Source organism: Muscardinus avellanarius, assembly GCF_963383645.1.
Source record: "Muscardinus avellanarius genome assembly, chromosome: 21".
NCBI lineage: Eukaryota > Metazoa > Chordata > Mammalia > Rodentia > Gliridae > Muscardinus > Muscardinus avellanarius.
The window spans coordinates 5,913,168-6,053,690 of NC_137807.1; the positions used below are offsets into that span (position 1 = coordinate 5,913,168).

General features: G+C 56.4%; 1 protein-coding gene across 1 annotated transcript; it reads left to right on the forward strand.

The window, feature by feature from the left end:
- Positions 1-8,700: 8,700 nt before the first annotated feature.
- On the forward strand, positions 8,701-92,775 carry ADGRD1 (adhesion G protein-coupled receptor D1; the record flags this gene model as incomplete). The annotated part of the gene is made up of 26 exons (XM_080717749.1): positions 8,701-8,793; positions 8,867-8,903; positions 14,972-15,055; positions 17,579-17,674; positions 19,817-19,939; positions 25,270-25,449; positions 28,670-28,924; positions 30,544-30,605; positions 32,863-33,018; positions 36,572-36,631; positions 40,176-40,293; positions 41,389-41,499; positions 42,651-42,726; positions 43,174-43,315; positions 58,722-58,795; positions 65,404-65,527; positions 69,861-69,964; positions 70,771-70,882; positions 71,090-71,243; positions 75,280-75,346; positions 76,670-76,736; positions 87,318-87,409; positions 91,145-91,271; positions 91,579-91,620; positions 91,937-92,029; positions 92,680-92,775. The coding sequence occupies 26 exons, from the start codon at positions 8,701-8,703 to the stop codon at positions 92,773-92,775; spliced, it is 2,745 nt and encodes a 914-aa protein (XP_080573875.1).
- Between the last annotated feature and the right edge of the window lie 47,748 nt (positions 92,776-140,523).

The window sequence follows — 140,523 nt, forward strand, 5'->3', positions numbered from 1 at the left end:
GCCAGGCGATTAGAGCTTTTCCTGTGACTGATTCATAGCGCGGTTATTTTTCCATTACTGATTTACAATGCAATTGCATAATGCCCAGGAAGCATATTTTCTATGGTTTTGCTTCTTTTATACTGGTTACATTTCATTTGGTGGCCTAGGACGGGGCTTGGGGGATGTTTTGTGTGCACTTGAGAAGAACGTGTGTTCTGCTGCGGTTGGGTGGAGTGTACCGTAAATGTCAATTGTATCCAGATGGCCGATCACGCTGCTCAAGTCTTCCGAGTCCCTGGCTAATCTGTCTCCTTGTTCTGTCTATTGCTGTATTAGTCAGGGCCTTAGAGAGACAAGTCAATGAGATATTTACTGTTATCTACCTACCACCTGCCATTTATGTATATCTATATCTATCATCTATCTATCATATCTATCTACCTATCTATCATCTATCTGTCTGTCATCTATCTATCATGTCTGTCATCTATCTATCATGTCTATCAGCTATCTATCATCTATCTATTTATCATGTCTATCATCTATCTATCATCTACCTACCTATCACCTATATTTATCATCTATCTATCTATCATGTCTATCATCTATCATCTGTCTACCTATCACCTATATCTATCTATCTATCTATCTATCTATCTATCTATCTATCTATCTATCTATCTACCTACCTATCTATCTATCTACCTATCTATCTATCTACCTATCTATCTATCTATCTATCTATCATCTCTACGACCATGTATCTGTCTAGAGGATGACCGGCGATGGATGACGGCTCTCGGAGCCCGAGAAGTCTCCCCATGTGCCGTCTGCAGCTGCAGACCAGAAGAGCCGGTGGTGAAATTCAGCCCGGTTCTGAGAACCCATGAGCCAGCGGCAATGATGTTCAAGGGCAGAAGATGGATGTCTCAGCTCAAGGAGAGTGAGAGGCAGAGAAAGGGAGAAAGATGGAGGGAGGGAGGGAGGGAGAGACAGGAAGAGAGCAGAGACAGAGCGGGAGACGGAGACGGTGAGATACAAAGACAGTGAGACAGAGAGAGAGAGCAGAGGGGGATAGAGACAGAATGAGGGAGAGAGATGGAGACAGAGGGAAAGAGACAGAGCCAGAGAGGAAGAGGGAGTCGTAGACAGAGAACAGCAGAGACGGTAAGAGAGGCAGAGGGAGCAGAGAGACAGGAACAGGGATGGAGACAGAAAGAGAGGCAATGCGGAGAGACAGAGACAGAGCAAGACAAAGAGAAGGAAAAAGGAGGAGGAGGAGGAGGAGGAGGAGGGGAGGGAGGCCTGGCACGGTAGCACATTCCTATAATCCTGGGAATTGGGAGGCTGAGACAGGAGGATTGAGGCCAGCAAAGAACTACAGCAACTTAATGACACCTTTAACAACAAGTACAATATGAGAGAGAGAGAGAGAGAGAGAGGGAGAGAGAGAGAGGGAGAGAGAGAGAGAGAGAGGGAGGGGTGTCAGGCAGCCAGAGCCACCCTCTGGGTGAAGTCCGGTGCAGGTCCAATCGCGGACGTTGGCAGCAGGGATGGAAACAGGCCATCATTAATTTTTAAAGGCTTAATTTGCGCTTATGTTTACAAATGCCCCGAGCCACCACTACATAAGGCGAGCTTGCCGCGGAACGCTGCCTTTCTATTTAACAGAACCCGGGCGAGCCTGTGCAGGGCGCCCAGAGGACCTGGCCACTGGCCTTTGGAATCACGTCCACACACAGATCGTCCGCAGACCCCGTCAAAGAGGGCAGCGTAGACTTAGGCGGGGTCGTTTGCTTGTGCGGGGGTGGGGGGGTGGGCTAGAAAATGGAAACTCAGAAGCCAGAGCCCCCCCCCCCGCCACCCCCGTTGAAAGAAAAGTAGTCCATTTTAAGCTGATGTCAACAGACAAGGACACTTACTGGCTTCTGTGAGGAAATGTCTGAGAATCGCTGGCTTCAGGCGTGACTGGATCCAGGGGTCAAAATATTTGTCCTCACGGCTTCTCGAATCTGTTTGTGCTGTCTGGCTTTATGGATGGCTGGACTCCTCTCAGCCGCGTGAGCCCCCATCCTGCCGGGTCAGCAGGCTCCGAGGAGAGTCCTGGGCCTCCTCAGGGCCGCAGAGGGGCAGTCCCTGCCTCGGCTGGGGGGTCCTCTGGCCCGGGAAGCAGAGTGGCCTCACTAAGTTGTAGAGGCTGGCCTTGAACCTGCGATCCTCCTGTCTCTGCCTCCCAAGTACTGGGATCCACGCCCTCACCACCACGCTCAGCAGTCTTGTTTCCACAGGAGAAAGCCTCGATGGCTTCTGCCTGGAAGGAGGCGCGTGCTATGAAAAATCCCTTTATGTCACGGCTTAAGCAACAACGGCTGGCCCTCCACCAGCCCGCCGCAGAACCCAGTCGTCGCAGACCAGAACATCTTTCTTATCTCTGGTTTTATTGTACCCCGAAGAGCGCACTTCCTCCAGCAACATCCCAGCACCAAACACGGCCGCGTCGTCTAAAACAGACACAGGCTTGTTGGGAGCCATTGAGGCCTTCCCCGAGGTTGGTGTCTCTGACTCAGCTGACTGTCCTGCGCCCAGAGTCAACAAGGTTTGGGTTATGGAAAGTTCAGAGAGGTCTGAGAGAGGACCAGGTGGTGCTGACACGAGGGTGCTGACAGGCCTATCTGTAATGATGTGTGTTGTATGGGTCTTTATTGGATTCTGGTGGTGTTAGCACGAGAATGTTGATTCACCTGTGGCTGTGTATAAATACCTCTGGAAAAACAAGGTCGGCTCAATAAAGACGAGATTGACCCAGAAGCTGCGTTGGCCAGGAGCGCCCGCGCGATAGAGAATACTGACCCAGGCATAGTCGTCAACCCGTAGGAAATATTGACCCACGAACAGGGGTCGACCAGCGGAGATAGCAGGCTGGCGGCTCCCCCACGTTAGGGTTAAAACTCTTTGTCCTCGCGCCTCACTTCAGAACCCGTACTGTTGCTGGCTGGCGCCGGCACAGGCTCCGTGGGATCCAGGCCGAGAAGACACGCGGGAGAGGCCGGTGGGGCCCTGGGCCGTCCGGGCTTCGGTCCTTCCTTTGTAGCCCTTGCTGTGGTCACTCGGGATGGGAAGCCAAGCGCCCGGTGATGGCTGCTTCCTGGCCGCACGTAAGCTGCGAGCAGTTGGCTGCCGTTTTCCTCTGCCGATTTCTCTCCCGCGTGAGCGAGTCGGTTGTTTGTGGGTGACACCCGGCGGTGTGGGGGCCGCCAGCGCAGGTCCTCAGAGCCCCGCTGCTGCGAGCTCGGGCCTGACGTCGCTGGCTGTTTCTCTTCGCTCACGGGTGATGAAACGGGCTGCTGGGAGGCGCCTGTGACCGGGAGTACATAACCCGAGTGCTCGGGAGGCTGAGATAGGAGGCTCCAGGTTCAAGGCCAGCCTCGGTAGCTCCAGCGAGGCTCTCACCTTTTCTAGAGTGCAGTTTCATGGTGGGGTTTTTTTGTTTGTTTGGTCAAACAACATGGATATTGGATGGAACCCGGGGGCCTTCTACCTCCGAGCTACACCCCAGCCTCATTTTATTTTATTTTATTTTATTTTATTGCTGTACTGGAGATGAAGCCCAGGGGTCATTCTACCTCCAAGCTAACCCCCAGCCCTATTTTTTATTCTTTATTTTGAAACGGGGTCTCACTGAGTTGCAGAGGGCCTCACTAAGTAGCTGAGGCTGTCGGCGAACTGTGATCCTCCTGTCTCAACCTCCGAATGCTGGGATGACAAGTGTGCGCCACCACGCCCGGCTTCAAACCTGCAATCCTCTGTCTCAGCCTCCCAAGTACTGGGATTAGAAGTGTGTGCCACCACGCACAGCTACAGTGAACTGATTTGATAATGCTTCATTGCTCCAAATTCAGGTATCTTTCTTTTCTTTCTTTTCTTTCTTTTTTTTTTTTGTGGTACTGGAGATGGAACCCAGGGATATTCTACCTCTGAGCTACACTCTCAGCCCTATATTTTTTTCCTTACTTAAAAACAGGATCTCAGCCGGGCGTGGTGGCGCACGCTTGTAGTCCCCGCGCTTGGGAGGCGGAGACAGGAGGATCGCGCTGGCTCGGAGCCAGCCTCGCTGGCTTAAGAGACCCTGTTTCCAAAATAAAAAATATATAAAATAGGTCTGGGAGTGTAGCCCGGAGGTAGAAGGGCTTCCAGGAACCCCAGTACCACCAAAACAAAAAACAAAACAAAACCCCAGAATCTCACTGAGTTGCAGAGGGCCTCACTAAGTAGCTGAGGCTGGCCGTGAACCTGTGATCCTCCTGTCTCAGCCTCCCAAATGCTGGGATTACAGGCATGTGCCACCACGCCCAGTTTAAGATTTTGTTTCAAAATAAAATAAAAATAGGGCTGGGGATGTAGCTGGGAGGTAGAATACCCCTGGGTTCCATTCCTAGTACCAGAAGGGGGAAAATGCTTTTCTAGTATTCAGTATTAGGGTTTTCCTGTTTTATCCATTCTGGAAAGTTCTGCCTTTTAATTATGCGCATATGATGATTGATGTGATCAGAACAAAACCTGCCTTCTTGCCAGTGGTTTTCTTTTGTTCCATCTGCCCTTCGTTCTGTCTTCCTTTTTCCTTCTTTCTTTTTTAAATATGATTTTGGATTGGTTCAGAAATTTCTGATTTGACGTTGGTGTGTGTGTGTGTGTGTGCGCGCGCACGTGTGTGTTACTGGGGATTAAAACCAAGGGCATTCTACCTCTGAGTTAAAGCCCCAGGCCTTTTTTCTTTGTCGTTTAAAAGAGCATCTCCCTAGGTTGTTGAGTCTTGCTAAGTTGCTGAGGCTGTCCTTGAACCTGCAATCCTCCTGTCTCATCCTCGCATGTACTGGCATGATAGGTGTATGCCTCCACATCTAGCTTTTTTTTTTTAAGTTTATATCTCTATACTTTTTCCAGATATTTACCATATATTTTTTAGTGGTGAATACAGGGTGTATCTTTTTGATTAAACACAGACCCCCTTCCAAAAGCATCACCCCAAGCCTGGAGTGGTGGCGCACTTGTCATCCCACTACTTGGGAGGCTGAGACGGGAGGATCACGGGTTCGTGGTCAGCCTCAGCAACCCAGTGAGACCTGGTCTTTTTCAAAATAAAGAATAAAACATAGGGCTGGGGGGTGCGGCTCGGAGGTAGAATGCCCTGGGCTCAATCCCAGTACAAGAAAAGCTGCCGCTCTGGCTCTGCGCACGGTGCGAGCCTTCGCCGCCCCTGGCCCGCGTGCCCCTCCGCTTCGGTGGTACCTTTCCCTTTTCTCTGGGCTGCTGACCCACAGCGCACTCCCCTCTGATTTCCTCCAGGCATTCAGTGTTTTTTTTTTTATAGCAACTGGAAATTGAAGAAGGTCCTTGTTGCCTGTCCAAGGTGACCTCTCCTGGGCGTCCCCATTCCTTCCCCAGATCTTTTGTCTGCGCCTGATTGTTCTGCCTGAAGAGAACGTTTTGCATCTCTCCTGGTTCTGCTTAGCTGGTAATGATTTTTTTGTTGTTGTTTCTGCTTGAAACGGTGTTTATTTCTCTTTCATTTTTGTTGAAATATCATTCACATACAAAAAAAATTACTTTTTTCCGTGTGTGTGTGTGTGTGTGTGTGTGTGTGTGTTACGGTACTGGCATTGAACTCAGCGGCATTCTACCTTCATGCTACACCCATACCCCGATTTTCTTTCTTTTTTGGAAACAGGGTCTCACTAGGTTGCTGAGGGTCTAAGTTACCCAAACTGGCTTCAAGTCTCCAATTCTCCTCTTTCAGCCTCCTGAGTGCTGGGATTACAAGGTGGATACCACTGTACCTGGCTAAAAAATTTACTTTTTAAAGTGTAAAATTCAGTCACTTTTGGCTTATTGACTGTACAACCATCACCCCCATTTGCTTTCAGAACATTACCATTGCCTCCAAAAGAAACCCCGTATCTATTACGGGGAATAGATGCGGGGAGATATTACGGAATAGATATTATGGAAACCCTTTCCCCAGCCGTCTCCTTTGTTTCTGGAAGACATGTTAGCTGGGTATAGAATTCTGCCCCCCACCCCGGCAGCGCTCTGAGCTTTCACTGCCCAGTCCTCGGCTCATGCAGCGCTTGGCAGGAGGCCCACCGCAGGGCTTCTCAGAGTGCCCTGAGGACTGTGTGCTCTTCTGCCTGCCGCCGTATGATTCCTCCTTTTGGCTTGGTTTCTGGCGGTTTGATGTACATGTGTTGAGGGTGTGTATGTACGCCTGTGCGTGCACATTTGGTATTTATTGTATTTGAGACTGTCTGAACTTCTTGAGTCTGGTTCAGTGTCTTTCCTTTATGTATATATTTATTTTTTAAATCCCAGCCTTTATGTCTACAAATCTGTGTGTGTGTGTGTGTGTGTGTGTGTGTGTGTGTGTGTGTGTGTGTTACTGGATATTGAACCCAGGAGCATTCTACCTCTGAGCTATACCCTCAGCTGCGAACCGCAATCCCCTGGTCTCCACCTCCCAAATGCTGGGATTTACAAGCGTGCGCCACCACGCCCGGCTCTATTTTATTTTTTTTTGAAACGGGGTCTCACTAGGTTGCTGAAAGTCCTCCTAGGTTGCCGAGTCTGTCTTTGAACCTGCGGACCTCCTGGCTCAGCCTCCCAAGTCCTGGGATCACGGGCATGCGCCGCCACGCCCGGCTGCTCAGGTTATTTGCAGACCTTGACACTTCTATTTGGTTGCTGTCCACAGGATTGGGTGCCTCCCATCACCCTGGGCGATCTTATTTATTTGTTTTGGTGGTACTGGGGTTCCTGGAAGCCCTTCTACCTCCGGCTACACTCCCACACCTATTTTATATTTTATTTGGAGACAGGGTCTCTTAAGGCTAGCTTTGAACCTGCGCGATCCTCCTGTCTCCGCCTCCCAAGCGCGGGGATTACGAGCGTGCGCCACCACGCCCGGCTCTGGGCGATCTTATGATAAAAAGCCACACTTGGGCTTTGCTCAGCCCTGGACGCGGGCAAGGTCCGTGTACTCAGCACTGTGTAATTCTTCAATTTCCACTGGGACTGAGAGCTGGCGGCCCCTTCCTTTAACCCCCCCACCCCCAATACAAGGGGCTGGAAAACCGCAGAGAAACATGACTGCAGACTGGTTTTTCTCCTGCGGCTTCCCGCCTGGGCGCCAGGATGCAGGTGGCCTGCCAGCCAGCCCGTTAGGGGCGCGCGGTCCTCCTGGTACTGGGAGGGGCGGGGCATTGGAAGCAACCATCTGGAGCCGCTCCAGCGGGGCGGGGAGGTTGGGGAGTGCAGATCATCAGAGAGCCTGTTGGCCTGGGCGCAGGTTAAGATAATCACCTTGCTTTTGACGTGCCCCTTTTCCTCCCCGGGGAGACGAGAAGTCATCTTCTTATCCTCTTTAGGAAGCATGCCCGTGGGTCTCAGAACTCTCAATTCCCATTTAAAGGCAGGGCAATGGAGATTACAGTGTTTCCCAACATTTATTGGGTGTTACTTTCTCCCTGACAATAAAAATCAGAGTAACCATTTATTGACCCTACACTGTCCCCGAGCACTGCCTGGCCGGTTAAGCGCTTGGCTTGTGTGTTAATCCTGTTTCTGGTTGCTGGGTGGAGGGCCAAGTGTGACTTTCATTTTGCAGACCTGGAATTTGAAAAGGAGAGGGGGAGAGAGAGAGAGAGAGAGAGAGAGAGAGAGAGAGAGAGAGAGGGCTCTGCCCAGAGGCGCACAGCTGGGGACGGCGGGAGGTGCAGAGGGGCCACGTCACCAAGGCCAGAGCAAACGTGTGCGTGTATTCCTGCATTCTGAGTATATTGGGTACACTCTTGGTCTCAGATAAACTGAGGCACGGTGGCTGGGGTCCGACTTGGTGCCCCGTTGAGAGCGCCGTCCTGGGTTCTGCAGGGCTGCGCGGGGCGCCGTCAGCCATGCTTGCTGGGCTCTCTGCGGGGACCTCACGGGGGTCCGGTGGTGACCACGGGCTTCTTCACGGGGATTCAGATCCAAGCAGAGTTCCTGGCTGGATTCACAATCTGTTTGTTACTCTTTCTCCAGACTTTGACGTGCAAGCATCTGTAATATATTTCCCATGCTGCCCACTCACAACCACACCCGTGTGCGCACACCCACACCCTCACACCCACACTCCCGCTTACACTGACAAAGCCTTGGGTCTGCTCCTGGATCTGGTCCTTGTCCTGAAAAATGTTCCCTGGTTCCTAACAGACTGGTGTTAGGACCCAGGAAGGCAGGGACGGGCTATAAATAGAGGAGAATCAAGTTTGAGGAGCGCTGACCTCGCCCCTCCTGCTCCACCCGAGTGCTGGACTCCAGACAGACGGGACAGAGGAGGTGTGGAGCCAGCCAGGCCAGAAGGAGGCGGCGGACTCTGGGAAGATCTCTCCAAAAGCCTCCTCGCTTTCCCACTGTGGATGGGGCAGCTGCAGCCCGCAGAAGCCCTGAGAGCCGCGGCCTGGCTCCTCCTCGAAGTCCGCCTGCCTCCGTGGGACTGAGTTCTGGAACAGGCGTCTCCTGCATTCCACCGCTGCCGTCCATCACCCGGGAAGCTCCACACGCCGCCCTCCCTCCACAAACTTTTAGGAAACAGACTTTCTCTGGCCCCAGGAACCTGTGAAAAATGTCCCTCCCCCGGGGACCTGGGAGGTAAAGAAGACACGGCCCCTCGGACAGACAGACGGACAGATGCCGCCGGCGCCAGCCTCGGCGGGCATGGGGACGCGCCCACCGCGGGGTGGCTGGCTCTCCTGCCTCTTGCTGCTCCACTGCGGCCTCCAGGTAACGTCCCAGAGCCCGGGCCGGGTCTTCGCGGGGGAGTTTCCCCACGTCTCACTGTGTGGTCTCTCTGCAGGTGTGCGGAGCCCGGCCCAGGTCCCAGGTGCATCCAGGTAAGAGACGCCTCGTCCTCTCAGGTCCTCCTCCTGCCCAGCACGGCAGCTAGGAGCTGTTTACCTGTGAGGCCATGGCCACCCGCACTCCCAGGTCCCTCCACCTCCTGGCAACCACCCCGGCCCTCCTCGACTGTGGATGGGGACGTAGGTCTCTGTCCCAGCTGTCTCATTCTGGGATATTTGGAACACTGCAATTAAGGGGCTGAACTTTTTCTGTCTTTCGGCTCACATCTTGTGTGGTCGGGGCAAAAATCCATCAGAGTTAACTCCAGTGTCTAGGACTAGCAGCCCCTCTCTGCAGCCCCTGACCTCATCCTTCCTGGGACTAACAATCCCTTCTTCTGCAGCCCCTAACCCCACTGATCCTGGGCCTGCAGCCCCTCAGCCGCCGTAGCCCCGCTTGGTGTCAGTTTTGCCCACAGAGCAGCCCTCGCCAGCGCCCAGACGCGGACACAGGGATCGCCCTCACCGCAGAGCCGCTTGTCTTTGGCCACCGAGGTTTGCCTGCCTAGAATAGGGAGGCGGAGGTCTGCTGGGGAGGATGAGGCCCAGACCCAGCGTGGACCAGTGTGTCTGCACACCCACAGGGGCGGGCGCCGGGTGGGAAGGGCACAGGCGCTCCAGCTGTGGGCCAGGGTGCTGGGGACCCTGGCAGGCTGGTGAGTGACGCCTGTGACTCAGACCTGTCTTGAGCAGCTCTGCCTCCTTCCCGGGGACCCTGGCTAGGTCCACGCTGGGTCACCGAGGGTCTCTCTCAGGAAGCCGTAGACATGGGGTGACCCAGCTTTCTCTTCTTGTCTGTTCAGTGCTACATAGAACCCTCGTCATCATTCCACGTGGTCACTTCGGGGTCTCATTCACATTTTCAGGATGTTGCTTACGTTCTTGGTCGTAAGGTCAGCTTACATTCTGGACATGGTGGTGGCGCATACCTGTAATCCCAGGACTTGGGAGGCTGAGTCAGGAGGATCATAGGTTCCTGACCAGCTTCAGCTACTTACTGAGGCCCTCTGCAACTCAGATCCCGTTTCAAAATAAAGAATAAGCCTGGCGTGATGGCGCACGCTTGTCATCCCAGCATTTGGGAGGCTGAGACAGGAGGATCATGGTTTGTGACCAGCCTCAGCTACTTAGTAAGGCCCTTTGCAACTCAGTGAGACTGTTTCAAAATAAAGAATAAAAAATAGGGCTGGGGGTGTCGTTCGAAGGTAGAATGCCCCTGGGTTCCATCCCCAGAGCCATAAATAAATTAAATAAATAAATAAATAATAATAATTAAAAAAAACAGGGCCAGGGGTGTAGCTTGGAGGTGGAATAGCCCTGGGTTCATAAACAAAAACAAATTTGCTGTTGGCGGTCCTGACTCAGGAGATAGTGTGTGACCGTGCTGTGGGGGCGTCATCTAAGGGTTCGATGCAGGTCACAATTCATAGGGTAGGGGAAAAAAAAAACCTTTCCTGATCAGCCAGCTGCCTTAGTGCTGATAATAACAGAAGAATTTTCTGGAAAGCAACAGTGAGCGGGGCGGGGGCGCTGAGGCAGGGCTGAGGATGGAGCGCCGCCAGGCCTCCTTCGCGCCCGCCCGGCGGGAGCTCCGGGCAGCGTCCCCCCCGCGGCCTCTCCTTGCTCCTGTCCCGCCTTTCCTTTCACCTTTTCCTTCCTTCCTTCCTTTTGGACACGGAGGACGCTGACCTGCACTGGACCCCTCGGCGTCTCCCCCGCAGCCGGGCCACACATGGCTCCTCCCGTCCCCGTCCCTCTCCTCCTCCGTGTCCTGCCTCCTCTCCTCCCAAGCCCTCTCTCCTCTCCTCCTGGTCCCCAGCCCCTCCACGTCATCCCGTCTACACTCGCCCCGCGCGATCCGTGTGTGTCCGCAGGGCCCTGTGTTTCGGTTCCCACATTCAAGGCCGCCTCGGAGCCTGGGGAGCCTGGGCCCCGGCGACCCAGGAGCCCCGTGGAGGTTGTCAGACACAACAGACACAGCCAGGGCTTGTTCAGGTAGGGAGGGAGGTGTGCTGTCTGCCCAAAGGGAGAGTTCCCTCCGAAGGACGCGGAGCAGAGGGCTTGCCGTGGATTTAACAGCCACATGGCTGTGCTGAACGCCCTCGCCCGCCGCAGGGGGAAGCGTGTCCTTCAGAGGTGGAGTGGCCCCTCGGGCCCCAGCGCTTAGCCAGGGAGCTGGAAGGCAGGAGGGAGCCGAGGGTTGTTGAGAAATGACTCGGGAGCAGGAGGTAGCAGGCGCAGGGGTTCAGGAGCCTGGGCCGGTCCCATTGCCCGGCAGGGACTCTGGTCACCGCAACCAAATCAGAGTTGTCTTTGTGGAAAGGGTCCTCTGAGGACGGCGGGGCCTTACCGGCTGCTCATCCTGGCACCTGGCGCCAGGCCTTCTGCACAGCAGGTGGCCAATAAATATTGGCCGACTCATCTATGCCCTCGCCCTCCAGCATGGGCTTTTCAGCTGGGAAACCGAATTAACACACCTGAGTAATTCCTCTCCCAAGCGGACATTGGTGTTTGTCTACACAGGCCCGGGGCCCCCGCGTCCGCCGGGTCCTTATCTCTACCACGTAGTGAGGTTTTGCAAACAGTCTCCAAACTTCTCTGAGTCTCTGCATTATCTGCGACCCAAGATTGTCAGTGCAGAGGATCCGAGAGGCTGGGGTTGGGACGCTCGAGACTCTGTGTTATAGGGAGGGGAAGGCCAGGCCCGGGGCGGGTGGGAGCCGAGCAGGAGCCGGAGCAGGCAGGGCCCGACTCTCAGAGCCGAGGCCTTTCCTGCGCCCAGAAGCACGCTGTGTGGCCTGGGTCCCCAGGACAACCCGCAAAGCTTCGAGGGCGGATTAATCCAAACCCATAGATGGCACTGGCCAAGCAATGGCTGGCCACTCTGCAGCAGGTCACACACACACACACACACACCCTTGTACAGACGCCGTCCGTACGCGGGACCGGTTCCTCCGTTGCTGGACCCTTGCTGGTCCTGGGGTCCGTGGAGCAGCCGACGCCAGTGTGTTTCCAGGAGGCTGGGACAGCTCCGCGGCCCCGATTAGAAGCCAGAGAATCAAAACCAGATAATTATAGTCTTTATAGTCCTGCATATTTATACTGTCTTGTCGGTTATAAGCGACTGTCCTAACCGCTGGGTCATGGCAGGAACTTGATTCTTGATTTCCCCGTGTGTGTGGGGTGCATGCCTCCATGATAGAATCTCATAAGATAATGCGTGTGCTTTATGGAGCAAATGGGAATTTGGCAAATAGAGATTTTCGGGGGTGCCAGAATTACACACATAATTGTGCTCGAGGTCTGTCCGTTTGCTTACATGCTCTTGTGTTTTGTCACTATTCTGCCCACATAGTTACTCCTTACACTGCTAACACTAAAAATGTAATTCTTTTTTTCCCAGCACTGGGGATAGAACCCAGGGGCATTGCCTCTGAGCTACACCCCACCCCTATTTTTATTTTTTTATTTTTTTGAAGGTCTGGAGATAGAACCCAGGGGCATTCGACCTCCGAGTTACACCCCTAGCCTTATTTTTTATTCTTTATTTTGAAACAAGGTCTCACTGAGTTTCAGAGGACCTCACTAAGTGGCTGAGGCTGGCCGTGAACTGCGATCCTCCGATCTCAGCCTCCCAAATGCTGGATGACAACCGTGCGCCACCACGCCCGGCTAGGAGATTTTTTTAAATGCACACACACAGGTCCATGGAGCGCAGGGAATGGTGTCCGGCTGTGGACGGCCAGGAAATGAGCTACCTGACCTGAGGGTGAGGTGAGGAGCCAACGGGCAGCCGGCAGCCGCAGAGGTGGCTTCCCTGGACCCGGCCCTGGAGCACGAGGAGGCGGCCCCAAGCAGACTCAATCAAGCCACAGGGGAGAGTATGAACAGGGCCATCCAGAGGAAACCCTGAAAAAGAAGAATAAGAGGCTTTATTAAGTGTGTGTGTGTGTGTGTGTGTGTGTGTGTGTGTGTGTGTGTGTTGCTGGGGATCGAACCCAGGGCCATTTTTCCTCGGAGTCACACCCCCCCAGCCCTATTTTATTTTTGCTTCTTTTTTGAAACAGGGTCTTGCTAGGTTGCCGAGAGTCTCAGTACTTGCTGAGGCTGTCCTCGAACCTGCGATTCTCCCGTCTTGGCCTCCCAAGCGCCGGGATGACGGGTACACCCCACCATGCCCTGCTCCACAGTTTTGAAGCAGGGAACTCCCGAGTCCCTGCCTGAGCCACAGGACTGCCTGGCCTGCTGTCTTATCTAAGCAGATGTTTCTTCTTCACGAGCTGGGCAGACACCCAGGAGACTGTATGGACACGGGGTGACCTCCTGTCGCCTTTGCTGCGGGAGAGGAGCCATGTTCTACCCTTCCTGCCAAGAATGAGACTTCTTGTCCTTATGAAACTTATGGGGCTGAGTTATTTCGCCCCTTAGGGTATAATAGGGACCTAGTGGGCTGACCTAGTCCATCTCGTTAGCAGCACATGATTTTAATTTAAAAACTGCCAGCAGTAAGAGTTGGGGAGGCTTCAAATTTAAAACATCTGGGGAGCTGGGCGTGGTGGCGCACGCCTGTGAGCCCAGTAATCGGGAGGCTGAGACAGGCAGATCGCAGCTTCGTGGCCAGGCCCAGCAATATAGAGAGGCCCTTTGCCACTTAGACCCTGTTTCCAAATTAAAAAATAAAAGGCCAGGCGTGGTGGCGCACGCTTGTAATCCCCGCGCTTGGGAGGCAGAGACAAGAGGATCACGCAGGTTCGTAGCCAGCCATGCTCGTTTAAGAGACCCTGTTTCAGAAATATAAAATAGGTCTGGGAGTGTAGCTCGGAGGTAGAAGGGCTTCCAGGAACCCCAGTACCACCAAAAAAATAAATAAATAAATAAAATTAAAAAATAAAAAAAGTTGGGGGTGTAGCTCAGAGGTAGAATGCTCCTGGGTTCAATCCTCAGCACACACACTAAAAAAGAAAGGATAGAGAGAGAGGAAAAGAGAAAAAGACCTGTGTATGAGTATCACATCCCAACCCCAGCTAGCCAAGTGATTCCAGCAAAAATTTCACTCTCCGCCTTTACAAATAGGCAAAGAATATAATTATTTTATAAGTTACTGTCAGAAGAAAATGCGGATGGTTTGTAGCTGGCATGATATCGAGACCCGTTTCACGTGCCGTGACTCTGGCCACCCCCGATGCCACTGGGTAGCCTGTTTTCCCCAAATGGCCTGCGCTGTGGGAAGAAGGACGCCCCCGGGCAAGAGCCCGCGGTGGGGTGAAATCGCCCACACTCTCTTGATCCAGCTGACCCGTGTGTGTGTGTGAAGCCGGGGTATTGAACCGAAAGACATTCTATCTCTGAGATACACCCCGAGCCCTATTTTTTTAAATTTTTGTTTTGAAGCAGGGTCTTGCTAAGTGGCTGAGACTGGCTTTGAACCTACAACCCTCCTGCCTCAGCCTCCCAAGCACGGGGATGACAGGTGGGCGCCACCACGCCTGGCCTGATTCCTCTTTTTTTTTTTTTTTGGTACTGGGGATGGAACCCAGGATCATTTTATCTCCAAATGACACCCCCAGCCCTATTTTTTATTCTTTATTTTGAAACAGGGTCTGAGTTGCAGAGGGCCTCACTAAGTAGCAGAGGTTGCCTCCACTGTGATCCTCCTGTCTCAGCCTCCGGGCACTGGGATTTCAAGCGTGCGCCCCGACACCCGGCTCTTAACCTTGTTTGTTTCCTTGTCCAATCGCATCAGACATGACCCCTGAAGCAGTGTTCACGGTAGTGGGACTGTGGATGCATTTGCCTTTTTTTCTGACACTAATGGGCATGTTTTAGCATTCTGCTGTCAAGCGTGGGCTATTGTTTTTCTGTGTTAAGACGTATCTATTTCTATTTATCCTGTCTAGTCCAGTTAAGGAACGATTCATCGATTTCTTTTAAACCAAGTGCGTGTATTGAGTTTTACCGACTGCCTTTCCAGCCTGGCCCGCGACCGTCTGATCCTTTCTTCCCCGATCCGTCCAGCCGTGGCATCCTTCCTCCTAACGATACGTTCCGTCATTTTCCTGCAGGCTTTGAGGTCCTGGCTTCTGCGTCCCACTACTGGCCATTGGAAAACGTGGACGGGATCCATGAGTTTCAGGACACAACTGGAGGTAGACATGGGTGGTGAGAATTCCCCTGCTCTCAGGGATGGGAGATTCTCAGGAGGCCGCGGGTGTCCTCAGGAGAAATGGAGGCTGGCGGCATCTGCCCTGACGTCAGGAAGTATTTCCCTAGAACTGCTATATATTTATGATGGACAGACAGAATTTGCAAGCAAAAGATGAATAAAGGCGGGCGTGGGGGCGCACGCTTGTGATCCCAGTACTTGGGAGGCTGAGACAGGAGGATCGCAGTTCGCGGCCAGCCTCAGCTACTTAGTGAGGCCCTCTGCGACTTGGTGAAAACGTGTTTCAATATAAAGAATGAAAAATCGGGCTGGGGTTGTAGCTCGGAGGTAGAATGCCCCTGGGTTCCATCCCCGGTACAGGGAAAATAAAATGTGTGTTTCCCCAAAACCCTAGTGCAAGATCTCCTACTAGGGGGCTCTCCTAGGTCAGAGCCCGTGCGCATGTGCGGGGCAGCCGGCTGGCCTGCCGCACGAGGCCTGTCTGAAGGCGGGTACTGAGGCTGACACGCCTCTGACCGAGTTGCAGGTTCTGGGGCTACCGTGTCTGCTGCAAAGATGTCCCCCGTCCACCACCTGCTTCTGCACACCCCGTCGGCCCCTGCTGAGAGGACTATCTGTGCCCTGGTTGCCCCCTGGGGTCTTGCTAAATTCCCAGGGCTGTCCTCAAACCTGTGGTTTTCCTGACTCAGCCTCCCAAGTTCTGGGATTGCACAGAATTCTGTCTTTAGAGTATAAGTTTTGAGCAATTTGGGACGGTGTCGCATTTTATTGTTATTTACCTTTTGCCATGGGTTACGTTAAGTGGCTGATGTGCACCACGCGGGCTGGTTGCGTATTAACCCGGCACACGCTCCAGTGGTCTCCGTGGTGGTTTTGGGCGACACATTTTGTTTTTATAGAACCCGGCATTTTGCTGATCATTAAGCTTCCCACACCAGCATGCCACGATTTTCCTTGATGCCGTGACAACGTGTCGCTGGAAGTTACCATCAAGGGTTCTAAAGACTTTCCTCAACACTTGCAGAGGAGCCGGGCCTCGCGGAGCCTGCCTGTCATCCCAGTACGTAGGAGGTTGAGACAGGAGGATCGCAGATTGAAGGGCAGCCTCCACAAGCCTCTCAGCACCCTAGTGAGACCCTGTTTTGAGACAAAAATATAAAAAGGGCTGGGGGTGTGGCTCAGAGGTAGAACACCCCTGGGTTCCATCCCCAGGACTGCAAAAGCAAAACAGCATGCAGAGAGAGAAACATCGGAGCTGGTGTCTGTCTGGCATCCTGAGTCGGGGCCAGGGGACCCGTGCAGAGCCCCGCGGCTGTGCGGTCTGCTCCCCGGCGCCTGGCTCAGGCTCTGGCTACCCCCCAGTGCCACTGGGTAGCCTGTTTCCCCGAATGGCCTGCGCTGCCAGAGGAAGGACGCCCCCGGGGCAAGAGCCCGCGGTGGGGTGAAATCGCCCACTCTCCCTCGATCCAGCTGCTTTTCCTCGGAGCTTTCCTTTGCAAAGCTTTAGAAAAGCAATCGTCTCACCCAGTAGAAACGTGTAATGAAAACAAGCCGGTGGCTCAGGCCCCAGCCCCCAAAACGGGAAGCGCGTTATTTCAAACAAAAGCGGGAATAATGACCCACGATTCTCTCCTCGCCGTTGCTGTGCACCGAGCCAGCAGCCCCGGGCGATCTGAACAGCCTGCGTCTGAAAGATTCCTCTGGTAGAATAGCAAGACTCTCAAACACAGTGGCAGACAGCTAGAGTTTCCTTCACCGAATTTCTTGGCTCTAGCCGAGCCTCTATGGGCATCCCGGCCAGGCCCGGGGCAGCGGAAGGCGGCGGGCCACTCGCTTTCCGATTGGACCCGCTCTCCCTGTTATGGGCTGCGCTGGCGGCTCGACTTGAAGACAGGGCCTGGGCCCTGCTTCGGAGCATTTGTTCTTTGTGGCTGGTGTCTGTTGTCCGCGTCTCTGTCACCGCCTCATCAACTGTGTGTTACGCCCCATCTCATCAGCCTTGTCCCTAACGCCTGTCTGATAAACCGTCAAGTGCAATTTTGTATCTCTTAACCCGACTTTATTCCTTTATCTTGAAGCAGGGGGTGGCCGGGCATGGGGGCGCACACTTGACTCCCCAGTACTTGGGAGGCTGAGACAGGAGGGTCGCAGATTCTCGGCCAGCCTCAGCTACTTGTGAGGTCCTCTGCAACTTAGACCCTGTTTCAAAATAAAGAATAAAAACTAGGGCTGGAGGTGTAGCTTGGAGGCAGAATGCCCCTGAGATCAGCCCCCAGCACTGAAAAAAAAAAGATTAAAGAGGCTGGGGGTGTAGCTCAGAGGTAGAATGCCCCTGGGTTCCATCCCAAGTACCACATGCACATTAAAAAAAAAAAAAAAAGAGTCCCAGAGGCGGGTGGGAGGGCAGCGCCGCTCATGCGAAGGGCGAGGGCTCCGTCGTCGTCCTGTTTGTTTTATGGTCGTGAGTCACTCATCCATTGTGCTTTTCTCTTTGTCTTCTGTCCAGCACTGCGCGCCCACAACCTCACTGTACACCTGCCCCACAATCACACCTTTGTGTCTACCAATGACTCTGTCTACTCCAGCCTTTCTGCGACTGTAGGTGAGCACTGGTCGGCCTCCTCCTGTCGGGCTGGAGCTGTCTACGCAGAGGTTAGGGTCGGCCACCTGTCCCTTAGGACTCCGCCCCTGGAGCAGCAAAGGAGCAGGGCGCCAGGGGCCCGCGCAGACGGAGGGAGCCAGGGTGCCGGGGGGAGCGCCTTCCGGGGCCCTGCCTGGAGGAGCCGGCTCCCATCCCGGTGTTGGGAAGCCGCTGAGGTATCGGGCTCTTCCGACAGGATGAGTTGTTTTCAGAGCAAAGACTATAAAATATATATATCTCCAATACCAGACCCTTTCTAAAGACAAGAAATCACATTTTAAAAAATGTATCATGTTCTTTGGTGGTGGTGTGGGGGGGAAACGTGTGCCCTTTTTGTAGGAAATTAAAGCCGAGTTAAAAATACCTCATCCAGAATTTGATCTCACGAAGATGAAAAGCAGCCTCTCTTCTGCAGCTGGTTCTTAAAAAAGCTCACTAGGCGCTGTCTTAGGAGACACGCCCCTCCAGCGTCGGGGTTAAACCGCCCGAGCTGTTTAACCAGCCCCAGAGCCCACCCGCCAGTGACCTCCCCACCGATAGCTCCGGGCAGAAAGGGGCGCCAGCGTCGTGACGCTGGCTTGCTGGCTGGAGAAAGCCAGGTCTGATCACGTTTGACTCACCTCCATTTTATTTTATTTTATTTTGGGGACACATCACTTGATTCGAGATGTTTGGCTTCCAGAGTTAATTTTGCCGAGGCAGCGGCCTCGATCTGGGATTTTGAGCTGGCCTAACTCGGTTGTGCTGATGGCGGATCTCCACTTGATGTTGGAGGGTAGACGTCTCTCCTGGCAGTAAAGTCCAAATAAGTCAAAACAGTGATCTTCAAACGAGGAAGGAAAACCAGGGAGGACCCCGAGGGGTTGTCCACAGGACGAGACGGCAGGAGGCCCGAGCCGCGGACAGAGCTGTGCAGGGCGGGCAGTTACTGGAGCACCGTGTCCCCAGTTAGCAAGCACCCCCACGCTCGGCTTTTCCAGCCCCGTTTATCTCCTCTGCTAACTGTTTACCTCCCTCTTCCCGCCAGCATCAGCCTGTGCGCTGTTGGAAGGGGACCAGACGGCTGGGTGGAGTAGCACCTCTGCCCAGGATTCATGACCATCTGGCCTCGCAGGCAGCTTTGGGGCTGTCCAGATGTAACCAGTGCCCCTCCCACAGTCTGAAAGTAGGGTCCCGCGGCCTTAGCTTCACAGGGGAGAATTCGATTGTTCTCCTTAACCTCAGGACGGGGAGCTTGGACGGCTTGATGAGCCGGCTACCAACCTGTTTCATCTAGAAATCCAGAGAGAGAGCCGGGCGTGCTGGCGCATGCCTGTAATCCCCATACTTGGGAGGCTGCGACAGGAGGATCGCAGGTTTTGAGGCCAGCTTCAACAGCGAAGTGAGGCTCTCAACACTTAGTGAGACCCTGGTTCCAAATAAAAAAATAATAAAAGTAGGTCTGGGGAAGTAGCTTGGAGGTAGATTGCCCCTGTGTTCTGCCCCCAGTACTGAAAAAAAGAAAAGAAAGAAAAAAGGAAGATATTCAGAGTGAGCTGGGTATGGTGGCTCATGCCTGCAGTCTCAGTAGATGAGAGACAGAGACAGGAGGATCCTGGATTTGAGGCCAGCCTCAGCTACTTAGTGAAGCCCTGTTTCAAAATTAAAAATAAATAAATAAGTGAGTAAATAAAAGGGCTGGGGTTGGAGCTTGGAGGTAGAATATCCCTAGGTTCAATTCCCACTATCAATTTAAAAAAAAAAAAGAAAACAGAAATCGAGAGTGAGGGTTGGTGGGGGAAGCTCGGAGCCCGTGGGTGTGACCAGCACGGGGGCCGGGGGACCCCAGCTTTCACTCTCGCTGGCCCAGTATCGCCATGATACACGGGAGAAGCGCGCATGGCGCTGGTGAGTAGGACCCGCTGATTTCCGAGCTAACCCTCAAACGCGTGAGTTGCTTACAATTTCATCGCCAAGAGTTAAGCGTTCACGGAGGCCGCCGGCCTCGTAGAATAGGGCGGCGGCGCGTGATTACGGAGGGTCGTGCTGCCCGGCAGGACACAGGGCGGGCGGCGTCGGCCCTCGGGCCCCGGGTAAGACGACGCTGTCCCTTCTCTCCCCTAGATATCGTGGAGGGCAAGATCAACAAAGGCATCTACCTCAAGGAGGAGAAGGGCATGACGCTGCTGTACTACGGCAGGCTCAAGGCGTCCTGCATCAGCAACCCGGCCCAGTGCGGCCCCGAGGGTGAGTGGCGGAGGGGCGTCTCGAGGTCACCGGCTCCCCCCTCGGGGACGCCAGGCCCCGTGGCTCCGGTGGGTGGAATTAGACGGTGCGGTCTCCCGCGGCGTTATTTCTGGCTCCGGGATGTGGACGACGGGCCGGGCAGGGCGTGCCTGCCAAGCCTGGCTCGGGCTCACGTCTTCTGTTCCATCTGCCGATGGCCGCGGGCCCGGGGCCAAGCTGGTGCCCCGGCCAGAGCACACGTGGGCAGAGGAGGGCTCAGCGCGGCGCCCGGTCCTTTCCTAACTCCCCGGGGAGGGAGGAACAACCCGCGGGCCGGACCCCGGCTCCTCCCCGGCACATCTGGGGCCCTTGAAACCTCCCGGGGAATGCTCTCTGCCACCCCAGCCAGCGTTGAGCCGTCACGCTTGTTTTTGTTTTAGACAAAATGAAAATGTTTATTTCTTTGGAAAGAAGAGCTTGGTGCGGGCCCGGGGGAGGCTGAGGCCTCGGGCACCAGATGGCCCCATGCGCTGGGTCGGTGGCGCGCGCCTCCGAGAGATGGCGGACTCCACGCCAACACGAATAAACCGGCACTGAACCCGGCCAAGGCACTCGGAGGCTGCGCTTTGGACTTTTTTTTTTTTTTTTTTTTTTTTTTTGCAGTACTGAGAATTGAACCCAGGGGCATTCTACCTCCAAGCTACACCCCCAGCCCTATTTTTTATTCTTTAGTTTGAACCAGGGTCTCACTAAGTTACAGGGGGCCTCACTAAGTGGCCGAGGCTGGCTGCAAACCCAGATACTCCTGTCTCGGCCTCCACATATTGGACTTGGAATTGTGTGGAGTCGTTTTGAGGTCAGAGCCTTGGCTGGGTGTGTAAACCCCATAGTTTGAGCTGGTCCTGAGCTAGCCCTCAAAATACACCAGCTTTGTTTATCTCTCCAAATGTAAACCAGCCCTGGTCTCGGGGACAGGGGCAGAGAGGACAGGAGACCAGGGTGTCCTCGCCCTTGCTGTAGGACAGCTCAGTAACTTAGCCAGACCCTGTTTCAGGATAAAAAATAATATAGCAGAGACAGGAGGATCGCAGGTTGGAGGACAGTCTCAGCAAGTAGTGAGGCTCTTATCAGCCTCGCGAGACCCTGTTTCCAAATAAAAATAAAGTAGGGCTGGGGGTGTCTCTTGGAGGTAGAATGACCCTGGGTTCCATCCCCAGTGCCACAAAAATGTAAAAATAAAATAAGAATACTCTTAGGGGTGTCTCTCAGAGTTAGAAGGCTCTTGGGTTCAATCCCCAGTACCACGCGCGCGCACACGCGCGTGTGCACACACACACACACACACAAATAAATAAAAAGATGTGTTGAACAGAGGTGGGCCCGTGCAGATGTAGAGGGCTGTGCCTTCTCCACACGTTTTGCTGGGGCATGACCTATCATCCTTGTAACGAGAGCAACCCACATTTCAAGAGAGCGGCCCAGCCGACCCAGCCCAGCCTGGAGGGGCTGGCTTAGCACCTGAGCCTTCCCTCCCCTCCTGGTCAGCGTTTCCAGCGCTCCCCCTCTTGGGTGCCCGGAGCTTCCTCTGCTTATAAACAGCCGGGGGGCCGGGGAAGCTCACTGCCCGCTCCCCTCCCCTCGGCTCCCATCTCACACTTTCTCCCTCTGCGTGAGACTGGTCCCTTTAAAAAGCTGTTAGCGGAAGGCTGAAACACTTGCGGGGCGAAGTCTGAGAGGGAAACTTGGCGGCCCGGCGGAAACAGACCCGGCTGGCAGGGATCCAGCTACCGGCTTCCTGGGATCTTGGGTCTCGGGACCTCTGTGCCGAAGCAGAACAGGAGATCCGCAAGGAAGCGTTCAGACACCGCGCTTGTTCGCAGGTGGAGAAACTGACGCCCGCGGAGGCAGCAGGACGGCCCTCGGCCGCCCTGGGCTCGGGTCTAGAAGCCTGGCTGACTGGTAATGGCAGAGATCGTGGAGGCACACTGAGTGTGTGTGTGTGTGTGTGTGTGTGTGCGTGTGAGAGAGAGAGAGAGAGAGAGAGAGAGAGAGACACACGCTGGGATTGAACCCAGGGGCATTCTACCTCCTAGCTATACCCCCAGTGCTATTTTATTTTGTTTCTATTTAGAAATAGAGTCTCGCTGCTGGGCGTGGTGGCGCACGCTTGTAATCCCCATGCTTGGGAGGTGAAGACAGGAGGATCGTACAGGTTCGAAGCCAGCCTCAGCTGGCTTAAGAGACTCTGTTTCCAGATAAAATAAAAAAAAAATAGGTCTGGGAGTGTAGCCCGGAGATAGAAGGGCTTCCAGGAACCCCAGTACCACCAAAAAAAAAAAAAAAGAAAGAAATAGAATCTCACTAAGTTGTCGGGAGTCTTGCTACATTGCTAGGCTGGCCTCAAACCTGAGATCCTCCTGTCTCAGCCTCCCAAGTACCGGGAAGACAGGTGTGTGCCACCACGTTTGGCACACTGACTCTTTTCAGAGCCTGCAAAGAAGTAGATGTTTAAATATAAGCCGCTTCTCAGGTGGAGGGAGCTGTCTTGCAAGTTGCATCGGCCAAAATAGAAAACATGACTCAGAGGCCCTTAGCTCCCTTCCACCTGCCCGGGGCCGGCCCACTGTCAATCTGCAGTCATTATTACCTAACCCTCACCTGACACCCACGCGGCTTTTCCATTTTTATTTTTTCTTCCTGGACAGAGAGACAGGAGGCCAAGACAAGATTATTTTTAATTGAGCGAAAGGAATGGGGGGAAATTGACTTCCATGAATCCTGCTGGGAATACATTTCATAACAGATTCCACAGCGCACCGCGTGCGTTTCCCTGTGAAATTGGTGGTTTCTGAGCACGGAGAGGCGGGCGGGCAGGCCGGGTGGTTCCGTGCTCTCTGGCAGGAGAGGCGGCGTAGGCCGGCCGGGCCCGAGGGAAGAGGAAGAGGGCTGGCCCCGGCGCCTCGCCTCCCTCTGCTGCCGCCCGCTGGCGTGGGGTCGGAGTCAGGGTGGGTGCGGGCCAGGCTGCTGCCGCCGCCCGCCGCCCCAGGCCTCTGCCTCTGCTCTCCAAGTAGCGTCCTTCAGTAGCAGGGACACAGCAGAGGACACTCTTTCTTTTGTACTGGGATTGAACACAGGCATTTCTACCTCTGAGCTATACCCCCAGCCCACGTTATTTTTGTATTTATTTGAAACATGTTAAGTTGCGGAGGGCCTCGCTAAATTGTGGAGGCTGGCCCCTTGAGCCCGTGATCCTCCTTTCTCAGCCTCCCAAGGGCCAGGATTGCAGCCATGTGTTACCACGCTTGGCTAGGGATTCCTCTTCGATGAAAAAAATAAAACGGAGAAATTCCACGCCAGGGTTATGAAAACTTGGCAGTCTCGGGTTTCTGTGAACCACAGGGATTTGAGGCCGCAGAGGTGCGAGGCCATATAACTGTCAGGAGACTTCGCAGGCCTGGGAAGGGCTACGGCAATTCACGGGCATTGCATCCAGCAAGGGTGATGGGGAGGAGACGCCACCCAAGGGTGATGACCGTCGTCTTCTTCCCACCCAGTGGCTCTGTGAGGCTGTGTTCATGACCTCATTGGAGGACAAGGTCTAAAGTAAAGTTGGTGCCATTCGTACAAACGCAGCCCAGGGCCACCGTGCCAGCCCACGCCCTCGCGGGCCTCTCCGATTCTCTCCTAACGCGGTACCCGGCCAGGGGAGGCGGCCCGGGCAGTTTATTTTATCTTTCAGGGTCAGCAGCTGGCTAGCTTAACGCACGTGTGTGGGTGCATGCATACGCACACACGTGCACACCCAGGAAAAGTGAAGGTAGGCCAGGTTTACGGAGGCGGAGAAAGGAGCGAGGTGGACGGAGCCCCGCCACGTGATGACAGGAGGAGCCTCGGCTCACCGGGGCGCTGGCGGGCCTGAGTCAGGCACCAAGCCCCAGACCTGCAGCCTGCCTGCGGGACACTTCCCTGTCGAGGGCCGGGCCGGTCTTCAGGGCCCGTCTGGGGATGAGGAACCTGCCCGCCAGGGCCCAGCTTATTCACACTAACGTTTGTAGCAGGGAACTCTAGACCAGGGAGACGCCAGCCTCACCCCACGGTGACGTCTGGGGTCTGGACTCGCTGAGAACCCACGGACAGAGAGCCTTCAACCAGTCTGCAGCCACCAGCATCTCTCTCGCAGAGACAAGCCCGAAACGATGGCCACCAACATCAGAAACCTTACAAGCGCGCTTTTCCTGAAATGAGAAATGTCCCTACCGGGGGATTTCCCTAAAGGCATATAATTTGAGGTGTGCCAAAAAATATTAGCTTCAAATTCTGTTTGAGATATTCCTTCCAAGATTTGAAGAAAACCTTTAAGACACAGAAACAGGGGGTTGGTGGCGCACGCTTGTAATCCCCGCGCTTGGGAGGCGGAGACAGGAGGATGGCGCAGGTTCGAAGCCAGCCGCGCGCGCTGGCTTAGGAAACCCTGTTTCCAAAATAAAAATGTAAAAATAGGTCTGGGAGTGTAGCCCGGAGGTAGAAGGGCTTCCAGGAACCCCAGTACCACCACCAAAAAAAAAAAAAAAAAAAACAAAAACAACAACCTATGGGTCTTGTGTAGGATAAAATATTGTGCAGACATAAAAATGACCACACGCAAGTGTGTTTGTGGACGAGGGAGGACGTTTGCACGGAGAGAAAATGTGGTTTATAAGCCGGCATGGAGGAAGTGGCTCTTCCTAAGCCGGCATGGAGGAAGTGGCTCTTCCTAAGCCGGCATGGAGGAAGTGGCTCTTCCTAAGCCGGCATGGAGGAAGTGGCTCTTCCTTTGTAAAATGTGTTTACAGGAGACTCTGGGAGGGTCTGCTACATTTGATACGTCTTGTCGATCGGGAGGAGCGGAGGGGGGGCTTTTCCACTTGCAGAGCCCGCGGGGTCAGCTTCCTGTCTAAGTCAGCCCCTCAACTTTCGGCCTCAGGCAAATTGGCCTCTGCTTCTTTATCCGTGCCTTGGGGCTGGAGACAGGGCCGCTGCGCTGGTTATTTATATTTTATTTTTTTGTGGCACAAGGGACTGATCCCAGGGGCAGTCTACCTCTGAGCTCCATCCCTAGCCCTGGTCTATTTTTAATTTGGAAACAAGGTCTTGCTAAGTTGCCGTGAGCCTCACTAGGTGTCTGAGGCTGGCTTCAAACCTGTGATCCTCCTGTCTCAGCCTCCCGAGGACTGGGATTAGAGGTGTGTGCCACCACCCCCGCTGGCTGCAGTTTAGGCCGAGGCCGTGTCCTGTCCGCTCCCCCTGAGCCTTGCCACCCGCCGGCTGTTGCCTCCCTGTGCGGGTCCTGACTCAGCCGCTTCTCTCCTTAGGGGTCACCTTCTCCTTCTTCTGGAAGACTGAAGGAGAGCAGTCGAGGCCCGCCCCGTCTGCCTACGGGGGCCAGGTCATCTCCGACGGCTTCAAGGTCTGCTCCAGCGGCGGCAAAGGCTCCGTGGAGCTGTACACGCGCGAGAACTCCATGACGTGGGAGGCCACCTTCAGCCCGCCGGGTGAGCGCCACCTGGGGACCCTGCAGCTCCTTAGCTGCTCGGGAAGGGAAGGCATCAGGGAGGCAGGGGCGCTCCCACGAGATGGGGCCCGCATGCCACCTCGCGGTCACAGCCTGGGTGCGGCCAGCCGCATCCCGGGGTCTTAGTGCGATGGAGTAGACACGGGAAGCTGTGCCTCGAGGCTGGGGAGGAAATGGCCACACGCAGGGCAGGTAAAGCCTGCCTTCTTCCCCTCCGTCTTCTTCCTCTTCCCTTTCTTCCTCTTCTTCCTCCTCTTCCCCCTCCTCCTCTTCCTCATCCTCCACTCCCTCCTTCTCTTCCTCCTCTTTCTTCCTCCCCTCTTCCTCTTCTCCCTTCTTCTCTTCCTCCTCCTTTTCTCCCTCTTCCTCCTTTCCCTTTTCTCCTCCTTTTCTTCCTCCTCCTCTTCCTCCTCTCTCCCTCTCCTTCCTCATCTCCCTCCTCCCCTTCCTCCTCATCTCCTTTCCCTTCCTCCTTTTCCTCCTTCTCTCCCCCTCCTTCCTCCTCATCTCCCTCCTCCCCTTTCTCCTCATCTCCTTCTTTCCCTTCCTCCTCTTCCTCCTCTCTCTTTCTCCTCCTCCTCCCTTCTTCTCCCACCCATCCCCCTTCCTTTCCAGTGGTGTAGACAGCAGCTATCGGCAGTCTGGAGCAGATTCAATTGGGAGCAAGCAGAGGGTGCAGGGTGCTGAGTGGTCTTGGAGCAGAGGGGTCGCTGGAGACCCCCGGGAGTGGGCTTGGGGTTGTGCAACTGGGTGGGGAGCTGCCAAGATCCTGTCTGAGAGCTGAGCATCGTGGCACAGGCCTGTCATCTCAGTCCTTGGGAGGCTGAAGCAGGAGGATCGCAGGTTCGAGGACAACCTCAGCAATGGAGTGAGACTCTTCACAAACTAGAGAGACCCTGTTCCAAAACAAAAACATAAAAGAGGCTGGGAGTATAGCTCGGAGGCAGAACGCCCCTGGTTCAATCCCCAGGGACACACACACACGCACACACACACACATGCACGCACGCGCGTGCGCGCACACACACACACGCACACACACACACAGCATCAATATTATCTCTCAGGGGCGTTGAGAATTGGATGAGGTAATAGACCTCAGGCGCCAGGCAGTCCAGGCCCCAGAGTCCCGGGCGCCTTTGCCTCGCACTGCGGGTCCCGTGCCCCCTGGCCAAGCCTGTTCCTCCATCTCCATAAAGAGGGCGAACGGTGAGCATACACTTTAGGTTTGCCCTCTGATGCCCAGGTCAGAGCTAATCTCACCCCCCGGCCTCGTGCAGCACCATAAAACTTCTCCTGTGGCGTGTGCTGCTTTGCTTATTGCCAGAGATTCAATTTTAAGAAAAAGTCTGGTCTCCATGTGCCTTGGGCTGGCGGGACAGAGTGTGAGGCACCTCCCAGGGTCTTTGAAGGTGGGCCTATGTCGAGATAAATTCAACCATGTTTCTACGCGAGGAGCCGGGAGGCTCGTCAACATCTGCGCGGGGCAAAGATGTCTTTTATTTGTTCATCTCTGGGACTTGTCCTTCACACTCTCAGACTCGAGGGCAATAATACTTTGGACCTGTTTATGAGCTGAGCAATCTCCAGAGGCCCAAATTATGAGAAGGTTGCACAATCTGGGGAAAGAAACTGATGTCATTGCTGGGTCAGCTCTGATCACCGGGCGGGGGCAATTGAGTCCTTTAAGAGGGCTGCCCTGGGGCCGCAGCAGCTCACGGGACAGGACAACACAAACACCTGCAAAACAAAGGGGCCCTTGGCGAGGTGGGCCATGCCAAACTTGATGCACGGTCTCCTTGTCCTGTGCACATAATTGCTGAGGTGATATTTAATTCTCCTCCTCCTCTTCCTCCTCTCCTCCTCCTCCTCCTCTTCCTCCTCCTCCTCTTCCTCCTCCTCCTCCTCCTCCTCCTCCTCCTCCTCCTCCTACTACTACTACTACTACTACTACTACTACTACAGATTGAACCTAGGGGCATTCTGTCTCTGAGCTACATCCCCAGTGATGGGCATGAGGTCTGTGTCTAGTGTTTTTATTTGAGTATCCAGCTGTTGTAGCATTATTGGGTGGAAAGATTATCTTTGTTTCATTGTGTTATCTTTGCTTCTTTGTCATATACCAATAGACATTGTTTTCATCTGTCTACTCTATTCCTCTGATCTCTTAGTTTGCCTTCTCCTCTTCCACCTCAGTTCCACATTGCTTTGATTATTTTAGGTATTTTGTAAGTCTTAAAGGTGGATAATGTCAGTCTTCTAGCTTGGTTTCTTTCTTTCAATATTATACGGTATTTCTTGGTACTTGTTAAATATAAATTTAGAATCAGTTTATCACTATCCATGGGACTTTTTAAAAATTGCATTGAATCAATTTGGGGAGAACTGACTTCTTGGCAATATGGAGTCTACCTATCCATGAACATGGAACAGCTTTCTATTTGTTTTGTTCTTGTTTCATTTCATCAGAGTTTGGTAGTTTTCTCAGATCTTACACGTTTTGTTGGACTTATACCTAAGAATTTCTTATTCCTTTTTTCAATGCTAACATAAGTGGCAGTGTGCTTCTTAATTTCAAATTCCACTTGCTCATTGGTGGTTTGTAGAAAGACAACAGACTTCGTGTGTTAACAATATATTCTTCAAGCTTGCTATAGTCACATATTAGTTGCAGGAAGTCTCTTGTTTGAATTTTTAATTGATTCTTTCAGTTAGTCTATATACACAGTCATGAGATCATCATGTCATCTGCAAACAAAGATAATTTTATTACATCCTTCCCAGGGTGTGTGTGTGTATTTCAGTCTTACTGCATTAGGTAGGACTGTTAGTCTAATATTGAAATAAGTTGTTTTTTTTTCCCAACTGGGCTCATGGTCTGACTGGTTGGTGCTTGCATCCTACACTAAAAAAAAAAAAATTATCACCTTTGCTTGTAGGCTCTTAAGATTTTGCGACCCCTCTGTTAAAACAAGAAGGGGCCTTTGTTGAACTGCTTTTGGAATTTGTTAGCTGGAGGTGAAGCAGTCATTCTTTTCCTGGGCTCCAAAGGCCCCTTGAATGTCAGGTCTATGTCAGGGTTCATCAACGTTAACAGTGACCAGCCGCTGTAAGACACAGGGATGTGCTTAAACCGGAGAGACCTGTGCAGGGGGCTCATTCCCGTGGCACTCACAACGACCGTGTCCCCTCTCCCCCAGGCCCCTACTGGACTCACGTCCTGTTCACGTGGAAATCCAAGGAGGGTCTGAAAGTCTACGTCAACGGGACCTTGAGCACCTCCGACCCGAGCGGGAAAGTATCTCATGCCTACGGGGAGCCCAACGTCAACCTCGTGGTAGGGTCAGAGCAGGACCAGACCAAGCGCTACGAGAACGGGGCTTTCGACGAGTTCATCATCTGGGAAAGGGCCCTGTCGCCCGTGGAGGTGGAGATGTACTTCACAGCCGCCATCGGTGAGTGGCCGTGGGCCGCTCTGGGCTCCGTTCCCGGGGAAGCCTGCGCGCCGAGGGTCTCAGTGCCTCTCAAGTGTGGCCGTATTGCCAGTGTGAGACGCGTCCTGATAAACGCTGCACATATAGTCGTGTTTTTGAACATCTGTTCCCTAAGATAAAGGAGTTAACAATTTACCAGTGACGTGCTAAGATTGATGCTCTCCATCTGGTCGGCACAGGGTTTCGGGGTGCGCGTGATGGATGGATCAGAAGGCTCTGGATAGCAAATATTCCAGGTCACTCGTGTGTCTGATCAACGAACACTCCCACTGCCGTGTTCTCTGATGGGTTCTTCAACCCAAAAGACGCCCTCTGCCTGCTTGGCACAGAGCGGCCATTCAGAGCAGGGGACTGTAGGCGAGTTGGCCCGGGTTCAAATCTTCACTCTGCCAGCATGAGCCCTGGGATACTGGGAGGTTACTTTTTAAAAATCAGGGTAAAGTTCACGTAACATATTTTTTTTCCCCCCGTGGTACTCAGGATAGAACCCAGGGGCATTCTACCTCTGAGTTATACCCCCAGCATGATTTTTATCTTTTATCGTTTATTTATTTTAATTTTTTATTTTTTTGCAGTACTGGGGATTGAACCTGAGGGCATTCTACCTCTGAGCTACACCTGCAGCTCTATTTTTCTATATATATATATATATATTTTTTTTTCAGTACCGGGGATGGAACCCAGGGGCATTGTACCTCTGAGATACACCCCAGCCCAATAGTTAAGACTTTTAAAAACTTTTTGAAACAGGGTCTCACTGAGTTGCCAAGGGCCTCACTAAGCTGAGGCTGGCTGTGAACTGTGATCCTCTGGTCTCTGCCTCCCAAATGCTGGGATTACAAGTGTATGCTACCACGCTCGGCTATTTTTCTATTTCTTTGAAACAAGTTGCTAACTTGTAGAGGCCTCACTAAGTAGCTGAGGCTAGCCGGGGACCTGAGATCCTCCTGTCTCAACCTCCCAAGTACTGGGATTACAGCGTGCATCACCATGCCCGACTTATTTTTTATTTTAAAACAGGGTCTCGCTAAATTGCAGAGGGTCTCCCTAAGTTGATGAGGGTCTTGCTAATTTTCTGAGGCCGGCCTCAAACCTGTGATCCTCCTGTCTAGCCTCCCAAGTGCTGGGATGACCAGCGCATACCATCACACCTGGCTGTAATGACTCCTAATTAACCACGGGTGTGGGGGGATCCGCAGGGGCTCAGGGGGCAGCCTCCCCGAGCACTTCTTCAGGGTCGTCCTCAGACGAAGGTTCCCAGGGCCCAGTGACTAACGACCCCTCTGCCTTTGATGTCTGATGGGTCCGGGTGCCTCCAAAGCCCATTTTTCATAGTTTATTTAAAATCAGTGATACTTTGCATAGAAATCATGTTTTTCAATGATGAGTCGCAAGAAGGCTGCTCGAAAGCCATTTAGAATATAAGTGGGGAAAACCATTTGAGCTGGGGAATCCATATCATCTGCCTATTAAGCTGGTTTACTGGCCCTCTATCTTCCCGGAAGCATCCTGCCTCGAAGCTGCCTCGGGGCGAGGTGGCCGGGGCTCAGTCCTGACTTAGCGCTCTCTGCTTTTTCTAGGGAAACACGCGTCGCAGTCTTCCACCCCGCGCTCCTCCACGACGCCCACGGCGCACAGCATGGTGAGCGGGGTCCCTGCCCCCGGCCATGTGTCGGCCTGGACTGCGGCCCAGGAGGGACGAGCTGGGCTCTTGCTTACGGACAGTGTAATGCTTGGGGAGAAACTGTCAGTGGCGGGGAGCCAGGCTGAAATTGATCTTGGTGCTCCGGTGATGGTGATGGGAGTGACGGCCCTCGGTTCCAACACCACGGCCTCGGGGGCCTGGAAGGAATAAAGCAAATTCTTACCAGTAAATGGCACCGATCCACCTCCCGGGGCAGCTGGGGCAGCCTCTGTGCAGTGCCCAGCCTCTGTTCTGCCTTTCCTTTCTTTTTATTACTCATCCTTCCTTCTTTCCTTTTTTCTTCCTTCCTTCCTTCCTTCCTTCCTGCCTCCCTTCCTCCCTCCTTCCCTCCATCTTCCTTCTTTCCTTTCTTTCCTTTCTTCTTTCTCTCATTTTCCTCTCTCTCCTTCCTTCCCTCCTTCCTTTCTTCTTTTTCCTCTCTCTCTCTCTCTCTCTCTCTCTCCTTCCTTTCTTGGTGGTGGTACTGGAGAGCAAACCCAGGGGTACTCTACCTCCCAGCAACACCCCCACCCACACCCAGCCCTATTTTATTATTTTTTTTTAAATTTGGAAATAAGGTCCCACTAAGTTGCTGACAGCCTCGATAAGTTGCTAAGGCTGTTCTCAAATCTGTGATCCTCCAGCCTCAGCCTCCCAAGTACTGGGATCGCAGGCATACGCCACCTCACCTGGGCTGTGCCTTTTCTTTTGCTATTGGAGGAAAGGACTGATTTGTTCTGAGAGCATCCCCCTCTCAAAATGGCACTTTTTTTTGTGTGTGTGGCACTGGGGATGGAACCCAGAAGCTTTCTACTATATTCTTCCGGTACATACTCCTTGACCTATTTTATATTTTATTTGGAAACAGGGTCTCACTAAGTTGTGGAAGGCCTTACTAAGTAGCTGAGGCTGGCTGCGAACCTGCGATCCTCCTGTCTCAGCCTCCCAGGTACTGGGATTACAAGTGTGTGCCACCACGCCTGGATTCAAATTGGCACATTATTATTATTATTGTTGTTGTTGTTGTTGTTGTTGTTGTTGTTATTATTATTATTATTATTATTATTATTATTATTATTAGTGGTACTAGGGTTCCTGAAAGCCCTTCTACCTCCAGGCTACACTTCCAGACCTATTTTTACATTTTTATTTGGAAACAGGGTCTTCTAAGCCAGCGCGCGCGGCTGGCTTCGAACCTGTGCGATCCTCCTGTCTCTGCCTCCCAAGTGCGGGGATTACAAGCGTGCGCCACCACGCCCGGCCCAAATTGGCACTTTAAAAAAGTTTTAGATGCTGGGATTGAACCCAGGGCTATTCCATCTCTGAGCTATACCTCCAGCCCTATTTTATTCTTTATTTTGATTCTTAGGGTCTCCCCAAGTTGCAGAGGGCCTCACTAAGTTGCCGAGGCTGTGATTCTCCTGTCTCAGCCTCCCAAATACTGGGATCACAAGCGTGCAGCACTACACCCGGCTCAAAGTGGCATTTGTAACCAAATATTTCCCTGCTTGGGGGTTTTAATAGTGAGCTCACGGTCTCGAGCATCTAGGTGGGTTCAAATCTCAGTTCTGCCATTCCCTTGTGTCAGTCCCTCGGGCGGAGTTTCATCTCCTGAATGAGCCCTTATCTTATAAGGTGATTATGAGGACACAATGCTCCTGTATGGCCGGGCGTGGTGGCATACCTTGTAATCCCAGCATTCGGGAGGCTGAGACGGGAGGACCGCAACTCATTGAGACCCTGTTTCAAAAATAAAGAATAAGCCAGACGTGGTGGCGCACGCTTGTAATCCCCGCGCTTGGGAGGCAGAGACAGGAGGATCTCACAGGTTTGAAGCCAGCCTTGCTGGCTTAAGAGACCCTGTTTCCAAATTAAAAAAATATAAAATAGGTCTGGAAGTATAGCCTAGAGGTAGAAGGGTTCCATCCCCAGTACCACAAAAAAAAAAAGAATAAAAATTAGGGCTGGGGGTGTCCCTCAGAGATAGAATGCCCCTGGGTTCCATCCCCATAGTGCAAAAAAAAACAAAAAAAAAACAAAAAAAAACCAAAAAGCTCATTGTATGCAAACTATTTCTAAAAGGCCCGCGTGTGGGAGGTGCCATATTATTATCACAGAATAGAGCACCTAAGCCCAGACCGGACTCCCCGGACGTCTCCTTGAATACCTCGGCTTTGGTTCTTAGCGGGGACTCACGTCACCCGATTTCTCTCAGATGCCCACCGACGCCTACTACCCCATCATCGCCAACCTGACGGAGGAGAGAAAGAGCTTCCACAAAGCCGGCGTCGTGCTGAACTACCTCCACAGCGTGCCCCTCGGCCTACCCGGCAAGGCTCTCTTGGAGGAAACGGCGCTGAATCTCACCGAGGTACGGCGCTCGGCCGGCCGGGGCCTCGGGACTAGCAAGACGGGGTTTTCACATCGCAGCCTGGCGTTCAGGCTTCTCTGGACGGCCGATGGGGTGCCGCGTGGCCAGCCCTGCGCCGCTCAGTGGTGCCCTGTTTGTCCGGACTTGAGTCCGTACCTCATTCTCGCGGTGCCCAGCCGGCCAGGTCTGTCCTGCCTGTCTGATTCCCGGAGGTGTTCAGGTTCGCACCTTTTGGTACCAACTCCCATCTGTGCACAGAGGAGATTCCCACAGTGACCTGGAGGTGCCCTTGCGCCATCAGGAGTGAGGCGCTGAGCCGGCGTGGGGGCGCACGCTCGTCATCCCAGTGTCTGGGAGGCTGAGGCAGGAGGATGGCGGTTCACAGCCAGCCTCAGTTACTTAGCGAGGCCCTCTGCAACTCCGTAAGACCCTGTTTCAAAATAAAGAATAAAAAAGTAGGGCAGGGGGTATAGCTCGGAGGTAGAACACCCCTGGGTTTCATCCCCAGTTAAAAAAAAAAAAAAGAAAAAGTGAAATGCTGTCTCTTTTTGTTCTAAACGCTGTCCAGGCTAAGGAAGAGGGGGCTCCACGGGGCCCTGCAGACCCGGCCTCTTCTAAGCTCGGGCTCCTGGCTGTGTGGAGAGAGGAGGGTGTTTGAGACAGGCTTCCCCTGAAAGCACAACATGCAGGCTAAAGGAGCGGGGTCAAGACCTCTGTGGGAAACCGTTTGGTGCCCTTGGTCAGCTGACTAGCGGCTCCGTCTCATGGGGCCCCACTGAGACGGGGGCACTAATTAGTGCCCAGCTCGCGGGCAGTGTATATGAGTTTCTACAGGCACACAACAGTATCTGCGGCTTGGTACGTGTGCGTGTGCATGTGTGTGGTACTGGGTTTGAACCCAGGGGCATTTTGCCTCTGAGTTATACCCCCAATTTTATTCTATTCTATTCTATGTATGTATGTACATATGTATGTATGTATGTGTTTATTTATGTATTATTTATTGTGGCACTGGAGATTGAACGCAGGGACATTCTCCCTCTGAGATACACCCCAGCCCTATTTTATTTCTATTTAGAAACAGGTCTCACTAGGTTGATGAGAATCTCAGTATTTTCTGAGGATATCCTCAAATCTGCAACCCTCCTGTCTCAGTCTGTCAAGCACTAGGATTACAAACATGTGCCACCATGCCTTTTTTACTTTTTTTTGCGTGTGTGTGCGCTGGAGATTGATCCAGGGGCAGTCTACCTCCTAGCTACATCCCCAGACCTATTTTTTATTCTTTATTTTATTTATTTATTTATTTATTTTTGGTGGTACTGGGGTTCCTGGAAGCCCTTCTACCTCCGGACTACACTCCCAGACCTATTTTATATTTTTTTAAATTTGGAAACAGGGTCTCTCTTAAGCCAGCGCAGCTGGCTTCGAACCTGCGTGACCCTCCTGTCTCTGCCTCCCAAGCGCGGGGATTATAAGCGTGCGCCGCCATGCCTGGGTTTTGTTTTTTGTTTTTTTGGTTTTTTTTGGTGGTACTGGGGGTGGAACCCAGAGGCTTTCTACCTCTGGGCAATGCTACCAGATTTATGTTTTATTTGGAAACAGAGTCTCACTAAGTAGCTGAGGCTGGCTTCGAACCTGCGCGATCCTCCTGTCTCAGCCTCCCAAGCGCGGGGATTACAAGCGTGCGCCACCACGCCCGGCCTGGATTTTTAATTTAATTTATTATTATTTTTTAATTTGGAGACAGGGTCTCATTAAGTTGCTGAGGCTGGCGTTTAACCTGTGACCCTCCTGCCTCAGCCTCTCAAGTACTGGGATGAGAAGTGTGTGCCACCACACCCGGATAATTTTATTATTTTAGATTTAGAAACAGGATCTCGCTAAGTAGCTGAGGCTGGCTTTGCACCTGCGATCCTTCTGTCTCGGCCTCCCAAGTACTGGGATGATGTGTGTGCGCTCCCACGCCCAGCGTGTGGTGAGAACATTCAAGGGGTGGCTATGGCAGCTGGTGCTTTGCATACAGCTGGTGCCTAATGAACATCCATGCCCAGCCCCGTGGTTATCTTGGGGGATCCTCGAGGTATGCAGTAGGTGCTCAGTTGGGCTCTTCTGGTGTTTCAGGGAAGGAGGAGCTCAAAGTTTGTGGATTAAAAAGGTAATTCGATGTTTGGTAAACCCTGACTTGTGGGCGAGTGAGTCACTAATTATGAATTAGACGGTCAACGCCCCACAGCACAGGCGGGCTGGCTGACTAGCGGCCTCTGCGGCCCCGGCTTTGCCCCTGCCCTCCTGGGTCTGCAGCCTGGGTCCAGGTCTCCGAGGAGCTGCCTGTGGGAGCTGGTTCCAGGGTCCTTCCTCAGAACCTGTCAGAGCCTGTGAAGCCAGGTTGGGGCTGGGGAGAATCCGGCCCCTCAAGCCCTGCCGGCCAGGCCGTGGGACCTGTTTGTCGTTCTTTGGAAGGGTTTGGGTGGTGGCAGCTGGACGGGCGGCTATGTCAGGTGCCGACAGTCACTCCATGCGGGGGACACAGGGGCTTCGGCTGTAGGAAGAGCCATGTATGGCTGGCAGGGGACGCGGGGACAGGCCAGCCAGGCGAGGACTGCAGACAGGCTGGCCGGCCGCTCTGCAGAGCAAAGGTGAGGCTCAGGGTGTCCCCTGGGGCAGAGTTCAGTGCAGGCGCACACCCGAGGTGCCCCCCTGCCTCCTGCTCCCTGCTGCCCCTCTGCTAACCCCCACCCAGTCAGGGATTGCAGAGGCAGCTGGCGTCAGAAACCAGAGAAAGTCAGAGGATGCGGTGAGCCAGGCAGCTGCCGGCCCCCAGCTCGCTGCAGAGAGCAGCAGCTGGCTCCCCAAGCTCCGGCCTGGCTCGGTGTTTAGCGTGACCTGGTCAGGCTTTGCAAGGGAAGCCCCGTGCCTGGATTTTAAGATGGAAACGCTCCCAATTTTCCAAAGTGGGTAGCTAGCTGAAATGCAAAGTATATGCAGAGCAGAGAAAGGGTAGCCGCAAGCCGGGGTCAGCTCGTGGGCTTAAGTCAGAGACCTCCGTGTGGACCAGTGTTCGGGGACCTGACTTTGGTTAAGTTAGGTAGCTTAATTCATAGGTTACCGAGGAGCTCACCAGGTTGATGGGCCTGGCCTGGGCCCTGGGATCCTCCTGTCTCGGCCTCCCAAGTACTGGGATTAGAGGCGTGTGCCAACATGCTCGGCTGATTTTAATCAATCAATCAATCAAGTTATTCATTGATTCAGCAGGTGTTTGCTGAAGGCCATTGGTTCATGGCACAGCCGAGTGGTGTCTACTCCAGCACCAGGATGCCGCCTTACAGGGCTGTGATTCCAAGCAAGTCAGATGTCTATAAGATACAGCCTGATCCTTTAATACCCTAACTGGGCGGTTACTGACTCCTAATGAGACAATTATCAGTACAAGACGCCGTGTGCAAAACCAAGCCAGTGGTCGATCGAGGAACACGGGTGATATGGGGAAACTGACCGTCCCGATTTGAGGCTTGCAAATAGGTGCTAAGCAGGTTCCTGTGTTCACTTTTAGACCTTCTTAAAAACCGTGGGCGAGGTTCTTCTGCTGCCCGGCTGGACCACTGTGTCGGAGGTAAGAGAGAGGGACACGTTGGTCTTCAAAACGTACGTATCCGGGGACGTTTTTCTTCCCAGAAGCAGCACCCAACAGCCAAGTTCAGCCGGGTGCGGTGGCACACGCTTGTAATCCCAGTACTTGAGAGGCTGAGACGGGAGGATCGTACAGGTCCAAAGCCAGCCTCAGCACTTAGTGAGACCCTGTTTCCAAATAAAATATAAAATAGGTCTGGGAGTGTAGCCTGGAGATAGAAGGCCCCTGGGTTCCACCCCCAGTACAAAAAAAAAATCACAAAAAAACAACAACAACAACAGCCACGTTCACATCTCTAAGAGGAACAGGGCATGGCTGGGTCCTGACAGCTGCGTCCTCAGAGCTTGTTTGGCTGGACACAACTGATGGACACAGGATGCAGGATGTCCGGGGACGATGTGAATGTCGGTGCTGTACTGCTGTCCTCTGCGGGCGGGAGGGAGTGGTGGGTCGACTTCGGATTGTCACTCTGCATAACACACTTCTTTTATCATTGCATTCTTCTTGAATAGTAATTTTAAAAAAATGTCCGATGTTTAAAGATGGCTGCATGGAGCAGGAAGCGGTACCCACGACCACACGCACTTCACGAGGAAAGTGGAGGGGTGTCCAAGCTCTTGTTCTCTGCATTCAGATAATTAGAGGAGATGGAAGAGCTTTATTTTGTTACTAAAGGACCTATTGATTTTCCTTATTTAAGAGAATAAGTCAACAAAGAGTCCTGGAGGAGTTGGAAAAGGCAGATAATAAAAATGCATAGATGGAGCCGGGTGTGGTGGTGCCCAGTTGTAATCCTAGCTCTTGGGAGGCTGAGACGGGAGGATCGCAGGTTCAAGGACAGCCTCAGCTACTTAGTGAGACTCTCATCAACCTAGCGAGACCCTGTTTCAAAATAAAACTAGAATTGGTCTGCAGCTCGGAGGTAGAATGCCCCTGTGTTCAATCCCCAGTTCAAAGAAATGAATATAGAGAGAATAACCATTGATAGTTTTGCATGTAACCTTTATTGTCTGACTTACAATTCACACACACACACACACACACACACACACACACATATATATATATATATATATATATATATATATATATATATATATTCTGCAAACGTATTGTATATCTGATTTAATTTGATTTGCCTTGGTTCTGTCAAGAATATATTCCAAGGTATTAAGAATTCTATTTTCTTTCTCACTTTCTATTTTGGTACGAGGGGTTGAGCCCAAGGGCATTCTACCTCTGAGCTACATCCTCAGCCCTTTTTACTCTATTTATTTGTTTATGGTACTGGGGATTGAACCCAGCAGCACTGTACCTCTGAGCCATACCCCCCCACACCCAATTTTTTTATTCTTTGTTTCGAAGCAAGGTCTCACTAAGTTGCTGAAGGCCTCACAAGTAGCGGAGGCTGGCCGCAAACCCGGATCCTCCTATCTCAGCCTCTCAAGTACTAGATGACAAATGTGTACTGTCACGCCCGGCTTATTCTTTTGAGTTTTGAAATAGCGTCTTGCTAGGTTGCTGAGGTTGGTCCCTAACCCCCGATCCTCCTGTCTCAGCCTAATTCCTCCTCCTCCTCCTCCTCCTCCTCCTCCTCCTCCTCCTCCTCCTTCTTCTTCTTCTTCTTCTTCTTCATCTCCTTCTTCTTGTGGTACTAGGGATGGAACCCAGGGGCTTTTCTACCTCCAGGCTATACTCCCAGACCTATTTTTTTATACTTTATTTGGAAACAGGGTCTCACTAAGTTGCTGAGGGCACCACTAAGTAGCTGAGGCTGGCTTCGAGCCTGTGCGATCCTCCTGTCTCAGCTTCCCAGGTGCTGGGATTAAAGCGTCCGCCACCGCACCTGGCCTAATTCTTCTTAATTCAGCGCCGTGTTAGTCAGGCCTGGATGGCTGTGCTGCAGTAACAGTAGTCGTCCGCATCTCAGCGGCTCAGCGCAGCAGAGCTTTCTCTTCAGGCACACGGAGCCCAGCATGGGTCAGAGGAGCCTCCTTTCCACGCGGTGGGTCGTGACTTGGGGAAACACGTCTCTCAGGTTGTGGGTGGGGCAGAGAGAGGCCAGAAGGACCTTTAAGTGCCCCAGCCCAGGATGGCCCTGACCCCACAGTGGCCTAAAGTGCTAATTCTCCTGAACCCTCATCATGAGACACATTGGCAGGTGTTTGCCAGGAAGGCAGAGCGGCAGCTCGCCTCTCCTGATTAATAAGATTCCACCAGGGTTTGCATTTTATTGCGTTTTTATTCGAACAACTCCCAGTAGAACGAGATTAGGTTTAACGTAGGCAAAGGGAGGGGAAAAAGAGTTAAGGGTGTAAGATTGGCACAATCTTACTTAGAAACCAGTTCTTTCTGAGGAAGCAGAGCCCTCCGGGGCCGGGGGCGTCGGGGGACTGTGCGTAGGAGCCCGCAGCCTGGGACTCATGGGCAGGAGCCAGCGCAGGGCTCAGACAGATGGAGCTTCTGCATTAATTTACATGGACTTTTTTCAGATATGAAAGATGCAACACGACCCGGGAATCTGCTGTAAACTATGAATAGTCATGAAACCCGTCGTGCGGGGCAGGCTGGGCCGTGCGTTTGAGCGCCTGGGTGGGCCACGCCCCGTCGGAGCCGCGTGCCAGGGGCCCGGGCTCTCATGCTCTTAACTGTGCCCGGCTGATTGAAATCAGGCCACAAGCCCAAGAGAAAATGTCTAAAATTGGCCTCGGCGCTCTATTTCCAGCTCATTAGGTTCTCTGGGCGGGTGCGTTTGCAGGAGGGTGCCAAGGGCTTTAGCAGCCCACAGATGCTTCCTCAGAAAGGCAGGAAGGAGAGGCAGGGGAGGCCGGGACAGACCCTCTCCTTGCCAGTGTGTCTGAGGACCAGGGACAGTCTGTCCAAGGTGGACACGGGCTCCAAGCTGGCCGCAGAGATAGGCAGGACTTGGGCAGCCCTCCTGGGGGCAGTGCCGCCAGGGTCCGCTCAACCTTGGGGACTCAGTGGGTGAAGAGGGGCCTGAGGGTGAGGCTAAGGAGGCCGACGGCGCCTTGGGCTGCCGGTACTGCTGCGGCAGCTACCTCTTCCCAGAGAACGGAACACAAGTGCTGCTTTCCTTATGCAGGGGACCTAGGGACGATGGCCCCCTCCGCGTGAAATCAAAGGGGCAGGGGGCCGGTCTGGGCCTGGCCCTGGCTCTGGCCTGTGGAGGGAGCACTCAGGAGTCCACGGCACGGGTCAAGGTTGGCTTTGACCTGTGTCCATGCTTCCTGACATCTTCCTCCATGGCCATCGTGAGGAAGCAGGTGTGTGTGTGTGTGTGTGTGTGTGTGTGTGTGTGTGTGTGTGTGTGTGTGTTTAAGACAGGGTCTTATTAAGTTGCCCGGCTGGCCTCCAACTCACATCCCGCTGGCTCAGCCTCCTGAGTGGCTGGGATGACGGCCGTGGCCACGGCGCCCGGCTGAGCAGGAAGCGCAGCTCACGGCGTGCACCCGGTGGCTGAACAGCATGGCTCCGCCTGCTTCTCCACGTCCGTGTGTGTTTGCAGGACAGCGCCCCGGTGCTGGGGCTGATCCACACCATCGACGCCGTGATGGATCACATATCTGCCAACCTGCGCCCCAGTGAGCTCCAGGCCACCATCTCGGGCTCTTCTCCCATGGCAGGTAGGGACGGTCAGCGTGCGACTGCAATCCTAGTACCTGGGGGAGCTGAGGTAGGAGGATTGTAGGTTCAAGACCAGCCTCAGCCACTTGGCGAGACTCTGTTTCACAATTTTAAAAAATAAAATAAAATAGGGCTGGGGTAAAATAGCTCAGAGGTAGAACACCCCTAGGTTCAATCCCCAGTAATACACACACACACACACACACACACACGAGAAACCCAGCTCCCTGAGCGTCTGGTAAAGAGGCAGAGGGTGTCCCCACAGCGTCCCAGGGTGAGTGTCCAGGTCCCTCTCTGGCAGGCAGCCTGGCCTCTGTGCTCTAAGTCGTTACCAAGCATTTCAGTGAGGTGCTTTACACAGCCCAGGATGCTCAGGATCCCACCCACCCTGAGGGCCGCTTCAGTGACAGTTTGTCAGCCACAAACTGTCTAAAAGACACCTCTTAGCTGGGTGTGGTGGCACACACCTGTTAGCCCAGTACTTAGGAGGCTGACACAGGAGGTTTGCAGATTCAAGGCCAGCCTCAGCAACTTAGTGAGACCCTGTTTCAAAACATAAACAACAACAAATAAATAAATAAATAAATAAAAGAAGGGCTGGAAGCCAGGCGTGGTGGCGCACGCTTGTAATCCCAGCACTTTGAGAGGCTGAGACAGGAGGATGTGGTTCATGGCCAGCCTCAGCTACTTAGGCCCTTTGCAACTCAGTGAGACCCTGTTTCAAAGTAAAGGATAAAAAAATAGGGCTGGGGGGTGTAGTTTGAGGGTAGAATGCCCCTGGGCTCAATCCCCAGTACCAAAAAAAAAAAAAAAAAAAATAGAATTCAAGACCGGTCTCAGCTACTTCTGTTTTTTCCAGTGTCGCGGGCTCCCCAGGGCATGGAAAGGCTAGGGCTGAGGGCGTGGGGCGGAGGGTCACCCAGGCCGGATCCCTCCTCCTGGGCCCTTCAGCCTCCCGCAATCACTCTTCCCTGGCTCTTGTGTGCTTTTGCGGCTGTCTAAAGGCAGTGAGGCTCCCCAGGAGCCTGCTGGCTTAAAAGGCAAGGTGGCGGGCATCCTGCAGTCCTGATAGCCCCCTGCCCTGTTCTTCGCAGACTTCTCCGTGGCCAAGGTCTTCCCCAGGACCCTGACTTTGCCTCACTACCGCTTCCCCGCGCATGGACAGAGCTACATCGAGATTCCCCGAGAAGCCCTTCGCAGCCAGGGTGAGTGGTTTGCGCTCAGGACCCTCTGTGGCGGGTGCAGGGCTGTTCAGAGCCCCAGGGTGCTACCGATCGATCAGCCGGGGCTCCTGAGCGCCCTGCGGGCAGGAGCTACACACAGTGCTCTGGCACCCTTAGCTGAAGGGCCAAAGTGTCCCTCAAATGCCAACTCTGTGCGTCCCACCGTGAGGGCACCTGGAGGCTCTGCTTGGTCCTGGTTGGCCAACGGGAAGTAGACAGGGCCCACCCCTTCCCGCTCCCTGGTCAGCGCCCTGCGGCTTGCTGAAGGGGCTCGGGGGGGCTGGTTCTAGACTTGCACCGGCCCAGGCCAAGCTCGAGATGAACAAGCAGGGAAAGAAACCCATGCTCTGCCCAGGGGCACGTCAGGCCAGGGGGTGTCTAGCCCCCTTAGCTGCCTGGAAAATCAAATAGACCTCTCCAGGGCCCCCTCTGTCTCTCCCGCCCTCCCGGGGTACACGCGCGTCAGGAGATACCAGGAACTCTCATGCTAGACACCCAGGCCAGAGGCCCGGAGCCTGCCTTAGGGATGGAGTCTGAGCCAGCAGGGCCACAGAGCCCTCCCCACCAGTACGCCCCGCGGCTCCCCGCCGCCCTGTCCACTGTGGGACAGGTGCCCCGGCCTCGCCTGGCCTCCTCGTTCAGCTGTGAGTGTCGGCATGTGAATACCACGTGCAGACACAAGCATCAGCGTGTGAATACCGTGTAGGGATGCGAGTGTCAGCGTGTGAATACCATGAGGACCATGCAGAAGTCATTGTGTGAATACCACGTGTAGTCAGCCGGCGAGCCAGGCCCCCACCGCACCGCCAAGGCTGGGTACCACTCTTGTGACTCATGATGGAGCCTTCCGCCCACACACAGGGTCTGGGACGGCCCTGGCAGGGTCTCAGCATCTGTGTGCCTGGGGCCAGCTCAGGGGCAGGGAGCCATCGTCATGGCCGAACGCTCAGCTCAGGAGCCGTGGAGTTGGCGCTGTTGCCGGCTCTGCCCCCGGGATCCTAACGTCTCTTCCCCGAGTGGACCCTGGTCTGAGAGGCTGGGCTGGGCGTGGCTGGGTGGGAGCTTCTGGTTTTTATTTCTGGCATAAAGAGTGTTGAGCGGTGCGGTGTGTCTGGCTTCTGCTCTGCCCGCAGCGTGGACCACCATCGTGGGTCTCCTTTACCACTCCGTACACTATTACCTGAACGGCATCCGGCCGGCCAGCACCAGGTGAGTCTTGGGGCCCCTGAAGCAGAAGGTTCAAGGCTGGTGTTTGCCAGGGCTGGCACAGACCCCCCATCCCGGAGGACATGTGTTCTCAGAGACCCCTCAACACTGGTCCCTGTTGATCTGAGGCCGTCCTGCCCACTTTATTTTGTTTTTGGTAATACAGGGAATCGACCCCAGCAGCATTCCACCTCTGAGCTATGCCCCTGGCCCTTTTTAAACTTTTTACTTTATTTTTTTGAAACTGTGTCGCTGGGTTGCTGAGAGTCTCAGGACTTGCTGAGGCCGTCCTGGAACCTGCGGTCCTCCGGTCCCAGCCTCCCAAGTATGGGGATGACGGGCGTGCGCCGTCACGCCCGATAGATAAAGCTTTGGGTTTGATACTGGGTTCTACCTGTAGGCCCTCCCTCTATTTTTCCTCTTTGTAACAAATTCCCACTTACCTTCAAGGATTGCTGAGGCCGCAAATTATAGAGACTGCTTGCTGTCCGCAGCCAGCTTCCTGATTTCCCTGGAGGTGTCGCCACCGCCCACTTTCTCCCAGAACCTGTCCGGGGCGCCTCTCCTCACCGTCCATCTCAAGCACACGCTGGTGAGTTGTGGCGAGCCATCCCCCGGTTCGCGCCCTTGCTCCGGTCTGCTCTGCGGACGAAAAGCCGGTTTGGGCGCTGGCGAAATGGCTGTCTCCCTCTTCCCAGAGCTCAGCTTCTGTGACTTTGCTTTTGCACTGTAGCAAGGAGCTCGGTCGTGCGGGCTGACTTCGGGTCCAGGGCCTCTGAGGCCGAGATGTGTGCGCAATCAGGGGCTCGTCTCTGGTGTATGTCTCGGAGGAGAGGAACGTGTTGTCTGATTCTCCGTTATCGTGTGGAACAGCCATTAGCAAGACACGGAACTCGGCCCTATCTCAGGGAAACACTCGCGTTTAGGGGAGACCGTTGGTGTGTCAGGTTCTGAGCGCGGGGCGGCAGTCCCCACGCGTCACGCAGAAATTCTCTCTGCGCTCACTCGGCCTTTGCCTGTGGGTGAGCCTGGCGGCGGTGGGGGAGAGAGGCTGTGCTGCGGCCCCTCGGGACACGCCGGCACCTTCCCGCTGGCTCGTCTGCCGTGCTCTGAGATGCAGGGCCGACGCTCCGCGGCCCAGGCAGGCGTCACGGGTGTTAGGATGAATCACTCGCCCGGACGTTTCCAGGCTGCTTCCGAGCGCGTCACGGCAGAGAGGCTGCCCCGCAGGACTCGGACCTCTGTGTGTTTCCAAGAGTTGCTGTTCTCCCGGAGGGGAGCCAGTGGGTGGCAGCGGAGGTCCCTAGGCCTGGTGGAGGGACGCTGAGGAGCCCAGAGCCCACGGAGGTCCCGAGGAGGGCAGGACTCTGGGTCCTCGGCGCTCCTCCACCCAGGAGCGAGGGCACAGGGAGCAGGCACCGCAGCAGGTGCTCTGGGGCGCTCAGGGGCAGAGAGGCCAGCGACGCCCTGGGAGCCTGGGTCCTCGTCTGGCCCACTGGGTGCTGGTGGGGGCTTCGGGTGGTACTTAGAGCCCAGGGCTTCCATGCAGCTGGCAAAGCAGCCATGGCCCGGAAGGAGGCTTTCAGAAAACTGCAGGCTTTCTCCCGAGAGCCCCAGCAGCCCTGCAGAGAGGAGAGTCCCAGAGCATCTCTGCCGGGCCGGGCTCAGGCCAGGGCCCTGGGCATCTCCTCATGAGCCACCTGCCAGAGGCTGCAGCCAGGGCCTGGGGAGAAGAGGTGTCTCCTGTCCCCGTGCACTGAGGGAAGTCAAAGGCCCTCCACGCTGCTGGTAGAAGCCTCGTAGAAGACAGCCTCTTTGTCTTCTGTGAAATCAGAAGCTGCCAATTTGAAAACCAGAGAAAAAGAAAGGGTGCGCGGAAATACAGGCTCTGATTTAATGGCTGGTTACTGCAGTTATTTTTAACCAAGAAAGCGTGTGAATAGGTATCTTGTCTTGAAGAGAGGCATTTTTATCCTACCAGAAGTGGAGGGTAATTAAAGCGCGTTGGAGCCAAGCATCCCCCAGGGTTTTGGGGTTTCCTTTGAAGGCCATGGTTAGAATTCTGAGGATGTTTGGAGGCGTGTGCTGGCGTGGCCCCCACGTGCCCCACGGGAGCGTTTCCCGTGGGCCCCCGCCCTGCCACCCTGGGCCTTGCTGCCGGGGACAAGTACGACAGGGAGCTTCTGGGCCCAGCTCCTGTCTCTGGGGCTGCCCTCTGTGTAGACGGTGGGGCGCTTCCAGGCCAGTCAGATCTTGGGGTGTCACCACGTGGCTCGTCCCGGGGTGAGGTTGCTGCCTCCCCTCCCCAGGCCCCACCGTACGGTGGGTTCGCTTTTCCATACTCCTCCTCCTCCTCTTCTTCTTCTTCCTCTTTTTCTTTCTTTTACTTCTCCTCCTCCTCTTTCATTTGTATATTTTAAACTCACTCTGGCTTTAAATTGTCTTCCTTCGTGTTTGTGGCGCTGCAGAGGAAAGCCAGGCTCCGTGTGCTGGGGCAGTGCTCCGCCACTGAGCTGCACCCCAGCCTTCTGAGAGCGCCGAGCCCTCCTCTCTCCCAAGACCCTGTTTTGTGTCTTGGGCGTCCTTTGTCACCAGCACCAGCAGACATCGTCCAGTCTCCCGGGAAAAGGACCGGACAAGCATTGAGGAAATGGGGTCCCGGGGCCCTGGACAGTGCAGGGAGCCCTGTGCGTGACTTGGTGGGGCAGAACGACTCGGGATCACGCTCAGATGCTGGCCGGGGAGCTCAGGACGGTGCTGCCGAGGCTCATGGACACCAGGGAGCCATTACGGGGCTGGCCTGAGCTCTGGAGGGCGCTGAGCACGCCTCTGGTCTCGGTGTCAGCTGTGACGACCAGGTGTGTCTCCAGATGTGGCCGAGAGCCCCCAGGAGGTGCCGGTTGAGCATCTCTGGTTCCCATGGTTGCGATGGCAACACCCAGGTGGTATTCACTGTCACATCGTGTCCCATTGGACGGCTGACCCATAGCTGGCCTGTCTATTCAAAGCGTGGATGTCTTTAGTCTGGGGCTATGGAACACGGTCACTCTCCGGGGCTTCCTCCAGTGTAATATTCAGGGCCAACCCACCATCCAGAGACAATGGATATTAACTTCTTTTTTATTTAATTTAATTTTTAATGTGGTTTTGGGGATTGAACCCAGGGGCATTCTACCTCTGAGCTACACTCCAGGTCTGTTTTACTTTTTATTTTGAAACAGATTCTTGCTAAGGTTGCTGAGGACCTTGCTAAGTTCCTAAGGCTGGCCTCAAAACCCGCGGTCCTCCCGTCTCAGCCTCCCGAGTACTGGGATCACAGGTGTGGGCCATCATGCCTGGCTACGGCTATGCACATTTGGTCGGGCTTCCCTCAGGGGTTTGTGCAGGGATGTGTGTGCGCAGTGTTATGCCGATGGGGCTGTGTCGGCTGTGCTCGGTAGCTTCTAGTGCTTTGGTTTGACGTGTCTGTCTTTCCAGGCCAGAGCTCTGAGTGCTATGACCCTTCCCACGACAGCATCGTAGTCCACATCTGCCCACGTTCTGTTTGTTCAGCAGCTGGCTGGGCTCATGTCTCCGCGGTTACAAACAACATTATCGTGAACCTTCTCTGTTCACAGTCAGCTCTCTCTTTAGTATAACTTCTTAGACTTATCTGGCTAAACATTCATACTTTCCCCCCAACTCTTTTATCTTTAAGTTAGCTTTGGAGGTTTGGGCCTGATCTGTATTTACTTGCAGAGGGAGAGGGAGAATTGTAGACTCATAGGCCCAAATACTTAGAACCGGGAGTTCAGAGAATTCAGAGCAAAGGGCCCGGCCTCCTGCCTCAAGAACACACACCTTCCCTGCTAGTGCGACCGTCCTCTCCGAGTGGGCACGCACGGCGTCAGTGGGCCCGGCAGCAGAAGGCTCGTTCTGAGCCTCCGTGCAGAACGCACAGCGCAGACCCGCCCGTCCACGCGCTTGGCGGCCACAGAGCGCGGCGGGCCGCTCCAGGGCCCGTCTCTCGCTGAGCACGTGTTTGGACTTCATTTGGCATCTCCCAGGAGGGCAGTTGCTGGGTCCTGGTGTTTGCCTATGTTCACCACTAATAGACCGTGCCAAATGGCTTCTCTGGAGCGAGTACCCGCTTGCATGCCCATCTTAAGAGTAGCAGAACCAACCCCGCCACCGGCATTTGAGATGGTCTTTCCCAGCGCAGCCGTCCTGGCACCCAGCACCGCCTCATTGCAGGCCCTATTTGCTTTCTCTTACGACATTGAAGACCATCTTCTTGCGTGTTTATTGGACATTCTGACACTCTCTCTTTTAAAATCCATGCTATCCCATTTTTTTCTGCCGGGCTGTCTGCTCTTTTTCCTTATTGATTTTTAGCCCTTTGTGCATTTCGGGCCCCGCTGCTTGTTGGATGTATGTGTTGCAAGTTTCTCCCGCGAGTGGGTCTCATCTTCTGGCCCTTAGGGTGTCTGCTGATGAACAGCGGTTTTAATTTTTAATGCGGCCCAATCTCTCAAGGTCTCCTCTCGTGCTTGGTGCATCTCGTGTCCCTGCCGAGGACTCGCACCTGATCCAAGGTCCTGGAGCGTCTCCCGCATTCCCTAAAACGTCGATCGCTTCGTCTCCTGCTTAGATCTATGGTCCTGGTCTAATTGAGTCTCGCGTGCCGAGTGAGGGTCGTGACCTGTCTCTTCCCCGTATGGACATCCAATTTACCTGGCTCTATTTGTTGGCAAGATAAACCTTCCCCTCGCGCGCCAGCACCACCTGTGTCATAAACCAGGCGACCTTTCTGCGTGGCTCTGCTTCGGAATTCTGCTCTGCCACCTTTATAACATCCTGGGGTTTATGCTCAGGCCTGAGATCTGTCCTGGTAAACCTTCTAGCTCCCTCTTCCAGCCTGGTTTTTTGGGGAACACACAACTTAAAGTTTGACATACCACACAAGACTTCCCTTTGGACAGAGCACCACACTCGACGTTGTCACCAGGGCGGGGGGTGTTAGCATCTGTTCCCAACACTGTTACATTTGAGCCGGGCATGGTGGCGCACGCTTGTAATCCCAGCATTTAGGAGGCTGAAACAGGAGGATCGCGGTTCGAGGACAGCCTCGGCTACTTAGTGAGGCCCTTTGCAAGTCAGTGAGACCCTGTTTCAAAATAAAGAATAAAAACTAGGGCTGGGGGTGTAGCTCAGAGGTCAAATGCCCCTGGGTTCCAGCCCCAGACCCACCAAAAAAAAAAAAAAAAAGTCTAATTGCTTCCCTGAGTTCTCTGCAGAATAAACCCTGCCTCTCAGCCTTCATCTCTGAATTCATAGTTTTTTTCTCTTTTCTTTTCTTTTCTTTTTTTTTTTTTTTGCCTCCAAAAGCATTATGTGCTGAGCCCAGACTTGGCTTCTTGCACTGAGCCGATGGAGCGCTGCTAATCGTGCGCCCGAGGTCGAGTTACCCATCTTTTAAGGCTGGGAAGTAGGTCTCGCTGCCGCCAGCCACTCCACTCACACTGCGTGCCGTAGTTATGATTTCTCAAAGTAACTGTGCGACAGTGCAAATTGGCACAGAAATAAAGGAGAGAAATTTAGTCTAGATGGAGGCCCATTAACGCCGCGCGCGCGCGCACACACGCGTTTTCCTTCGCGAGGATTCCAACGTAGATGACAGTTGTGTTCTCCCGGTTAATTATTTTCGGTCTGCCTGTAAAAGGCAAGACAATTGTTTGGAGGTTTATCCACATTGAAACCAAGACACCAGTGAAATTATGCTGCTATTAAGGCTTTTATTCTCCTCCTTGTGTATCTGCTTTGAAAAAGCAAAGCTTATTTGGGCTTTAAAGGGAGATTAGCTTTGGTGGAGCGTTAGCGACCCCGTCCCCGGCAGGCTTCCGGAGAGTTCTGGAAGGTCTCCCGGTGGCGCGAGTCTGTCATCTTCGGCGGGGCCTTTGATCCTTCACTCGGGCTTCTTTCTGACTCTTGGTTCCTGAGCCCGTGTTGAAGACTTCGTGACTTGGCCTTGAGAGGACAGGCCGGGTCAGCCCGCGCCACGTCAGCCAGCTCCGCCCAGCCGGGCGCTTACTCTTGGGCATATGAGAGCCAGCTCTCCTTCCAGGAATGGACCAACCTCACCTGCTCCCACCAGCACTGTCCAGCAAGCTCCTCCTCCTCCCTGCCTGCGGCTGGACCACCCGGGCAGGCACTGAAGTCCTGCAGCGGCCGTGACAAACGGGCCGGCCAAGGCGCAGCCCCGGAGAGGTCCAGCGTGGGTGTGGACAGCACCTGACTGTGGAGTGGGAGGGGCTCCTGTGGTTCCTGCCCTGGGGAGGACCTCAGACCATCCCTTGGGGCCAGCGTCGTGACGGAGCTCACAGCGAGCCCCAGCACACAGCTGGCCGGGTTTGGGGAAGATTGCCTAGCACACCGGACTGCTCTGGGCTAGGTCGCCCAGCACAGCTGGAGTGGCTGTGGGTAGGTGGTCCACCGCGAGAGGCAGCCCAGTTCTCAGACGGGGTTAGTGGTAACCCCGGGTCCGGCCTCACAGGGCCGCTGGCAGGAGGTGCTCTGGAGCTGCAGTCTTGAGTCTCAGTTGAAGCCTGCTGCACGCTGGCCCAGGTTCCCCGCACAGCCCGCAGGTGGCTGGGACTACGTTTCAGTTTTGAAACAGCAACAATTGCAAGATGTGAAGGATTCTGACTGTCACATCTTAATCTCTGTGCAGAAAGCCGAGCCTCTGGCTGCGCAGGTCTGACCTCCGCACGGCCGACAGCAGGAGAGTGTGGCGGCACTCTGGAAGTTTGTCATTGCCCCAGGCAATCCCAGGGGCAGCTGAGCTCTAACCTCTGGGGAGGGCCGATGGCCGGTGGCGCTCGGGGACAGCTGGCTGCCACCGTCCTCTCTGTCCCCTCTGGCCACCGGCTGCTGCCCCTGCTCAGAGAGGAGAGAGCGTTGTCTGGTGGGAGCAGCGGCGGATGGGCTTGCTGTGTGGGCCGCCTCGAGGGATACACGTGTATGCCTCCTCTGTGGGGCCAGGGCCAGGCCCTCCTCCGAGCTGTCACCTCTCCAGACGGGCGCTGGGCAGTGTGGTCACGCCACAGATGTCTGTCTGTCTCCTGGGCACACAGCAATGTCCAGTCGCAAAGGGGAAACGTGATGTTTGTTGGTGTTACCAGAGGCCCTTTCACTCTGGAACGCAAGGACAGATGTCCAGCTGTCCCCCGGGCACAAAGGGGCTGGTGTACCGTTTGCCCAGCAGGGCGCTGACGATGGAAGATCCAGCAGGATTAGCAGCTTTTCTGAAGCTGCGGGTGGCGCGCACGGTGGGTGGGGAGCCCCGGGTCACCTCCCGGTGTTGCTCCTCTCCGGGGACCCCACTTCCTTCCAGGCCACCCGGCAGCTGGCTGGGAGCGAGCCAACCTCCATGGTGTTCAGAGGAAGCCCCCGCCCGCCCAAGGGTGTCTTCCAGCATTGGCGCCGCAGCTGCAAAGCAGCCCAGATGTGCAGAGGGGCTTGCTTGTACATGTCACCCTGGGTGTCTAGAAAGTTCTTTCCTCTAGCTCTGCTGGGCCCTATCTCTGGAAATCCCAACAAAATTGCCTCCTTTGCAAACTGTGCAGAGGGCATAGTATAGACACGGGGTTTTAGAAATTCATGCGGAAGCTAGAAATTCGGTGAGTCTCTGCTGGAACAGCACTTGGCTCATTGGAAGCAGATTTTCTGGTCTTTCTATAGAAATCTCCTTGGCAGGTGTGTCTCAGTCCTGTGGTCTCCCTGCCTGAGAAGTACTCTCCGAGCAGAAACCCTCAAATAGATTGATGTATAGTTAGATAGACTGCACTGAGTTAAAATACAGTATACATACCCACAAAACTGTCACCGCGGTGGGGTGAATGTCACCCCAGAGCTTCCTGGCTCCCCCTTTAGGACCCTCTCCCATTTGCTCCCTCTCCCTTATCCCGAGCCAACTGGATCATCCAAGACACCTGGCCACACAACTGAGAGGAAGAGTGGTTTATTTGCTCACAGTTTTTGGAGATTTCAGGTACAGTCCATGTTAGGCCAGGTCTGTGGAGCTCTGGGCATGGCCAGAAACAGAAAGAGGGAGAGGGCGAGGGCTCTGCTCTCACATCACGGAGGTCGGAGCAGAGAGAGGGAGAGGGCGAGGGCTCTGCTCTCACATCATGGAGGCTGGAAGCCAGAGAGCCAGCCAGCAAGGGGTTTCAGAGACAAAAGCACAGACCCTACGGCAGAGCCCAGAGACCCACCTTCTCCAGCCACACCCCACCTGCCTAGATTACCGACCAGTAAATCCATTCCAGTGGATGTATCCACTATGAGATTGACCCTCATGACTTAATTTCATCAACTCTGAACATTAACACCTGAGCTGTTCAGGGGAAATTGCAGCTGATAATCTCTGCCCTGTCACTTTAGATCAACGTGGGCTTTCTAGGGCTTTACGTGGAATGGCTGCATTTTTCACTTGTCACTTTGCCCACCAGGCGAGACGGGACCTTTTGAACATTCCACCCCTCGCCCCCCACACTGCGGATTCCCACACACCTGGTGTCTCTGCTGTGCCGGCTCTGAGTGCCTTCAGGGCTCATCTCCCACGGTCCTTTCCTGGCTTCTCTGCTGTGTGTTCTCATCACCATGCTCAGAGCTGGACCTGGACCCTCTGCTGAGCGTCAAGAGTCTCCCTCCGGGCAGCCCTCTCTGGTCATCTGCCCTTCCTGCTCTAGGACCGGGGGCTTTGCCAGGTTCAACATGGGTTTCTTCTCCTTCATCCACTGTGTGGACATCTTCTCTGCTGAAATCTTGGGCACCGAAACCCGGCTCTGCTCCCGCACCCCGGGTGTGTCTGTCTCTGTTGCCTGACTCCTGGTGTCTGGGGAGCGCGGACGCACAGATTGGCCTCCCGCACTGGGTGGTGTGGTGGGCAAGCAGCTAAGTGGCCTCTGTCATGGCTCCTTGGACAGGAGTCTCCACTGCCCTTACTGCTCTGAGTATCTGTGCCGTTCCTGGTGCATGAAGGTTTTATTTCATGTTTGAACCTGACTCTATCTGTGGCTTGAGATGTTAGTATTTTTTTCCCCCTAAATCCGTGAAGGAAAAAATTATGGATGACTTTGGACTAGACCGGAAAGATTGCTGAGCGCTTCCAGAGGCGAGCCGAGCCTCGGCGTGATCCGGCTCTGCCCCGTTCTCGCTGAGCCCTCTCTATACCTCGCAGCTAAAACTCCCGGAGGAATACAGATGAGCTGAGCGGAGCGTGCAGAGACTGCTTTCCACTGAAATGCAAATTTCGTCTGGGGGAGATTCTGTTGGTATTCTTCCCTGTGGAGATGGGCTGGTTTTGCCAGTTTTGTGTCTATTAGGCAAATTGATTGGAGCATTGGCAAGGGCCTCACACACATAGGCTTCCCGGATTTCTCCTTTGAAGGGTGGAAACGTCTTACTGGTTCCCTTGTTAGTTACCCAGTGAAATACTGTCTTTGGCATCCGAGGAGAGTCAGGACTTACCTTTTAAAAAGTCATCCTTTCCTGCGTGCCAGACTCTCAAGGGGGCAAGCCATATGTTTTCTTTATTGACTTAAGAAGTGGTGTGTAAGTGTGTGGGGGGACCTGGGAAAATGGAGGTTGAGCTGTTTTATTTATGAACTTTTAAAATGGAGCAGCAGATGGGGAGAAGGTGAAGGAAGATGAAACGCATACCTCAAGCCAGGTGGGGAGGCTATGACAGGAGGATTGCGGGTTCAAGGTCAGCCTCGGCAACTTGGCGAGGCGGGCATCAACCTAATGAGACCCTGTTTCAAAATAAAAACTAAAGAAAGGCCGGGGGCAGCACTCAGAGGTAGACTGCCTCTCAGGTCAATCCCTAGTACTAAGCAAACAGTACTAAGCAAATCCTGGAGAGAGGGACAGAGGTTTACTTGGCCCCTCTCCTTAGCGGTTCTAGAATGCAGATCAGGGGCCGTCAAAATCCCACTCCCTTTTCTAAGCAAAACAGCTGCCTCTCTCCAGAGAAATAGCATCATTTTTAATGTGCTGTATCAGAGGATATGAGACCACAAACATGATTTGTTGGTACCAACGGCCACAGAACCCAGCTGTAAGAGAGATTGGAATTTCACAACCTTTTAAACCTGTGTCATTATTTCCTGAGACATGAAAGCCTGTCTTGGGAGTTTGTGATACGGTGCCCTGGGGCAGACCTATAATTGGAATTTCCTGATTATCTGCAAACCTTCCAGTCTAAAAAACATTGCACTGAGGGTTCAGTTTTATCGACTGTGTTAAGACAGCATTTTCTTCCTCAGCCGAGGATCGCTGGTGCGCACACAGACAGCGTTGGCCTGTTCTGGTCCAGACCGGCACGTGCAGGCATCCATTAAGTTACCCTTCAGTTCATAACCAGGGGGGAGTTTTGCTGGCTCTAGGAAAAAGCGCTGAGCCACAGTATTGGAAATAAAAGCAACCAGGTTGATGGGTTTGCCTGTTCCTTTTACTTTAATCAAGAACGTTGTTGTCAGTTGAGGCCAGCTGTGTGGGACCCTGGCTCCATCAGAACCCGGGGGTAGCTGAGTGAGGTGTCCCGGGACTTGGGAGGCTGGGACAGGACGGCTGCAGGGTTGAGACCAGCCTCAGCAACTTTGGGAGGCCCTGTTTCAAAAAAAAAAAAAAGAATAAAAAAATAGGGCTGGAGGTGTTTCTCAGAGATAGAATGCCTCCGGGTTCCATCCCCAGTACTGTAATAAATAAATAAATAAATAAATAAATAAATAAACAAACAAACAAACAAACACAAACACAGTCTTGCTAAGTTTCTGGGAATCCCACAAGTTGCCGTGGCTGGCCTCGATCCTGTGGCCCTCCTGTCCCAGCCTCCCAAGTCCTGGGATGACGGGCGTGTACCACCTTACCTGTGTAGCTTGCTTCTTTCTCTTCTGCTCTCACAAGTGCAGATCATCTTGGAAAAATTCTAACCAGGTATCTGGGAGGAAATAATTTATAACACAAACTCCTATTCCATGGGCAAGAGGCATCTGGAGGGAAATTCATCGGGAGAGAGTGGGCGGCGGCGGAATCAGACAGCGGAAGGCGGCGGGCGGGACGGGAGCCCCAGGGCGGCCCCTTCCCTCGGGTCTGGCCAGAACACACAGAAGATGCCTGACTTCAGAGCGAAAGCCAGTTGGCCTCAGTATGCAGGGCCGACAGCAGCTCTGCCGCGGGGCGGGTGGACGTCTGTCTGTCCCCTGGGGTGGGGACAGCAGCCCCAGCTGGGCTCCCATCTGGTTGTCAACAGGGAAGCAGGAAAGGTAAACACTCTTACACCATCCACAGCGATTGAGACAGCAGGATAAAATTTGTATTTTTTTATTTTGGTACTGGGGATGGAACCCAGGGGCGTTTTACCTCTGCGCCATACCCCAGCCCTTTTTGAAAAGATTTTTTTTCAGTACTGGGATTAAACCCAGGGGCATTCTACCTCTGAGCTACACCCCCAGACCTAATTTTTAGTCTTTATTTTGAAACAGGATCTCAGTAAGTTGCGGAAGGCTTCACTAAGTACCTGAGGCTGACTGCGAACTGCAATCCTCCTGTCTCAGCCTCTCAAGTACTGGCATTACCAGCATGCGCCACCACGCCTGGCTGGAGATCCAGTTTTGAGTAGCAATATGGGGGTGACTTGGAAGAGAAGGAGACTGTCAAGGGGGTGACTGGGTACCGGCTGGGGACCGGGGCCGGAGGAGTACCCGGCCCACCCGCCCTGCTGGGCCGTTGGGGCTTCCTGGATGCTGGACGGACCGCACCGAGGGTGCAGTGGGCCCGGACAGCATGACGCAGACTGGCCACAGACAGGGTGAGTGCAGAGGAGGGGCCAGCTGGCCGAGAAGGCCGGACGTGCGCTGTGCTCAGCGTCCCTCAAGCTGCTGGACACAGGGCACTAGGCTGAGGCCTTAAGTACAGGTTCGAAGCCAAGGCGTGGCTGGCCGGCTGCCCTGGAGGGAGGCTCAGAGGACCCACCGGCCTCCTTGTAGGTGTTGTCAGTGTCTGGGGACCTGGACACCTGGTCGCACAGCCTCTCTGTGTCCGCGCCCCACCTCCTCCGGGCTCTGACCGCAGTTGGGGCTCATCCTAACCAGTGTGCTCCCTGGAACTTCACGTAAGCTCCTCCTCAGGGCCTCTGCTTCCAGATGAGGTCCCGCCCCAAGGAGGATCAGGGTGGACGTGAGTTTGGGATCCGCTGTTCCATCACAGCAGAGGAGCTGACACGAGGCAGGCAGTCAGCTGCTTTTCTGCTTCTGTAGGACCTGCCCTGCGGTGTCAGACGCGGGCGGCTCAGAGCTGGCGGCCAGGGGCCCTGACCTGCCATGCGTGTGCTGATGGACTGGGGCTCAGAGGCCAGCACACAGGGTGAGCTCCGCCGTCTCAGGAGCGGGGTCCCCTGGAGGAACAGCAGAAAGGAGGGATAGCGGGGTCATAGATGCCCCTAGAATTCAGTGCGAGGAACAGGTTTTGGAGTCTCTTAGACGGTACGTCGCCATCCCCAGCAAAACTAGTTCTGGTACAAAGACCAGGAAAATAGATGTTGATTAGACACCTGCGGGGTCCTCAGAGGAGGTGGGGTCTGGGCTGGGGGCCTCCCTGGGCCGCCTAATCCAGCTCTGAGTAGAGGCTGCCCTCCGGGCCAAGACGCACATCAATCCCCATCTGTCTACTCCGGGTTACCGTACCTGCCATTCACCCAGGAGGAGAACTCAGGGAGGCCCCACTGAGCCCGGCGTCCCGTAGCCACACCCCAGAGTCACCAGGTCAGTCACCACCACGCGCAGCTGGCTGACCCAGAATCCCCCGGAGACGCTGAGGCAGGGGGACAGGAGGGCGGCCGGCGGGGCACCGCTCCAGAAAAGCAGTCACGATGGCCGTTCACACCACCGGGGGCGGGATTCGGAGAATAACGGCGTCTTACCAGTTGGTGTCTGAACTGTAGCCTGGGTGCGCGGGCTCCGTGCCCATCTCTGGATCTGCCTGGCCTGACATTCGGCAGAGCTTTAGGAACACATTAGGAATGAGAGGAGATTAATCTCGCCCACTAAGCGGGGCGAGGAGGGGAGGTCGGGGTTGGCGGCGGCTCAGGCCCTGTAGACACCCTGAGGACTTTCCAATTCGAGAATCATCTTTTGGCTGAGCTCTCTGGCTCCGTACCCAGGTTTAACAAGATCTCACGCGGAGGCCTCTCCGAGCCCCTAACGACTCGCTCACGAAAGGCTGCGGTGTGTCTATTTCTCTTACGAATGTAAAGACACCCTGGCAGTAGGAATGCCTTTCTCTTGTGTTTGTGAGTTGTCCCCAAAGCGTCTTGGGTAGAGGCCAGTTATCACCAAATAAACAAAAGGGCAATTGGGACGTTAGACCTACGCACTCTAGTGGTTTTAACAAGAACAAGGGAGGAGAGCTGCCCGAGCGCAGGTGAGATCTCACCTAGCCGCTGCTCCGGGGCCAAACTGCGGCGCTTCCTCTCTCCTCGGTGCCTGCCATCTTGCCTTCCTTGCCTGGCGCCGGCCCCTCTGCTGTGCGGGCGCTTGTGCGTGCGGGTCCAGCGCCCCCACGGGTTTCTGCTTTGCACTTTCCTTGCCCCTGAAGCATGCCGCTGCCTGGCCCTGCGTGTGTGGGTGCCCGCAGCCTTCTGTCCTGGGGGGACGTGCTCCTGCTTGGCCGTCCCTCTGCTCATGGCTCCTGGAGCTGATGGCCTGGGGCACCCAGCAGCCCCCAGACCCCTGCAGGCTCAGGACCTGCGTGGTGAGTTGGGGGAGCCGATGTCCCTTCTAGAACCTTCCTCCTCCAGGGCGAGGCAGGTGCAGCCCGCCTAGTTGCCGTGCGGCGGGTCACAGAGCTGGAGAGTCTGGACCTGACTCCTGCGTCTGCCACGTGCCAGCGGGCCCCCTCCTGCCCCTGCGTCTTCGGAGCTTACTTGGCAAAGTGGAGCTGCCCAGGCAGAGCGCTCACAGGGTGCCCTGGGCGCTGATGACTCCATGGGTGTAAATCATGCAGATAGGGCCAGCCGTGGCGGGAGGGGGGACTGCTGCTCGTGCTGGGACCACGGGAGCTCAGGGGAGGCTCTGGCCGCCCCGCGAGGGCGTGGCGAGGTTTGGGCGCCAGCCACGAAGGACGCTGGTTCCCTTCAGCAGAAAGATGGTTTATGGTACAGATAAAGGGAGCTTTGAGGCGTTTCAAAGTAAGGATGTAGACAAGGTCTTACAAATCCATGGTATCTCCTTGTCTTATCTTTTTCAGCACAAGGAAAGGAGGCCAAGCTAAGCGGTAACATGATAATAAAATACAACAGTTAGCCAGGCGAGCTTCATGCCTGTAATCTCAGTATCTGGGAGTAAGCTCAGTACTTGGGAGGCGGAGACAGGAGGATCCCTGGTTCAAGGCCAGCCTCAGCAACTTAGTGAGCCCCTTAGCAATTTAGTGAAACTGTTTCAAAATAAAAATGGAGCCAGGAATGGTGGTGCACGCCTGTCATCCCAGTACTTGGGAGGCTGAGACGGGAAGAGCGCAGGTTCATGGCTAGCCTCAGCAATTTAGCAAGGCCCTCTGCAACTTAGTGAGACCCTGCTTCAAAATAAAGACTAAAAAATAGGGCTGGGGGTGTAGCTCAGGGGTAGAATACTCCTGGATTCCATCCTCAGCGCCACCGGCAAAGAACAGACAAATTTAAGACCATGTTAGACGGTGTCGATGCTGCAGGAAAATAAACTGGAAATGGGGCCGGGAGAAGGGCAGCCTGGGGCAGGAAGGGCCCATCTTTGAAGACGAGGTGGAAACCCTGGGGGAAATTGGCCGTGATCTTGGAGGAAGGCTTTGACCCAGGGCTCTGTCTTGCAGCGTGTCTTGCACTTTTAAGAGACCCGATCATTGATTAAAATCACCTTGCGATGCTGGAGAAAACCAAATGTGTGAAGACTGTTTCACCAAAGCGTTCGGGCCAGAGGCTCTCGTACGCCGCGGCGTGCTCACGGGAACTGCCCCACAGCGTCCGGTAGCGCGGCGGGAGACCACGGGGCCCTCTGGTCTTGCAGCGCGTTTGGGGGCGCCTGCCTGGAGGAGCCATCGACCGGCTGCAGGCAATCCCAACCCCCACGTGGTTAGAACAGGCGAGCCAGCAAGGGAGAAGGCTCAGCGGAGATTGTTGACGATGGCTCCGAGCTGCGGCAGTCAGACAATGGAGCCGGGTCCTGGGCAGCCGGGGCAGAGGCGTCCAAGTGACGGAATCGCCGAGACACTGCGCATCTGAGACCCAAGCCACCTGCCAGCAGCCCGGTTTCCCCAGGGCCGCTGGCTCTCTGGCATCCGGGCTGTGGTCCATGGAGTAGCTGCCATCTTGTTAGGGCTGAGGGCGCCCCGAGCTGGCCTAGGGGAGTCCAGCAGCGGACCAGAGGCCGAAGGCAAGTGGTCCAGTCGACCTGTTCATCGTCTTTGTCCCTGGTTCCTTCGCCCAGCTGGGGTCTCCTAAGCACCTCCGTGTGCCCTGCGGAAGCAGCCACGAGGAGACAGACCAAAGGCTCCGTCCTTATTTCTGAGCACATTCTGGAAAGGAAGGCAGTAAATAAGTAGATTTGTAGCGCGCCGCAGGGGACTTATGCTATAAAAAGTAAATGGGAGGGGGTGGCGTTGCCGTCCGTGGGCCGGGAAGGTCCTCAGGGACTCCCGTTTGAGCAGAGGCCTGTCAGGAGGGAGCCGTGTGGTGGACTTGGGGTAAAATCATCCTGAAGGGAGAACGGAGCCAGTGCAAAGGCGCCGAGGCACAGCCGTGAGGGCTGACGGGACAGAGGAGGGAGTGGTGTGAGATCGGCCGGCGGCCTGGCCTCGCTGCCATCACAGGGACCCAGGCGGGAAGCGGCGGCCACGCTCAGCCCCAGCCTAGATCGTGGGCTGCGAGCGGCTCCCCCCACTCGGCCTCTCCAGCGCCTCACGTGGTGTACCCGTGTCCTTCATTTCAGACGCATAAGCAGCACGTCGATGCCACCCGTGACGGCAACCGCGTCCGGCTCTACTGCGCCTTCCTGGACTTCAGGTACTAGCGGCGGGCACCGAGGGGCGGGCAGCGGGGGCCCGCAGGGACACGGTGCTGGGCAGTCATGTGTCGCCCAGGGCAGGACCCAGGCCGCTGTTGGAGCCGCCATGGTTACTGGGTCATGCTTGCGGAGCCCTCAGGACGCAGGCCGGGACGCCACTTCCTCTCCGACCCCTCAGGGCAGGGCTGCTGCTGCTGCAAGGATTCCCTGTGACCAAGTCCCCTGAAGCCTGCGGTGACCGTTAAGCCTGGGCATCAGAGGAGCCGCTTGCAGGCCCACCGTCACCATCGTGGGAGTCTCAGGGAGGGGCCTGGGGAAGCAGCTCCTTACCGACTGATAGGTCTGAATTTTAGTGTGTTAGCCAGGCATGGAGGTGCGTGCACACCCGTGATCCCAGGACTTGGGAGGCTGAGACAGGAGGATCGCAGGTTCAAGGACAGCCTCAGCAACGTAGTGTGACTCTCAACAACCTAGTAAGACCCTGTTGCAAAACAAAAAATAAAAGAAGCTGGGGTGTAGCTTGGAGGTAGAACGTCCCCAGGTTCCATCCCCAGTACCACAATATTAGTGACAAAAAAGAAGTTGAGTGTTTTCATTTTAATGTAGGATCTCAGACAACACAATAGAATAAACGAAAACAAACGAAAAAGCAATAAACAATGGCCCAAACCCAAATCACCCTATCAAGACATGAGTCACAGACCCAAGTAGACATTCGTGGAGAGGTTCAAATGGAGTGGCACCAGGAGTACGAAAAAGTGCCCAGCGTTGCTCATTATTAGCGAAATGCAAAGCCAAGCCGTGAAGAGCTGTCGCAGCACTCCAGGAAAAACGATGCTTACCAAAGAGTCAGAGGCAGAGCCTGGCGAGGGCGTGGAGCACAGGGACCCTAGCAACCGCACACGGGAACGTAACTTAGTATGGCCGTTGCGGAAATCAGAACGGCAAGTCCTCGCAAAACCAAGAGCAGCGCTGTCACGGGCCCCGGCCACCCACTGCCGACTGTGTCCGGAGGGGAGTAGCTGAGCACGGCCAGGGACCGCTGCCTTCCCATGCGCACCGCGCCCTGCTCACAGCGGCCCGGAGACGGCATGTCCCAAGGGGCGTCACCCACTGATGCTCGGTTGTGGAAAAGGGGGCTTTGTATACCGATATTCTGCGCAATGGTTCGCCTTTGCCCTCGGTTCCTGGGCAGGCCATCTGTGTCTTTTCTTAATCACTTTCACCAGAAATTTTTCCATTTTATTTATGTTTATTATTTTTTATTTTTTGGCGGTACTGGGGATGGAACCCAGGGGCATTCTACCTCCGAGCTACTCCCCCTGCCCTATTTTTTATTCTTCATTTTGAAACAAGGTCTCGCTGGATTGCAGAGGGCCTCACTAAGTAGCTGAGGCTGTCCTTGTACCAGATCCTCTGGTCTCAGCCTCCTGAGTGCTGGGATTACAAGCGTGCGCCACCATGCCCGGCTCGTTTATTTATTTTTTTTAAAGAACTTTTAGTTTATTGATTTTTTTCCTCTATTGTGTTTCTGTTGTCAATTCCACTGATTTATTCTCTTTATCTTTAATTTGCTTCCAGAAGAGAAGTAATTTACCTCTAGAAGGCTTGCTCCGGGTTTAATTTGCTCTTCATTTTAAAATTTCTTTCTTTTTTTTTTTTTTTTTTTTTTGGTGGTACTGGGGTTCCTGGAAGCCCTTCTACCTCCGGGCTACACTCCCAAACCTATTTTTACATTTTCATTTTGGAAACAGGGTCTCCTAAGCCAGCGCGGTCCTCCTGTCTCCGCCTCCCAAGCGCGGGGATGACAAGCGTGCGCCACCACGCCCGGCTCGTTTTAAAATTTCTGAACGTGAAGATTTAGATAATGGATAGAGAGCATTATTATTTTCTAATATAAACACTTAATGCTGCAAATTCTCCTAGACACACTGACTTGGCTACATCCATGGAGCTTGATGTGTTGTTTTGATTATCGCCGAATCCAAAATATTTTAAAAATGCTCCCATGTGACATGCTCATCTGCTTCCAGATTATTTTGAAATGTGCTGTTTAATTTGCAAATCATTGGGAATTTTTTCAATCTTTCCTCCTATTGATTTCTGATTAATTTTATGATATGAAAGCATACTATCTATAACTTCAAGTTTTAAAAATTAAGAGTTGTTATATGGCCTAAAATCTGCCCAGTTTTGGTGAATACCTGCGCATTAGGGGAAAGCGCGTTCTTGGTGGAGTGTTCTCTAAATATCCAGTAGATGAAGCTGACCCATAGTTACGTTCAGTTCTTCTGTATGCTTGTTATTTTATCATCAACTTTGCTAATGAGAGAGGACCAGCCGGGCGCGGTGCGCACGCTCGTCATCCCAGCATTCGGGAGGCCGAGACCAGAGGATCGCCGTTCGCGCCCAGCCTCAGCTACTCAGTGAGGCCCTCTGCAAACCAGCGAGAACTTGTTTCAAAATCAAGAATAAAGAAATAGGGTTGGGGGTGTAGCTTGGAGGTAGAATGCCCCTGGGTTCCATCCCCAGTATCTCAAAAACAAAAAAAGAGAGAGATACCCATCTGTATCTATGGGTTCTGTATCCGTGGATTTAGCCAACCATAGATTAAACACACATGGGGGGGAATGTGCCTGTTTTGACCACGCACAGACCTTTCTCTGTCAGTGTTCCCTAAACAATGCCAAATCACAACGACGCGCCTTGCCTTTGCCTCGTACTATCAGCAGTCTCAAGACCGATTGAAAGCGTCCCGGAGGCTACTCGGAGGCTGTGCGCCAACACCGCAGCCTTTGCGGAAGGCTCTCGAGGGGCCGCGGTGTTAGCTAGAGGTGCGTTTCCCCTCCTCCTCTCCGTTTGGTGAATTGGTCTCTTAGTATATTTTAAAGCTGTGTTGTAAGGAGCACGCGTTTAGGATTGCTACGTCTCGGAAAATTGACCTCTTATCATTTATTTATTTATTTATTGGAAAACATGTCAGTTTTTGGAAAACTGGCCTCTTCTTGAGCTGGGGTCAAAGCCAGGGCCTCTCACACGCTAGACAAGGCCTGCTGAGCCGCTCCACCAGCTCCACACCTGCAGCGCCTGTCCGGAGGACAGGAAATGCTCTGAGGTCTAGTCCAATCTGGCTCTAGCTACTCTGGCATTTAGTAAGCTACTTATTTTTGTAGTCCTGGGGATGGAGCCCAGGGGCCTTCTGCCTCTGAGCTCCACCCCCAGCCCTATTTTATTTTTTTACTTTGAATCAGGATCTCGCTAGGTTGATGAGCATCTCATTACAGGCAGAGGCCAGCCTCGAGTCTGTGATCCTCCTCCTCTCAGCCTCCCAAGTACCGGGAGCACAAGTGTGCACCACCAAGCCCAGTTTACTCTGGCTTTTTTGATTACTGTCCACATGCTCTATTTTAACCTCTCCTTTTACCTTTATGCTATTTATATATTTATATTTAGAACAGGGGTTTTTAGGACTGCTGATGTGTTTGGGTTAAAATCTACCCTTTGGCGGGGTGTTTTCTAACTTGGCCATCTTTATTTATAGTGTTATCTTTTTCTGAACCTTATTTGGATTTCAGAGTATCTTTGATGATGCAATTTTATTTCCACTATCGATTTCTACTTTATACCTCCTTTTAATTATTTTTAGTGGCTGCTCTGAACTTGCAGCTTGCATGTTTAATCTGTCCACGTCGACCTCAGTCAATAGTGTGACGCTTCAAGAGCTCTTAAACCATGACAGTGGTGTTCTCACCGCTTCTGCCCAGACCGTACGGTACCGTGGTCAGTCACGGTATCTTGATGGGTGCTATGAACACACAATCATGTTGCTGGATTTTCCCCCCCAGACAATTGTCTCAGAGGGCAATTAAAGATAAGACCATGGTAATGGCACATTAAACTTTTATTTATTTGATTTCCACCTATTTTATTTCTTTCTGCATGTCCAATTTTCTGTCTGCTATTATAGCCCTTTAGTCTTTAGTACAAATCAGCTGGGAACAGATTCAGTTATTATTTGTCAAAGAAAATAATTTTTTGAGAGATCATTTCACCGGGCTTAGAATTCTGGGTGTGTGTGTTGCTGGGGATGGAACCCAGGGGCATCCTACCTCTGAGCTACACCTCCAGACCTACCTTATTTTTTTCTTTGGAAACAGAGCCTTGCTAAATTGTGGCGGCTGGCTTTGCATCTGCGATCCTGTCTCAGCCTGCCACATGCTGGGGTAACAGGCGTGCGCCACTATGCCAAGCCTGGGCCACTTTTATCTGGACTTATACTGTAAGAAATTATACAAGTAATACAGCAACATGTTTAAAAAGTGAGACGCAGCCGGGCGTGGTGGCACATGCTTGTAATCCCAGTCCTTAGGAGGCAGTGACAGGAGGATTGCAAGTTCAAGGACAGCCTCAGCAAGGAGTGAGATTCTCATGGACCTAATAAGACCCTGTTTAGAAATAAAAATAAAATAGGGCTGAGAGTGTAGCTCAGAGGTAGAATGCCCCTGGTTTAAATCTCCAGTAACACACACACACACACACACACACACACACACACACACACACACACACACACTTGGTAGTATTCCTCTTATTACATTTGTATAGATCGTATTTTATCTCTGCACCCGAGTGACCATTTTTCTGCTAGACGCAGGCGTCCCAGGTCCCAGCCTCACACACACTTTTAATGTCCCCCGATACTTTGTCTCGAGGACCCCTGTGGGCCTGGATCTTCACCCCACGCCAGGCCAGCCCCTCAGGGGAGCTCCCTGGCTATTTTGGGCAGCGTCCCACCTGCAGGGCTCCTTGTGGGAAGTTCGGGTCCCGTTTCCGAGGCAGCCTTTGTCGGAGCCGAGAGCAGCTGTTCACCTACGACCACGCCGCCTTGCTCAATGCCTGTTAATTCTCGGGTCACCTCCAGCTGAAGCGTGACGTCCCTGGGATCCGTGGGCAGACAAAGGATCTGTGTAGACTACGGAAGCCCGTGTGCCGACCCCTCTCCGGGTCCTGGGAAGACGAGGGCCACGGGCGAGGGGAGGGAGAGGCCCACAACCCATCTTCAGTCTCTTGTCTTCTCAAGTTATTGATGGGGCTTGGCTGCCGGTGTGCTCGCGCTGGGCCGCGGCCGGCCGGCGCGGGCTGGGCTGCCGGGAGACTCGGCGAGGACGGCCTCTTCTCTCGGCGGCTTTGCAGCTCCAACCAGATACGGTACAAAGGTAAACTGAGGTTTTCCCGGGGCGGCCGCCTTCGGCGGAAGCAAAGATTTTGTCTTGGCTGATGACTCAAAGGGGCAGCTTCTGGGAAGGGCCATTCCAGATACCTTTTTTTTTTTTTTTTTTTTTTGGAATTTGGAAAGATAGAGACCTACAGACAAATCGTCATCCTCATCCTCACCATCACCAAAACTCTCCTAAGAACATGAACCGGCTGACATTGGAGCCTGTTTTGCTTCAAAATGTTTGCCTTCATTTGGGTTTATACATTACAAAATTATACAAGTAAAATATCAGTTAAACATTAAAATCTAAAGCCGGGCGTGGTGGCGCACGCTTGTCATCCCAGCATTCGGGAGGCTGAGACAGGAGAATCGGGGTTCTCGGACAGCCTCGGCTACTTAGTGAGGCCCTCCGCAACTCAGTGAGACCCTGTTTCAAAATAAAAAATAAAAAAATAGGGCTGGGGGGGTAGCTTGGAGGTAAAATGCCCCCGAGTTTCATCCCCAGTACCAAAAAACACCACAAAAAGCCCTAAAATATAAAAAAAGCAAACACCTAACCAGGCATGGCGGTGCGCGCCTATAATCTCAGGACTTGGGAGGCTGACATAGGAAGATCGCAGGTTTGAGGCCAGCCTCAGCAACTTACTGAGGTCCTCTGCAACTTAGTGAAACCCCGTTTCAAAATAAAATAGGGCTGAGCCAGGCGTGGTGGTGCACGCTTGTCATCCCCGCGCTTGGGAGGCTGAGACAGGATCGCGCGGGTTCGAAGCCAGCCTCAGCTACTTAGTGATGCTCTCAGCAACTTAGTGAGACCCTGTTTCCAAATAAAATATAAAAAAGGGCTGGGAGTATAGCCCGGAGGTAGAAAGCCTCTGGGTACCACCACCATAAAAAAATAATAAAATAAAATAGGGCTGGGGGTGTGTAGCTCAAAGGTAGGACACCCTGGGTTCAGTCCATCTCACTTGGACTTTCCGTCTCCTCCTGACCTCCTGCCCTCTCTCTGGAGGCAGCCATGGCAGGGAGTTTTTGAGTTTTAGAACTTACACATAACTTATATGGATGACCAAAGGAATGCGCGACGCCGTCTGTCTCCTGCCTCCTGTATCAATCCTTATGCATCGCGCTTCTGTGTCTTACCTGTAGCGATGCCTGCTGCTCAGGGATGCTCTTTCTAACAGGTGTGCACCACTTCTTCAGATCTATATAATAACAAGGTCTCACAGGCACCAGCTGCCGCCCGGTTCCTGCCAGCCTGCCCCGAGAGCCCACCCGCCACGCGGGGCTCTCCCGCTCCGCCTCCCTGGTGGGCAGGCGGCGGCTGGCGGCCCTGGGCGCACGGGCTGCTGCCCTCTGGGCCTCCCCTGATCTTGTCCGCTGTGTCCTCAGCTCCGGGGAAGGCGTGTGGTCCAGCCAGGGCTGCGTGCTCACGGAGGGAAACCTTACCTACTCCATCTGCCGCTGCACGCACCTCACCAACTTCGCCATCCTCATGCAGGTGGTCCCACTGGAGGTAAGCGCCCGGCTCGGGAGCCCCAGGTCTGCAGAGAGGCGGGTGTGGGCGGCCCCGCATCCTGGTTACGGTGCCCCCAGGTCCTGCGGGCTCCCGTCACTCTCTAAACAGACCCTAGGGGGGGGGGCGCCCGCTCTGGGAAGAGCTGCTCCCGTCCTTAGCAGTGGCTGGACATCTGAAGGGCATGCTGGGGACAGTCTGACCCTAGCCGATGCTCATCAGCGCGTGGAAAGCCTGCCTTGGGCAGGGGACGTGGACAGACAGGTGGCTTCCCTGGAAGTGAATTCCGGGGGTCCCCAGAGCGCTGCCTTTGGAGAGGTGTTCCAGGGACAGAGGAAGCAACCTCAGCTCACAAAGAGCCACAAACAGGGGCAGGGGCACAGGTGCTCTGGCGGCGGCCCTCGTCTTCAGGGGTCATCTTCCTGGCTGGGCAGCTCTGCAAGGGGACCTCGGGGCCACTGGCCACCCCGGTCACTTACCGGGCACAGGGGTTTGTCAGGCGCCCTGGATGTGGGTGCGAGAGTCCGGTGCCAGCACGGCCTCTTGGGAAAGCGGGTCCCAGGAGCACCCTCAGGAAGCACCCTTCAACAGGACGGCCACACACTGCAGCCTGAAGACCGGCTTTGGCCGGCCGGCAGGTCTCATTCAGCCCACAGGGGTCTAAATGCTTAAAAACGAGCCCAGCGTGGCGGTACACGCCTGTCAGCCCAGCACTTGGAAGGCAAGTACCGCCTAAGCGAGCTGTCTTCCTGGCCATCGTGGGTGACGGTAGGACATGAGGGTGGGCGAGGGGCGCGCCCAGCACACAGCGCCGTGCGTTTGACCGGGGGGGAAGAGCAAAAGCGGCTCTGTCTACGAAGTCGGGAAACAGGGATCCTCGAAGCAGTAATGGTGACAAGCGCGTCACCTCTCAGTTTCGGTGGCACTAGATTTAGCAGCCTGTGGGTGTCTTCGTGGGAGCGGCACACATCTGTTCATTCCCAGGGAAGGTCGATTCGCAAGTGGTTCAAAATGATCCCTGCTAACGCAAACGTGCTCGTGAGCATTAAAGAATTCAAGGCAGATTTCCCCAAGTAGAGACCAGGTCCGCGGCACGTTTGCGGATCCATGAAGGGGCGCGGATGGCTGTGTCTCCTCCATGACGTCTCCTCTGCGCCCTGCGCTCGCGCTGCTGGGCTTGGGGCTCCCGGTTCAGGCTCTGTGCCTGCGAGCTCGGGTCTCCCCTTTCCTCTCTGAGCTCCTCTTCTGGATTTTCTCCTCCGGCTGATTTCAGAGTTTTCTTTTTCTTTGAGTAAGCAAGCCCCTCTGTGCAGTCCTGGCAGACAGGGCGGTTCACTTGAGGGGTGCCTTAGGCAGGTGAGCTGCTAGGGCGGGCGGTCCAGGGCCATTGTGCAGGGGGAGACCCCAGCATGATGCGTCAGGAGACCCCAGAAAAACACACCCAAGCCGGGCATGGTGGCTCACGCTTGTAATCCTAGTACTTGGGAGGCTGAGACAGGATCACAGGTTCTAGGACAGCCTCAGCAATTTAGAGAGGCTCTCAGCAACCTACTGAGACCCTGTTCTTCCCAATAAGAAATAAATCTGGGTTGGGGGTGAAGCTCAGAGATAGCATGCCTCTGGGTTCAATTCCCAGCACCACAAAAAGAGAGAATGACACATCCCAGGAGACCCCAGGATGAGGCTCAGGAGACCCCAGGATAATGCCCCAGGAGACCCCAGGATGAGGCTCAGGAGACCCCAGGATAATGCCCCAGGAGACCCCAGGATGAGGCTTAAGAGACCCACATCCTAGGAGGCCCCAGAATGACATTCCCTAAAAGACCCCAGGATGACACCCCCGGAGACCCCCACCCCAGGAAGCTATCTCAGGAGCTCTGAGGGCTGAAGGTTTCTGGGAATTAAACCCAGAGGCACACTCTCTCTGGGTGTCACCCCCTCTCATACGTGTCAGAGATGCAAATCCGCATCTCGTCCTAGGATTAGAAGATGCGGGGGCTGCGGGAAAGGCGGGGGTCCTGCCCCTGAACGCATCTCTGCGGATCCAGGAAGGCACTGAACAAGCAGATCCATGGCTGGGAGGGGTCCCAAGGTGGGGTCGGCTCCTCGGGTGGGGTGCTTCCTGAGCTCGCCTCGCCCACCGCTCCTGCCTGGGAGCCTGGCGCATGGCACCTGCCCCCGTGCGTTTGGTGGAGGTAGGAGTGACTCAGCTCCCCCAGGAGATGCCTGACGCAGGCCGGCCTAGCAGCACAGCCATGGCCGCCCACGACGCAGCTGGTGTGCCGAGCACAGGCAGGCGGGTGGGCAGCCAGCAGGGGGCGCAGGGGAGCCAGGACGGGGACAATGCCTCCTGGGCCTCACCCCGGCTCCTGCAGGTTCCCGGGAGTCTCTGGGCACCTGGATGTGGGTGCGAGAGTCCGGTGCCAGCACGGCCTCTTGGGAAAGCGGGTCCCAGGAGCACCCTCAGGAAGCACCCTTCAACAGGACGGCCACACACTGCAGCCTGAAGACCGGCTTTGGCCAGCTGGCAGGTCTCATTTAGCCCACAGGGGTCTAAATGCTTAAAAACGAGCCCGGCGTGGCGGTACACGCCTGTCAGCCCAGCACTTGGAAGGCTGAGACAGGAGGCTGGCAGGTTCGAGGCCAGCCTCAGTCTCTTAGCGAGACCCTGTTTCAAACTAAAAAGGGCCAGGGGTATAGCTTGGAGGTGGAGTGCTCTGGGCTCGATCCACACTACCCCCCTGCATCTTTTAATAATTTATGGTCATTATTTTTTTATTTTTTTGTGGGTCTGGGGATTGAACCCAGGGGTATTCTTCCTCTGAACCACACCCCCAGCTCGATTTTATTTTTAAATTTCGACTCAGGATCTCCACTCGCTTGCCGAGAGTCTAAGTTGCTGAGCTGGCCTTGAACCTGCGAGCCTCCTGTCTCAGCCTCCCAAGTCCTGGGATGCCAGGCGTGCGCCCCCACACCTGGCTGCATGTTCATCCTTACCTAGGGAGGGGGAATGGTGTCCCCTTCCAGAGGGGCTTTCGCTAAATAGAGAGAAACAAGCAGCCCTTGGTGGCAGAGGAGCCCCGCGCGCCGCCGGGCCCTGAGTTTGCACACAGAGCCTCCCAGAGTCCCTCAGTTCATGGTCTCTGACTCAGAGGGAGCGTGTCCTGAAACAAACTGCAGGCTTTTCTTGGCTTTTCTAAATGTGCTCGCGGTCGGGACAGGAAGGGCATGCCGGGCAGGCCACGCCTTCCGGTCCACCCTGGACTCTTGGGGTGGCAGCCAGGTGTGGACCTTGAGCCTGGCGGGGCTCCGGCTTCCAGGGCTGGCAGAGGGCGAGGCTGGCCCTGAGACTCAGGTCCTGTCCACAGGGGCCTCAGCATCCACCGGACGACTCCAGAGAGCACCCCCTGTGTGACTCGGCCCCTGCCCCATGGGGTAGAGTAGGGCTGGGGGTGTAGCTCAGAGGTAGAATGCCCCTGGGTTCAACCCCCAGCACCCCAAAAATAAACAAATAGAATACAATAAAATAACAGTTGTCAGAGGCACAGGAGAGGGGTGCAGGTGACCATGTCCATTTAGAGCAGAGATCCTGAGGGTCTGCAGTGCGTTGGGGGATGGGGAAGAGGCGCATCACAGCCATCTTGGGGAGCCATCCACACTCCTAAACTGGGGACCAGAGTAGCCGCTCACCCACCACGGGGCTCCCGGGGAACTGCCTGGCACGGCCTGTGTCTGCCCTGCCTCATGCAGGTAAATCCGCTGAGCCCCTGGTGGTTTCTCTCCTTTTACAGCCTGGCGAGGCCCGTGGTCCTGTTCTGCTAGAACATGGCTAGGCTGGGCCTTGAACCCGTCTGGCTGCCGGGCCTGGGCTCTTCACCTCTGCAAGTGGTGTGCGCTGCACCCTGGACAGGAGGCCCTGGTGGACGGGCAGGGGCGGTGTGGGTGGGTGAGTGGAAGCCATGGTTGGAGGGATCTGAGTGGCTAGTCAAGCAACTCGGCGTATCCAAAGTATAGGAAGCCGGGCGTGGTGGCGCACGCTTGTAATCCCAGCGCTTGGGAGGCCGAGACAGGAGGATCACGTGGGTTCCAAGCCAGCCTCAGCTACTGAGTGAGGCTTTCAGCAACTTAGTGAGACCCTGTTTCCAAATAAAGTATAAAATAGGTCTGGGAGTATAGCCCGGAGGGAGAAAGCCCCTGGGTTCCACCCCCAGTACCACACACACACACAGTACAGGAAGCCAGGCGTGTTCTGTGCCCCAGGTGGGAGCAGGACTTGGGAATCAGCACCAGGTTCCCAGCAGAGCTTGCGATCCGCCGCCCTCTCCTCCCACAGCTCTCGCGCGGACACCAGGTGGCGCTCTCCTCCGTCACTTACGTGGGCTGCTCGCTGTCCGTGCTCTGCCTGGCCGCCACGCTGCTCACCTTTGCCGTGCTCTCGTGAGTGGCGCCCCCGCCCCGGCCCGGGAGCTTCGGCTGGACCCCATGGTGGATCCGCTCACCCTCGGGCGGGATGGCCCCTCCTGGGGCCTTTCTCCCGCCGGCTGCTGGGTGACCAGGAAAGGAGGGGGCTGGAGGGGGCACAGGCCTCAGCCAGCGGGGAGGACCTGGGGGGCCCCAGCCCAGGCACATAAGGAAATCTGGCGGAATCCGAGCCAGGCACTGGCTTCCCTCTGGCGGCCTCGCTCCCCGGCAACCCGGCCACACTGGGCGTGAGGTGGGCTCTGCGCGCCTAGCTGCGCCAAGGCCGAGGCACACACGTTTGAGTGGGACTGGCCCGGCCAGGAGCAGAGGAGCCAAGGCTTGAACAGCCACACGCACAGGGCGATCAAGAGCCCAGCTGCTCAGGGCAGGATGCTCTGTCTGAGGGCGGGCGTCTGTGCCTCCCAGCAGAGCCCTGCTGGACTGACCTCAGAGGAGCGGCAGGTGCGAAGGCCCTGGGGCTGGGACAGGCCAGCGGGGGCGGGGAGCAGAGAAGGGCTTGCTGAGCAAGGAGAGCAGGGAACCGGGACCAAGTGGCGGGCCATTCGGCCTGCGGAAGGAGCCGGGGTCCTGTCCAACAGCGCAGGGAGCCATTGCGGGCTTAAGCAGGGAGGGACGGCCCTGGGTTGGCTTCGTAAAGACCCCGCAGCCTCCCCTGGGAACGAGCAACGGGCCCCCAGCGGTGACCGGGAGTCTGGCCGGGGACCGCGTAGCCGGGGCTCAGCCGGCACTGGGCCGGGCCGCCTGCCCACCTCTGCCCGCAGCTCCGTGAACACCATCAGGAACCAGCGCTACCACATCCACGCCAACCTGTCCTGCGCCGTCCTGGTGGCGCAGGTACTGCTGCTCATCAGCTTCCACCTGAAGCCGGGCACGGTGAGTGGGCCCGGGCGCGGTGCTTGGTGCGGGAGGAGGCCGGCGCCGTGGCTGGCCAGCCCTGAGTCGCCGCAGGCAAAGCGCTCAGAGAGAGAAACGGAGCTGACTCCCCGGGAGGAGGGCGAGGCCACGGGGCCAGTGGAGGCCCGGGGCGGAGGCCGGGAGGCACTGCCCACCGGCCTCACAGCATCTCCGCCTGGCCCCCAGGTCCCGTGCCAGGTGCTGGCCACGCTGCTGCACTATTTCTTCCTCAGCGCCTTCGCCTGGATGCTGGTAGAGGGGCTGCACCTCTACAGCATGGTTGTCAGGGTCTTCGGCTCCGAGGACGGCAAGCACCTCTGCTACTACGGCATCGGCTGGGGTAGGTGGGCTGGCGGGGAGGAGAACTCCCCCGGCCAGTCCCGGCACGAATCCCGCCTCGTCTGGAAGTCTTGCGACGCTCCTGGCTCGGTTTGCCAGCCCGGTGATCTGTCCCCAGGACAGGGCTTCGGTTTTACTGATTTTCTCTCTTGCTTTTCTACGATCTGTCTCGTCTGCTCGCTCTGTCTTCTGCTTGCTCTTCTCTGCGTGTTAGGTGGAGAGTTCAAGCTATCAAAATCCTTCTTAAGCCGGGCGCGGTGGCGCACGCTCGTCATCCCGGCATTCGGGAGGCTGAGACAGGAGGCTCGCCGTTTGCGGACAGCCTCAGCTACTTAGTGAGGCCCTCCGCAACTCAGTGAGACCCTGTTTCAAAATAAAGAATAAAAAATAGAGCTGGGGGGTATCTCGGAGGTAGAATGCCCCGGGGTTCGATCTCCAGTACCGCACACACGCAAAACTCCTTTTGACCGCAGCCACAGGCAGGCATGCGCTCTCCTCCGCGTGCAGCTCTGGCTGCGTTCAGACATTTGGTTTGTCTTCATTTTCACTCATCTAAGCATGTTCTATTGTTCCATTTTTTGTTTTTATTTTTTGGTGGCACTGGGGTTCCTGGAAGCCCTTCTACCTCCGGGCTACACTCCCAGACCTATTTTTATAATTTTATTTGGAAACAGGGTCTCTTAAGCCAGCGCGTCTGGCTTCGAACCTGCGCGATCCTCCTGTCTCCGCCTCCCAAGCGCGGGGATGACAAGCGTGCGCCACCGCGCCCGGCCCTTTTTTCTCTTTTTATTGCTGCGTTGTAACCATACCTCTTGAAGTCGAGGTGACGAGGCATCCGTGCACACAGCCCGCGCCGAGCCCTCCCCGCTCCTGCCCTGCCTCCTTCCCCCTGTGCTCCGCGCGCCGAGCCGCTGAGGCGTCTCCCTGGCCAGGTCGCCTTCACTCCTCTGTGGTTTCCCCTCCTCGGTAGGAGCCCCTCCTCCGTCCAGTTTCTCCCCAGCTTCCGCACATGAGGGAGAACATCGACTTTTCACTTTCTGTGACCGGCTGATCTCACTCCACATAATGTTCTCCAGTTCCATCCATTTCCCTGCAAATGACATAATTTTGTTCTTCTTTATGGCTGAGTAAAGTTCCATTGTGTACATAGCCCATATGTTCTAATTTTTAAAAAATTTCTTCTTTGGCCCATTTATTATTTATGCATGTGCTGTCTGATTTTCACACATCTGCGAATTTCTTACGTTTTAAAATTTTTCTTCAACTGGATTCTAATTTTACTCCGTCACGGGGTGATTTGTGTGACTGCAGTCCTTTGAGGGGTCTGAAGTTTTTTCTTACGCCGTAGTGACAGCTGATCCTGAAGTCCTCCCTGACTCCCCCTCTGGGGTGCAGTTTCATGTTGGGGTGCGGCCGTGGGCAGGAGCGCGGGCCCTGGGACAGCAGGGCTCACCTGTCACCTCCCCTCAGCGCCCTCTGCACCGACATCTTGTCCTCTGCAAGGCTCTGCTGGCTGCTGGCTGGTTGCTCTGCAGTTTCCAGCAGTGGCCTAGGGCCACCTCACTCCACGGTTAGAGCTGGTTAACCCGGGCCCTTGGCAGGGCAGCTTTGGAGTCGGTCCTGGAGCTGTGGCCAGGACCCAGAGGGCCTCTTCTCTCTGTGCGACTCAGCATGGTTGTGCCCTTCTCGCAAAGGCCCCATTCTTTCTCCAGACCCTTGGGCTTGAACGCCTCATACTTTTCCAACTAAATCGAGACCCCATGGGGACCCGTTGGAATTCTAAACCCTGACAGCCTGCGTTTCCCCCTTGTAAAAAGTCCCCACCGTGCTTCTCCCAGGCCGGGGGACAGGACAGTGCCACTTCTTTGGGGACGACCTGCGTTCATTGTGCGGGCGCTGGGCAGGGTTCGTAGCTTCTGCCCATGGAGGGCAGCATCGGCAGCCTGCTGTGCCTGTTGGACCCCAGCTCTGAGCCGCGGCTGGATGAGGCAGGGGCTCGGCCTGCAGCCACCTCTCTCTGGAAAGGACTGGGAGTGAGAGGTGAGGGCCAGCCCTGGGCTGGCGGCCAGGAAGGAGCCTGTGGTGTCCACAGCCCTGTGAAGGCCGCCCTCCCGGGGCTGAGCGGGGAGGCCCATACTGTCTCAAGAACTGCAGGCTGTCCCTCTGTCTTCCTGAATTAGATTTTTTCCCCTGATAGAGTTAATTTGCTGCATTCTCTTAGAAAGATTTACAGAGTCTGAACATGTTTTTTTGTTTTTGTTTTGTGGTACTGGGGATGGAACCCAGGGGCACTCTGCCTCCAACCTACACTCCAAGCCCAGCCCTATTTTTATTCTGTATTTTGAAACAGGGTCTCACTGAGTTGCAGAGGGCCTCACTAAGTAGCTGAGGCTGTCCGCGAACCGCGGTCCTCCTGTCTCAGCCTCCCGAATGCTGGGATGACAGGCGTGCACCACCACGCCCGGCTCTGAACATGTAGTCTTGGTTGGTTCTGACATCTCACTAGATGTGGGTCTGCAGAGCATCCCACGCCTGTGGTCTGGAAGTCCTCTTCCCATAGACAGGCTGGTTGGCCGCACTCGCCCCTGCGCACCCCAGAGAGTCCTGGGGAGCACAGGCGCCTGATGCCGCCAAGGTCCAGCTGTGATCGGCACCCGGCATCTTTGCAACTGTTAAGCGAAGTGGTCTGGGCAAGGGGGACCTGCCGCCGGCTTCTGGTTTTCTTCACACCGATTTTATTTTCCTAGCCCTCGTTATGCAAGGAGCAGATAAAGCATGTTTATCTTGTGCTGTGAGTTGGCAAGTGTAATTTATTTGAGGATGGAGTGGAAGTAAATTATGTGTCCCTTGGGGCTTCTCTGGGGAGAGTGGCACCGGGCACGAGCAGCCTCCTCCCGGCTGCTGCCAGCCACGCGAGGCGCTTCCCACGGTCCGCACGGAGTCCTGTGCCCGCCTCTGCGCCTGCGGGATGGTCACACGATGCCTCTGCTCCCACTTCCCCTGAGGCCCGGTGAGTGTCCAGGGAGCCCCAGTCGGGTGACTGGCTGAGGATTTGGAAGACAGGAGAGCCAAATACCTAGCATTTTACTAGGGGTGTGTGTGTGTGTGTGTGTGTGTGTGTGTGTGTGTGTGTCCAGTCAAGCCAGCCTGAAGGAATGTTGTATTTGATCTGGACAACACTGGAGAAAAACGAGTTACTTGCCAAGAGGCTTTGCATGAAATTTCCAAGTTCTTTTGAAGAACAAGGAGGTCCAGGCACCCTGAGTTATATTCCTGCCTGACAACTTGGGCTGGAACTGCGTGGCTCCTAATACCAACGTGTGTGGTCCCGCAGGGCTCGCACTCTCCTGCCAGCAGCTCCGTCACTCCGCGGCCCCATCTATCTTCCTGTCACCTGCCCCATAATTAATTGCGTCAGGAGCCTGTGAACTGCGTCCTTCATCCCAACTGGGCTTGTTGGCCTTGGGCCCAAGTAAAGACGATCTGCAGGCAGCGGGAATCTCTCAACCTTGACCATTAATTAAAAAGGAGCTAGAGGCTGACCTGGAGGAGCAGAGGCCTCGCTGCAAGACGCTGCTGGCTGAGCCCCACGGAGACGGGCTTCTCCTGCAAGTTCACCCTGGCAGTAGGCCAGCCCGCAGGCGATTACCTGTTTTTGGAAACGCCAGGACCGTGCAGGAGCTGAGCCAGGGGTGGTGGAGGTCTCAGATTAACCATCCTTGAGGATGGCTGGTGGCCAGGTGCCGTGACAGGGCCTGGGAGGAGCAGGGGGGCAAGTAAAAGAGAATATATCCCCAGGGAGTGTGTGCGGACGCCGGGAGCCAGCATGAGGGCAAGCGTTCGCGAGTCTGTGCATCAGTGTGGCGGAGAGCGGCCTCTGAGCGCAGGCTCAGCAGGGGAGGAAATGTCATTCCATTTATTTCCCTCTATGGCAACTTAATCTCCTTTGTGAGTTCCCTTTCATCTGGGGGTAAAACCTAACCATCCTCCGTTCTGGGCCCCGCCGGGCTGACGGAACCTGCTCTGGCTCTCCTCAGGGTCCCCTCTTCTCATCTGCATCGTTTCTATCTCCTCCGCCACGGACAGTTACGGGACGAGCAGCAAGTAAGTGTGGTCTCCCTTCCAGCACCCGTTCCTGAGCTCGGGGGCTTCCAGGGCAAGGGCCCCGGGGGGCGGGGCGGCCCCACAGCCTCGGCCTTCACATCCGCCTGGGTGCAGGGCGCACAGCTTCTGGGTTCCAGCTGTAAGAAAGCCCTGGACCAGAGGGAGTGAGAAACAACCCTGGCTGTGCTCTCGCAACTGGTAAGAGGGTTGCCGCAGTGCCAGGAGGAGTGGCGGCTGCTGGGAGACTCTGATGAGGATTTCCTCATCCCTGTGCATTCTCAGAAGCACAGTTCTGGCCCTCCACCATTATGTGACCGTGCGGGTCTTTGTGGGGTGGCCAGCAAGTGCATAGTATACAGTAAGTGCCCAATAGTTATAGCTGAGTGAGTATTCAAAGGTACCAATACTGTAACCTGACGTGCACCGGGAGGTGGGCTGCGCCTGGTCACCAGGCTGAGGCACGTGAGGGCACAGGAGAAGGGTGTCCACGAGAAGAGAAAGCGCTGCACAGCCTCGGGCTCCTCCGGCTGAGGACGCACAGAACCGTGAGCTACCCCTCTCCACCCGCGCCCTCCCTCCTGGCTGCTGAAGCTCAGCGCTAGAGAAAGCAGCGTCCCTCTCGAGCGCGTCTCCAGGGCATCAACTGTTCTGTGTTGCCCAGGGCTCGCAGGTGCCAGCCACTTGATTTCAGCCTTGACCCGGCTCCAACATCAGCCTCTCTCCTGGCCCCATGCCTGAAGCCTGGCAGCAGGCCGGGTTGAGGGGTTCACTGGGTTTCTGGACAGGACAGGGAAGGGGGGACCTCAGGGACTTATGGTTGTGCGTGAAACAGTGGAAGCACAGACTTGTCCCTGTGGAATCCAAAGCCTGGCTTGGATGCGCCTTTGAGGGTCCTGGAGACCTGCTTAGCATTTTCTCTCACATAGAGGCCTCAGGAAAGGTGTCTCCTCTGGCCCTGGGCGTCTAGACATGAGCCTCAGACAGGGCTGTCTGTGGGGTGCCTCCTTGTGACGGCCACCTCTAGGGCCAGTGTTGGAAATGTGCAAGGACGCAGGTCCTGGCAGAGGTGTATGTGTTGATTTGGGTAATGAAATAAAACCCTACTTTAGATTTGGGCCAGACACTTCAAAGGTTACTGACACCAATCTGCAGTTCTGGAGAAACCTTTCCAAGATGGTGACACCGGAGCTCACCGTGGATTAAGAAGCGTTTGTGGGGATTAGGACTGCGGTTAGGACGGTGGCTGGGGGCCCAGCTGAGAGGCAGCCAGGCACAGCTGGACAGCGGCGGCGGCGGTGACTAATGTTCTGCTTCTCCCCACAGCTGCTGGCTGTCCCTGGGGAGTGGTGCCATCTGGGCCTTCGTGGCCCCTGCCCTGCTGGTGATCGTGGTAAGTTCCCGTCTGTGGGGTCAGAGCTGGGCTGGGGTGGGCAGCGGGTCTGAGGGTGGCCCCGGGCTCCTGAGGATGCATCCCAAGGGCCTGGCATCACGGCATTGCCGACCCCCAGCTCAGTTTCCTTGCCGTCCCCCAGAACGTGCAGGGTTCTCAAGCAGTCCAGCCCAGGCCCTCGGCGCTCCTGGCTGCAGCGCGGGCACAGAGACAGGCCCAGCGTTCTGCTGTGTACCCAGGCAGCCGCCCTGCTCACAGTGCCAGTACCCGGGCTGCACAGATGTTAGCAGCAGCCAGGCCCACATGAAATTTTGGTTACAGAGCTACCATGGCTGTCACTGCTGCAGTTCAACCAACCTTTCCCATAGAGCCCTGGGGTTGAGTTGCATCCTTTCTGATGGGCCAGCAGCCATCTCTGACCACGGCGGGCCCCTCACAGAGCTGGAGGAGAGGAGTACTGATTGGCCAGCCTCCACTGAGGCTGAAGGATAGGGATGTGCTGATTGGCCATCCTTTACTGAGGCTGGAGCAGAGGACTACTCTGATTGACCAGCCCTCAGTGAGGCTTAAGATGAAGAATGCTCTGACTGGCCATCCCTCACTGAGGCCAGAGGGGTTAGGAGTACTCCGATTGGCCAGCCTTTACTGAGGCTGAAGGAGAGGAATATTCTAACTGGCCAGGCCTCACTGAGACTGAAGGGGAGGAATATTGATTGGCTAGTCCAAAGTGAGGCAGGAGGAGAGGGCTACTCTGATTGGCCAGCCCTCACTGAGGCTAAGGAGAAGGATCTCTGATTGGTTAGCCCTCATAGAGGCTAGAGGAGAGGAATGTTCTAATTGGTCAGGACTCACTGAAGCTAAAGGAGAAAGATGCTCTGACTGGCCAGCCCTCATTAAGGCTGGAGGAGAGAGATGCTCTGATTGGCCAGGCTTGGGTACACTCTAAGCCTGGGGTTAGAGTTGGGTAGGGCTCAACCCACGCTGTGGCAGGTAGACTGCAGGGGGAGTCGGCTCCCTGAGAAGGCCCTCGGCACCGTGCTGAAGTGTCTCTCAGCAGCGTAAGGATGGCAGTGGCGCTCCGGGCAGTTTGTAGCACTGTCTGGGCAGCCTTACTTCTTTCCCTTTTAATACCACTGAGGACTCAGCCCAGGGCCGCATTGCTGGACCCCCAGGCGGCGAGGGCGGGCCTTCTGGGAATCCTGACCTGCTCCCTGGACCTTGGTCCCTTGGGGTCTGGGCTCCAGTTGCACCGGGTGGTGGTAGGGAATGGGAGTGTGCCAAGCCCACACGGGCCCTCGCATGCCCAACGGAGAGGGACAGAGGCTCCGGCTGACTCCCTGCGGCCATCCAAAGGGGGTCCCAGTGTGTCCCCATTTGTGGCCTCCCACCCACGGGCAAGAACAAAGGCTCCACTGTATAAGCATCTTCCTTTCAAAGATTCAGAGACGCCTTTGCATGCCCTGACCCTCCCTTGCACTAAAACTGCTGCTGGCAGAGATGGTCTCTTGGTCTGCTCTGTGCTGCTACAAGCCATCTGAGATACCGGAGACCAGGGGACTTACAAAGAACAGGAGCTCGCTTTCCCGCGGGAGGCTGGGAAGGGCAGGGTGAGGGCCATCCCGCTGTGTCTCAGGGCAGAGAGCAGGGTCAAAGGGACAGAGGAGGAGTGGCTAGTCTTCTCTTGACAGCATGAATCCATCCCCGAGGGCTGCGCTCCCATGACCCAATCACTTCCTAAATGGCCTGCTCTTAATACGGTTATAGTGGAAATCAAATGTGGACAGGAGATGGGAGGAAGAGGCCAACGTTTAAGCCGTAGCAGATGGTGCAGGGCAACCTGGGTGCAGGGGATGGTAGCTACTCCTGGCCCGATGCCGCCGGTGAGGTGCTCAGCATCCACCCAGAGGCCATCCATCCAGAGCCCTGCCCCGTCCGGGCTCAGCCTCTCTGCCTGTACCATCATGCAAACCCCAGCAGGCCTTCCTGGGTGTTTGCATGATGGTATTGGGAGACCAGGCAACTCTGCAGTGCCGGGTGGAGCGGGAGGGTCTGTCCAGCAGCCCGAGGGCAGGTCCCAGGGTTGCTTCTGATTGGCTTCTGTGGGTCCATGGGATGTGGCCAGCCGATGGGTCAGGCCTGCCTCACCTGACCCCTCGGGAGGTCAGCTCCTGGGCTCCGGGGGCTGGGCATGCGGGGGGTCACTGTGAGGAGGAGGGTGGCTAGAGCATGTTCTGTCCCCTCTCAGCTCTGCGCCCCGCCTCTGAGGATCTGGGCTTCCCCAAATGAGGCCCAAGGTACCAAGAGTAGCCGTCAGACTGTCCTCTTCAGACTACCTGTGGCTGTACGGAGGCTGTTGGGGGCCCTCCCCTCCCCTAGCAGAGTGCATGTCCTGAATCCACCTTCCCCTTCCCAGCTTCCTCTCACACACACCACTCAGGGACTGTGAGCCGAGCCTGTGCCAGGGCGGGATGGGGCGGGGCCAGGCAGGGCGGGGCGGGGCAGGTCAGGGCCAGGCAGGGCGGGATGGGGCGGGGCGGGGCGGGGAGGGGCGGGGCGGGGCAGGGCAGGGCAGGGCCAGGCCGGCTACTCTCTGCTTCCCTGACACACCTGTGCATCCGTGCTGGGCTCTGAAACTCAGGGAAGGGGAACGGTGTGCGGGCAGGGCCTCCTCTGAGGTTTCCCTGATAGTGCTGTGCAAATCCTCCAGCATGTCTCCAAGTGCCATGGGGCCAGGACTCCCGACGGAGGCCCGGCAGCGGTCCATGGAGGCCCTGACCCCTCTGATGGGTGTTGAGTCCTTCTTAGGCCCGGGGTACTGGTGCTGAGAGATGCCAACAGGGCTCTCCCCAGAGACCCACAGGCATTGACATCCCCTTTTGTCACCACTCCCCGAAGGGGACCCCAGCCCCGGCCAGGGCAGCGGTCGTGAACTCGCGATCCCGACGGCTCATCCATACATTTGCTCACGTGAAGGGTATCTGGTGACTTCCTGGAGAGGAGGGTCTTGGTGGCATCCGAAGCCGCCTCCTCAGCCTCCCTCCAAGCCCACACGTCATAAACATCATGAGTCCACCCCTCGGTCTCAGCCCCACTCCCTTCTCCAGCTGTCCAGCTGAGAGCCCGTCTGACTGGCCCCGTCCTGTGGCGCCGGCTGAGGCTGTGGGCTCCAGTGGTCATTAGGAAGGAATCCGAGGGAGATGCTGAAAGGCTGGGTCTGTTCCTTCTTCATTGAAATTCTGCTCAGCCACCCCCACGCCACACGAGCGCCGCAGCAGCTTCTTGGCTGAAGGGCTTCCAGAGGGACAGGAGGAGGGGACATCACCGCTGCTGCTGGCTGGGCATCACCCTGCACAGGGGTCCCGGCCGTCCCACGGCACCCGCCGGGCTCCCCTGCACTGCAGCGTGCTCCGAGGGCCGTGGGGTCATTCCTTTGTGACCTGCTGGCCACGCAGAAGGGGACCTTGGAAGCCTGGAGGCCAGCAGCTGGGCTGGATCCCACCTGGGGCCGCCCCTGCCCAGGGCTTGTATCTGTAGCTCAGTCCCTGTGGTGGCTCTGTGACTCCGAGGGACAGCTGCTCCCAGGGGCTGAGCCTCTGCCCGGGATGAGCAGTGAACATGCCCTGGCCAGGCCGGGAGGGCGCAGGCGTGTGGGTGATGGCATCTGCTCTGGGTGGTCCTCTCTGTGCCAGGAGGGGAGCCTGGTGGGCAGGGCTTCCACCCTGTGTGTTCACAAAAAGCATTGGCCACTCTTTTTCTCCCAGTTGCTTTTACTGTGGAGGCGACGCCTAGTCCTGGGCTGATGAGCTTCTCAGGCTGCTGTCCCGGGGCTGCCTGAGGACCATCACTCCCGAGCCCACCCCGGGACCTGAGTGTTGGAGGGAGGTCTCCATCCTCTTCCTCCTGGCTCCTGGGGTCCAGGAGGACCACTGCTCTGACAACCAAAGGTAGAGGCATGTTGAGAACAGACTGTGTGCCCTCTTAGACTCTCTGGCGGAGGACGGCTACTGGAGGGCTTGAGGGAGCTTTGAGGACTAAGGGAGGAAGGGGAGCCGCTTGTGTCCAGGCGAGGCGCTTGTCTCTGTTTCTCCATGGACAGACTCTCCAGGGCTGCGGGCCAGGCAGAGCCGCACTGTGCGGGCGTTTCCTGGGGAATTGAGTCAGGCATCTGACTCTGGCCGGTGGCAGCTGGGTTCTGAGGCTGGTCAGCCTGGATCCTTCTCTACCACTACTCCCGATGTGGGATGGGTGCCAGGGACTCATGCCCAGGCCTCCCAGGGTCACGTCACTACCTGCGGCCCGTGTCCCTCTCCAACCCTCATGGGCAAAGGCCCTCCAACCTGTCATGTCATGGAATCGCCTGGGGAGATTTAAAACTTCTGCCTGACCTTCACACCCCAGAGGTTTAGGGCTCACCGAACTTGCTTGCTTGCTTGATTTATTTATTTATGGTACTGGGGATTGAACCCAGAGGCATTCTACCTCTGAGCTATACCACCAGCCCGATTTTCTTTCTTTTTCTTTTTCTTTTTTGGTGGTACTGGGTGTAGAACCCAGGGGCTTTTCTACCTCTGGGCTATACTCCAAAACCTATTTTTTAAAAATCTTTATTAGGAAACAGAGTCTGACTAAGTTGCTGAGACCCTCACGAAGTAGCTGAGGCTGGCTTCAAACCTGTGTGATTCTCCTGTCTCAGCCTCCCAAGCATTGGGATTACAAGTGTGCGCCACCACGCCCGGCCCGTTTTCTTATTTAAAAACGGGTCTCGCTAGGTTGATGAGAGTCTCACTACTTTCCGAGGCTGTCCTCAAATCTGCAATCTTCCTGCCTTGGCCTCCCGAGTACTGGGATGACAGGAATGAGCCCCACGCCCAGCTCTGGACCTGCTTTACAAGCTCCCAGGTCATTCTAGAGGCAGCCGGCATGGGGGCCTGGGTGTCCTCCTGGGACATGAGAAGTAAGTGGGCAAGTCTAGAGCTGAAAGGAGGTGCAGGCAGCCCTAAAGGACCCCGGGGTCGAGGGCCGGGTCTGAAGTATGGCCTGTTAGCAGGCCCCCATCTACCGGGGGGCAGCCACATTTCGCCAGTCGGGAAATGTCTGTAGCTGCTTGCAGACTGCAGCTGCGGAGCTGAGCAGCCATGGCAGAGTCTGAGGCCTGCCAAGCTGGAGTTATTACTCCCTGGAGGCAGTTCTCCAGTCCGGGGCGCGCAGTGGAGGGTCTTGATGACTGGGGACATCTCGCGCGCCGCCTCTCCGGAGGATTGAGTGGCCCGTGCCCTCCGGAGTCACACCCTCATTTACCCGGAGGCCTCTGCCTTCCTTCCAAAAGCAGAAAGCAAGTTTCCGATGTCAAGCACAGCCTGACCCCATTTGTGTAAAATGTCGAAGGCCCCACGTGGCCCTCTGTGCGAGTGTGGAAGGATGCTGGGGAAGGCGGCTCGCTGGAGAAGGCTCGGGTTAGGGGAGTCTGTGTTTCAACATCACGTACGTCTAGAACACCCCTCTTCTGCCAATTTAATGTTAAGATCGTTTTGGAAAGGCGTGGTGGGGACCCTGTGGCTTCCGGTGTCCCAGCTGGGTCCATCCTGAAGGGGCAGGGCTCTAGAGGCAGTGAGGGGTCCCAGCAGGCCTGCTGGGCTTCCTGCTGAGGAGATAAGGGCAGAACCCAGCGCCAGAAACCACCGCCCTACCATCGCTACTCTTCCAGCCACACTCAGCCCACCGCCCTTCACAGAGGTTCTCCTGGACCGTGAAGAGGACGGAGGCTCACTCCCTGGCTATTGCAGGGTTCTTAATGCCCACGGGGCCGGCAGTTCCCTGGTGTCTGAGTCTGCTTCGCTGTTACTGCATCTCACGGGGCCAGGGGCTGAAACTGAGGGATGATTCCTTTACTATTTGGGAAAGCAAGATGAAGGTCTCAGTGGGGCTGGTCTCTTTGGAGTCTTCTCTTCCTGGCTTGTCAATGGCCAAAGGAGACATGTATCCTCCCCAGGGGTTGTAACCTCTGTGTGGGACCAACTATCCTATTTGATTAGGGGCCACCCTGGTGACCTCATTTTATTTATTTATTTATTTATTTATTTATTTATTTATTTATTTATTTTTGCGGGTCTGGGATGGAACCCAGGGGCATTCAACCTCTGAGCTACACCCCTGCCCTATTTTTTACTCTTTATTTTGAAGCAGGGTGTCACAGAGTTACGGAGTGCCTCACTAAGTAGCTGAGGCTGGCTACAAACCGCGATCCTCCTGTCTCAGCTTCCTGAATGCTGGGATTCCAAGCGTGCACCATCTGGCCGAGCTAGTGACCTCATTTTAACATGACCACCTCCTTAAAGAGCCTACCTAAAAATGCGGCTACATTCTGAGGCCGTGGGGTGAGGGCTTTAACATAAGTTTGCCATTTGGCCGGTAGCACCAGATTCTATAGAAGCTACGGCGCTGCACACCCACGCGACAGACAGCAGGGCACCTGGCTGTGCTGGCCTCTCCCAGGAGCAGAGTACACACCCGGGTCTAGGGAAGAAAGGAGTCTCTCTGGCTAGAAACCTCCTCTCCCCTGAGGAGGAGCCAGGATGCTACATGAATAGGTGCAAATAGAGACACAGACACCTAGACACAAAGGCACAGATACAAAGACACAGCTGCACAGACAGAGCTGCAGACTTAAAGACAGAGACAGATACCGACAGAACCCTGGGGATGCGTAGATACCGTAGATACCATTGCAAACATAAGTATAGATACAAAGATGGGAAGACAGAGGGAGAACCGCAAACATGGAGACAGGAGATACAGTCTCAGACAAACATAGATACAAAGATACACAGACGAAGACAGCACCGTGGAGACAGAGATACATACAGTTATAGGGCAGACACAGATCCATGGGAGAGAGAGACAATACAGACACAGAAATAAGTGTGTGTGTGTGTGAGTGAACTCTCTCCTCTGTGTGTGTGTGTGTGTGTGTGTGTGTGTGTGTGAGAGAGAGAGAGAGAGAGAGAGAGAGAGAGAGAGAGAAAGAGAAAGAAAGAAAGAAAGAAAGAAAGAAAGAAAGAAAGAAAGAAAGAAAAGAAAAGCCTCTCCTGGTGTGATGCTGCCGTACATCCCAGTGGTTTCCACAGCCTCCCAGGTGACCCTGAGCCTGGTAGAGAAGCAGCCAGGTCCAGCACCAGGGACGCCAGCCGCTATTCCTCCCTCCCCATGGAGGTCACCGTGTTCTTGTTCTTCCTGGTAATCATGCATGTGGGCTCTGCTTTACAGTTTGCCCACGTGTACATCTCTATTTTTTTTTTTCTGAAATGCAGCTGCATTTTTTTTTTTTTAATTTACATCGGCCATTAGCAGTTTATGGCTGCTCTGGGGGGCGATGCTGGCTGATGAGCTGCCCCCGACAGTCACCTCACACAGCTTCGCGCTCAGGCCCTGCTCCAGATCCTGGTGGAAGGCGGGCACAGCATACGCCCGGCCTGGAGCATTTTCATGAAATACGAGGCCGGTGTCCCTGCACCCGCCGGCTCCTGCTTCACTCTGCCGACGCAGGATCAGAGGCCACAGCGAGGGGCGCCTCCTCTCCTGAAGCCACGCGGGCAGGCGTGTCCCAAAACAGGCAGGGGGCACAGGCCTGCCAGTGAGCCAGACAGACCCACTCTGAAATAGAGGGGCAGATAAAACCCAAGGAAGGCTCTGCAGAAATGGGAAGAGGATGAATTAGAACACCTAATTACACGAGCCGCTCTGCTGCTACTACAGCTAGTGTGGTTCTTTCCTGCGCAACAGCCAGAAAATAACAAGGGCCCGGAATCTTGAGTCAGTCGCTCCTGGCCATCTCGGTCTGGGAACCCTTCACCAGGCCTGTCATCCTCTTGGAAGCTCCCGGGCAGAGACTCCTTTCACAGGGTCCAGATGTCACAGGACCTGGGCTCACTCCAAGCATCTGGGTCTGCCCGCGGCGGCCAGGCGGCCTCCCCCTCCCAGGCTCGAGGGCCCTGCCTGCCTGGTGAAATCTCTCCCTCCTGACCAAAGCCGCTGCCTGAGCACTGCACAGGAAATGAGCTCCCGTTATTTCCCCCTTTAATCTCATAATTGTTTGATATTAAATTTTAGTTGATTTTGTAACACTCAGGCTTTAGAAATTTAACGGAAAAGCTGAGGGAACATTCTTAATATGTGAACCAAGTGCCCCCGTGTCTGCTCCTCAGTTTCCTGGCTCTGGCCTCCCACAGAAGGCCTCCCTCACTTCTCGTGTGCCCCGGGGCCTCTGCAGAGAAGGGAGGCGTGCCCGCGTGCCCGCTGCTGGTGCCTCTGGCTCCCCGGCGCGGGAAGAGCAGGCTTGTCTGTGTCTCATCCACAGCGCCCGCGGTATAGACAGACACGGGAGCCAAACCGCTGTCCGCTGGGGTTTATCTGAGTTGGGTCCAGTTTCTGTCGTGACCGAGGAGGTCCAGCTTTTGCCAGGTGTGCACATGGAGGGGGTCTGAGTCCCTGATGTGGACAGAATGACTCGGCTAAGGGAGGACTCGGGGAAATCTCCCCCAAATGAGGAGGCTGCTGGAAGAATTATTTTGGAAAATAAAGAACCTCAGAATTTTAGAAATGAGCTGAAGGCGTATACATAGAAAAGCACTTTTTTTATTTTTCAAGAACACCACTGAGTCTCGGGGAGGGCTGCAGGCTCTGCGGCCCCTGCCCGTGCTCCGTGACAGGGTGTCCGGCTCTGCAGGCCAGGCTGGGCTTCCAGGCACAGGGCCGGCGGAGTGCCCTGTCCGCGGGCTCCAGGGTGAGGTGCTGGCCGCAGTGGCCACAGATCGGCTGCCCTTTCCTTCGTCACTGAGTTGAATAGGACGTGACTGTCTCTGGAGGCCGGCCAGCTGTCCCCCGCTGCCCGCTGCCCACGCAGCCGAATGTGGCTTTCTTGTCTGTGACAGTCGGTGGTGGGACATGCTCTTTCTGCAGCGCTGTGCCGGGCAGATAATGTGTCTGCTGCTTTTATCTTCCCGGACCTCGGGAGACGTCAATTCAGATGAGAGAATAAGGGCATATCGGGTGGGTGGGGTGGAGACACTGATCGGGAGAGCTGGGCCGCCCACCGGGCACCGAGACTGCCAGGGAGGCCCAGGCGCCAAACGGGAAGTGGCCGTTAGGGCTCCGCTCACCTCCTGCTGTAATAAACAAGAGTGACAGCCGGATGGGGTGCCGGCGCCCACCCGGCCGCTCTCCCCTGGAACAGAGGCCGTGGTGCCGGAGCCTTGGCAGACTGGGAGCCGTCTCTTGCGGAGCCTTCAGCAGGTGCTCCTGTTGGATTATGGGAGCTGTGGTAGGGGGCTGGGAGTAAGCAAAGTCCCAGAGGGGGATGTGTCTCCCAGACTCCAAGATAAGTTCAGCTTAGCAGAGGAGCCTCAGAAAGGCCCACAGCACAGTGTCCTGGACTGGCCACCACCTAACTGTGTGGCTGGGGTGGGAACCAGCCGCGCTGCCACCCCCAGGGACTGCCACAGGCAGGCACAGGCCGGCGCTGCCCATGGGCCAGGAGGGGGAGCTTTGTCATTGCTGGAGGGGCATATGGAGGATTTTAGCCTGCAGCTGCTCCCCAGATGTGTCTATGATTTCAGAATTTTTAAAAATCCAGGGGTCTGGCCACAGCAAGCCTCCCCCCAAGCCCATCTCTGGACCCTGCAGCAAAAGGAACCTGGGGCTCCCCTCCCCTCACTGTCCCTGGGGGCCCCTCCTGCTCAGGACCCTGGAGAGCAGCTTGGGAGAGGGAGTGGGTGTGCTGAAGCCTCCAGCAGAGACCCAAGTGCCTGCCAGCCAGCGGGTCCCAAAGGGGTCCCTGGTAGGTCCCAGGGGGTCTCCCAGCAGGTCCTTCTACCAGGAGGGTTTATGGGTGAGATGGGGCCCCACCATTATGGCTTCCAAGCATCACACAGCCCAAGGCCTGGGGCGAGGGAAAGGAGCCAGGGTCAGGCCCTGTGCTGGGGCTGGGCAGGTGGAACTTATGTTTTTCCACAATCTGATTGCGCGGGGACACTTTATTCCATCTCACCAAACGGGGATCTGAGGTCCCGCGGCCCTGGGTAATGGGCCGGGGTCAGGTGGAGTATGTAAGCGGGAGGTCAACTTGGAGCCCAGAGCCACCTGAGCCTGAAGACTCCGCTCCCCTGCTCCCGCCGTGGTGTGCTCCAGAGTGTGAGAACCTGTCCCTGCTGTCTCTTCTCGGAGGTCATGAGCTCGGGCGGGCAGGCTCCCGTGTGCTCTGTGCTGCCAAATGCCTGATGATTGGGGTTTGACTCATCCTGGCGAGCGGGGTGTAGTAGCACACGCCCATAATCCTGGTACTTGGAAGGCTGAGGCAGGAGGACTGCAGGTTCACTGCCAGCCTCAGTGACTTAGTGAAACCCTGTTTCAAAATAAAAAATAAAATGGCCTAGAGGTATAGCTTAGAGGTAGAATGGCCCTGGGTTCAATCCCCTAGTACACACGCACACATGTCCCAGCGATGGGCTCAAAGGATGGCCATGAGTGGACTCGGATGTCCTGCACCTGCCACCGGGCTCCTCACGTGTCTCCCACTGCTCCCTGCAGGTCAACCTCGGCATCCTCATCGCGGTTACCAGGGTCATCTCCCAGATCAGTGCAGACAAATACAAGGTGCACGGAGACCCCAGCGCCTTCAAGTAAGTTGACCTCGCTGTCCACAGCGCCCGAGCCCGCAGAGGCAGCCACACTGGCCTCTGGTGGCGGTCGTCCAGTCTCAGCTTGCCTGGTGGCCCTGTGACCCCATGGCAGGCCGCCTTCATGCCCTTGCTGGGTTCCTTACTCTACCCAGTGACTCAGGACACTGTCCCAGCACAGCCCGCGGCCCTCAGTGTATAACACAGGGTCTGGCAGACATCGCCGCGACTGCTCCACCCAGGCAGAGAGGCGGCTGGGGCGGCAGGAAAGGTTTGGTGGGCAGCCCCGCCCTTTGCTGGATCCTGAGCTGTTTAGCTCCTTCCCCACCATAGAGTGGGGGTGATAACAAGACCCTCTTCATGGGTCTGCCACGTGGAGGAAGATCCCAGAGGGGCAGAGATCCTACCGAGGGTCCAGAGCTTGCACCCCTGCCTTGCGGGAGCTGCAGGTGACCCCAGCGGAGGACCAGCGCCCCCTCCTGGTAGCAGAGCGGCCACAGCAGGAGTTCAGTCCACGGGAGAGCCCCTCTCTCCTGCTCTGGTGGACCTGGGCCTGGAGGACGGTGACTGCTGGGCCAGTGCTGCTGGGGTGGGGTCCCCGCAGACTCCTGGGCCCAAGTCCCTTGGTCCACCCTGATGCTGGGGTCCTACCCCAGGGTTTTGTAATCACAGGGCCTGGCTACAGCCCGGGGACATTCTGTGAGTGGCTTTAGCTATAGTGTATCTTTTCTGACTGAGAGCAGAAGCCATAAACCAGCCGGCAGCAAATCGATGAGATGATTATACCATAAGAAATCCAAACACTGTAAATTAACCTGACAGGCGGCTGCAGCCTCTTGGGCTCCTTCGGCCCCTGGAACCTTTGAGGCTGTGCCGGGATCAGGAGCCATTTCCTTCCCTCCCCGTTGGGAGAGAGGGCTGCCGTAGGACTGGCCTGTCCTCGCCCTCACCCGCCACGTGCTGGTCAGGAGCCGCTGGCTCTTCCTCCAGCATCTTCAGCCCCCAGGGCCCCTCATGTTCAAGGCCTGCAGCGCTGGCCCAGCCCCAGCCTCCAGCAGAGACTGTATCCAGGCCCAGGCCTGTGTGTGCCAGCAGGGTCGTGGCTCCTGCAGAGGGCACTGGGCGCAGCCGCCACCCCGCCACCCTCGGCTCCTCTAAGGCCAAGTCTGACCCAGGCCAGGTCCTCAGCCTCCTCCAGCATCGGCCCATCTCCTCAACCCCACTTGGCTCCCAGGCCGCCGAGGCAGGGCGGCCAGCAGGAAGGGGGCACAGCGTCCGGGGAGGCTCCAGGCGCAGCCCGGGGGCATTCGTGAGCCCAGGGGCTTATTAAGGGAGCAAGAGGCCACACCTGCCCCAGGGCCCTACCCGGGTTGGCCCGCTCCTTAAGTTCGAAGCCAGCCTCAGCTACTTAGTGAGGCTCTCAGCAACTTAGTGAGACCCTGTTTCCAAATAAAATAAAAATAGGTCTGGGAGCATAGCCCAGAGGTAGAAAGCCTCTGGGTTCCACCCCCAGTACCACCCAAAAAAACCCACAAAACACCTGTATTCGCTGATCACAATTCCAAACTCAGCACTTTCAAGTGAGATCTGGAACCCAGGGCGGGCAGCAAGGGTGGGAAAGCCCTGGAGATGTGCGTGGGAGTGGAGGCGTGCCAGGCCTGAGCGCCGTGCCTAGCCCTGTCCTGGCAGAGCCCCAGGGGCCGCGGCATTGGGAGGAAGCGGGCCTCGCGGTGCCCACCTGCCCAGGGCCGCCTCTGGGATCATAGTCCCTTCTTTGCTGTGTTGGCCAAGGCAACAATGCTGGCGCCCTGCCCACGCTAACGGCCCTCAGAGAGCGCAACTAGATGTGCGTCTAGTTGTCAGGACAAACAAACTGTCACCGTAACGAGGGCAGCAACGTGATGCCAATTTCTCAGCAGCTGCTCCTTCCCAATACGTCTTCTCTGGGATCTAACGACTGCGGCTGGATAACGCATGGCGCTGGGGTTTCCAGGGACAGGAGTTTTAGTCCTATCCTGTCAACATTCTGAGAACAGGGCTGCGGCTCCCTGACGCGGTGAAACAGTCCTCGTTTACGAATCTGCCGCAGGAGCCATGAGTGCCGGGATCCCGGGCTTCTGACGCCGGCTCGCTGCGGCCATGTTCGCCTCCTCCTGGGGCCGCTGTGCCCCTGTGTGGCTCTCCTGCACGCCCACCCGCATGGATTCATTTGTTCAGCGGTGACTGTCGAAGGCCTCCGAGTCCTGGCACAGCGCTGCACTTCGGGGCCGCAGAGACAAAAGGCGAAGTCCGGCCCTTAGGGACCGCACAGCCTGGAAGGGAGGCGGACTCAGCCACTTGCCAAGTACAGGGGTAAATTAAGGCATGTCGCAGTGGCTGCGCTGGGCAACAGGGTCCTTGTTCCCTGGGCTTTCTCTAAAGCTCAGATGCTGAGGACCCCACCCCTACTGAGGAAACCCCAGCTTTGCAGAAGCAAGGAGGGTACCATGACTTCCTGCATCTCAGAAACGGTGGTTGGCCTGAGAGTGGCCAGGGTACAGCTGGCTCCCGGCACCCAAGGCCGGCTAGGTGGAGCAGAGACAGTGCTCCATGGGAGAGGGGCTCCCTTGCAGGGCTGTGAGGAGCAGAACCGACCCCAGAATCTAGGTGCAGTAAAGCCACAGACCAGGACAGCCAGCAAGGTCTGAGGGGATGCCGCGATGGCCTGGTGGGACCCCAGCAAGAGCTTTAGTCCAAAGACTCTCTCTGATTGGCCGGCACAAGTCACATGTCCCTTTCTGCACAGGGACAGTGCGGCAACCTGATTGGCTGTTTCAGTGAGATCACAGCCAATGAGGAAAGGGCTGGGCAATGGGGAAGGAATGGGGTTTGAGTGCGGGAGGGCAGATGCTGGCAGGAGGAGAGGTCAGTGGAGTCGGGTGGGTGCTGAAACTGGCCAGGGGCCGGGCATCTGCAGATGGTGAGACCTGCCAGTTCATCCATCGTGGGAGCTGCGGGCCCTCCGTTTTCTTATCTGTAAAATGGGGTCACTATGCCTACTGTCTGGCCTGCATCAGGGGCCTGTGGCCTCTAAGACATAGAAACACGTGCTATGGACCTTGTGCGGGAGAGGACAGGGCTCAGGTTGGCACACGGTGCACAGAGTGTCCTTTAGTGCCTCCTCCGCGCCGTGTCCATGCATGTGGCCAGCCAGCGCCGCCCCTGAGACCGCACCATCCCGTCACACGGGCTCTGGTGTCTGCAGGACTCAGACAGGCAGCAGAGGACACACAGCCACAGCCCAGGGGGCCCGGAGAAATAGCAGCAGCTGTTGCATCTCACTATGAGCCTGGGTCTTTTTAGATTATGTCAAGAAGCGTTAGTCTCTGGCTCCAGCCCTTTCCTGACCTCCCTCGGCCCCCAGGAGTCCTGGGCTGCCCTGCTTCAGCCCAGTCTCGCCTGCTACCTCATCCTGGTTCCCTCCTGGCTCAGCCCAGAGGCACTCCCTCCCTGGATAGGCTGCCTCTCCTCGAGACTCCAGGCTGCACGAGGCTGTGTGGCAATGAGAGAGCGGAGCAGCTGACGCGTCCCTCCTGCCCAGGTGAAAACACTCCGGCCCATACCAGCCACGAGCCTCGCCGGGCTCGCCTGCAGGCACCTGGCCGGGTCCGGCTCCCGGCAGGCTGTGCTCGCCCGGGCAGAACCTCGCAGCGCGCCGCCCGCCTATTCACAGCTGGACCGTCGCTGTTTCTCCTCCAGGTTGACAGCAAAGGCCGTGGCGGTGCTGCTGCCCATCCTGGGCACCTCGTGGGTGTTCGGCGTGCTTGCCGTCAACGACCGCGCCCTGGTCTTCCAGTACATGTTTGCAACACTCAACTCCTTGCAGGTAGAGCTCGCTGGGACCCTTGGGAAGGCCAGAGGCCGTGGGCACACCAACAGCAGGTGTGCATGGGGCGGGTGGGGAGCACAGGGCAGTTCCAGTACACGGGAGACTTCTGGGGACCCTGAGGGCCTGGTCCTGCCAGCGCTGGGTCTAGGCTGCCCCTCGGGCATTGCATGGACGCCGGGCCCCAGGGTGCAGAATCACGGCCAGGCCTGCTGTGCGCACACCAGGGCCGCTCCCAGGGTGTGGGCAGGCAAGGGTTCGTGGCAGCCTGCACACGGCTCTAATGCCTTTCCTTCCTCTCCCCCAGGGCCTGTTCATTTTCCTCTTTCACTGTCTCCTGAACTCAGAGGTATGCCCCTTCTTCCTCCTGACAGTGGGAAGCGGGCTTTTGTTTTCTGAGAGGGCCAGAGAGCAGGACGGGGGCCCTGCCAGGCTGCTGTCTGGGAATGCCAGCCTGAGCCACCTTGCCAGGGGCAACAGGCTCAGCCCCGGAGCTATCGCCTCCGAGACGGATCCTGGCACCGACTCTAAGTGGGAGAGTTTTGGGATTTTGCCCTCTGTCGTATGTGGGGTGTCCTAGAGACCGCTTCCAGGAACCTCTGCTTGATCTCTCAGCCTCTGAAGTTGCTGCAGTTCTAACGGGGCCTTTCCTTCTGCTTTCAAAGGTGAGGGCTGCCTTCAAGCACAAAACCAAGGTCTGGTCCCTGGCCAGCAGCTCCGTCCGCAACCCCAGCACGAAGCCCTTCGGCTCCGACATCGTGAGTACAGTGTGTGTCTCGTCTTGCCCCCTGCGCCTGCTCACCGAGCCTGTTCTGAGGGCCTGGCACCGTCGCCCACACTAGCCCAGAGCCCTCGTTCCTGGCGCTGCGGGTCCCCTGCCATCCCCTCCTCCCCGGGGTCGCACCGAGCTCTCTGCCCTCTGCGCCGCTGGGAACAGATGCTTTGATGCACTCGGGTTCTTGCTTAGAGGTCTCCCTCTTGGACCTCACTTTTTAAAGTTGTGCCATCTCTGTGCCGCGTTCCCGCCACTGCTGGCAAGTGTGGTCCACCCCTCTGCTTACTGGCCGCCCCTTAGACCACGTGCCCTGGCGTCTTTTGCCACCCCAACGCCATGACCCCAACAGTACCGGCAAGTGGTATGCTCGGTGAAGGGAAGTCAGGGGAGCGTGTGAGCCACGGATAGACAGTGTGCTCGGGTTCACACGGAGCCTGGGCCCAGCGGGGCAGGGGGGACCGTGCCTGAGCTCTGGTCTGGTCTCAGGGTGTCCAGGCCCCTATTTCTAGGGGAACAGTCGGGCCCTGGCGTCCTTGCCCCGCGGCTGGCTGCCTGGAGGCTTCTGCGCGTGCATGCGATCTGGGTTTTCCTCTTGGGAACGGCCCTCAGCCCTTGCTCCGTGGTGGTTTGCAGGTGAACGGGACCCGGCCAGGTACGGCCTCCACCAAGCTCAGCCCCTGGGACAAGAGCAGCCTCTCTGTGCCCCGCGTGGACCTGTTGGCCGTGTGAGAAGGGGAGGCTGCTGGCCGGGCCACCGCGTCCCCAGCGCTCTCCTCCGCGTGTTCTGGACGTGATGTCATAGCCCCTACCTGTGACTGCACAGCCCAGCGCCCGCACAGCCCCGCAGCCTGACACTGACGTGTGGCCAGAGATAGCGTGGCCCTCCTGTCCCGGTGTGCCTGAGGGCCAGCTGCCCTCCATGGACCTCCCTTGTCACTGTGCACAGAGCACAGACTCAGCCAGGCCACAGCTCCAGGAGGGTCTTGTCTCTGCCTCAGGGGAGACTCAGGACCCAAAGAGTCCTGGAGGGGTCTTTAAGGCCCCCACGAGTCCCCGGGGGTCAGTAGAGACGGCTAGGGGTTGAGAGGAAGAGGGTGGGGGCATTCTGGGTCTGCCGATTCTACCCAGCTCCACCCAACAGCAAGCTAGACCCAAGCAGAACGCACAGCAAGGGCCCCCTCGCACCCTAGCTGCGCGGTCAGGTCCCGGGCCTCTGCCCACGCCAGGGGTTTGGGCTGGAATCACCGGCCGCCCCCGTGAGCGGGCCACATTGGTCTCTTCTGTGGGGCGGATGCCTCAGCCTGGTAGTCCAGGCTTTGAGGTCTCTGATGGCGCCTTTGCTTGGGGTCAGCCTCTCTGCCTGTTTTCTGTGAAGTGTTCCTCTTTGAATGCAAGGTCGGCCTTAAAATACCATCTTCCCAGTGGGAGCCTTCTTTATAACTGCTCATAAGCCCTGCCGGAGCTGACCGCCTCCGCCACATCCCCCGGCGTCCCCAGCTCGCCCCTGGTCTTCTAGGCGTAGCTAGGGATCCTCTTTTTCATCTTTTCCAATGCCTCCTCTGTGTCTAATGGGCAGATTGCAGTGCCCCGCAGCACAGACGCTGTGTGGTGTCCGGGAAGCTGGACCACCACGCTGTGTGTGTGCGTGGGGAAGTGAGGCTGCCGGCTTCCTGTCTGCGATCCGTGTTGGCATTAGTGGCGGGACTCAGGCTCAGCCCCTGGGAAGTGGAATCGCCATGCCCACTCTGCGTGGGCAAGACCCCTGGCCACACAAGGGTGGGAGGGCTCGGAGCCAAGGAGCACCGGCAACCCCTGGTCACGCCTGAGCAGGCCGGTGATGTGCGCGGCCCAGGCAGCCGGACCTGGCTTTGCTACCGGAAAATCTCCACTTTAAGAAGTCCCTGCCGCCTCCCCGGTCCTTGGCCGCCGCCTCCTGGAGGCTTCCTCTCTTTAACCACAAGTTGTTTTTGTTCTGTTTTCTGGGCGCGTTGCTGGGGAGCGCGCCTGGGCTGGACAGGCTGGGCAAGCGCTCCACCGGAGCCCCAGCCCCTGATGGCTTCTTCACAGAGTGTGGATGGTGGGAGGGTCCCCGCCCCCGGTAGGCATTTCCGCATGAACAGGAAATGTGCGTGCGTGTTTGTGTGTGTCCTGGGGGGTCAGCCTTTGTTCAGCCAAGTCCCACTGCACCAGCGACTGAGCCCGCTGTGACCACGCCCCCCCGCCGTGGCCGCCCCCGGGATGAACCTATGAGACCCCGCATCTGGGGACCAGTGCCCCCGTAGAGTGTGCACAGCGCTGCTCCGGCTTCCCTGGGTTCCCGAAGCCAGGGGCGCCCTAGAAGTAAGAACACTGTATCCTTTAGATGTGCACTTGTTTTTTGCTTGGTTTCTGGAGAAGCACGCCAAGGAACCGTCTTTATTTTAGATGAAGCTTCTGCGCGCTCACTCTTGATGGCTTCGTGTGCCAAGACAAGGAAGGAGCGCAGCCTGTCCGAGCCTCCGTTTCCCTTGAGTGAAAGGCGTGTGCTTTATTTATAGGCTGCGTGCCTTGGCTTCTGCGGGACTTTATTATCTGTACGTAATTTGGCTCCAAATAAGAAATCGGAAAGAACGGTGTATCTGAAGCAGTTGATGGCCCGGGAAAGATGACAAGTGCCACTCAGTAGAAAATGTTGTGATTTTCATGAAATAAAGCCTTACTGTCCTTAAATAGAGTGTGACCTTCAAGATGTGTTGCTAGTGGAGTACCTGGGAGTGAAGACCCGGGCTGGACGTCCCTCGGCAGTCAGGGGTTCAGTCCCTGCTGGCTGCCCCGTGCGTTTCAGCGCTGGGGCTGCCTGCTGGGGAACCTCTGTCCAGGGTTTGGGTGTGATTGTCCCCAGGGCAAACAACAGTCTTGGGGAAAGAAGGGGAGGCTGCAGAGGGTCCCAGCGGCCTGTGTGGACCCAGGCTGGGCACCGCACGGGGCTCCCATGTCTAGCACAGAGTGCCCTTCCAAATGCCCCTGGGCGTTTGCTTGGGGAGGCTGCAGGGGGCCGTGACGCACCCGCATTGTCTCTGCAGTGCAAATACGGGCTTTTATTTTTTACGGTTCCGGGGATGGAACCCAGGGGCATTCCACCTCCGAGCTCCACCCCCAGCCCTATTTTTTTTTTCTTTATTTTGAAACCGGGTCTCACTGAGTTGCAGAGGGCCTCACTAAGTAGCTGAGGCTGTCTGCGAACCATGATCCTCCTGTCTCAGCCTCCCAAATGCTGGGATTATAAGCGTGCGCCACCTGACCTAGCTTCGACACCAGCTTTTAAATGCATCTTCTGTATTCCTACAGGCTGTGCAGAGCTCTGATACGTATGGGATGCTCGTTGGACATTGCAGCTTACCTGGCTTTCTCAGTGAGATTATTTCTCTGCTTCTCATATACAGCAATATACTTACCACATACAAAATATCTAATGCATACATAAACACATTTATTGTATTGAATATGTTTTATTTGTGTATATGTCCCGTGTATTCTCTGTCTACAATAGATAGTAGGGAGATGGATGCTAGATGCACAGATACTGATATCTTTGGGCTTAGAGATTTTTTTCGTATATTTTTATATCGATTCTTTTCCAGGCTAACATCTAAAAGAGCTTTGTATCAGAAGACATAAACAGCCCCATAACTCTCAAAACAGTTTTACGTGGGTCAATTCTCACTGCCAAAGAGACTCTGTTTCCCAGGAAACTTACCAGCCATGTCACCACTACTTTCGCTACCAATTTGCTACGTGTGAAACGTTCCTAATTTGCATTTCTCCCGGTGACTTCTGAGGTCGAACAGTTTTTCATGTATCCTCAGGTTGTCTGTTTCTTTTTCTTTTTTTTCCTGGCTGAAAACTCTGAATCTCCCGTGTCACCTACACATGGTGTCTCCCCACTCAGGGTGCTCAGTGTTTACCTGTGGCCTTCCTCTCTGGTTGCAAGCCGTGGACGGTGACCACCATCAGTGTGACCTCACGCTTCCGGACCCTGGACACACCTGCGTCTCCAGGGGCCATGTCTCGGCCAGTTCCACCCTTGATGGCTGCCGTCCAGGTCTGTCCTGGAGACCCCGGCCAGCCCCGTGGGCACCACTACTGTCTGCTGTGGCCGTGACCCCGTGCGCCCAGCGCCTCCTCCCACCCTGGATTGCCCCCACTCCCCGACCCACCCGGCTCCCGCCAACCTTACAGCTCCCTTGAGCATCCCCTTTGGAGTCCCCGGAAGCAACCCGGATCCCACGGTGTCTGTGGCCCCTTTGTGAGGCCTCCACATGGCCTGGGCCGCGTGGGTGTGGAGGAAGAAGAGGGGCTGTCTGCCCCCGGGCTGGCTCCCTCCAGGCCGCTGTTTTGCATTTGGTCCCTTCCCACCCTCCGTCTATTTTTAGCCTCTGTGCCAGTTTGTGCTAGAATGTTCCCTTCTAAGGGACAGATTGTCAGCCAAGCTTTCCGTTGTCTGGGGAGCTCCGCCTCCAGTGGGGGACGGAGATCTTTGCGCGACGTATCTGTGGCACGCTCAGCGTTCGGGCTGTGCTTTCTGTTCTCTATTCCCTCATATTTCCCTTTGATGTCGGGCGCCTGTCTTTCACCAGGACCGTTTCGGAGCTGTCTCCGCTTCCCCCCGTCTGCCACAACACGGGCTGCCGGGTTTCACGCTACTTGCAGATGACAACTTTACTTCTCTTTACCATTTGAAGAAAGGGCTTCGATCTCACTGTCAATTCTCCCAGAAGCCACCTTGTTGCAGGGCCCGCCCTTGCGCGCAGTTGTATTCCATGTTTCAGTTTCCCGAGGCCAACCTTGGGCCAGATCCCCTCAGATGAACAATCCATCCATCGGGCGCTGCTCTGAGTCACACGATACGACCTCGGCCGTCCTGCCTGGGAGCTGAGCCCGCTTCGCCCAGCGGGCCCTGGCTGCTTCTGCTCTACCTAGCTCAGCAGTTCAGTATATTTCATAAAGCGGTTGTTAATTACCGAATTTATATTCTTACAGGGTCAGCTCCCTATTGAGTGCTTTCAACAAAGGCTTTGTTTAGTCCCTTGATCTCTAAGCCTGGCTTTTTAAAAAATTTTTTTATCCAATTCTCCCCCTCCCGTCAGGGATTCTCTGACTCTGTAGTCATCCTTGCAAGCAGAAGACAGCCTCAGCCTCTCTCCCGCCCTGGGCCGCTGGCCTTCCCCACAGCCTGAGAATCATTCCTGCAGCGTGGACCAGATTCTGATGGCTCCCCAGGTCAACCTTGAACCACTGATTTCTTAACCACATCAAGTCTTTCAGCCTGTGAACAGGAAGCGTCTCTCCGTCTATTTAGATGTTTCTAATTGGAATGCTATCTTCTTTTTTAAAACCATCTCCTCCCCTCCTGTCTTTTTGAGGGGGTTTTCACTAAGTTACGCAGCCTGGCCTTAGCCGCACCACCCGGCCTTAAACTCTAGAAGCACAGGTGTGCTGATGCAGGTGCAGTGGTTGTAGGTGGCACAGCTGGGCTTGCAGGTGTGTGCCGCATCAGCTCTCTTCTTTAAGCGATCAGTAGGATTCCGGCTGACTGACCAACCTACATTCCGATGCATATTTTACACGTTTTTACGTATTTATTTTATGATTGCTCTAGAGTTTTGAAATACACTTTAACTCAATGACATTCTGCTCCGGCTCCTCCCTTTCAACACATCTGGCCTGGTCCGTCATTAAATCTCCCCTGTCCTCACGGCAGGCAGGAGTCACCTCTTATCCTAAGGGGATACGTTCCAAGTCCTTCAGCCAATGCTTAAAACTGTGCCTAGGACAGGACCCTGGAAGGACTATGTTTATTCCTATATGTACCTACAGCAAAGTTTATAAACAAGGCACAGGAAGAGATTAACAACCACGGTAAGAACAACTATAATAACGCCCTGCAGTAGAATTAGGATCCGGTCCCTGTGCGTCTCTTTGGGCCGTACTCCTGCGTTTCCTTCTTGTGATGATGTGGGATGACGACACGGGGACGAGGGAGCATCGTGGCGCAGCGTCGGCTCCGGCGTGAGGGCTGTTTGCGCACAGGCCCCGACAGTCCAGTTCAGAATCAAGTTGGCTACTGAATGTCTAACGGGCCGGCAGCATATGCAGCACGGACACCCTGGACAGCGGGAGGACATCATCCCAGGAGGGGTAGAGCACTACCGCCTGAGATTTCACAACGCCACTCAGGGCTATTTAAGATTGAATCAAGCCGGGCGTGGTGGCGCACGCTCGTAACCCCAGCATTCGGGAGGCTGAGGCAGGAGGATCGCGGTTCGCGGACAGCCTCAGCTACTTGGTGAGGCCCTCTGCAACTCAGTGAGACCTGGTTTCAAGATAAAGAATAAAAATAGGGCAGGGGGTGTAGCTCAGAGGTTGAATACCCCTGGGGTCCATCCCCAGGCCCGCAAAAAAAAAAAAGATTAAATCACTCATGCAATTAAAGATTTGTTATTTCTGAAATTTTCATATATATATATTTTGCAGTCCTGGGGGTGAAACCCAGGGGCATTCTACCTCCAAGCTACACCCCCAGCCTTATTTTATATTCTTTATTTTGAAACAGGGTCTCACTGAGTTGCAAAAGGGCCTCACTAAGTAGCTGGAGCTGTCTGCAAACTGCAATCCTCCCGTCTCGGCCTCCCAAGTCCTGGGATTATAGGCCTGAGCGACTCCGCCCGGATCTTCCATTCTTTACCTAGATGTGTTTATTTCCCGATCGGCCCGCCTTCCACGCACTGAACACCTTCTCATGACGTTTCTGGCAAGGAGGCTCTGCTGGCTACGGTACCTCTCATCTTGCTGGTCTGAAACCATCTCTCTTTTTCACCTTGGAAGGATGATTCTGCTGGAATTACATAACCTTCACATGGGTTCGCTTTCTTCTCTCAGGAGATTGAACGAGCCCCTTCACTGTCTTGCAGCTCATGGTTAATAAGTCCGCTGTCATTCTCTTTCTTGCTGGTCTGTGAGTAAGGTGGGTTGGTTTTCTCTCTTGCTTGTTGAAAGGTTTCCTTTTTAGTTTGCACGGTTCTGCCATGCACTCTCTCTTTTATTTTTGTATTTCTCCTGCTTGGTGTTCTCTGAGCTTCCTGTGTCTGTGATTTGGCGTCTTTATTAATTTTCAAAAGTTCTCATCTGCTAGTTCTTCAGATAATTCTTTCCTATCTCTTCTGCCTTTCTTTCTCTGACATTCCAATTACGTCTGTGTGAGTTCCGTGGTTTCCCCCACAGGCCTTGGGTGTCCTGGTTTGGGGGTTTGCTTTCATCCTCCGGGGACGTGTGGGTCTGGCGCGTCCTCCATCAGCCCATCTCCACGCCCCGTCTTCGCCTGCCTTCAGCCTGCCTCTGCTCTGGGGAAGGGGTCTGTATTCTGCCTTTCGCCCCACTCTGCTCACAGGCCCCACCTATTCTCGCCTGTCGTAGACTTTCCCCGTGGATTTAACATATACTCACAGTACCTTCCAACTCCCCGGCTGATAATCTCGGCGTCTGTCACCGGCTTTGGTTCTGATAGACACTTGTTCTTTGGGGTCTCCCCCTGCCTCTTGGTACGCCTCGCAACTTGTTTTTGTTTTGTTTTGTTTTGTTGTTGACAGAGCTGCCCTTCTTGGTTTGGGTATTAGGAGCCCAGCAAAGGGCCCCCGGTGCGAGGGCTGCCCGGCTAGGAGGGGGCTGGGCTTCGCGTTGCCACCGGTGTTGTGTCTTTTCTCTGACCTGGGACTTGCCCCACACTCTCTTCCTCGGGAGGCGTGACTGCCGGGTGCCCGGTGGCCGCAGAGGGAGCGCCCTGGACCTCTCAGTGGGTCTGTGTGCTTCCCCAGCGAAGGGGAGACAAGAAGACCCTGGGGCTGGCCAGGAAGGGCTGCTTCCCCTAGACAGGATGAGGCCTTTACCTTTATCATGGAAAACTGGCTGTGTGTTCATCGCACGGCTGGGATACGTGCTGCCAGCTCCCGGCCCATCAGCAAGGTGTGTTCTAGGTACACTGAGGGCTTCCTGACCTCTACCTTATTTATTTATTTATTTATTTATTTATTTATTTATTTATTTACTTATGAGCGGTACTGGGGATGGAACCCAGGGGCATTCTACCTCCGAGCTACACCCCCAGCCCTATTTTTTATTCTTTATTTTGAAACAGGGTCTCACTGAGTTGCAAAGGGGCTCGCTAAGTAGCTGAGGCTGTCCGCGAACCGCGATCCTCCTCCTGTCTCAGCCTCCCAGTGCTGGGATTCCAAGTGTGGGCCACCTCGCCAGCCCCTCCGCCCTCTTTATTTCTCCTCTGGGGACCCAGGGACAAGAACTGACCAGCATATGTTCTCCACTGTGAAGCGGGGACAGGGCTTCTCCTTGGACCCTGGACGCCGCCCCAGAGAAAGCCATCACCTGCAGAACTGAGTCTGACACACACTCACTGTCTCCACCTGCATTCCGGTCCCTCGCCCTTCTGTGGAAGTTTTATTCCCCACAGTGAGGGCGGCTTGGGCTGGGCTCCTGATGGGCCGAGGGCCCGTGGCCTGCCGGGAGCATCCACAGGGCCGCTGCCATGGAGAGCAGCCTCTGCCTTGCTCAGGGTCGGGGGCTTCCTGCTCTCGCAGCGGGGGGCACTTGCCTGGGGGCTCCGGGGGTCCCGAAGGAGCAGCACCTGCCGCCCCTGCGTCTCCCTGCAGCTGTGTGATTGCGCTGCCTCTCCCCGGGGACAGCAGCACTTAGAGAAGATTTAATCAGGAGAGAGTAATGGGCCTAATGGAGTCTGTCCAGGGAAACGAGCTAAGCGCCTACTCCCGGGCACGGCTCAGCCTGCGCCCGTAATTGGCTGTGCCGCCGCCGCCTCCGCTTCTCTTAGGTTAACAAGCTGTGCCTGTCAGCTGCGCCCCAAACCGCTGTGTCTGGTCCCCTCCTGGCTCCGCCATCTCCTGGGTTCCGTCGACTCAGCCTAAGTGGACTGACGGTCCCTCTTCCTGGCCTGGTGGGTGACAGAGATGGCCGCTGGCCAGGCTCTCTCCAGCACGCGATCTTCCTCCTTGCCTGGCCCTGCAAGGAGAATTACTCAGCATTCCCCACGCACAAGCCAGGCCATAGGCCGTGTGTGGAGCTGGCCCCGAGCTTGGAGGTGGCCGCAGAAGATCAGGAGAGCAGAGTCAGGGATGATGGCCCTCCCGTCCTGGGCAGATGGAAAGTAGATGGGAGGGCTGGAGCTCCAGCAGCCAGGATGGAACGTGAAGGCCATCCTGGAGCCCGGTCAGAGGACCTCGCTCTCTCTCGGGGGTGAGCCATGAAGCCAGCCCTGGACCACACCTCTCTGCCCCATGGCTGTGAAGAAGCGCGCCTCTGTCCTGCCCCGCTCCTGTGGCTTGGGGATGTTGCTGACGGCTGACGCTCCCCCGAACCCGCGTTCCACACCAGGAGCGATTCTGGCCCCTCTGTGCGCTGATGGGGAGGGCAGCCCCGCCCTGTGTTCAGTGTGACAGTTCACAACAGAGGTGATGCCGGGGCTTCTGCACTGCGGACAGGCTCATGCTGGGGCCGCTGCGCTGCAGGCCGGCAGGGCTCAGGACTCTGCCTTCTGGCTCTGGGCCAGGGTTCTTACCTGCCCCACCCCAGCATGCGACCCACCCTGCCTGCGGGAGCCAGCCTGTCTGGGGAATCGGAAGGTGGCTGTGCGGGGAGCGGGAGTCCCGGAAGCTACTCAGTACTCTTCCTCCTCGAGTGGCAGCTAATGTGTGGCCATCTCCCCGGCTGCCCCCGAGAGCTCCTTCCCATCCCAGGAAATCGGGTATTGCTGTGGTATCCGAGGCCCTAACAGGGACAGAGGGCCCGCAAATGGCTTCTACCCCTGCCCTCCTTCACTTGCCATCATGAAGGAGGCTTCACCAGCCATCAGCGGGGCTTTGAGATGGGCTTCCCTCCCACCTCCTGAATGGTGATTGTCAAGCAGAGGCTGCAGTCCAGCCCCATTTCACCCGCAGGCGCTCAGCTCCCCGCCAGACAGTGGGGTGCTCTGAAATGAGAAGCCCCCCCCCCCGCCTCGGACAGCAGGGAGAGGCGGCTGCAGGGCTGGCAGGAGGGCTGGCAGGCCCTCAGCACCGGTCTGTCTTAGCGGGACAGCCCTGCCAGGAGCCAGCTCCCGTGGCTGGCTTGCAGGAAGAGCCTGGGCTCCTCGCTGTCCCCTGGGCTCCCGTCCTGCTCGGAGTCAGAGCTCTCCAAGCGAGGCGCCTCCATTCACCATTTGATCTTCCTTGTCGGACAGTGAGCGAAGTGTTAGGTTAATTCCATGGGCTCTGCTCTTTATTCCAGAGTGCATGTATTACTCTTTGGAGAGCCGCCGACAAGCACCGCCTGTTAGCCTCACAGTTTCTCAAGCAATTTTACTGGGAGGAAAAACCAGTCCAGTGTTTGCCTAGCACGGACTTGCGAGGTTCAAACCCCAGCACCACAAACAAACAGAACGAAAACAAAAAAACAACAACCCTGCAACCAACCAGACAAACAAAACAAAATCAAGTTAGTGAACCTCAGACTCCAGGCGTGCACGTCTGTTTCTGCACATTTCTGGCCCTCATCAGTTCCCGTCGCTACTGCATCTCGCGGAGCCCTGCGCGAGGCTCCTCGTTTGGCCCCTGGCTCTCCTCCATCCCTGCCGGCCCTGGAACCACTGCTGCCCTCTGTGTCCACAGCTAGAAGGCCCTCGCCGGCTGCCAACACCTTCACCTTGGGCTCATCGGCCAAGGACCAAGAGAAAATACATTTATACTCTTTGTAGATCATCCACTTTGTGTGTGTGTGTGTGTGTGTGTGTGTGTGTATGTGTGTGTGTGTGGGTCTGGGGATGGAACCCAGGGGCATTCTACGTCCGAGCTACACCCCCAGCCCTATTTTTTATTCTTTATTTTGAAACAGGGTCTAAGTAGCTGAGGCTGTCCGTGAACTGCGACCCTCCTGTCTCAACCTCCCAAATGCTGGGATTACAACTGTGCACCATCACGCCTGGCCTCTACCGTCATTTCTGACCATGCCCTCCGAGGGCTCTTGACAGGGCATCTTGTGGGAACCAAAGGGCGCCCCCGACGGGTCAGGAAGGCGAGCGCGCCGTGAGCTAGTCTAGTCAGTTGGTCAGGGCCAGCAGGCCTGAACATCCAGGGACGCTGCCCCACCACTCAGTCTGTGCAGCCTCAGCGCCCCCCGGGCTCCGTGGTCTCCATCCCTCACCTGCCCGGCTCAGAGTTCTCAGTGCAGGACTTCCTGCTGAGACCCTCAGCTTCCTCTGTTTCCTCTGTAATGACCATTAGCTTAACTTCTGCGTGGGCAGGACTTCACAGCCCTCCTCTGGGTCCCCCTCGAGGCTCCCCGAGGGCAGGGGCTGGCTCGTCTCATGGACCTTTACTCAGTAACGTGGGAACTGAGGCTCACGGCAGGAGCTCGGCAGACGTGAGCCGGGGCGGATGGCAAAGCTCCCGCGTCCCGAGACTGAGCAGGTGAGCCGTGCCCAGATGCGCTCACCTCAAAGGGCATCTGTGGCCTGCTTATTTCTAAGTACTCCTGTGCATTATGAGCCTGTAATTAAAACAAAGGCGGACATCACTCTGCCCTAGGATTGCGCGTGAGAAATGAGGGGCTGGGGCCGGTGCTCCGAGGGCTGGTGCTTTTAACGCAAGGTAGTTACAGCGCCGTCCATGACATGCGCTTTGTTCCTGAAAACTAAAATTAGACTTTGATGTCTTTTGAGAGCCTTAATGCATTTTTAATTCACACGGAGCCTCCGCTCCTTGGAGAGCCCTGGGGACAGGGGACGCGCTGAGGGGAGCCGGGGGTGAGCTTGTGCAGAGCTGCCCTGGTGGGAGGGCCGGCATCTGGAGCCTATGCGGGCAGCCGTGGGCATCTGCGTCCACGTGCGCAGGGCTGAGAGGTGCCAGTCCTGACTTGGCTGAGGGGGGACATGGGGGCTGCGGCTGGGACTTTTCACTTCCCGGGCTCCGAGTCCAAGGCCATGCCACACCCACAGGCCACCATCTCTACCAGGAACTGGCCACAGTTCCTAGGTCCAAGCTACAGACCTGGACTCCGGCCAACCCCGTCCCATCCGTATCCTTCCACCCCTACGTCTGTGTGTGCGGGTAAACACACAATCCCTGCTTTAGAGATGACCTCAGCCAAGACGGTGCGAGCCAGACCCTGCGTCAACGTGCATCGTGCCGAACGCAAGACGCCGCAAACACCGCAGTGTAATGCATTCCTACCGGCCCCAAGGGCGGGCTGTGCCTGTTCTGGGCCATGGATATGATGGAGAAAGAAACCGGCGTGGACCACAACAGCCTCCCAGGCAGACACCTGGGACACAGCACCCCGCCCTGGTGGGCGTTCCCCTGGGGACCTAGGCGGGCCGCTCCCCTGGGCCCCACTTCAGGGGTGTCGAGGACTCTGAGCGTGCGCCTCCCTGAGGCTCTGCAGTGAAGATCTGCAGCTGCCGGGGTGGAGGCCGGCGCAGCCTCTCTCCAGCCCTCTCCACCGTCCCTCGGAGGGGCCCGGCCTCATTCTGTCTTCAGCTGCTGAGCACGGATGCGGGAAGCTGGGGTGCCCTCGCCTGACACGGGCCGCAGCCTGGGCTCTGAGGCCCCGGGAACTGAGGTCTCCACACCTCAGCTCAGAGGCTACAGCGTCCCAGGTAATCCCACTCCCGGCGAGACGAGGCCCGCGTGGCTGCCCTGGCGGCAGCACATCAGCAAGCGAGATTTATGATGCACGTCAAGAAGAAACGTCAGGATAAGCTTTCTCCATTTTTAATCGAAGACACAAAGGCTTCACCGCAGAGTGCCTGCTACACCCGTGACCCCGGAAAAGTCGATTCTTATCTTCCTCCGTCAACATCTTGGAGTTCTTCTCTGCAGATGATCTAGGAACGCTGATTTTTTTTCCCCCCAGTACTGGGGATGGAACCCAGGGGCATTCTACCTCCGAGCAACACCCCCAGCCCTATTTTTTAATTCTTTATTTTGAAACAGGGTCTCACTGAGTTGCAGAGGCCTCACTAAGGAGCTGAGGCTGTCTGCAAACCGCTAACCTCCTGTCTCAGACTCAGCTTGCCGGGATGACAAGCGTGCGCCACCATGCCTGGCTGGAACGGTGATTTAGGTGATGGGCGTGCTGTGCAGAGGAGGGGTCATCAACACGCCATCTCCCTGAGGACCAAGCCCAAGCTATCTGCCCTCGAGCCCACCCTGGCTTCCGAAACCGCTCTGCCTCCCAGAGCACCTGGCACCCAGGGCAGAGGGGACACCCGCCCATAGTCCCTCCTCCTTGAATCCCGGTGTGTCTGGGGCTCCAGGCAGCAGGCGCCCGTGTGAACAGCCCGTGCTGGACCTGCTGGCCACCAGTGCTCGTCGCGCATGTATCCCCATGTGTGTGATGCTGCGTGTCGCTGGCGTGGCCACGTGTGTGCTTCCCCCCCGTGGGCGTGTGGTCTGCCTGGATGTTACCTCTGTACACACGGCCTGCGTGCATGCTCTCTGAGTTCACATCTCACGAATGTGTTCTCTCTGTGGGTGCAGCCCGGCTGCTCTGATTTCGGGATTCTCCCGTGCGTGTCTGTCCAACAGCTGACCTCACCTGCATGTGGCCTGCGGGGCTCACCTGGGGGACGGCTGGTCACTCCCGCGTGTGACGGCCGCAGCGCGGGCCTTGTGTGTCTGCATGGCCAGTGTCGCTTAGGCGTTCCCTGAAGGCGTCACTTGTGGTTCTCTGTGCCTTTGTGGGAGCAAAGATGCCTCCGACTTGGACCACTGGGTACCAGTGCTGTCCGGTCCTAGAAGGGGACAGTGCCCTCTGCTGAATCTGCAGCCTGTGCCCCAGGCCCCACCATGGACTGGGGCTGGCAGGAGAAGACGGCCTGCACCTCCTCGCCTCCGCCCTGAGCGCGTGGAGGGCTCCAGGCCTCTCGAGAGCTTTGCAGTTAACGCTCAGACCACCTGGCCCATACTGGGCCTGGCACCCAGGTTCCGCCCTTGCTGATATGCAAAACCTCCAGCTCCCGAGGCCCACCTGGTGCCCAGCCCTCTCCGGAACCCCGCTGGGAGCCCCTGCTCGGAAACGGCCCTGCGGCGGAAGTCTTGGTCCTGATTGCTTCTGCTTGAGTTTGGGGTTTCAGGTACCTTCACTAAGTATAAACTGAACGGAGCTTTGGAAGGTCTCAAGTCTCCGAGTGGATATTGAATTTGTGTCCTAAATACCTAATAGAGAACCGTAGAAGCCAACAAGTCACCCGCAGGCGTGGCCGGGTATCAGAGACCTGCAGTCTCCGCTCGTGTGCGGCGGCGTGAAACCCCAGTCCTGGGATTTTCTACTCAATTTGGGAGCAGAACTACTGGGTAATGATGTTCAGAGCTCTGAATCCCCCAGGAGAATGCCCGGGCTTTCTTGCGTGGAACCTTCTCCTAGAACCAGCCCTAAAGCGGTGACAGCGATGCTCAGTCCTGTTCAGGTGGGGGCACAGGCCACGTGGGGACATATGCCAGGGCTGTCCTCGACGAGGGCGAGGTGCGCCAGGAGCAGCTCGGCGGGTCGCAGGACGGTGGAGCGGCCGCATCTTGAGTCCACAGCGGCCTGGTTGGCTGTCCAGTCCACACTGAAATCTGCGGCTCCGTCGCCTTAACCGGGGGGAGGGGCTTTGTGATTAAGGCTGTGGCGCTCAAGAGGGAAGCAGCTGGGTGCCCAGGGGCCCCGTGTGGTCATCGAATGCCTAGGATGGGGGATGAGCCGGGAGGAGGGGTCTGTGGGCTTGAGGGGGACGTCCTGTCGCTCCTCTGGCCAGGGGGGGGGGGGCGTGAGCCAAGCTGGTGCAGGTGCCAGGGGTTGGAAAGGCCCCGCTGATGGCCAATGGTGAACAGTGTTGGTAAATATCATATGTTGGTAAACATCGGGACCAGGAGCGCACAGCTCGACGGCTGGAACAGATATAAATCTGGGAGGAGGCGCCTGACCGGAAGAGAGTCCATGAGAGTCAGGGCCCCCATCTTATAGACTAGGGGCTTTCATGGAACATTAGGAGGGAGGGGTATACAGTCATGGCTTTTCCCCATCAGTGGCCTTGACAGGGGACTGGGCAGGTAGGTTTATGGGCTGGGGGAGGGGGTGGTTAGGGCTACTTTGCCGGACACTTTGCCGGCCATTGCTGGAGTTCTTTGTTCCCTCCTCTGGCCTGGCCTCACAGCGCGACCTCACAGCGCCCACACACAGGACCTTGGTCCTACAACCGCAGGAGCTGAACTCTGCCAGCGAGCCCAGTACGAGAGGAAAGGGGTCCTCCCCTAGGGTCCCAGAAGGGACGCGGCACTGATGCCCTGATTTAGAGCCGTGTCAGGCTTCCGACCCCCAGAACCAGAGGAAAGCACGCTGCCGTCTACGCTGCTGAGGGGGTGGTCTGCGGGCGGCAGCGGGAATCCACCGTGCGTGGTTATGTTCCTGGATGAGCAGAAGGAGCTGACCTTCCGCCTGCAGAGCCGGCCGCAGCTCCACCTGCGGCCAGGTGTGCGTGCAGGGGCCTGCACAGCGGCCTGGGGAGGGAGCGGGAGTCAGAGGGCGAGCTGCCCGCCCAGCCGCCCGAGAGAAGCCCGGGTGCCGCAGGACGGGCAGGTGCGGCCGGGAGCCGCAGCCTGTGAGCTAATCACGATGCTGCCGATGTTGCCGTTTGCGGAGGAGCTCGGCCTCCTGGCCCTGGAGAGCCGTGTGGGCCGCCCGGAGTTCTTTATTTTCCACCACGATTGCCACGTCTGTGCTCTGTCTGTCCTGACTATGAAAATGATACGATTGGATTGATTTTGTTAGGAAAGCAGCTCTCTCTGCTCTCTGCTCTTCTCGGTTTCCGCCGGCGCTCAGGGAGGGGTCATTTCTTTTGCAGTTCCGAGCTGCTCACTCTTATTTATGGAGTAGTTGAGAAATGGAGTAGTTTCTCCAGCTTTCCTGTCGTTTCCAGCGTATCTGCGGGTGCAGAGCCCTGTCTGTGGCTTGAGGCTTTCCCTACGGAGCCCACAGTGAGCCCTTGTGACAATACTGAACCCACGTCCACGTCTGTGCCCAGGACAAGGCCTTGGCCAGATGGGCCCTGGCCGTTGGCCCTACCCAGCCTCGCCAACGCTCATCCTTGCAGCCCATCTCTGCTGACTGTGTGTTGAGGCCAGATCCCCCTGGTGCCGGGTGTTAGCAGCAGCAGCAGGAAGGTCAGTCCCTGCCAATCAGCTCTCCTGTCAGAGGTCCAGGGAGGTAGAGGCCGTGCGATGGGAAGAGAAAAAAGCCACAGCGTTGACCCTGATGTGTGAGCGTGTGTGTTTGCGTGTGTGTGATTGAAGAATATTTTGACTTAGACTTCAAGCTAATGGATGCTTTCTCACCAATGTGACAAATGTCAGCTGTGTCCCCTGGCATCTTGCCCGCCCTTGGCTTCTCCCTGCCCTCTGGAGGCGTCAGTCAACTGGAGCTTCAGCCCCCTCCTGTGAGCTGGGGAAGATGGCCTTCGGGAGACAGGCAGGGCCGCAGAGGGCAGGGGTTGGACAGAGAGCCAGGAGAGGAAGGCACACCCGGAGCGGGGAGCTCAGGCCCAGCCTGATAGTTTCTAGAGAGATGCTTCCTTGTATTGGGGGCCATTAAAATAAGCATTATGTGAGGGAGAATGAAAGAGGAACTCTCTTTCAATAATGGACAGAACATCTTGACAGCAGGTGCAGAAGGAAGCACAGGATTTGGACCATGCTCTAAGCAGTCCGATACGGAGCACTTCCCCCAACAGCCAGAGAACGCGCCCCCCAAGTGTGCAGGAGATGTGCTCCAGAAGAGACCTGGTGTTAGGCCATCACACAGGTCTGGGAAGATCCCAGTCGCATGCAGTCTCTGTTCTGAACACAATGGAGTGAAGGTAGACCTCTGTAACAGCACTAGAATTTCACAAACACGTGGAAATTGAGCCCCACACTCCTCAGCAACCGGTGGAGAAGCAAGCACCGGGAACTCTTTGAAACCCGTGAAAGCAAATCCGCGGCCCACTCAGACTAATGGAGTGCAGCCAAAGCCGTTAGTGCAGGTAAATTCATAGCAGTGAACACCCACACAGAGAAGAAAGAAGCCAGCCGGGTGTGCTGGGCACGCCTGCAATCCCAGGCCTCGGGAGGCTGAGACAGGAGGACCGCAGGCTCAAGGCCAGCCTCAACTTAGCAAGCCCCTCAGCACCTTTGTGAGACCCTGTTTCAGAAAAAGGGGGGAGGGGGCGTAGCTCAGAGGTAGAATCCCCTGGGTGCAATGGGAATGGAGGGAGAGAGGAAGGAGGGATGGAAGGAAGGAAATTTCATACCCTGAGTAACTAGAAGAAGAGTAAGGTAAAACTAGGGGTAAAAAGAAGCAATAAAAATCACTACAGAGATTTTTAAAAAAAGAGAAAAACAAAACAAAAAACAATCAGTGAAACAAAAACTTGATTCTTTAAAATATAAAATAATTGAGAATTGCCAGACATGGTGGCACACGCTTGTAATCCCCACGCTTGGGAGACGGCGATAGGAGAATCGTGTAGGTTTGAAGCCAGCCGTGTTGGCTTAGGAGACCCTGTTTCCAAATAAAAATATATAAAATAGGTGTCTGAGAGTGTAGCCCAGAGGTAGAAGGGTTTCCAGGAACCTCAGTACCACCAAATAATAACAACAACAACAACAACAACAACAATAATAATAATAATAATAATAATAATGAATTAATAAACAGACTGAAAAGAAAAATGTAAGCCATAAATAAAACTGGACCCATTACTAATAATATTACTGAAACAAAAGGACCATAAAACTAAATAATTGTATGCCAAAATTTTCAAATAGCCAAGGAACACTCAAAATTTTTGGGAGAAGTCGGAAGTCTGAGCAGACTTTTTCTATAACTCAGAAAGGTTGAGTCACTCATCACAAACCTCCCAACGGAGGAGCCTCGGACCAGGTGGCCGGGCGAGGGAGCTGAGCGGCACGCAAGGAAGACGTAACACCAGTTCTCAGACTCTCCCGAGCGGTAGACGAGGGCAGCCTTCCTAGACTGACTTCACAAGTCCAGTATTACTGATGTTAAATCGAGACCACACACACACACACACACACACACACACACACACACACACACACACACACACACACCAACATCCCTTAACAAAATCCTGAAAAACCAACCCCAAAGCACAGCGAAAAGAGTCTCCAGCGCGACCAAATGAAACTTCTCCCAAGACAGCGAGGGAAGTCGGACGGGAGATCTGCCCGTGCGCTGTGTCACCTTAAAAGACCGAGGGGAGCCGCGTGGCCATCTCAACAAAATCCAACGCGCTTTCATGATAAAAAAAAAAAGCCACCAAAATTAAGAGTATAAGGGAACGGCCTCAGCATAATAAAGGGCGTTTATGAGAAATCCACACCAGAGGACGCACTCACAGAGGCAAGCTGAGAGGGTTCCTTTGAGGACAAAGCGGCCGGCTCCTGCTCGCCACTGCGGCATCAACAGCGCGCCCGCTCTCCTGTCCAGAAAAGCCCGGGTCCGGCGGCTCAGATAACATGATGCGCTCCATTTTTAAAGCCCTAAAGAGCTCGCAAATATTACTAGAGCTAGGAAATTCAGCAAAGGGGCAAGGTACAGGAGCGACACGCAAAAACCAGCGGTGTCTGTGTATACCCGCCAAGAATAATTAAGAGGCAAATCACACAATTCCACTTAAGGTAGCAGAAAAGGAATGAAATCTTAAGACGAAATTCCACCAAGGAGGGGAGGCACTGAAAGCTACAACAGTGCTTGGAATGCAGAAAACGCTACGAGTGTTGATTCACTTTACGTTGTGAGTTTTACCTAACAAAAGAGGGAAGAGGGGCGGAGGGAAGGAGGGGAGAGGGAGAATGATAGCGGCTGATAAAAAGCCCGAGGGAGGGCAGGAGGCTCAAGTTGGAGCCATTTCAGTTTCCTGTCAGGTGTAAATTAGAAATAACGGGAAAGCGGGTTGACAGAGGACCTCGGGAGCCTCTCCTTGTGAAGGTGAGCAGGAATGGATGTGCTGCCCAAGCGCGAATAACCCGTGCGCAGCGCGAGAGCCCGGATCTGTGAGACCCGGACGGCAGCTTTAATGCTGGAAAAATAAATAGCAGCTCTAGTTCCGGCTGTTCTTCTAAAATGGACTTTTAAGGGCTAGAGCCTAGCCAATAAGAGAGTCAAAATTGTTGAGGAATGAAAATGTACGTTAACATAATCATGTGAGTCCAGGGCCTTATTTATGAGAGGCAGAGAAGTGTTTGATTAAAAAAAAAAACCCTCAAACCAGGACCTCATTCTCCAGTGGCCCGAATCACAGCCCGGTGGGCTGTTGTGTGGTCTCTGTACCCTGAGCGTCAAAGCCATCTATGTAGAGCGCACCCAGCACACCCAAGGAGGTGCTGCCGGCCCAGCCTGCCCTGCCCAGTGCGGTCTCCAGGTGGGGCAGGAGTCAAGGGCGGTCTGAGGCTCTCTGGGGAGCAGCGAGGGCTGTGCAGCCACCGGGCATGCGGAGGCCCACGCCAGGGGGACCACCAGGACCACCTTCCCTGAGCTGCTGGGCTTATTTCTCTAGCATGGAGAAATGGTTTCTGGGAAGACACGGAAGGACTTGTCCCTGGCCGCACTTCGGGCAGAAGGACAGAAGCCCACTGCTGGGCTTCCTCTCACCCTGGCATCCGTGTCACCCCGCCAAGGAGCCAGGTGTTGGGAACTGGCAACATCCGACATCTGTGCACGGCAGATGCGGGCCAAGGAGGCTCTCGGCCAGGGCTGCATGCCTATGGGGCCGGCCTCACCCCCGGGGCAGGGCCAGGGTGGCTGAGCTGGACATGGAGTGGGTTACCGAGGCAACAGCAGAGGTTCACTCTCGAGGGGTGGTGCTCTGGACTGCCGGGGGAGGGGACACCAAAGGTGATCAGAAAAGGCCTCTCTGCGGAGGAGACTCATGGCTGAGGCCTGGACGGATGCATTGGAGAAGGTTCTGGACCCGGGTGGGCTCCTCGGTGTGGCGAGAGTGGGAGGACGCGGTGCGGAGCTGGCCTATTGCTCTGACAGCCCTTGTACACACAAGTTCTGTGAACACATTTCCCTCATTCTGCACCTCCTTGTTGCCTTAAGAAACCAGGCCTCCATTTCTCAGCCTCCCTTGCAGCTAGCCTCTCACTAAAGGCCCCAGCACGTGACCTGGCTCCACCAATCAGAAGCCTCCAGTCAGCCTCCATGTAGAAAGAGGGTCTAGGAGAATCATGGCAGCCAGGACGTGTCATGTGACCTAGGCTCCACCAATCAGAAGCCTCCAGTCAGCCTCCATGTGGAAAGAGGGTCTAGGAGGAACATGGCAGCCAGGACATGTCATGTGACCTAGGGTCCACCAATCAAAAGCCTCCAGTCAGCCTCCATATGGAAAGAGGGTCTAAGAGAAACATGGCAGCCAGGATGTATCATGTGACCTAGGCTCCACCAATCAGAAGCCTCCGGTCAGCCTCCAGGTCGGAAGAGGAACTGAGAACAGTATGGCATCTAAAGAGTGGCTTGGGCTCTGGCGTACCCTTGTCCTAGTGTTTCCAATGGGACTCTTGGAAGGACAGGCACAGAGTCACAAAGGTTGACCCCGCAGCCTTGTCAGGTGACAGTGGCCCCCCAGGAGGCCCAGCTGGTGGCTCTTCAATGTTCTTTCCCGAGTGCCTGTCCTGTGGGCGCAGCATGTGCCTGGGAGACGCTGGCACCATCAGCAAATGTTCACCAGGGAAGTTGCAGGTGGCAGGCGACGCTGTGGGTGCCTATGGACAGGGAGGTGGTCCAAGCCTGCTGGTTACGCTGCAGTTCTAGGAGAGGGATGTGTTCACGGGGACGTGTCCCCCAAGATGGGGGACAAGGATCGTGTTCATGCTCCACTGTGATTCTAAAAATAATTTAGCCAGGCGCGGTGGAGCACACTTGTCATCCCAGCACTCGGGAGGCTGAGACAGGGGGGTCATGATTCAGGGACAGCCTCAGCTACTCAGGCCCTGTTTCAAAATAAAGAATTAAGAAAAAAAAAAAAACAGGGCTGGGGTTTACCTCGGAGGTAGGATGCCCCTGGGTTCCATACCCAGTGGCCCCCCCACAAAAATAATAATTTTAATTATTCTTATAGTCACTTAATATTATTATGTAATTATTCTTAAAATATTTTAAAAATGGAAATCAAATAGTTGCCATTTGTCTGAGAGAAGCATTCCTCTTGTCCAGTTTCTTATGTAACCAGTGGCAGAGGGTTAGGGTCTCATCTCTCCTCCTCACTAGGTCACTGGAAATAATATCCAACGCAGTAAGGTTAAGAGCCTCATGATTATTCAGCGCTGGATAATTGCGCCCTTCATGGTGATATGAAGGCCATGTGCGCTCCTATAAATAGCCCCTCTCCCTGACGGAGCAGAGATCGCCCTTCCCGTGGCGTTGGGGACACGCCCTTGGCTCGGGAAGGACGCGAAGGTCCTGAGAGCTTGCTCATAATCCCCAGACCCCGGTCATGAGGGCCGAGGGTGCTGCTCCCTGTGTCTTCTATAGGGCAGAGGAATAAAGGAACAGACACACGCCATGGCCCAGGCAGAGCTCTACTCCAGGACCTGCACCAGCACCCTATTCTCTTATCAATGCTGGGAGAACAAAAGGCAGAGGGGCCGGAAGACCAAGCATGCACCAGTGCTTGCTGTGGGCCAGAGGGTGACCAAGCACGTCGTGCATCATGGGGGTCAGTAGTCATGACAACTCTGTGATGATTATCCCCCTTCTGCAGAGGAGGGGGCCAGGCGCAGCCACTGGGGTGGGGGCTGAGTCCACACCCTGTGCCTGTGCACCTTGCCACAACCCACAGGGCCGCCTTGGCTCAGGCTTGTGAGCAGTTGTCTGGGTTCACACATGGGGGGCGGTTGCCCAGCGCATGCCCGGTTTCTCTGTTGTCTAAGAGAAATGAAAGGATAATAAGATTGGTAAAGATGGGCACAGAAAGTTCTGGAGGGAGCAGAGGTGTGTCCACGCCCTTCACTGACCTGGCTGTCCGCTGTCATGACCATCATCGGTAGCATGACCTCCGCCGACCTTGTCCTTGTCCTCATGACTGTCTTCATCTGGTTCGCCACCCACTCTTTACCGCTAACATCACCGTCAGCAGCATCGCCATCACCGGCAGAACCTTCGTCCTTGTGATCAGTACCACCATCTCTACCATCATGACATCCTCTGGATGTGTGTGGGAGAGTTAGGTATAAAATGTCCCCTGAAGAGCGCACTCGGTAATGATCGGAGTTGGTGTAATTGAGTCAAGAGGTTTGTAATCCTAGAATTTGAAAAATCCATTGTGATGGACCGACCTGGGCTGAACCAGTCGGGTGCGGCGGAGGGGGTGGTCCCTGGAGACATACGCGATTCCTCCTCTCCCTGCCGGCTCTCGCTTCCAGACTCCATGATGAGAACAGCACATTTCCAACTCCCGCCGCCATAGCTGAGATCCCCAGTCCCAGCCTCGCATGGGCTAAGCCTGAGACCATGAGAAAATCTTTCCTCTAAGATACGTGATAAAACTTTTAGATTTTAGCTGCAAGAATATTGACTGGAACTCTGTGTGTGCGTGTGTGTGTATGTTTGCATGTGTGTGTGCACCTGTGCATGTGCATGCCAGCTCTGTGTGGCCTCTGTGCTCAGAGCCTCAGGCACAGAGCAGGAGGCCGCCCCAGGAACTGAACTCCTGCTCGTGTCCGCGGTTGAGTCCACAAGTGCGGTGTCTTATTAGTGCTGGGGATTCTCCCCGGGGACGCGTAAGCACAGAGGTACATTCCAGCCCTTTCCAAATTTATTTTGAGGTAGGGTCTCGCTAGGCTGCCCGGCTGGTCTCACATTGCAGTCCTCTGCCTCGGCCTCCTGAGGGGCTGGGATCACAGGTGTGCTCAGCTGCGCCTGGCGGGGATTCTGTCCCTGACACACACGTCATCTGGAAGCACGTGCCGCCCAGGCTGAATCCAGATGAGGCCGGAGGGCGCAGCGTGCAGGACCCGGTGTGGGAGGCCGTCTACACTGCGTGCCTCTTCCCACTCCTGGTCAGGCGCCACCGCCAGCCCCTCCCGAGGAGGCCTGGGCAGAGGAGGTGGCCTCGGCCATCACCTACACAAGAGGGTCACATCGTTGCCAACAGTGGGGTCATGGACATTCCCAGAATCCCACCCAGGCCTTCCCTGGAGCTCCTGGGGGCAGGCCCATCTCCTGTTCCTGACGGCGTTAACAAGAGACCGTGCTGGACCAGTCAGGACACCTCCAGGCGGTGCAGGACCATGGGCTCTGTGGCGTTCTCTGGGGCTCATCTTTGGGGCCATGTTTCCTAGTCCACATCTGTAGGTGCCAGCAGTCCTGAGAGCTGGACAGCTGTTACAGTCATGGCTGTGTCTCTGCTAAGTCGGCGCAGCCTGGCCTCCGCGGCCACTGTCTGCTGAGACCGGGTCAGTGCAGGCCCTTGGTGCGGAGACGGCCTGCTGACCCGGAGGACGGGTGGCCTGTCCTCAGCCTGATGAGCCAGCTCTCTGAGGAGCTGCCCGGCTGCAGGCTCACCCCGCCATGTGGAAAAGCACGTGTGGGGGTCGCTGGCTGCGGAGGGCGACTCCTGCCGACCAGAGCCTTTTGTCTTAGAGGTAGAATCGTCAAACGGCCTGCAGGGTTGAGTCTCAGCTTACTGAAATTAACGAGCCTATAAATCACACCTGTCACACCCGGTCCCCAAGGTGCAGTGGTTTGCTGCAGACGTCTGTGTCAGGATTGCTCTGGTACGGCAGGAGCTCCAGAGCAAAATGTGCCCGCGGCAGCCTGCCTGGGTCCCGCGGCTGTGAGTGGAGCGGAGCTGTCTGCCAGTCGTGAGGACACAGGCTTCCCGGTGACCGCGGGGGACAAGGCGGCGCTCGCTAATGGGGCAGCAGAAGCCAGCTGGGGGGTGAGGCCAGGTGCACCGGGTGACCGTCCTTCTGAGATCCTGCCCACGTCCACAGCGTCACAGGCGGCTGCTCTGCAGCCCCGCTTGGTCCACGCTCCTCCCAGGCCATAACGTGCTCCTCCCCTGCTCAGGCCCAGACCGGGCCAGGCTCATTGAGGCCTGATTCCTGGGAGCACCGGCAGGGTCCTTGCTGAGCCACATCTTGGGGTCCCTCAGTCCTGTCTAAAGCCCAGGACACCTGGATCCCGATTTCCTTTTCTTTGTAATTTATTATTATTATTATTATTATTATTATTATTATATTATTATTTTGGTGGTACTGGGGTTCCTGGAAACCCTTCTACCTCCATGCTCAACTCCCAGATCTATTTTTTATATTTTTATTTGAAAACAGGGTCTCTTAGGCCAGGGAGGCCGGCTTCGAACCTGCGTGATCCTCCTGTCTCGGCCTTCCAAGCACAGGGATTACAAGCGTGTGCCACCATGCCCAGCCAATTCCCTGGATCCTGATTCCCTTTTCTTGGAAATATTTTAAATGCTTGTAGAAGCCAGGTATGGCAGTGCATGCCTGTAATCCCAGTACTTGGGAGGTTCAGACGAGAGAATGGCCAGTTTGAGGCCAGCCTCAGCAACTTAGTGAGGCCTTATGTAATTTAGAGAGACCTTGTTACAAAATAAAAATTAAAAATAGGGTTGGAGGTGTTGCTCAAAGGTAAATGCCTCTGAGTTCAATCTCCGGGAACATACACACACACATGCGCACATAGGGACTGTCTCCTGACACCCAAGCAGTTTGACAGCAGGTGCTGGCCGTGCGTCTGACTCCCCCTCATCAGTGTCCCGAGTGTCCACCTTCTCCTGTGCCCTGGCCCATCCTCACCCTCAGATACACCCACAGCCACCCACTCTGAAGGAAACGCCTCCCTAGACCTTCTCACCAAGTACACCCTTTCTTCCTCCTCCAGCTCACAGCTAAAATTAGACTCTTTTGTGGCTTTCAAATTAGATAGATTTATATTCACTGGGAAGAAGATGCTGTGACTTAGGGAATGTCTTTCCTATAATGACTACAACTCAAAGGTGCGCTTCCAAGCTCTCTCCATGGGCGACCTCCTTCACGTGAACTTTCCGGAGTCGTTTTAAACACATACAGAAAACTGTGTGTGCTCCCCAAAAACGAAATGCGCGGTACAATTTCATGTCAACCACTTCCTCGTTTCTCTTCTTGTCATATTGGCCTGTGAGGTATGAATCTGCCTCTCTGCTGTGGGCGACACACACCTTTTCACATTTATGGCTATAGTGTAGATTTAAAATGTCCACCCAAGCCAGACGTGGTGGCGCACGCTGTCATCCCAGCCTCTGAGAGGCTGGCACTTAAGGATCGCAGTTTGCAGACAGCCTTAGCTATGCAGTGAGGCCCTCTGCAACTCAGTGAGACCCTGTTTCAAAATAAAGAATAGAGCCGGGCGTGGTGGTGCACCCTTGTAATCCCCGCGCTTAGGAGGCGGAGACAGGAGGATCATGCAGGTTCGAAGCCAGCCGTGCTGGTTTAAGATACCCTGTTTCCAAATAAAAATATAAAAAATAGGTCTGGGAGTGTACCCGGAGGTAGAAGGCTTCCAGGAACCCCAGTACCACACACACACACACACACACGCACACACACATGCACACACACACACACACACACACGCACACACACACACACACGCACACAGAATAGAATGTCCCTGAGTTCCATCACCAGTACTGCACAAAATAAAAATAATAAATTAAAAATAGGGCTGGGAGTGTGGCTTGGAGGTAGAATGCCCCTGGGTTCCATCCCCAGCACTGCCGAAAGAAAGAAAGAAAGAAAGAAAGAAAGAAAGAAAGAAAGAAAGAAAGGTCCCCCAAACCTCATTGTTGGCCGTGCAGCCAGGTTGACAGCTAGGAAATGGCTGGAGGAGATAATCACTGAGACAAGGCCAGGGACTTCGGCAGTTTCTCTCTGTCTCTCCATGTCTGTCTGTCTGTCTCTCTCCTTTCTCCTTTCTCCTTTCTCCTTCTGCCTGGCTACCCTGAGGTGGGACTGGGTTTTCTCTGCCATGCTCTGAAGCACTTTTTGCCTTGGAGCCAGCCAACCCTGGACTGAATCCTCTAAAACTGGAGCCAAGTAAACCTTTCTCCCTCTAGCTGTGCTGTCAGATATTTTTGCCACAGCAATGAAAAAGCTGATTAAAACGATGTGTGTTTAATTGATTGCACTCTAAATTACTATCTCCACCTTCTTTCTGAGTTATAGTGATGAATTTTTATCATTGTCCTCTGGCTAGTAGGCTGTTAATACACAGACTCTTAGCTGAGTGTGTGTGTGTGTGTGTGTGTGTGTGTGTGTGTGTGTGTAATTTTCTCTGTTGATAATATTACTGGTCAATAATGACTTCGCATTATACCCAGCACACCATTTAACTCACTCGCGGTGATGTCACTGCGTTTCGGCGCTGCTCCTCAGCCCCTGCCTTCCTTCTCTGTGGATATCCTGTGCAGGTCTCTTGGCGAGGGTCCTGGGGCTCCTTTCTCAGGTGCTCTGTCTTTGGGGTGGGTCCTGAGTCCTCACTGGGCTCCCTGTGAGTACCTGCCCTCGTCCTCCAAGTCCAGGGCCCCTCTCCAGCCTACTAGGCTGTCCCTGGCAGACCTAGGGTTTCCTTCCCAGTCCATCCCTGGGTCGCTGGGAGTCCTGGTCTCTCCCTGCTGGGTGCCATGGCGCTCTGTGGGGGCCCCGTGGCCCCCGCAGCTCCCAGCGCCCTGGCCCGCCTTGGTCCCCACCTCTGCCCTCGCGTTGTGTTGAGCCTGAGCAGCCGCAGCTGCTGAAAGGCTGGGGTGACGCTCAGCCCCGCGGCTCCCGCAACCATCCCGGCTCCATCTCCACTCCGTCCTCTGCTGCCGTCTCTGGAGCCACGGGGCTTCCGTGGGCTGCAGCGTTTCCTGGGCACTTAGCGGCTGATTTACAACTCATAATAAATGTGGCTTCTCTGCTTCTGGGTGTCTCCTGCTGCGGCGTGGAAATACATCTTTGATGGGAAGCCTCTGTGAGAAGGAGTGTCCTCCAGAACTCCCCCTGAGCAGGGACGCTGTACCGCTGTGCGCTCTCACAACTGGATTATTTCGGGCTTTTGTGGAGAGCCCGGCACACATCTGGAGTGGGTCCTGGAGGGGCCTGGCTCTGCCGCATGTCCCTGCCAGGCCTTCCTGTGCGGAGCTCCCCAGCACTCCATCAGCGCTGAGCTCGGGGGCCTGGCGCGGCCTGCCCCGCGGGGTCTCTGCAGGAGCCACCCATGCTGTGTTTATCTCCGTCAGCCTGAGAGCTCTGGACAGCAAGTCAGGTGGCACAGGCCTGTCTGTCCTGTCGGGAGAGCCCCATTGAATGCCCTCAGGACGGCCTCACCTGCCACACCCTCATCCCCCTCCCCACGCTCTTCCCTGTGCAGGGGCACTTGGGAAAATGGGATTTGCGAGCGATGATCTCTGTGCCCAGTTTCCAAGGAGCCCCAGGCATGTGTCATCCTGTGCCCACCCGCGAGTCTCAGTGGAACCCCCTCACTGGGGAGGTTTTGTTTCCCATGAACTGGAATCAAGTCCTGAGCTTTCTGGTCCATCCTTCGCAATGCTCACACACACCAACACCTGCAGGTGCTGATTCAAATACCAGGAAAAGCAAAGAAGCCTGTGCACCCCTGCGCATCCCTGGCTCCACGTTCCCACCTTCATGGGGAGACTCTGCGCCCAGGATGCCAGCACTGACCTCCTGAGGAGGCCACGCTCACTGCCCAGCTCCTGGCAGCTGGAGCCGTTCCCTGGACTCGCACTGGCCTGTTGAGAGGCAGGATCCAGATGCAGGGGCAGCCCAGGGCTGAGAACACCTGGCAGAGTCCGCCCAGGGCTGAGGACACCTGGCAGAGTCCACCCAGGGCTGGGCTCCACTTCCCACCTGCCTCGTGGCCAGCTAGTCCTGTGACCTTGAGGGTCCCCTGGAAGCGGGGAGAGAGGGGCGCTGTGCCCAGGGTCGACCCTATGCCCTCTCATGTGACCCACACCCTCCTGCCGGGGCCATGACTCCCTGACCCTGTAAGCCCCTGTGGCGGCCGAGCCGCCATCAGCCTGGTGGGGTTGACGTGCGGAGGAGTTGAGCAGGCCCTCGTGTTCCTGAGAGCACCACACGTTTCTCACCTGAGCCTTGGTGTCCAGGGTCCACCGCAGCTAGCCCAGCCCAGCACATGCAGGACGGCTGTCCCCTGGACCCAGCCTTGGGGCATGCCAGGGTGGAAGAGACACCTGCCTCAGTCCGCGGGTCTGGGGAGTGGCCTCCCTGGGAGTCCCTACACTTTCCTCTGTGACCTCGGCTCTGCGCACATCCCTCCCAGCACATGCTCCCTGGGAACTTAGGGCTGGGGCGGCGGCAGGATAAAGACAGGTCACGCTTGGTGGATGCTCCCACCTGCGCCCGCTGTCTCCCGGCTGGCCCAGGGCTCTCGGTCCAGAACCCATACGTCAGCTCTGCCAAATACAATTACTCTCCTCTAACTTGGCTGGCTCCTTATCTTGCCCCTGTGTTCTGACTCCTGCAGACAACAGGATTTAGTCAATTCCAGGAAAACTCACTCCAGTCCAATACTGTGCGGTAGCAGGTGTGGGTGTAGGGCTCTGCAGTGGGGTACCCCAGCGCCCAGTGGGGCGCGGGGTCAGAGGGGCTTCTCCGGCCTTGTCCAGGGAGGGGGACCCAACTCTTCCTGCCTGGAATGCCTGAGTCAGCCTCCAGCCTGTCCTGGGGCTGCAACGCCCCCCACCCCAGCCCACGCCCTGCTGTTTCCCTAGCCCAGCCTCGGGGTGGGGAGCAGAGCCCCAGAGCCGTCCAGCCTCCTTGCCAGCTGACACCAGGCGCTTCATAAGGTGCCAGCACTGGGAGCCAGGGGCAAGAGGAGCAGTCAGTCCATCCGTCCTTCTGTCCTTCCTGCGGGCCCTCCCTTTTGTCCTGAGCCGCTCCGCCTGCTGCTCTCTACAGATTCCCACCCCAGGACTGCTCGGGCGCCCCAGGCCTCTGGGTCCTTCCACTCGCTCACTGAGGATCCCCGGATCCCTTCCTGTCCTGGGTCCCTGTTTCGGAAGGTCCCCGCATCCCTGAAGCACCAGGCCCTGCCCGGCAGGCCCCACGCGCACAGCAGCCTGGCCCCCTCGCCAGGGCGCAGCCGCCGCTTCCTCTTCCCTCCAGGTAGCTTTCAGGACGTTCTCGTATTCTAGACGTTGCAACACTTACCACGAGACCGCAGAGAATGAAAACGCCCCATCACCCGCCGTCTCGCTGAGCACTGAGCAAATGCCGTCTCGCTGAGCACTGAGCAAACGCAGACAAGGGAATTCTCCTTCCCTTTTTACCCCGCCTCCCTGTCTCTCTTCCTTTCTTTCTTTTTCCTTTCTTTTTTCTTTCACAAGAAGCATAGCCACCCCGTCCCAATTATTCCTAACCCCGACTTCCTCATCTCCCACCTTTTCAGAGGTTGCTCATGACAATGAATTCCTCTCCTAGACACACACCACCTTCAGAGGGCCCGGTGCTGCCAGGGGAGGCCCCACCGCAGGGCATCGCCTCCTTCCCTCCAGCAGGGGCAGGGCCCTCCTGCCTGGGCTGCACCTGCCAGGAGACTGTGCATCCCAGATCCGCTTTTCAAGCCCAGGGACTCCGCAGCCCAGGGGCCGGGGTCAGCCCGGCACTGAGCAGGAGCCTCTGCCTCTGGCCCCAAGAGTGGAGGCCAGGCTGGTCTCCACGGGGCCAGTGGACTTCAGGCTGCACCACAGCGCCCTGCCTCTCCATCTTCCTTCTGCAGCTAAGGAAAGCTTTGCCTCCCGCCCGTGATGGCCTATGTCACTGGGGTTGCTGGGTGCCCCCTCCGCTCCCCACTGACAGCTCTCTGCTTTGCCCCAGAGATCCCCCCTACTCCAGAGATTCAGGTGAAAATGCCAAGAGAAACCTGCCCTGTTGTGCAGCAAACGAGGAGAGCAGGGCCGAGGGCAGAGGGAGCTCTGACTGCGGTGCCAAGCTCCGGGCGCAGCTGCTCCTGAAAGCAATGGCCCCGACCTCCCCCCTAGTTTTGCCGGCCAGTTTGGCCTCGTCTTCCCTGATGATGTCATCCCAGTGGATGGCCCTGCTCTGTCAGCTTCGGTCTTCTGACCCCAAGGAAGTTTGGGACGGAGAAGTGAGTGGGCTGTGGAGTCACATTCAGGGGCTGTGGCCATCACAGCCCCTCCTGGCACACCCATGACCGGCACAGTTTGGAAGCGGCACCTCCACAGCAGCTGTGAGGAGCCCCCACTTCCCACCGCAGCACACGCGGCCCAAGGACCCCTCCGAGATTTTCACCTCTGCCCCTGGGAGCCAGCAGGCTGCCCCTCTGCCATCCCACCCGGCCGACCCTGAGCCCCGCCCGCGCCTACAGCCTGCGCCCTGACCCACCTCTTCTCTGGCGTGGGCCTGCCCCTCCCCGACGGCGGCTCTCCCTCCCTCCCTGTCTTGTGTCCTGGGTCCCGGGCCCCTAGCAGAGCCCCAGGGTCCCAGGTAAACATGGGCAGGCAAGAGACACCTGGCAAACCTCAGCCACAACCCCAGACGCGGCCCTTCTGCGGAGTGACAGAGGGCCTAAGCATCGTTGCCTTGGGAGCCGAGGAGCGATTAGGACTCGGCATCCCAGCTTCTGCTCGGGAAGACATTAGCACAGCGAACTAATTAGGCTTCCGTTTCAAGCAGAGGCCATGCTTTAAAAAGTGACATGAAAGAACAATTCTGCTATGGAGGAGGCAGAGGATGTTTCATAAAGTCCCCACCGCTGTGACTCGCGGGCAGGGGGCCAGGCTTGGAGATCGTCTCTCACTGAAGGAGCCCCGGAATGAGACTTTAAGAGCCCCGGCATCTCCTTGATGTGGCGCCTGACAGGTCCCAGCGCCACCCTGGGCTTCCTGTCTCTGAGCCTCCAGCCTCCGTTCTGATTGGCCGCCGTGGGAGGAAGGGCGGGGTCTCGGGCAGGAACCACATGGCCTGGTGGCTGTGCCCACCTGGAGGGAGCAGTCAGGGCTGGGGGCAGCTCAGCCCCTGCTGCTCCCACAGCCAGAGACAAAGTGCAGAGGGCCTGCCCCGGCTGCCCCTCTGTCCTCGGCTGGGATGTGCACACAGGGCAGGGTGGCCCCGGGACCCCAGCAAGGCCCCTCTGCCCTCACTCGCACCCGCCTCGGGGGGCCACACAGAGAGCAGGCCCAACAAGGCCCACCGGCACCGCCAGGCGCCTCACTCCGTTGAGAGCTTAGCAGCAGGCCTGATCTGTTTTTCTGGGACCGGAATTGAGCTGACATTGTTGATAGTTTACCCAGGATGATTAGGAGCCAGTCACTCTTCCCCGCTGGGCTTTCCAAACTGGATTTATTTTAACAACCGCTACAGCAACATTCATTTCCTCAAGGGACTCCGACGCTGTCAGGTAGCTGATTACCGTAATTAACCTCCTCGGTTCCCAGGTTTGTTAAGAGAAGCACCTCATCTAACGGGGGCGCAGAACCAGCATCTCCTCCCCTCCCTTCATCTCTCGTGTTTCTGAGAGTAAAGGGCAAGTTTTAACAGGCGCGTGAACCCAAGATGTCCAGCTTTCAGGACGAATTGTCAAGAACGTGAAATCTGAACTGAACGTTTAGCAAGAAGACGGGCGGCGTCATGATCCCTGTTAGCGTGGGTGCGGGCTTGTTAGAAAGCCGTGTCTGAGTCCTGTGCGTGAGGGACACTGCCATTTTGTCTCTGGTCAGAGGCTTCCAGGTCTCCAGTGTGCTTAGGACCAGCCCCAAGAGGCGCGGAGACCCCAGAGCTCCTGGGTTCAGGACCAAGGACAGGTCCTGACACCCCTTGGTTCTCCCAAAAGCCTCCTGTGAGTCCAGGGAACTTGTATCCAATGTGGACACACCCTCATGTCCCCAGGGCAGGGGACAGAGGTGGCAGTGATGTGGCCAGAGCGGGCCAGCCAGAGCCTCGCTGAGGGGCAGGGCACAGAAAGGTCAGGGCCCCGTCCTGGAGCCCGTCAGCCCTGACCCGGGGGACACTGAGACCCGAGGCATGGTGCCCTCAGTCTCAGGGGCCCATGGTGTCCCGGGGAAGAGGCGGCCTCCAATCAGCCTGAAGTCTGTCTCCCCTGACTGGCCTTCCCCAAGGCCGCCTCCAGGATGGTGCCATGTTGTCATGACAGCTCCCACTGCTGGGAGCAAAGGGACATGGCGCCATCTTGGTTCCGTCTCTCCTTACCAGCTGGCTTCTTAGTTGCACGGGCGCTCTGGGGCACTCTGTCTGTCTGTCTGTCTGTCCTCCCTGTTCCTGGGTCTGCTCTTTGGGGCTTCCCACCTCCATTTCATGTCGATTGACAGACGCCGCTCGCTTTCCACTGTTAAACTTTGCAGGTCTCCTCACCTCTTTCTTCAGCCATCTCCTTATTTTGTTCACGGTCTCCTTCATTAAGCAGATATTAGTTCTGGCTTCTTAGATCCAATTGTTTTTCTATAGTTATGCTTTTCAAATTTGTTTAAACATGATGCCCCGGTGCCCAGGTTTCTGGGACGTCCTGCTGTTTCCTTCATAGCCGGGCTTCCGTCCATGCAGACACCTGGGCCGTGGTCCTGGTTGCTCCAGGGCCTTCCTCTGTTGGGCGCAGAGGGTGCCACGGCCCATGGGTGCTGCTCAGCCTGGTCACTGGCACCTGTCCTCTCTCAGGGCCTGGGATGGACATGATTTTGAGTGGCCTTCAGCTGAGCCATCAGTCATGGTCCCTGGTGACAACCTGTCACTTCATCAAATGCCCAGTGAGCTGGGGCACCAGGCGCCCAGACGGACCCGACGGGCACTCTCTACTGTCCCTAAAGATGGTGTGCATTTGGCCCCCGTCTTGGAAATGAGCACGTCAAAGGATGCATTTCTCTGTGTCTCTATCTCCCTTCTTCCCAGCCGAGACCAAGAAGAGGGAGTGAGGAGGGAGGGAGGAGGTTGGACACATCTAATTAGTCTAGCTGGAGGCTCCAGCTCCCGCCTAGAGCGGCCCTTCCTTGGGGTGCAAGCCGCCCCTTCTCAGAGAAGCAGAGGCCGCCCGGATGGGAGCGCTGGGAGCTCCGATGGGAACCAGGTCCACAGCGTGCTCTTCCAAGACGCTTTCCTATGCCCCCTCTTGGTAGTAAAAGCATCTTCACGTCACTGTGGAGCCTGGGTGGTGACTCAGACTAGCTGCTCCCTGGTGCTGACAACAAAACCTTCCAGAACCTTTTGGCCCAGCCCAGCACCTGCTGGGTGCAGCTGATGAGCAACCCCGGGCCACAGGGAGGAGGAGCCCTGGCCGGCCCTGCCTGGGGAATCCTGGATTGGGAGCACTGCTCTGCTGGCTGGTTGTGCCTGGAGGGCTGTGTCAGGAAGGCTGACACAGACCCACCTGGTGGAGACTGACCCTCCAGGAGGACTGCCCTCCTGGCCAGCCTCGACCCTGGACAGGGGCCCTGCGGCCCCAGCTAGTGACCACAGCTCCTGGCAACATGGGGACCCTGGCAGCTCCCTCCTTTCCGTAAGGCTGCGTCCCCTCCTGGCACATCACACTTTGTTTTTTAATTAGCGCTAATGAGACCTAACCACGTGGAACTCACAGGCTGAAATGAATTTCTCCTGCCCGACGCGGATGGAGCTCAGCTTTGATCCCTCCGCATCCCCAGGACGCCTGCAGGCTGGTGGCTGTCTTTATTCATCTTCTGTTACTTAATGAAGAGTCATCCCTGGGTGGGACCCTCGTGTCACAGGAGCACCGCAGCCCCGGGCAGGTGCGATGGCGTTGGGGGCGCTCGGCGGGCATGGAGGAGCGGTTCTGCTGATCACGCGCCTGCGGCCGCGTCCTACTACTGAATGGAAGGACGGAAGCGGCTCCTTTGCCTGGTCACGAGCTGCCGCTGCACTCGGTGTTGACTCCTGCCTGACATGCGCAGCTTCCCGGGGCTCCCAGCAACAGAGCCCCAGCTTTGCTTCGGGTGACCCGTCTCCTCGCAGGAGCCCCGTGGGACTGCTTCCTCCCTGAGCGCAGCACTTCCTCAGGGCCGAGCCCGGGCACTGCTGTGGCTCTGAACAGAAAAGAGGAAGGAAGAGATTTGGGCCGGATTGCATTTGCAGTGTCAGCAGCCAGCCACGTAAACAAGCACCTGGACGTCCCTGCCGGGCCACCTGGGGACAGGTCAGACGCACGACGTCAGACACATGACGTAGATGAGCTCCCAGAAGTCCCCTGTGCCTCTCCTGGAGAGGACAGGAGCACCGCCGACCCTCTGGGTAGACGCCCTTCTCGTGTGTTAGCAGAAGAACGTGCAGGCAGCTGGCTCCCCTCCTCCTGGCCCCACGCCCTAGGCCCCAGCCACCTTGGATTACCCGCCCCCCATGCCCTCCTCCTAGACCTGTCTTCTAGATCCCCTCATTGTTAGGAGTAACATGCACTGGCACGGTATGATGATTGTGGAAAATAGTATGAATTATGTTTCCCTGCTCAGCTGCCTACCTCCCTTCCCACCTGAGCCACCGCTCCCTCCGTCCTCGGCAGAGACCTCTCAGCCTGGCCAGCGGGCTCAGAACTCGTCCCGGGGCAGGTGAAGGAGCACACCAGCGGGGCTGCACGGCCGCTCTGCGTCGCCCACACACATGCAACTACTTCTCATGGTCACGTGGACTCCCGAACTCCCCGTGGGTGTGGCCAGTGGAGATGGCCGAGTGGACGGAGGCCCTGTGCGGGAGACTGTGCTGATGGCCCCTCTAGGACTTAGCCCCTCCTGTGTGCACGCCCTGTCCTTGCTGGCCGTCCTGCCTCCCGAGGGGACCCTGGGCAGGGCCTGACATCGCCGGCTGATGGATTCTGTCCATACAGTGGGTGCGTCCACTCCCTCTTCCGCTTCTGGCCAGCACGCCTTTTCATGCCCCCGGTGCTGTTAGGAAGGTCCGTATCTAGTACGCATTTAGGTACTGTAAAACTGCCCTCACAGAGGGAGAGGAGCGGAGCCCAGGGCTTCTCAGAGGCTCCGGCAGGAGGGTCGAGCCCATGTCTGGCTCACTAAAGTACCCGCTGAGCAGCTTCCTCTTCTGCCTGCGCTGCCTCCCTGGACCAAGCCCCAGCACTGGGGGGCCCTAGGACCCTGAGCATGTCCTCGGTATGCACCCGGAGCGGGACACCTTGCCTCAGAATGGAATTCTTGCTGAGCACGTCAAGTGCAATTCACCGCGTGTCAGAAACCGCGACGGGAATCCATAAAAAGCGAAGCAATTTCACCCGCATCTCCCCGTTCAGGGCAGCACCCACGGGGCTCCTAATTCCAGGCCTGTTTTGCATACACTCGGCTTTGGCTCCGCCGCGGGATTAGAATGATGGTGTCTGAGAGGGATTTCACAGCTCAGCCGGCCACGCGCCAACTCTGGAATCGCACCTGCCTGCCGTGTCCTCCCCACGACGGCTTGTTTCCCTAGAAACGCCACTCTTCAGCTTCTCTTCCAAGTCTCCTCTCTTCCTCTGCCTGTCCCATCGTTTTCTGCAGGATTTTCCTCTGTCGAGGGGAAGGGGACATAGAAAGACACAGCACCATTCAGGTGTTTCCGTATTGTTGTCAAAATTGAAGGGCATCTCGTCTTTCTCCTGCTCCAGCCCCCTGCGGATCCCGGGCCATCTCAGCTCGCAGCCCCGCCACGCATGGCCTCCGAGCGCATGCAAATCAGCCCCCCGATGGCCCCAGCACTGAACCTTTCACCTCAGGGTGGGCTGGGTGCATTCTCTGGACATGATCTGTTGTCGTGGTCCGGCCTCAGTGTCAGGGAGGCTTCCCGAGCGAGGTTTTCACAGTACTCCCCACCCACGCCTGCCCACTGGCTGGGGCCGGGGCACCCAGCCTCCCACCAGCAGAAAGCATCTCTCGGGACCTGGGCCGGGAGCCCGCTCTGGCTCTCCGCAGAGGGCGTTGTTCTTTCCCTCGTCCCACGCCACAGTGGGCTTCGCCGGTGCCGCTCCAGTTGCGTAAGGGAACACGAAGGGCTTCCTTCCCTTGCTGCAGTGACACCGGTGCCCTCATGGGCTGACAGCACAGAGCGAGGCTTCCTCCAGCCTCCCCTGAGCCACCGCAGACTCCGTGAAGAAGCTTCTGCAGCGGGCATGCGCTGCCCATGCGTCTGCGAGTCTAGGCACATGGAACCTTTAGAAACCTGTCAAACATCGCAGAAGCATTGCTCTTAGAAGGCCTGCGCCGCCCTCACTGGGCTCCGGGGAGCCTGTGCGCGTCCCATCCATCCGGGGAAGCACCCGCCTTCCTCAGGGGTCAGCTTCTCTGAGACCTCAGACCTCCAGTGGGCCACGAAATCCCATTATGACTTTGTAGATGGTCTGGCCTCTGCTTGTTCACATGGAAAGGATGTTCTTTTCAGCATTTCATACCTACACGGTTATGTGATTTGATGGTTATTACTTCTTCCCATGCATGTTGGTCAGAGCTGGTTAAAGGGAAAGGTTGATGGTCGCGGGCATTTTGTTACAGTCACGGAAAGCTGACTCATACAGTGAGGATGCAGGAACCTGGGTAAAGAGACCTGAGGACGGTACGTCTGTGGCTTCACTAGCGTGAACGTCATACCTTCAGCAGGAGATGCATTCAGCTGCAGGAAGAGGGGCCCAAGTAAGAGTGGCTGAACAGAACAACTGCCCACGGTGGGGTGGAGACCCCAGGCTGCCGAGGCTCCCGGCTCTCCACACTGTGCCTGGCCATGATCCTCCATCCTGCTCGTGACCCAGGCGACTCACAGGATCCACTTCCCTCCAGGGGGAAGGGCCACGCAGGCCGTAGGGGCAGGACCCAGAAGCGTTACGGCCATTTCCTCTCACCCATTGGCCAGACGTAGTCATGTGAGCATGCCTTGCTGGCAGGGTGCTGGGAGTCTTTGTTCTTGGAGCCCATGTATCCAGCTCAACCCAGGAGTCTCTATTACTACGGTGCCGAGTGGGGTGATAGACAGGGGTAACAGTCTGCCCCAGGGCAGGCCCTGCCTGCTCCTGCAGCCCCGAGGGACTGAATGATGCTGGCTGAATGGGTGAAACTCGAGCGAGGCAATGCAGCCAGGCGCAGGTGGTCACCGACAAGGCCGGGGAGAGGAGTCAGGCAATTTCAAGCACGCTAGAATTTTAAGTTAATGAGACTCATTTTCCCAGAAGTAATTAGATGTTACAGATTTTAAAAAGAAAAAAAAAAAAAGACAACAGCTGGCCCTGCGTGGAAGGAGACGGAAACAGTTTCTTAAACCCTGACGGCAGCAGAGCCGCGCCACAGGCCCGGGCTGCTTCCCTTTGCGTTGGCGCCGCTGCACTCTCTTTATCGCTGGTTGATTTCAGTGTGTGTCACCGTGACGGGCCCTGGGGTCCTGTCCTAAGTCATGAGTCGGCTGTGTCCCCGTGTGAAGTGAATCCTCGTGCACTGTGCTCCTGGACAGCTCGCCCCTTCCCCGATCTCTGGCACTGCCCGGGAAGCTCATGGTGGGGCAGACAGGATGCTCCGTCCATCTTTCCACAGAGATCCACTCCACCGGCCGGACCCGGGTGACGGCCCTTCTCAGTGTGTGCGGCAGGCTCACCTGCAGGACAGTGGCCAGCGGAGGGAGGGGCGGAAGAAATGGCTGTTCTGCTGAGACATTAAAAACGCACGCTGCCCCGTCTGCATCTGCGTGTGCAGACGTCAACACCACAGCTGCGGGAGACGATCTTCTCTCTTTTAATGAGCAATTCTTTGGGGACAATAGCATCTAACTTGCCTTTCTCCTGTGGGGGCGATTGTCCGCGCGGCGTCAGATAAGACAGAGTCATCTCAAAGACCCAAGAAGGAAGGTGCTTCTACTGCAGAGGGATCTTCCTCTGCTTTCTGAACCCGGGTCGCCGTCTATGCAGCCGGACATCTGGGTGGCAGCCCCTGAAAGGGCCCCGGAGCCCAGGCGCCTGGGTACCTGCACCCAAATCTAGGCACTAGATGCCCGGGGTCTGCTCCTGAGGGTGCGTTTCAGGATCTCCTGCCTGGTGCATTTCACGTCCACGTGAAGGGAGGAGAGAGTTCGCAGTCAAGGAGCTGGCCACATGCGGACTTGTCTCCTGAGGGCCCACAGGATGTCAGAGGAGTGACGCCTGCTCAGCTACCTCGGGGGCGTCGGGGCCTGCAGCCCCTGAGACCCACCTAGGGACCCCTGGCCACACAATCGTGGGCCTCAGCGAGTCTCGGGGCCACGAGGCGGGGGAAGAGCTGCTCAGGTAACAGTGTCTCCTTTCTGCAGTGAGAGGGTTTTGGAAGGTTCCAAACTGTTAGCTCTGCGGCCCATGGCCCTCCCATGTCAGCTTTGGCTGCCACAGACATCAGGGCGCCAGGCGTGAGGTGAGGCTCCAGCCCACCCGGCGACTCTGCAGCCATTGACGGTGGGGCTCCGAGTGTCTTAGGGGAGGAGGAAGCCTGTCTCCAGAGGTTACAGTAGCCAGTTACCCCAGGCGCCAGTGGCCCCCGAGTTTCTCAACATAATACAGATTCTCCTTCTAGGAGAGGGGGCCCATGCACAGCATGAATCATATCTTGTCATCAGAGAAATCCTGCGGCCCATCGGGACTGCTGGGGCCGGCGTGCCCCCTCTGTGAGGCTGTGTGTGTGTTCATGGACCTTACGGAGGAGCTGTGGGAAGCCCAGAGCACAGGTGGGAAGGTGGGCAGCCTTGCCGATGACCACGTGATGGTAGGGTCAGCTGGTCTCCTGGGCCCCGGGACCCGCGCTCCAGCCCAGCCACAGTGCTTCCTAGACAACCCAGCTCTGCAGGGACTGCCAGCCCCGCTGTCCACCTGGGCAGGTCACTCAGGAGGCTGCAGGACCCACGCCCTCCGCACGGCCCAGGCTGGGCGTTGCGGGGCCAAGACAGGGACCTCCAAGTCCTAGCCCGGAACGTGCCCTTCCCGTGGCTCCAGCCAGCCTGGGGACCCTCCAGGAAGCAGAAGCACTGACCCTCCACCTCTGTAGAACCCAGGGAGGCTGGGGACAAGAGCGCTCGGTGGCCACCCACCCGCTGCCACCGTCTGCCCTGGGCACTGTGCTGTTTCTGTGGCTGCAGGTTCTCGGGGTGATGGATTGATGGCTTCTTCTGAGCAAACAGACCAGAGGAGTTGGGCAGGCTGCGGGGCCATGTAGACAGCGACCCTCGCAGCTGTCCCTGCCTCCGATGCCTGCACAGACTCCGGCACTGTCCCAGGGACCGTCTCCTCACACTCGCCGGCTGACTACTGCCGGCACTCCTACATTGACAGGCATTCGCTGGGCAGGGTCACAGGCCCGAGCCCCTCGACCGGAGCCCAGCGCAGGCCCCTGGCATCTCCCAGACCTGCTCTCATCGCTAACCAGGACTCACTCTCACCCCGAGCCAGCCCCAAACTTCCAACCGTGGAATCCCTGTGTCTGTGCTCACGGAGGTCAGAGCCGAATGCGGGGGCTCCACCGTCTCCCCTGGGTGGGACCCTGCGACGCAGTCCATGCCTTGACTTCCACAGCCAGGGGCAGGTGTCCATCACTGTCAAGGAGACTTTCGGAGACGCGTCCGGGTGCACGTAGCCTTTCAACGCTGCAGGCTCCTGTTTCACATGCAGCGCTGGGAGCACAGGGATTTCTAAAACACTGGCATCTGTCCATAGACACACATGCACACACACACGCACACACACACACACACACACGTGCGCGTGCACGCACTGTGACAATTGCCTATGCTCAGCAGACGACACTCAGTTAATGAATGAATTGATGGATTGATTGATTCATTCATTCGCTAATGAATTAATTCAAGTGAAAAGTGATGTCCCTAGAAGCTGACCCAGGAATGTCCTACTGGTCTACTTCAAGGACAGCAGGAGGGCGGCAAGCCCCTCCTCTTCTCACGCCCCTCCTCTTCTCACGCCCCTCCTCTTCTCACAGGGTCTGAGGAGACAGGGCCGCGGTGTGGTGGGCCGCCTGGTTCTTGATGTGCTGTGAGGCCTGGGTCCCTCCTGGGGAGTCCAGCCTGTGTCCACTGGGGATTCCCAAGTGATCACTTGAGCAACCCAGCATTTCTTGGTCCGCAGCACCCCGGGGGGCCAGGGACGTCTCAGGGCCGCTGATCTTTGAAGGCAGATCTGAGACCAGGCCACCTTCCCAGGTGCTGGTTTTCACGGGCCTACCTGCAGTGAGAAGGGGCCGACCGCCCTAAAACACCCCCCCAGACTCTTAGATTGCGGGCTCAATATTGCTGCTGTGGCTGACCCAGACAGGAGTGGCCTGGGTAGCCCCGGTGACCACAGGACCTTGAAGCCCAAACACTGGGCCTGTGGGAGCCACAAGACGCATGACCTGAGTCCCCAGTCGCCCGGGGGGTCCCACATTTTGGTCTTCACGTGCTGAAACATGACTGCTCATCCACTGAGCTCTCTACACGGATCGATTCTTGCGTCATCCCAAACCTGCGGTCCTTAGCAGGATGCTTCGTGAGGGGCTCAGGGCGTTACGTGGCCACCCAAGGTGAGACCAGAGGCACCATCCAGCTGACGCCATGCCCAGCCAGAGAGCAGGTGCCAAAGCCACACCACAGTACCGTTTGCCAGTAGGTCATGGTAGGAGGCCGCAAGGAGCTTTCTTTATACAGGGAAAAAGAAGGCTTTCTTTGCAAAATGGGTTTGCCAGAGCCCCAGGGACCCTGGACTCTGAACTCCACGTCCCTTAGCCTGGGTGGTCCCAGCCAGGCTCTGGGCTCAGGATCCTTACAGCTCTTCGAAAACAGTCATTGTTGGGTCATACGGCAAGGTGCAGCGCCACCCACTCCAGACTGAAGGTCTTCTTGGTTTGCCGTCTCCAGATCTGTCCTTCGGTGTATATTAGGGTCTCTTGGGTGTTTTAACTAATTCTCCACCCAGACCAGCTGGCTCAGAGTTTCTGGGGGCAAGTGTGGTTTTCTGGGGCACTTCAGTGCAAAGCAGGTCGGCGCCCTGATTCTCCAGAGCAGCTGCTCAAGGCTAGGAGCACGCTGGCCGCCTGGGGTCAGGTGGGTCTCGGGTTCTGAGTCCACGGGCCTGGGAGAGGTCGGAATGGCCACAGACCTCATAGCACGCCTGTGCATCTCATAAACACACCCACGCGGAGACGCGCGGTCTCGGTGCCCGGAAGGAATGGAAGTCCATTTCTGATGCACTGTTTATTTTGAATTGATTTTCATCTGGGCATTTGGAATCAAGTTGTGAAAAACAACTTAGCTTAAAAAAAAAAAAAAGGCAGAAAAACCCACCACTGAAACCCCAGTGCGGATCATTAAACACTACGACGGTCCTTTGCAAAGAAAGCACTAAGTGGATGCTGGCGGCTGTCACACGCACCCGCCGGCACCATGAGCGCCGGCCAGGCCAGAGGAGCTGCCGTGCCTTGCAGCGTTCCAGCTCTCACCAGGGGAAGAGCAGCCAGAAGAGCAGGGAGCCCCACTACCACCCCCTGGAGGCTCCCCATCAACTCAGGGAAGACACCCTGTTGGAGCCACAGAAGTGGAGGAGGCAGGTCTAGGTGTTGATCGAGGCGCTTTAGAGAGAAGACAAGATTTAAGGCTTCAGAGGGCTGGCTCCTCCCTGGGCAGATCTTGGTCCTCAAAACAGATCTGCAAGGAGGCGGCCCAGCCCCGAGGACACTGGGAAGCGGGGACGGCAGGGTGGTGTGAGCATCTCTTGATTCATAAAGCCACGTTGAGCGGGAGGTGGCGGGGCCATCTCGGACACAGCGGGATTCTTTCTCAAGGCTGAGCCATCCAGATGTCACGGACTTGAAAGTAAAAGCCTCCTTCCACACACGCAGCGGCCTTCCTGCCTGGCACCCTCTCTATCCCACAGGGCTTTGTGCAGCCTCATTGATTAAATGCCCAGGCCCACTAAATGACGGATTCCCCATCAATATGTCCTGCCCTGGGAGCAGACCCGGGCACGAGAGCTCGCTAAATAAGACATCTAATGGCCGGCATGTGACCTGGTGAAGGGAGCGTCTCCCTCATTAGCTGAGGCCAGAGGAGCTGAGCAGGGGCCATGTGAGGCCAGAGCCTGTGCTGGGCTCTGGGTCGGAGAGGCCTGGCTCTGAGTGCTACCTGCAGCCCAGGGAAGAGGCGCTGAGAGCCCTCGGGGCAAGGGGCCCTGCGGACCCCAGAACTCCACAGGAGGCTGGAACCTCAGCCTGTCTGCCGAGACCCCGAGGGAGAGGGTCTGGGAGAGCTTCGGGGCAGCCTTTCGGCCGGGTCTGGCAGAGAGACGGGGTGAGGCTACCTCATCAGCCAATCTGGCACACGGGACTGAGCAGCAATTTGGGAGATGTTGGTAGTAATCCACTAATCCAGATCCATCCAGAAAATAAAAGAGCCATCCGTGGCTCATCCGTGCCTGCAATAAAAGCTTGCCACTTGAGAAGGCTACTTGGCAATTTCTTTCTCAATATCGGCTTGTTGCGGCTTAGAAACACTCACAACCATGTGGGAGCTGGGCCCCAGGTGCTAAGACACCTGCAGCTTCTTCATGCTCTGGCCCGTCCCGGCCACAGCTGGTTTTGGGTGGAGGGTCAGTGAGCCACAGGCCGGCTCCGCGCCATCACCCGGTCTACAGCGACCCCTCCCACGGTAGCTCGGGAACACATCAGTAACACCCAGGGTTGATCTCGCTAAGGTCTCCACACAGATGAGCCGCTCAAGGTGCAGAGGGGACAAGGGCTCTTCCTAGGTTCCCCAGCACGCTGCTATGGCTCCAGGACTCTGCCCCACTCTTTTCTTTCCACCGGAAGGATCACCGTGCAGCTGATCAGCCTGGCAGTTTTCAGAACCACCCCTTGTGAAGACGCATGCACTAACCCGTGTGTGTTTCTTCCCTCTGCCTGGGTTCTGGCTCCAGTCCATCAGCCTGGGCCTCCCAGACCTGCAGCCTGGGACGAGGCTGGTACTGAGGGGCAACTGAGTCCAGTCTTTTGCTCTTGGCCTGAACCCACGGTTTCAGCAGGGGACATTTGACAGGCTGGTTTTCATGTCCAAATGCAAACGGAAGGCTCGGGTCAGTCCCGGGGAGGGAGGGCAGCAGCTCAGGCAGAGCAATACCATGTCAAGATTCTTTGCAGGAATCGGACACAGAGCCCTCCGAGGCTGGGCCGGCCTGAGACCCTGCGTGCTCGGCCTCACGCCCTCTGCGGCCCTGGGGCCATCCTTGTGACCTTTCCTCTTCTGATCCGATCACAGGAAGAGCACTTCAGTGGGCCGCTTTCTGTGTTTAATGATTCAGCGCACGGATGGCTGTCAGGCCAGGTGATTTAGGAGCGGTGGGGAGCACAGGCTGGCTCCGTCCTCAGATCATGTTCTGCTTTGGCTTCCAAAGCGCACCGCGGATAAGGACGCTGTCCTTCCCGACGACAGCTGTGACTTTTACAAAGCCGTTTAAGGGCGCGGTGAGGATGTGACAGTGCGGGGACAATTACCTGAGCTGAGAGCCGTCCCCGGCTCCTGTGGGTTCCCAGCGCGCGCAGCCTGAGCTGCTTACATCGTTAACTTGCGCAGCACACAGGTGTGTTGCAAGCAGGGTGAACGTGCGTGACAGAGGATGTGTATTTGGGTACACGCACACGCACGCGTGCACACACACCCCTGGTACAGCAGGGAACCCCCAGCAAAGCTGTTCACTCCAGGTCCTAGTGGGGCTAACGTAGGGGTGGGCTTGGGGTCTGACATCATCCAGGATGAGGGTAGCTTTCAATAAGGCATAAGTGTGCAAATGAACCCAGGCAGGAGGGCCAGCTCTTTGGCCTTGAGAGGTCTCTACCCCCAGTCCAGATGTAGGAGACAGAGAACCCAGCTTGCCAAGCATTGACTGGGACTTTTTTTTTTTTTTTTTTTTTTTTTTTTTGCGGGTCTGGGGATAGAACCCAGGGGCATTTGACCTCTGAGCTACACCCCCAGCCTATTTTTTATTCTTTATTTTGAAACCGGGTCTCACTGAGCTGCAAAGGGCCTCACCAAGGAGCTGAGGCTGTCCATGAATCGTGACCCTCCTGTCTCAGCCTCCCGAGTGCTGGGATCACAAGCGTGCGCCACCACGCCCGGCTGGGACTCTTTGTGAACATGCCCCAGGAAGTCCCTTAGCTGCGCCGGCCCTGCAGCTCAGTTGACTTGGCTGGCTGTTGCTCCCTGGCCGTAGCTGGAATGGTGGGCTGTGCGGGTGCCCGCGGGGTTGATGCAGCGATTTGAATGCAGAAGGCAAAAAAGTATTTGGCCAACCGCCTCGTCGCTGGCCCCTCTGAGCTGCTCACGGCTGCGCTGTTGTGAGGGCCGTGGCGGTGTGCTCCCGAGGGGCCCCAGAGCAGCGGGAGTCTCCGGAGCCCGTGGCCCCTGCTGTCCAGCTCTGCGACCCTCCCGCCGAGCTCAGGGAATTGGCTGTGACGAGGTGTGAGCTGTATTCAGCTGGGACCAGAGGTGGGCCTGTGTTTAGGTGTGTCAAACACTGACACTCGGCCACTTGTGAGGTCACCGTGAAGTCACACTGGCCGGCGCGTCCACACCGCCCTGAGGCCCGCGTGCGCCCCGCGACTCTAACACTTTTGCTCCCGATGGCTGTCAAGACGGAGGTCGGTGCCCAGTGCACAGGATGGGCGCTGGCCGGGCGCCGTGGCTGCCTCTTTCCCGGGTGACAGTGGCGTCGAGCTTATAGGCTGGGGTCTGGCTTGAGCCTGTCCACCCCTCACCCTAAATGAGGGGAGCAGGCCAGAGCTAGAGCCAGCGGGATGTTGCCTGTGGCCCCTCCGAAGGAGCTGTGAGCAGAGTCCCCCCCCCAGGCCAATTAAGTCCTGAATGAGCTATTAGCAGTGGTCACAAAGGTCCTGTGGCCACCCAGGTCCATGGAGGTGGGGCGGGGTCAAAGTTTGACAGGCTTAAAGGGCACACCAGCCTTCTCAGGTGCTTCAACATGGGACAGGAGGCTCCCTGGGGCCTTTTGACTTTCTGAGGTCTGTCCACTCCCAGCCTTGAGCCCCTGCTTGTGAGGGGACTTGGAACAGGCAGGCAAGGCGACTCCATCTGGGGGCTTCCACAGGGCTCCCCCAGACACACACTGCAGGCAAATGAGACATAGCTTCACTACAGCCTGTAGGCGTGGGTGACGCCCCAGGGTCCCCAGGCAAGTGGGAGGAGGGAGGGTACGGGCCCCGCTGGCCAGGACAGATGGACATGTGGGCAGGCCCACTGGGGTGAGGAGCAGGCCAGTCTGATGTGGGATTCTGGACCTCTCGGGCACCTGAGAAGGTCAAGGAGGCAGGGACCTCAGGGACCGTGATACCCAGGGCCCAGTTCTCCTGGGGAAAGCCATCTCCTGACCAGCTCCTGCCCATGAAGCCTCTGCCTGGGGTCGGGGTGGACAGCACTTGCAGTTTGCAATCCAGAGCCTCCTCCAGGGCGGCTACTTCCCCCCCATCGGGAGCCCAGAATTCTGCCCCAAACACCCCGTCCTGGTACTTTAGAGGGTCCCCATACTCCAAGCCCTGGACCTGGGCACACACTGAGAATCCCCACCCAGGCTGGGTCCAGAGGGCTGGCCACCGTCCCCGAGAGCCTTGACAATTTATGTCAAGACGTCTGCTGACTCTCCCTGAAATTTGCTTGAAAAGGTTCCCTGCACGTCCATCAGGGCAATGCACCCAGATGTTTTGCATAAACATTTGGTCTTAATAAAAAATAAGAGGGCTGGAACCAGCGCCATCGATTCTTTCGTAACATCTGAGTTTAACCAATTTGAATAATTCAGTCGGTGGCTCAGAAAGACCTGGAAGATGACGTCTCTGCCTAAGGACAACTGAGACATAAGGGTTATTTATTCCTTTAATTTGCCCCTGAAATGCAGCCATAAATTCATATTATACGATTTTAATGAATATTCATTTCTAAAATGAAGTATGCAGTCGTTCTGGGTTTCTAATGAAAGTCCCGAGGGGGAAAGAGGCTGCAGTTCACAGGTGGAGCGCACCCCGACTCGGGAGCCCGAGGTACTCCTGGAGAGCTGGGGCAGGAGCCATGAGCCCCGCCCCGGGCACCCGCAGAGGGGTCGGGAGAAGGTGCTGTGTGTGTGGTGTGCCCTGTGCCCGCCGGGGCCAGGCCCAAGGAGTTCGCTCCCAGCCTCCCCGTCCAGCCCCCTGCACCTCAGTTACCTGGACAAAGGGTCCAGGTTCACAGGGCCAGCCTACCCAGTACAGGGGCCCCACCATAAGCCAGGTCAGGGAAACCGGCCTGTCCTCGCATCTAGAGGCCCCCGTTCACGATGGCTGCCATGAGATGGCAGCCTGCACCTCACCTCTTTTTCCGCTCCAAAGGCGCTTGTTACAGAGCAGAAAATCAGTTTGGATCTGATTTCCTCCGTGCACTTTTTAGTATGAGAGTGGTGCCCAATGCTCGCAGTAGAAACGCAGGTTTCCCCAGAGGAGATGTCTTCCTGACCAGTCCAGGTGTTGAAGTGGCCTGTCCCCTCTCCAGGGCCATAGCTCAGGGTGGCCGCCAGGATCCAGCAAATTTCCCGTGGCACCTGCTTCCTCCAGACCTTGGGAAGCAGAGCCGCTGAGGACAGATTGTGGGGCCCCCAGGTTGCTGGGTTCTTGGGGTCGGGCTCTGCGTCCGTCTCGTGGTGATTAACACACACATTGTAGAGTCCGGCCAACCTGGCCGGGCCTCGGACAACTCTGGTGTCTGGCGGTGCGTCTGTGTCCCGGGAGGGGGATCGCCCAGTGGAGCAGGTGATAGACAGGCCCAAAGCCAGGTGCTTCCCAAGCAGGAACGCCTGGCAGGTATTGTGAGGGGGGGGACTCAGGAATCTGTGGCAGCCCTGTGAAGTGTGTGTGTGTGTGGGGGGGGGGTAGGAGCCTCAGGGGCCGCCGGCTCACACCCACCATCCTGGGCATCCTGGGACCTAACCCCAAGCCCCTGCCAGGGATGGAGGACAGAGCAGGGCCTGGTCACTGCAGAGCGGAGGATGGCATCCTTCCCTGGGCCCGAGGGGAGGCTGGGCAGGGCAGGCCCCAGACTCTCAAAACGGAATAATTTTTCTGCGACATTTCCTTGGTTAAGCAAATACTCCCTAAATGAGGCTCATTTCTAGCCAGATTTAAAACACAATGGAGGGGAGCCGAGCTCCCGCGCTCCCAGGCAGAAAATTACTTCACAGACCCACCGCGTGCACCACCCACGGGTTCCGTTCCAAGGGGACGCGCCTGGCTCAGGGGACCCTCACTGAAGGAGGGCCCTGGGGATTGACTAAGCAGGCGATTGACGCTGCCGCTCGGGGCTGTCTCGCCGTAATCCTCCCCAGCGCTCTGCGGTCTTCACGGAAGGCGCCTGAGCTCACGGGCCCCGGGGGCTCCAGTGCTCCAGCTGCCAGTGTGGGTGCCAGGTATGAAGGTCAAGCGGGGTGACTCACAGGCAGGATATCAGGAAGGCGGATGGTGCAGACCCCAGGCCCTCGAAGGCAGCACCCTCCCTGGTTATGGTGTCAGCGTGGCACCCGGGTCCTGTGTGCCCGCCCTGTGTCCATACTGCGACCTACAGGGCAGAGAGGGGCGGCCAAGGGTCCCCCTCACTGATCTGCCCAGTCACGGCCAGGACCCTAACAGGGCACCAGGGAGGCGGTGGCGGAACATCCACAGGGCCTCCTCCTCCTCTCAGCGCCTCCCTCCTCTGAGTGGCTCCATCCTGGCCCCACCTGGGTCCCCTGGCGGCTCCAGGGGCTCTGCTGGACCTCATCCTGCTGCAGCTCCTCCACCTCAAGTGCTCCTGGAAGGAGCGCGGGACTCCCCACGGCCTCTGCATCCTGCCGTCCTCCCGCGCTCTCACTGGTCCAGATGACGCTGGGGCTCACCCCCTGGGTGTCACGCCCCTGTTCTCTCCTACAGGTCACATGACGTCCCTGCAGGAGAACAGGCCCACGGAGATCCCAGGACCAAAAGTGGGGAGGGTGGAGCCCATGGAGAGGCCAAGAGCGCCAGAGGGGCGCGGGGCGGGAGCCACGGGCACGTGCAGCGGCTGTCCTTCACAGAGACCGCCCGTCCCGTGCCCAGGAGCCGTGTGTCCGCTCACGCCCTGGCCAAGCCTTTCTGGGTCGGCTCGTCAGATTCCAGACGCTCCCTGGAGCGAGTCCACCGCACATCAGACTCCGTCCATCACGCACACGCGGTGGAAGAGAGGGGGGGCGGTGGGTTTCCACCTGAGTGACAGATTAGGCCGCGGGTCCCAGGCCCGGGCGGGCGCTGAGGTGGCTGGACTCCCGCTGCCGCTCGGGACCGGCCCCGGCACTGGAGCCCGGTTCCCGAGGCCTTCCGCGTGGCAGCCT